We start from the raw sequence: 144,179 nt of genomic DNA on the forward strand, positions 1-144,179 counted from the left end.
CTTGCTTGATCAACATCTACTTTGACATAGGCATGTACCTTGGTGTAAAGCAGGCCATGTGGTCTTCTAGGACAGCCAATAGCTGCGTTCCTTACTGAGGAGTTGCCAACACTGATGGACCTCCACTTATATAGCCAAGAGAAAACTGACATTGTCTTTCAACTAAACTGGTCCTGAAGGCACCTTGCTTGATCAACATCTACTTTCATATAGGCATGTACCTTGGTGTAAAGCAGGCCATGTGCTCTTCTAGGACAGCCAATAGCTGCGTTCCTTACTGAGGAGTTGCCAACACTGATGGACCTCCACTTATATAGCCAAGAGAAAACTGACATTGTCTTTCAACTAAACTGGTCCTGAAGGCACCTTGCTTGATCAACATCTACTTTCATATAGGCATGTACCTTGGTGTAAAGCAGGCCATGTGGTCTTCTAGGACAGCCAATAGCTGCGTTCCTTACTGAGGAGTTGCCAACACTGATGGACCTCCACTTATATAGCCAAGAGAAAACTGACATTGTCTTTCAACTAAACTGGTCCTGAAGGCACCTTGCTTGATCAACATCTACTTTCATATAGGCATGTACCTTGGTGTAAAGCAGGCCATGTGGTCTTCTAGGACAGCCAATAGCTGCGTTCCTTACTGAGGAGTTGCCAACACTGATGGACCTCCACTTATATAGCCAAGAGAAAACTGACATTGTCTTTCAACTAAACTGGTCCTGAAGGCACCTTGCTTGATCAACATCTACTTTCATATAGGCATGTACCTTGGTGTAAAGCAGGCCATGTGGTCTTCTAGGACAGCCAATAGCTGCGTTCCTTACTGAGGAGTTGCCAACACTGATGGACCTCCACTTATATAGCCAAGAGAAAACTGACATTGTCTTTCAACTAAACTGGTCCTGAAGGCACCTTGCTTGATCAACATCTACTTTCATATAGGCATGTACCTTGGTGTAAAGCAGGCCATGTGGTCTTCTAGGACAGCCAATAGCTGCGTTCCTTACTGAGGAGTTGCCAACACTGATGGACCTCCACTTATATAGCCAAGAGAAAACTGACATTGTCTTTCAACTAAACTGGTCCTGAAGGCACCTTGCTTGATCAACATCTACTTTCATATAGGCATGTACCTTGGTGTAAAGCAGGCCATGTGCTCTTCTAGGACAGCCAATAGCTGCGTTCCTTACTGAGGAGTTGCCAACACTGATGGACCTCCACTTATATAGCCAAGAGAAAACTGACATTGTCTTTCAACTAAACTGGTCCTGAAGGCACCTTGCTTGATCAACATCTACTTTCATATAGGCATGTACCTTGGTGTAAAGCAGGCCATGTGGTCTTCTAGGACAGCCAATAGCTGCGTTCCTTACTGAGGAGTTGCCAACACTGATGGACCTCCACTTATATAGCCAAGAGAAAACTGACATTGTCTTTCAACTAAACTGGTCCTGAAGGCACCTTGCTTGATCAACATCTACTTTCATATAGGCATGTACCTTGGTGTAAAGCAGGCCATGTGGTCTTCTAGGACAGCCAATAGCTGCGTTCCTTACTGAGGAGTTGCCAACACTGATGGACCTCCACTTATATAGCCAAGAGAAAACTGACATTGTCTTTCAACTAAACTGGTCCTGAAGGCACCTTGCTTGATCAACATCTACTTTCATATAGGCATGTACCTTGGTGTAAAGCAGGCCATGTGGTCTTCTAGGACAGCCAATAGCTGCGTTCCTTACTGAGGAGTTGCCAACACTGATGGACCTCCACTTATATAGCCAAGAGAAAACTGACATTGTCTTTCAACTAAACTGGTCCTGAAGGCACCTTGCTTGATCAACATCTACTTTCATATAGGCATGTACCTTGGTGTAAAGCAGGCCATGTGGTCTTCTAGGACAGCCAATAGCTGCGTTCCTTACTGAGGAGTTGCCAACACTGATGGACCTCCACTTATATAGCCAAGAGAAAACTGACATTGTCTTTCAACTAAACTGGTCCTGAAGGCACCTTGCTTGATCAACATCTACTTTCATATAGGCATGTACCTTGGTGTAAAGCAGGCCATGTGCTCTTCTAGGACAGCCAATAGCTGCGTTCCTTACTGAGGAGTTGCCAACACTGATGGACCTCCACTTATATAGCCAAGAGAAAACTGACATTGTCTTTCAACTAAACTGGTCCTGAAGGCACCTTGCTTGATCAACATCTACTTTCATATAGGCATGTACCTTGGTGTAAAGCAGGCCATGTGCTCTTCTAGGACAGCCAATAGCTGCGTTCCTTACTGAGGAGTTGCCAACACTGATGGACCTCCACTTATATAGCCAAGAGAAAACTGACATTGTCTTTCAACTAAACTGGTCCTGAAGGCACCTTGCTTGATCAACATCTACTTTCATATAGGCATGTACCTTGGTGTAAAGCAGGCCATGTGGTCTTCTAGGACAGCCAATAGCTGCGTTCCTTACTGAGGAGTTGCCAACACTGATGGACCTCCACTTATATAGCCAAGAGAAAACTGACATTGTCTTTCAACTAAACTGGTCCTGAAGGCACCTTGCTTGATCAACATCTACTTTCATATAGGCATGTACCTTGGTGTAAAGCAGGCCATGTGGTCTTCTAGGACAGCCAATAGCTGCGTTCCTTACTGAGGAGTTGCCAACACTGATGGACCTCCACTTATATAGCCAAGAGAAAACTGACATTGTCTTTCAACTAAACTGGTCCTGAAGGCACCTTGCTTGATCAACATCTACTTTCATATAGGCATGTACCTTGGTGTAAAGCAGGCCATGTGGTCTTCTAGGACAGCCAATAGCTGCGTTCCTTACTGAGGAGTTGCCAACACTGATGGACCTCCACTTATATAGCCAAGAGAAAACTGACATTGTCTTTCAACTAAACTGGTCCTGAAGGCACCTTGCTTGATCAACATCTACTTTCATATAGGCATGTACCTTGGTGTAAAGCAGGCCATGTGGTCTTCTAGGACAGCCAATAGCTGCGTTCCTTACTGAGGAGTTGCCAACACTGATGGACCTCCACTTATATAGCCAAGAGAAAACTGACATTGTCTTTCAACTAAACTGGTCCTGAAGGCACCTTGCTTGATCAACATCTACTTTCATATAGGCATGTACCTTGGTGTAAAGCAGGCCATGTGGTCTTCTAGGACAGCCAATAGCTGCGTTCCTTACTGAGGAGTTGCCAACACTGATGGACCTCCACTTATATAGCCAAGAGAAAACTGACATTGTCTTTCAACTAAACTGGTCCTGAAGGCACCTTGCTTGATCAACATCTACTTTCATATAGGCATGTACCTTGGTGTAAAGCAGGCCATGTGGTCTTCTAGGACAGCCAATAGCTGCGTTCCTTACTGAGGAGTTGCCAACACTGATGGACCTCCACTTATATAGCCAAGAGAAAACTGACATTGTCTTTCAACTAAACTGGTCCTGAAGGCACCTTGCTTGATCAACATCTACTTTCATATAGGCATGTACCTTGGTGTAAAGCAGGCCATGTGGTCTTCTAGGACAGCCAATAGCTGCGTTCCTTACTGAGGAGTTGCCAACACTGATGGACCTCCACTTATATAGCCAAGAGAAAACTGACATTGTCTTTCAACTAAACTGGTCCTGAAGGCACCTTGCTTGATCAACATCTACTTTCATATAGGCATGTACCTTGGTGTAAAGCAGGCCATGTGGTCTTCTAGGACAGCCAATAGCTGCGTTCCTTACTGAGGAGTTGCCAACACTGATGGACCTCCACTTATATAGCCAAGAGAAAACTGACATTGTCTTTCAACTAAACTGGTCCTGAAGGCACCTTGCTTGATCAACATCTACTTTCATATAGGCATGTACCTTGGTGTAAAGCAGGCCATGTGGTCTTCTAGGACAGCCAATAGCTGCGTTCCTTACTGAGGAGTTGCCAACACTGATGGACCTCCACTTATATAGCCAAGAGAAAACTGACATTGTCTTTCAACTAAACTGGTCCTGAAGGCACCTTGCTTGATCAACATCTACTTTCATATAGGCATGTACCTTGGTGTAAAGCAGGCCATGTGGTCTTCTAGGACAGCCAATAGCTGCGTTCCTTACTGAGGAGTTGCCAACACTGATGGACCTCCACTTATATAGCCAAGAGAAAACTGACATTGTCTTTCAACTAAACTGGTCCTGAAGGCACCTTGCTTGATCAACATCTACTTTCATATAGGCATGTACCTTGGTGTTACACACATGTACTTTGATATAGGCATGTACCTTGGTGTTACACACATGTACTTTGATATAGGCATGTACCTTGGTGTTACACACATGTACTTTCATATGGGCATGTACCTTGGTGTTACACACATGTACTTTCATATAGGCATGTACCTTGGTGTTACACACATGTACTTTCATATAGGCATGTACCTTGGTGTTACACACATGTACTTTCATATAGGCATGTACCTTGGTGTTACACACATGTGCTTTGATATAGGCATGTACCTTGGTGTTACACACATGTACTTTCATATAGGCATGTACCTTGGTGTTACACACATGTACTTTGATATAGGCATGTACCTTGGTGTTACACACATGTACTTTGATATAGCCATGTACCTTGGTGTTGCACACATGTACTTTGATATAGGCATGTACCTTGGTTTTACACACATGTACTTTGATATAGGCATGTACCTTGGTGTTACACACATGTACTTTGATATAGGCATGTACCTTGGTGTTACACACATGTACTTTCATATAGGCATGTACCTTGGTGTTGCACACATGTACTTTGATATAGGCATGTACCTTGGTGTTACACACATGTATTTTGATATAGGCATGTACCTTGGTTTTACACACATGTGCTTTCATATAGGCATGTACCTTGGTGTTACACACATATACTTTGATATAGGCATGTACCTTGGTGTTACACACAAGTACTTTGATATAGGTATGTACCTTGGTGTTACACACATGTACTTTGATATAGGCATGTACCTTGGTGTTACACACATGTACTTTGATATAGGCATGTACCAGATACATGTTTTCACACCATGTTCTTACTGTTTACAAAACTGGAACTCTTTTGCATGTATGCTGGTGTGGAAGATAAAACAAAAGGAAAAGGGGGTGGAGTCAGAGGTCACCTGCACATAGAGGCGATCATTCCTTACCACTGTCCCAAGTGACATAATAAAGGGTTTACACGTCACCTTCAACCAACAAACAGGTCTCAGGAACACACCGATGCTGGTCGAACACGTCCTTGGTTGTTGTTAATCATGTCGCTCACACGGCCCATCCTCCATGAATTTCCCGGGGAAGAGTCATTCACAATAAGGACAATATCATCTTTGCGGATATTCCTTTGGGGTTAGAACCACTTTTGCCTCCTTTGTATGTCTGGCCAATGTTCTTTAGTTTAGCATCGCTAACACAAGTCTGCCAAATACAGAACTGGGCGCCATCTACGTCGGGAGCACAGGTCATTACTGTCAAATCATCCAGGTGGTGATGATGTTTTGGCTTTTATCAGCAATAGCTGCTTGGGAGTTAAGGCTTCCACGCCATTTGGGTCAGTAGGGACACTTGAGATGGGGCGGCTGTTGATAATTGCCCCAACTTTGCACAACAAAGTACGTTGTCCTTCTTCATCAACCGTTTGTTGTCTCACAATGGAACTGAGAACCTTCCTTATTGTCCGTATTTGCCTCTCCCATACGCCTCCAAAATGTGAAGCAGCAGGGGGGTTCAAGATCCATCTGATGTCTTTATCCAACACGGTCATTTGAATCTTTGCGTTATCCAAAGCACTCACAAAGTGTTTCCCATTATCAGAACGCATCGACTGGACTTGCCCTCTTCTTGCTATGAACCTCCGCAGCGCATGCATGCAGGACTCTGTGTCCAAAGAACTTGCCACTTCCATGTGTACGGCTCTTATCGTCAAGCAAGTAAAAATGATGCCATGCCCCTTTACCATGGTCCTGCTCCTTTGGATTTCAAATGGACCAAAGTAGTCCACGGGGGCTCATCTGGCTCCAATCTTTCACTAGGGAGGTCTGCCATGGTCTGACCTTCTGGTTTTCTGTGCTGACGTCTGCAAGTTACACACTGTGACAGAATTATTCAGACAGCTGAGTGGGACCTCAATATCCAGTACTTCTGCCTTCGTACCTTTGACAAGACATGATTCCTGCCACTGAGTCCACGTTTTTCGGGAACATAACGAATGATAAGTAAGGTGTTATGTAGATCTTTGACAAGATGTTTTGATTCCTCTTGCATTGTTGACCTGTTTATCCTGCATCCACTCTTAAGACCAAGACTTGACAATATCCCCTCCAGATTCCTCAGGGACTCTGCCAGCACCATTGCCACAATCATCACACACATAATAAACCTCTCAATTAAACAAGGTCAAGTACCAAAAGATTTTAACTTAGCAAAAGTAACTCCGTTTTTGAAAAAAGGAAGCAAATTAGAACCTGGTAACAACCGACCTGTTTCTATTCTCAGTTCCATTTCAAAAGTAATGGAAAAAATAGTTTATGAACAGGTCAATAGATACCTTGCCAGTAAAAAACTCATGTACAAATTCCAATCCGGCTTCAGAACTAAGCACTCCACTGACACATGCCTTCTCTATCAGAGCGAGCACATCAAACATGAGGTGGACGCGGGCAAATACTGCGACATGGTCATGCTGGACATTCAGAAGGCCTTTGACACTGTAAACCATGCTATACTGTTGGATAAGCTTAAAGCAATCGGATTTGATAAAACGTCATTGATTTAGATGCAATCTTACTTGGAGGGGAGGAAACATGTAAGCAGTGGAGTCCCCCAAGGCAGTATATTAGGGCCTTAACTGTTCCTAATATATGTAAACCACAAGTCATCAGCATGCGACTGTGAATTGTTCCTGTTTGCGGACTTGAAAGGATAGATAAACGCAACAAAAGATGTAATCTAAGTGCTCTACAGCAAACTAGCTTACTATGCTAACATTCACTTCACTGTATATATTGCGAAAATGAGCATGACTGACTTTTGGCCATAAAACGTCCCAAATTACATCACAACCAACAAATAATGCAACTCAATCAAATATTAAAGTACTACTCAACGATACATAGCGATGATACTTTGTTTGGCATGAGATTCCAGCAGATGAACACGTTTGCAATCGTCACCGAACTAGCTTAAAGTAGACTTGAAAGGAACTCCTTGTTGTCCCCTGTTAACATGGACATTACTGTAAACTAGGCAATGCTGCCTCCCGCTGTCTAAAGGAGGAAGTGCACCTCACTAATGAATTCCAAAGTGAACTTAAACACTGGTTTTACATATACTATCAATAAATTCAACAAACAAGACAGAATATTCCCCGCCTGGCGGATTAAGCCGCCACTACCAAACTGTCCCAAAGGATACAATCTATGGCTTCTCTGGTGCCATAAGCAAGATTGTCTCTGTTACTGGCCGCAGGAACACTTTGGTGCCATCCTTTCTGGAGACTTTTATCTCCACTTTGAGAACTCTGCCGTCTTTGCTTGGGAAGACTTGTGTAATTAGTCCTAAAGGCCAATGGTTTCTCTTCAGTTGGTCATCTTTGAGGAGCACTACTCTTCCAGGCAGTAGGTTAGGGTGGGGTGAATGCCACTTCCTTTGTGGCTGAAGTGTAGATAGGTATTTCTTCTTCCATCGCTCCCAAAAGGTTTGAGCCAAATGCTGGACTTGAAGCCACGGTTGCTCGTGGAGATCTTTTACCCAGTCGCTTACAGGAGCAGTTGAGGGACTGACCTTTTGTGTGAGGAGTGTGGCTGGTGAGAGGATTTGGGGGTCATGTGGGTCGGTAGACACTGGTACAAGAGGTCTGGAATTGATGATGTAACCAAGAACGACCTTGCTGTCGCTGTAGAAAGTGATGTCAATCTCCATGTCCATCTCTGAGGTGATGAGCTCAGCAAGATCCACCGCTAATACTGCAGAACAAAGCTCAAGTCTAGGGACAGTTTGTTCTGACGAGGGTGTGAGCTTGTCCTTTCGGATGAGAAAGCCCACGTGGTTGGTTCCATTTTTCTCTGTTCGTTTTAAGTATGCAACTACTGCAAGTGCCTTTGTGGAAGCATCACAAAAGATGACTATCTCTCTTTTCGACACTGCTGTAGGAGAGGCTTGTGTGTAAACACCTGGGATCTGGAGGTCGCTGAGATCTTTCAATGAGCGTCGCCGCGTTGACCAGGTCTCTTCCATTTCTTGAGGAAGAGGTGCATCCCAATGTCCGTTGTTCTGCATGAGCTCACGCAGGATCAGTTTGCCTTGTATGGTGACATGGGCAAGAAATCAATCAATCAATCAATCAATGTTTATTTGTATAACCCCAAATCACAAATGTCTCAAAGGACTGTACAAACCACTACGACTATGACATCCTCGGAAGAACCCACATAAGGGCAAGGAAAACTCACACCCAGTGGGCAAGGAGAATTCACACCCAGTGGGACGCCAGTGACAATGATGACGATGAGAAACCTTGGAGAAGACCTCAAATGTGGGCACCCCCCCCCCCCCACTCTAGGGGACCAAAAGCAATGGATGTGGAGCGGGTCTAACATGATACTGTGAAAGTTCAATCCATAGTGGCTCCAACACAGCCGCGAGGGGGCTGTGTTGATCCTAGGGGATCATAGATGCTGTTGCCAGTTGACAAGACACCTCTGCGGTTGAAAGGCTTTTGCTCATCAGCTACTTGAAAGGTAAATGTGTCTGACATTAAATCCCAGTTAAGTCCCAGACTACGTTGCATGGGCAGGGTATCTGAAGTGAAGTCCAGGTCCTTTAAGTTGATGGCATGGTCCTGAAATGGGAATGCATTCATAACTTCTGCTTTATTTGAGGCGATTTTGTGAAGCCTCAAGTTTGAGTCTGACAGAACCTTTTGCGTCCTCTTGAGCAGCTTCACTGCAGCTTTGACGGAATAAAAGTCACGGTTGACAAACTGCTTTACAACGGCCTCAGCATTTTTCATTGACTGTCTTAAACAGTAGATGGCCACCGCGGGAGAGGGACCGTTTCCAAAGACATGGACCCTCATTCTGTATTCTATGATATCTTCAGATGAGTTGTTGTTTTTGAAACATAAAAACCTGAGATAATTGAGGTCCTCTTTTCTGACTAAGAAACAATGGTACATCTGCTGAATGTCTGCTGTTATGGCTACAGCTTCTTTGCGAAACCTGAGGAGTACGCCTATAAGGGTGTTGTTGAGGTCGGGTCCAGTTAACAGCACGTTGTTAAATGACACACCATTGTACTGGGTGCTGGAGTAAAATACCACACGGATGTTTCCAGGTTTCTTCGGATGGTAGACACCAAGGGCTGGTAAATACCATCGTTCTTCATCAGATGTGAGTGGGGGAGCTATTTCAGCATGTTCATTTTGAAAGATCTTTTCCATGAAGCTAAAAAAGTGCTCTTTCATCACTGGTTTTCTTTCAAAGTTGCGTCTCAGAGAGGAAAAACGATTCAAGGTTTGAACTTTTTTGTCAGGAAGCTTGGGCCTTGGAGTCTTAAATGGCAGCAGAGCTTCATGGCTGTTTGTTATGTCCTTTTTCAAACCCCTCTCCATGATTTGCAGGAAAGCGATGTTATCAATGGATGGACCGACTTTGTTGTCATCTTTGGTCTGCTGAAACACTGTAGAGCCCATGTCATCTTGCTTACATTTCTTTGGGAGGGTTACCTTTGAGTATTCAGGGCTTTGAATCTGGCCATGTCACTTGTAACCTTGGTGATTGTCTCGTTTGAAGATGGACTGGTGACTGATGTGACTTCTGGCTGTGAAGGTGTCATCCTTTGTTGTATGGTAGAAACAAAGCCAACTCTGTGTTCCCTGTGCTCTGTCTGGAGATGTGGGTGTTGAACGGAGTTCACATCTGGTGGTTTATAATGTTGTGTTTCATTCCATGATGATGGCTGTTGGTGTGGTCATTCAATTTTTGTTTGACTTTGAGTGTCTATGTATTCCTTTGTGCGCTCTAATGTGTCCACTGAATGTTCAAACAACTGCTTGATGTGAAGATAGGAGCTGCTTCGATCACTTCCTTCCACAGTGGGTCCCAAGACCTCCGCTTTGGCGAGTGCAGCTGCTGCGTCCTGCTCCAGTAAGAGCATGTCCATCTTAGCTTCTAGTTGTGCTTTTTCCACTTTGAGTGCCATTTCTTTTTGTGCAAAAGACAGTCGTACTTTGGCTGCCTCTGCTTTTGTGCGTGCTCTGGCAGCTGCAGCCTGGGTGGAGCAAGCTTGTGACCTCGTTGAAGCACGTGAAGTGGTAGATTGTGTCCGTATCGAGCAAACGGTGCAATCCATCATTTGTTCTTGTGTATGCTGTCTTATCTTCAGCGTTCAAAACATCGTTTTACTGTGCCGCCCTCGATATGTAGAAATATCTTGGCTTTGCCCAAACACCTTTTCTTGATCAAACACTCTGAAAAACGTCTTCTAGTCCACAGGTTTATTGACCGTAAAAAGGGTCCAACTGAAAGCATACAAGCAGAAAGGATGCTTACATTACAGACATGCACACACAGCCACTTACACACACAAACATGCTACAATAAACCATAAATCATGCTGTGTATCGAACTTAAATGGATAAATAAATGCCACAAAAGATGTGATCTAAGTGCTCGACAGCAAACTACCTTATTATGCTAACATTCACTTCACTGTATGATTTATGAAAATGAGCATGACTGACTTTTGGCCATAAAACGTCCCAAATTACATCACAGCCAACAAATAATACAGCTCAATCAAATATTAACATACTACTCAACGATACATAGCGATGATACTTTGTTTGGCATGAGATTCCAGCAGATGAACATGTTTGCAATCGTCACCGAACTAGCTTAAAGTAGACTTGAAAGGAACTCCTTGTTGTCTCCTGTTAACATGGACATTACTGTAAACTAGGCAATGCTGCCTCCCGCTGTCTGAAGGAGGAAGTGCACCTCACTAATGAATTCCCAAGTGGTGTTGGTTTACTTTTACACGCAATATCCTCTCCTCGTTCTTCCTTCTGCGAAAGCAAAATTTTTAGCCCAACAGAAAACAAAGAGAAGTGCAGCGAAGCACGTGTAAGAAGTGCCAGCGAGTGTGGGCGTGTGATAGTATGTTGCTTCAACCTCACTCTCCCGCAGTGGCCGTCTACTCTTTAAGACAGTCAGTGAAAAATACTGAGCCCTCTGCTTTTACGTATATTATCTATGAATTCAACAAACATATATATGATATATCTGCCCAGAGTCGGGACCCGGGGTGGACTGCTTGCCTGTGCATCGGTTAGGGACATCTCTGCGTTACTGACCTGTCTCCGATCGGGATGGTCTCCGGCTGGCCCCACTTTGGACTGGACTCTCACTATTATGTTAGAAACTGGCTGGCCTGGGAACGCCTCGGGATCCCCCGGGAAGCGGCTGGGGAAAGGAAAGGCTGGGCTTCCCTTCTTAGACTGCTGCCCCCGCAACCCGACCTCAGATAAGCAGAAGAAGATGGACGGATGGTTGGATGGATGGAAGGATGTGTAACACAACTTGATGTTTCTTGAAAACAGCGTCCAGTAGTTGATGTTGTTGCTCCTTCTCCTCTTTTGTTGGACAAAGTTCCTCCTTGTACTCTGCTATCGTTTTTTTTTTTCTAACATCACACATTTTTCTTCAACAGCAGCATTAGTCGCTGATTCAGCAACACTCACATCATTTGTAATGTAGACATGTTCACACAATAAAAACACTTTACACTTACATTGGATCTCTGCTTTGATGTGTCGATCACTTCCGCCTCTCTTTGTTAGCAGCTAACAAGCTAAGCTAACCAGCAGGCTAGGCTAGCACGTCAAAGTGCACTCAGACTAATGTATCCGCATACAAACAATTAATAACGACGTTTACTGTGTTAAACGACACACATGTGCACATGTACGTTGTAATTAAGACCTAGAAACCATAATAACCAAAACAACGTCTTATTTTGTTCTACCTCCTGTGTGACGTCATCGAGGTGTTCTCAACCGCAGAACAAATGTTGGCCAAATACGTGTTTCACTGGGACAATAGTGAGTGGTGCACACTTCCTTCAAACACGTGTTTCACTGGGACAATAGTGAGTGGTGCACACTTCCTTCAAACACGTGTTTCACTGGGACAATAGTGAGTGGTGCACACTTCCTTCAAACACGTGTTTCACTGGGACAATAGTGAGTGGTGCACACTTCCTTCAAACACGTGTTTCACTGGGACAATAGTAGGTGGTGCACACTTCCTTCAAACACGTGTTTCACTGGGACAATAGTAGGTGGTGCACACTTCCTTCAAACACGTGTTTCACTGGGACAATAGTGAGTGGTGCACACTTCCTTCAAACACGTGTTTCACTGGGACAATAGTGAGTGGTGCACACTTCCTTCAAACACGTGTTTCACTGGGACAATAGTAGGTGGTGCACACTTCCTTCAAACACGTGTTTCACTGGGACAATAGTGAGTGGTGCACACTTCCTTCAAACACGTGTTTCACTGGGACAATAGTGAGTGGTGCACACTTCCTTCAAACACGTGTTTCACTGGGACAATAGTGAGTGGTGCACACTTCCTTCAAACACGTGTTTCACTGGGACAATAGTGAGTGGTGCACACTTCCTTCAAACACGTGTTTCACTGGGACAATAGTGAGTGGTGCACACTTCCTTCAAACACGTGTTTCACTGGGACAATAGTGAGTGGCGCACACTTCCTTCAAACACGTGTTTCACTGGGACAATAGTGAGTGGCGCACACCTCCTTCAAACACGTGTTTCACTGGGACAATAGTGAGTGGTGCACACTTCCTTCAAACACGTGTTTCACTGGGACAATAGTGAGTGGTACACACTTCCTTCAAACACGTGTTTCACTGGGACAATAGTGAGTGGTGCACACTTCCTTCAAACACGTGTTTCACTGGGACAATAGTGAGTGGTGCACACTTCCTTCAAACACGTGTTTCACTGGGACAATAGTAGGTGGTGCACACTTCCTTCAAACACGTGTTTCACTGGGACAATAGTAGGTGGTGCACACTTCCTTCAAACACGTGTTTCACTGGGACAATAGTGAGTGGTGCACACTTCCTTCAAACACGTGTTTCACTGGGACAATAGTGAGTGGTGCACACTTCCTTCAAACACGTGTTTCACTGGGACAATAGTAGGTGGTGCACACTTCCTTCAAACACGTGTTTCACTGGGACAATAGTGAGTGGTGCACACTTCCTTCAAACACGTGTTTCACTGGGACAATAGTGAGTGGTGCACACTTCCTTCAAACACGTGTTTCACTGGGACAATAGTGAGTGGTGCACACTTCCTTCAAACACGTGTTTCACTGGGACAATAGTGAGTGGTGCACACTTCCTTCAAACACGTGTTTCACTGGGACAATAGTGAGTGGTGCACACTTCCTTCAAACACGTGTTTCACTGGGACAATAGTGAGTGGCGCACACTTCCTTCAAACACGTGTTTCACTGGGACAATAGTGAGTGGTGCACACTTCCTTCAAACACGTGTTTCACTGGGACAATAGTGAGTGGCGCACACCTCCTTCAAACACGTGTTTCACTGGGACAATAGTGAGTGGTGCACACTTCCTTCAAACACGTGTTTCACTGGGACAATAGTGAGTGGTGCACACTTCCTTCAAACATGTGTTTCACTGGGACAATAGTGAGTGGTGCACACTTCCTTCGCCCGGCCACAGAAGACAAAAAAGAGTTGCTGGTGTAACAATAGGAAGAATATATTCCACTCCTCTCTTGTACACGCGGCTTATGAGGTAATATACATGATATATTTTCATATTATTTATCTTGTTTACCTGATATGTTGTTCGAAGCTAACGTGCTAGCTTTAGCCCGCTAGCAGGCCTTTGTAGCAAATGCGAGCGTTTTTTTTTTTGAGGAGTGTATTTTATATGTTCTCTATGAGAATTATATTGACTTATTTAATACTGTAACTGTTTTTTGTTGTATATTACAGTCACGCTTAACATCATTAAATATTTGTTATTAGAAAGAAACGAACGTCTTGTAATTTAAGTCTGGAATAAGTCACATGGTATAATAATAATAATAATAATACATTTTATTTGGTATAACGCTTTTCAGTGTACTCAAAGATGCTTTACAGGATGAACAAAAATAATTATATTATTGTTATTGTGATGACAGTGTAATATAATGTATTATTGCAGTGGTCTGATTTATGTTGGTGTCAACTTTATTAGCAATAAATACAAATGATGTTTGCACGCAATTCTATTACCTTGATAACATCCATCCATCCATTTTCTACCGCTTGTCCCTATTTGAGGTTGCGAGGGGGGGCGGGGGGTGTTGGAGCCTATCTCAGCTGCATTGGGTGGACATATCATGGAAATTAAATCAACTGATGTTTGTTATTACGAATACACTATTTGCACAATTGTAAGCGATTAATGCTTATTCAGTCGGACTAAAATAAATGTTTAATTAAATAAATGTTAAATATTAAAAATAGCTTTAATATACTGCACACAAAATGAATTTTGTTTGTAGTCGAATCATGAGGTACCCAAATATTCTAAAAATATGTTTTTATTTATAAATTCGTATATATATATATATATATATATATATATATATATATATATATATATATATATATATATATATATATATAAAACCTATATATATATATATATATATATATATATATACATATATATATATATACTCGCTGACACTTGGTCCACGTGCTTCGCTGCACTTCTGTTTGTTTTCTGCTGGGTTAAAAATGTTGCTTTCGCAGTAGGAAAAACAAGGAGAGGATATTGTGCGTAAAAGTAAAGCCAACGGACCACAGCTCTGCAGTCCTGGTCACCGTTGACGTGAGGTGGGACTATTTTGGAGGTGCACGTCAAGGTTGGCTGGTAGGTTGGTAGTGGGAGGAGCCAGTTGGCGTCACTTGATGCTGCAGCACAATGAAACTTTTGTACGTGCAGACTGACTTCATGCAGTCATGACGGTATTAAAATCCCAGCAGGAGGTTTTTTATAAGTTGTTACTTTTTAATCAGTAATTAATGTAAATGCAGAAAATAGGATCAATGACACAATTCATAATAATCAATCACTGATGATTATTCCATGTGTAGAAGAACATCACCACAGAGTGGTGTCAGTCCACTTGGAAAATATTATATTTGATAGACTAAAAAATATTTGACACATCTGAGCTGAAGTTTGTTTGTGTTGTCTTGCGGACGTCCAACAGATGAACGCTCGTCAAGAAGAACGTCCCCTTCAGCAGCAGGAGGATCCACAGCCCCCCCACATTAAAGAGGAAGAGGAGGAAGTGTGGATGAGTCAGGAGGGAGAGTGTCCTGTAGGGCAGGAGGAGGCTGATGTCAGCAAGTTTCCACTGACTGTTGTCTCTGTGAAGACTGAAGAGCATGAAGACAAACCACCTGAGTCCTCACAGCTTCATCACAGTCCAAGTAAGCACAACATCCACATATCATCTAATACAATGTTTGTGACACATGTTCATCCGGGGGACACATTTATCACTAAAGATGGAGATAAACTTGTTTTTTAAAGGCCTACTGAAATGAGATGTTCTTATTTAAAGGGGGATAGCAGGTCCATTCTATGTGTCATACTTGATCATTTTGCGATGTTGCCATATTTTTGCTGAAAGGATTTAGTAGAGAACATCCACGATAAAGTTTGCAACTTTCAGTGCAGACAATGACGTCACACGTGTGGGGGCTCCTCACATATTCACATTGATTTTAATGGGAGCCTCCAACAAAAAGAGCGATTTGGACCGAGAAAACGACAATTTCCACATTAATTTGAGCGAGGATGAATGATTAGTGTTTCAGGATATTAATGGCGACGGACTAGAAAAATAATAATAATTTAAAAAAGTAGGTTATAAAAAAAAAATTCAGATGTTTTTAGAGACATTTACTAGGACAATTCTGGGAAATCCCTTATCTTTCTATTGTGTTGCTAGTGTTTCAGTGAGTTAAACAGTACTTGATTGCAAAAGATTCAGCAACACAGATGTCCAAAATACTGTGTAATTATGCCGTTAAAGCAGACGACTTTTAGCTGTGTGTGTGTGCAGCGCTCATACTTCCTATAAACCCGTGACGTCTTGCGTACACATCATCAATACACGACGTTTTCAAGACGAAACTCCCGGGAAATTCAAAATTGCAATTTAGTAAACTAAAGCGGCCGTATTGGCATGTGTTGCAATGTTAATATTTCATCATTGATATATAAACTATCAGACTGCGTGGTGGCTAGTAGTGGCTTTCAGTAGACCTTTAACACCACCATTTAAAAACGAATGCTTATCAATCATGTGAATTATGTTTATATAGCGCTTTTCTCTAGTGACTCAAAGCGTTTTTACATAGTGAAACCTAATATCTGAATTACTGTCAGGGGGTGTTGTTGCTGAACCCCAAGATGCAGAGATGGCGGCAGGCATTGTGCAGGAAAACATGATTTAATTTAACACTAAAACAAGAACAAACAAAAGGGTACAAACAAAAGGCGCGCACAAGGCGGAGAACAAACTTGGCTATGAACAAAACTAGCACAAAGGCTAACTTTGGACTAAAAACAAAAACACTTACTGTGACACGAAGGAACTATGACGTGAGCAGAGTGAACAGAAGTAGACACAACACTACAACGATTAGTATAAATGACATTGACAGGTAGTGGTGACATCCACACGACACGACAATAATCCAGCACTGACTGGTGGGGAAGGCAGCTTTAAATAGTATCTGGCTGATTGACACCAGGTGTGGCCAGGTGCCAATCAGCCACAGCTGGGGAGACAAAGCACTCAGGGAAACAACCAGGAAACGGACAAAATAATAGAGCTGACAGGAAATACTACACACAGAGGAAAAACTAAAACACAACCAAACTGTCAGGGGCAAGCCGGACAGTTACTTTTCAACCAGTGTGGGTGGCACTAGGAGCAGGTGGGTAAAGAGTCTTGCCCAAGGACACAATGGCAGTGACTAGCATGGCAGAAGCGGGGATCGAACCTGGAACCCTCAAGTTGCTGGCACGGCCACACTTCCAACCGACAGGGCGCTCGCTCCCGCTGACATGCCGGTCTTCAAGTGACGGCGTGATAAGAACGCACCGTCACAATAAACAAAACAAAACACTGGCGGAAAGTGATATTCGTTAAAAAAAAAAAACAAGCAAACTGGAGTTTTGACCCAGAGAAGGCAGGTCGGTTAAAAAAACCAAAAACTCTGCAATCCAGGGACGCCCGGACTTAAGGAAATGCACGTCCTTTTTGATTTCAATGCGTATAAAGACATAAAAAGTGTGTTAACGCCAACACTGGTTATTCATGTGATTATCAGACAGAAGTCATTTCCATTAGACAATATTCAAATATAGGTGGGAGTGTTGGAACCATACCAATACTTTGGTACCGGTACCAAATTTATTTTGGTACTTTTCTCAATAAAGGGGACCACAAAAATGGCATTATTGGCTTTATTTTAACAAAAAAAACCTTAGGGTATATTAAACATATGTTTCTTATTGCAGTTAAGTCCTTAAATAAAATAGTGAACATGCTAGACAACTTGTCTTTTACTAGTAAGTAAACAAACAAAGACTCCTAATTAGTCTGCTGACATATGCATGTTGTCTCATTTATACACCTATTATTTTGTCAACATTATTAAGGACAAACTGTAAAAATGGATAGTTAATCTACTTGTTCATTTACTGTTAGTATCTGCTTATTTTCTCTTTTAACATGTTCTATCTACACTTCTGTTAAAATGTAATAATCACGTATTCTTCTCTTCTTTGATACTTTACATTAGTTTTGGATGATACCACAAGTTTGGGTATCAATCCGATACCAAGTAGTTACAGGATCATACATTGGTCATCTTTAAAGTCTTCATGTGTCCAGGGACATATTTCCTGTGTTTATAAACATAATACTGTATACATTTAAAAAAAAGTGAAATAAAATGTTGTGATGCCAAAACATATCGACGTAATCATAGTAGTATCGGCTAGATATGTGGCGTTTGTTTACATTTTGAAGCCGGTGAGCTACGGTGTGTAGTGAAGCATGTTTAGCTGTTCCTCGTCCTCCAGTGATAATGTTACTTGTGAGAAACTTACTTTATTTGTTGCCATGGAGGCGAGGATTAGTGATTTAGAAGTAGCTAAAACACTGCCGACGGCGGATGGATGTTAGCCGCTAGCTAGTTTGCTATGTCTTAAAGCCCCTCTTCCTGAGGGTGTTTCAGTGTTATAACTTCACCTTTATTGTTAGTTTTTAAGCCAAAATGAATCCGTTGTTCCTTTTCTGTCTCCACGCTGTGTCTGCTTGTAAGTACTCAGTGATTGTGTGCCGCCGAACATGCTCGTCTGCTCGTAAACCCGCAATGTCACGACGTGACTTCGATGCGAGGGTACGGTACAGCGAATGATTCATTAGCGGTACTATACCAATACCAGTATACTGTACAACCCTAATAGCTGGTATGGCCCACTTATAATTCAAATAACAAAATAATGTTTGCTTTCATCAGATATGTTCTAGTATTGTATATGTGGATGGGGGCCCTGCTTTGGAAATAATGTGTGCCTCTTTCAGAGATCCACTTGAAACATTGACATGTTGCACAATGAGATGAGTGCTGTAGCACAAGCGTGGGATAACGTCAACAGTTGTGGAACTTTCTAACAAACACAGTGGAAAGTAGTTAGAGAAAAATGAAACGACGCAGATATTGCTTTCTCCTTTTACTGTTAACTCAAGATAAAAACGGGATCTCATTGGAAGCGATAGTTATGCGCAGACGTCGTTTTAGGTAAAACAAAATGGTGTCTGCCAATGTAGTTTACTACGTCAGTAGTTGTCAAACTTTTTTCACCAAAAATACTTGGCTGTCCAAGTACCACCTCAATGAACTTTCAGGTTCATTCAATATAGGAAACTAAAACACTGTACTTAAACAATTAAAGAACATTTGTCGTACCATTAGTGGTACACTTAAATCGGTTTTATGTGTGTGTGTGTGTGTGTGTGTGTGTATATATATATATATATATATATATATATATATATATACACATGCATAAATACAGTCGCGATCAAAAGTTTCCATACACCTGTAAAGAACATAATGTCATGGCTGTCTTGAGTTTCCAATCATTTCTACAATTCTTATTTTTTTGTGATGTAGTGATTGAAGCACACACTTGTTGCTCACTAAAAACATTCATGAAGTTTGCTTCTTTTATGAATTTATTATGGGTCTACTGTACATGTGAGCAAATGTGCTGGGTCAAAAGTATACATACAGCAATGTTAATATTTGGTTGCATGACCCTTGGCAAGTTTCACTGCAATAAGGCGCTTTTGGTTGTTGACCACCCCTCTTGACAAAATTGGTGCAGTTCAGCTAAATGTGTTGGTTTTCTGACATAGACTTGTTTCTTCAGCATTGTCCACACGTTTAAGTCAGGACTTTGGGAAGGCCATTCTAAAACTTTCATTCTAGCCTGATTTAGACTTTCCTTGACCACTTTTGTCGTGTGTTTGGGGTCATTGTCCTGTTGGAACGCCCAACAGCATCCAAGACCCAACCTCCAGGCTGATGATTTTAGCTTGTCCTGAAGAATTTGGAGATAATCCTCCTTTTACATTGTCCCATTTAAAGCACCAGTTCCATTGGCAGCAAATCAGGCCCAGAGCATAATACTACCACCACCATGCTTGATGGTGGGAATGGTGTTCCTGGGATTAAAGGCCTCACCTTTTCTCCTCCAAACATATTCCTGGGTATTGTGGCCAAACAGCTCCATTTGATATTCATCTGACATGGACGGAGCTAAGATCTTTTGGAGGAAAGTTCTGTGAAATACCCCAAAATAACTTGTAGTGTCTTGTTAATTTATAGCCAAAAATGTTTTTATTTTATAGATATTTTCAAAGCAGAAACATTTCCTTAGGGTCCTCTGACACCCCATGGGGTAACCGTAAGGTCTGGGCCTCTTAAGACCTCACTGTAGGTGCTAATCGACCTGTTTCTTCACCTTTTTGCCGAAATTGAAAGCAAAAGAGTCCACAAATAACCGAATCGTAAAGCAGAATTGAAAATTAAATCTGAATTGGTAAAATCTTATCAATATCGCTCCTGACATGTGACTGAAAAAAAGATGGACTCCTCTCGACCATGTTTGTCTTCCTGTGTCCTGCAGACGTCTGTGAAGAACATCTTCTCTCTGAGCAACAGAAGTGGAGCTTCAGGATGGGCAAGGAGGAGCCACAGCCCTTCCACATTAAGGAGGAAGAGAAGGCGCCACATACATTGCAAATGCAAAGGGAAGAAAATAACCCACTGACCCCGCATTTTAAAGAGGAAGAGGAGGAACACAGCATCAGTCAAGAATGGTTGGAGAAGTTCCATTTGATTGTGAAGAGTGAAGATGATGGGGTGAAAGGTGAAAGTGAGGAGAGGGGAGGGGGGGAGCCTCCAAGCAGCAGCTCAACACAACACATGACAACAGAAGCTGATGGAGACCACTGTGGAGGATCACAAGCAGACAAGCTCTTAGCTCCACTATCAGATAGTGAGGACACAACGTCACACTCTCCTGACACTGATGATGAAGACTCTAAAGATGATAAGACATGTCACACTGACAACACTCACTTCACATGTCCTCACTCTCACAAAACTTTTAAATACCATAGTTATCTGAAAAGACTCATGAGAACACACACTGGAGAAAAACCCTTTTCATGCTCAATCTGTGGTAAAGGTTTTGTAGAAAGTCGCGATTTGAAAAGACACATGAGAACACACACTGGTGAAAAACCTTTTTCCTGTTCAACCTGTGGTAAACGTTTTCTTGTAAATCATCATTTGAAAAGACACATGAGAACACACACTGGTGAAAAGCCTTTTTCCTGTTCAATCTGTGGTAAAGGTTTTACAACATGTACATATGTGAAAGTACACACTAGAACACACACTGGTGAAAAATCACATTCCTGTTCAATCTGCAACAGAAGCTTTTGTTGACGATCAAAGCTTTTAGTACACATGAGAAAACACCCAGGAGAGAAAGTGTTGAGTTGCAGTGTGTGTGGTGAAAGATTGTCTTCTAAGTACCAGTGTAAGAAACACAAGTGTGCTGGTGAGAACAGCAGCAGCAAATGAAACTGCAGGATTTGAAATAAACTGTCCAGACTTTCATTTTGACTTTCTAACAACATCAGCACATCAATCAAGTACATGCATTAATGTACTTTTATTAAATATTGAACAAAATAGTTTGACCGAAAAGGTGAGTGTAAACAGTACAAGACATACTTCACATACAAAAAACATTTTATTTGTATATATATGCATAATACAATTTTAGAATTATTCATAATAGTTTTTTATAGGCGTTTGAAATATTGAAGAATTACATTTTTTTTATTTGTAATTGTTAATAACTCCATAGATTATCACCTTTATATGATATACATATGTACTGGTTCACATCTGAAACATCTTCTGGACCACTTCAGGAAGCATATTATTATTTACTTTATATATAATTTGAACAGTTGTCTTTCATACAATTTTAAAATGTGTGACTTTATGAATCATTTGTTGGGTCTCTATTCATCCAGTTTATTAATGATCTTTATTACTGTCTTTTGTGATATGATGATTGTGTTGTGATTATTTTATATGTATGTCCCCAGACCTTTATGCAATATAAAAGTGAGAGAAAATGGCTGAATTGTTTGTGGAAGGATGGTTTTGTTTTTACAAACTTACATTTGTGGATAAAACAAAAACTCCTATTATTGTGTTTTAAACATTTTTATGGTTGTTTTTCTTTTTAACATCCCCAAAACAATATCAATATCAATCAAAGTTTGTCGTTTTGGCAAAAGCCAATATTGTACATCATCCTACATAGATTTACTTTGCATACATTCATAAAATAAACAGTTTATTTTGTTTCCCACTCACAGAACGAACAAGTGTTGTCTTCAATTGCTATTCAATATCCTAAAAATGATTTTAAGTGGTCAATTCCGGGGTTGTTTTTTTTCCAAAATGAACCCCTTTGCCTTTGGAAGATTGGAAACTTTCAAGTTCTATTTTTTTTTAATATACTATTGAAGAAATAGTAAATAATTACAAAAGATGGTATGCTGTAATTAGAATGTTTTTTACAAAAGCCTTTTATTTTTAGTAATTATTTTTATTTGCAGGATGTCGTTAATGAAATCTTCAATTCATAAAATACTTTTCTCACTCAATAAGTGCATCAGTGACCAAATGCCTTTTTCAAACCATTGCTGTACAAAGATGGATTTGTTTCTCATTTTAATATAAGAACAATTCCATAGTGGAGTATTGTGTGTGATGAAGTTGTGTTTGTAAATTAGTTTCCAGTACAACAACACTACTCTAGCCTTGACTGGAGGGCAAAGCAGGTCTAAATAGCAACCGGCTGATTGACAGTCCAGGTGTGGCCAGGTGCCAATCAGCCGCATCTGAGGGGAAACAGCTCTCAGAGAGACAAGCAGGAAACTGAACCAAAATAAGAGCGCTTACAGGAAATAAAAACAAACACAGAGGAAAAAACCTAACTAAACTGTCAGTGACAAATTTGACACATTTATTAAAAAAACAAAACTTCTATCGATATTTGCAGTTGCGGCATTTTGTTAATATGAAGGTGAAAAATGTAACAAAGACCAGCATATGTTTAATTGAACTGTTTACAAAAGTTTACAATGCAGAAATTATTGATAGAAGTGTTTCATGTTTGTATAAGAAATCATATTTAACTTCATATATTAAAACAAAATGGGAGAAGGAAGGAGGGATAACTACATCTGAGGAAGAATGGACAATAAAAAGGAGATATCAATGGACTTGTAGCAGCTCACCCAAGTGGAGAGTTTGGCTGGGAAAGTTTTATTCCACCTTCTCAGAAGTCTCAGTATGATAACAACTCCCCTGCCTGTTGGACAAATTGTGGGAATCTAAAGGCAAACCACTAGCATGTTTTCTGGGACTGCTCTGCCATAAAGGACTATTGGAAAGAGATACACCAAGCTCTACAGGATATTTTCAAATCACCCCTTGAAAGTAACATTCTGTTTTTCACACATCGCACCTCAGGATTGGCTGAAAAAAGAGAAATACTTCATGAATATCCTACTAGTGGCTTGTAAAAAGAGCATTACCAGGAAATGGATATTACAGGAGAGCCCAACTTTGAAGAAATGGATGGAAATCACAATGGACATTTATAAAACACAGGAGATAACAGCTTTTATTATTTATAAACTAGAGAAATGTACTTCATACTGGGAATACTGGCTCCATTATGTCACGCCACATAAGCCTGATTTTATTTTTTCCAATTCGTGATTAAACTGTTATTTTTTTTTTAAAGATGACTCCCTATATGTACATAGTTTTTTCTATTTATTTATTTACTAACTGTTCATATTCTTTCATTTTTTTTATTATTATCGTTATTATTGTTAATATTACTTTGGTTAGTTTTTTTTTTCTTTTTTTTGCTGATTTTCTGTGAGTGTTTTGCTGGATTTCAGCAGTTTGTTTTGTTTTCTTCATAGAAAAGTTGCTCTGGGTTTTTGTTCTTTTATCAATAAATATCCCTTTTTTCACTGCACGGTGCCACCTCGTTCTTCTGCATCTTAAAAATAACGAAATGATTGTAACTAGCATTCCCAATTTCCAGTTTTTGGTGAACTCTTGTGAAAAATCCGCTGTCAAGTTACTCTTTATAGTTAATTCATTTTTAAATTAATAAAATACTAACTGAGTCCTGCTGCTAGTTCACTTTTTGTGGTGTCATTTTGCTACCTGTTTAGGAAATTATATGTTCTTAAATATATAAATAATCTTCCATATTGGCAGCTATAGTGATTCATTTATTCAGCAGAGCAATACTGTTAGGAGCTGAATTAGATGGAACCCAAGGATGCAGAGACATATTGTTTGTAGACAAAATGTATTCTTTTATTCTGGGCGCAAGGAGGATGTAGCCACAAAAACATAAAGCGATGGTGGAGCACAAAAACACACCATAAAAACTACTAAGATAAATACCAAAACTAAACCAAAAGCGCTAGTAAAGACTGGGAATAATACTGACAGATTAGATAAAAAATAAAAGAGCAAAGTACAAAAATAAATCTCTAGACGAAGCTAGGAAACATACTTCAAGAATGAAGTAAAACAGAAACACAAAATTATAAACTGCAAGCGTTAGTCGGAGCTGGATAAACAGGCAAACCTGCAAGCTGCACGAGCAAAAACAGGAGGGTTTAGCAAGTGAGACGAGAAGGACAGTCATGCGTGAGGAACAGCAGTAACCACAAAGTACCGGCGCTAAGCAGCCAGTTAATAAAGGCACGCTAATCAACCTCAGGTGTGTTGGATTGACCAGCGTCAGCTGCACTCCAGACTGTGGATGAGAGAGAGAGTCAATCTGATGTGCAAACAACATCATGAAACTTCAGTATACCACAAATACAACTTGCTTCCGACAAAAAAGTATACACAATTGCTGTCTTCCTCGCTGATAAAACATGATAGCAACATGCATCTGCTAGCTCAGGATCGCCCCCACTTCTCAGTGTGGTGAGTTGGAGTATCAATCAATCAATCAATGTTTACTTATATAGCCCTAAATCACTAGTGTCTCAAAGGGCTGCACAAACCACTACGACATCCTCGGTAGGCCCACATAAGGGCAAGGAAAACTCACACCCAGTGGGACATTGGTGACAATGATGACTATGAGAACCTTGGAGAGGAGGAAAGCAATGGATGTCGAGCGGGTCTAACATGATACTGTGAAAGTTCAATCCATAATGGATACAACACAGTCGCGAGAGTCCAGTCCAAAGCGGATCCAACACAGCAATACAGTGCTGAAATCTGTATTTTCAAGGCCTACTGAAAGCCACTACTAGCCACCACGCAGTCTGATAGTTTATATATCAATGATGAAATATTAACATTGCAACACATGCCAATACGGCCTTTTTAGTTTACTAAATTGCATTTTTAAATTTCCCGGGAGTTTCTTCTTGAAAATGTCACGTAATGATGACGTGTACGCAAGACGTCACGGGTTTATAGGAAGTATGAGCGCTGCACACACACACAGCTAAAAGTCGTCTGCTTTAACGGCATAATTACACAGTATTTTGGACATCTGTGTTGCTGAATCTTTTGCGATTTGTTCAATTAATATTGGAGAAGTCACAGTAGAAAGATGGAGTTGGGAAGCTTTAGCCTTTAGCCACACAAACACACGGTGATTCCTTGTTTAAAATTCCCGGAGGTGAAGCTTTCCTATGGATCAGAGCGGTCAAGCGAACATGGATCCTGACCACACGTCAACCAGCAGTTTTGGGTGAGAAAATTGTGGTAAAAAGTCGCCACTTACCGGAGATCAGTTGAGCTTGTGCCATCCATAAAGCTGCCGTCAACTCCTCTGAGACACTGGCGTCAAGACACCCGTGGACACACCCCTCTGACTATCAGGTAATATTAAACTCACTAAAACACTAGCAACACAATAGAAAGATAAGGGATTTCCCAGGTTTATCCTGATAAATGTGTCTAAAAACACCAGAATCCGTCCCAATGCAATCGCCTTTTTTTTTAAACTTGATTTATTTTATTTTTTTCTAGTCCGTCGCTATCAATATCCTCAAACACAAATCTTTCATCCTCGCTCAAATTAATGGGGAAATTGTTGTTTTCTCGGTCCAAATAGCTCTTTTTATTGGAGGCTCCGATTAAAAACAATGTGAGGATGTGAGGAGCCATCACACGGGTGACGTCATCGTCTGCTACTTCTGGTAGTGGCAAGGCTTTTCTATTAGCGACCAAAAGTTGCGAACTTTATCGTGGATGTTCTCTACTAAATCCTTTCAGCAAAAATATGGCAATATCGCAAAATGATCAAGTATGACACATAGAATGGACCTGCTAACCCCGTTTAAATAAGAACATCTCATTTCAGTAGGCCTTTAGGTCTTATAATCAAGGAATAATGAGGTCAGACTGATATTAGAACATTAATGCTAAGGTTTCATCCAGTAGTGGACCGGTTATGGCTGATGATGATGATGATGATGATGATGATGATGATGATGATGATGATGATGATGAAGATGTATCTGTTCAAGTGAACAAATGGATCCACAAGGGACAACAACCCTTTCCACAGACTACACACACATCATAAACATCAATCTTAGAAGCCCAGAACAATATATTTGAAGAAGACTTTAGAGTTGAAAGTGAAGATGTGAGGTGAAATAAGTACAAATGCAGCAATAAAAACAAGCAACTCCACTCACGATGGCTCTAAAGTTCAGTGATGTGTTGCTAACTTCAGCCTTTTTCTTCTTTGTTGATGTTTTGCAGGAGTTAACATCCATGATGTAATAATGCTGCTCAGTCCACATTTTGTTAACAATTTTATTCATTCATACTTTTAATTGGATAATAACATCAATAAAAATGCAATGGAAGAAAATGTGTGAACAAAAAACAACTGTAAATAATAAGAAGCTCTCTCTTTAACAATGAGAAAATAAAATAAAATAGTAGCTACATACATGATATTCAATAAATGCACACAACTTAAAAGTAATTCCAGAACAACAAAGAATAACAGTAGAAGATGAGAGGCACTACTACATACAACATAAAATATTCATTCATATTAAACATGCTGTGTTTTAAAGTACATTTAGCACAATCACTGCTTAAGTGTATTTAAATCCCTGCAGCTTCCATGACTGTTACACACTTGTGTTTACTGACCTGATTCTTAACCCTGAATGTTTTATCGCACACAGTGCAACTAAACGGTTTCTCTCCAGTGTGTGTTCTCATGTTTCTGGTCATGACAAGCTTTGTGGAGAAACTATTCTTACAAACAGAGCAAGTAAAAGGTTTCCCTCCAGTATGTGTTCTCATGTGTCTGGTCATGACAAGCTTTGTGGAGAAACTCTTCTTACAAACAGGGCAAGTAAAAGGTTTCTCTCCAGTGTGTGTTCTCATGTGTCTGGTCATGACAAGCTTTGTGGAGAAACTCTTCTTACAAACAGGGCAAGTAAAAGGTTTCTCTCCAGTATGTGTTCTCATGTGCGTGGACATGTTAAGCTTTCTGGAAAACCTCTTCTTACAAAGAGAGCAAGTAAAAGGTTTCTCTCCAGTGTGTGTTCTCATGTGTCTTTTCATTTGCTCATTTATGGAGAATCTTTTGGGACACACTGAGCATGGAAAAGGTTTCTCTCCAGTGTGTCTTCTCATGTGTGTGGTCATGTGTTGCTTTCTAGAGAAACTCTTCTTACAAACAGAGCAAGGAAAAGGTTTCTCTCCAGTATGTGTTCTCATGTGTCTGGTCATGGCAGACTTAATGGAGAAACTCTTCTTACAAACAGAGCAAGTAAAATGTTTCTCTCCAGTGTGTGTTCTCATGTGTGTGGTCATGTGTTGCTTTGTGGAGAAACTTTTTTTACAAACAGAGCAAGTAAAAGGTTTCTCTCCAGTATGTATCCTCATGTGTATTGTAATATAACTCTTGTGTCTAAATGATTTCCCACATTGAGAGCAGTCAAAGTGTTTGTTGTTAGTGTGATGTCTCGTATCACCTTCTACAGTCATTTTTACTCTCCAAAGGTTCTTGAATGTGGTCACTGTGATCAGAAGAGTCTGACATCATGTGGTCCATGTCTGACAGAGGAGCAAAGATGCTGTCTGGTTCTGACTTTATATCTTCACAATGCTCTCCATCAGCTTCTGTGATGTGTTGACTTACAAGCTCCGCCCCTCTGTTCTCCTCACTTTGACTGTGATGAAGCTGTAAGGACTGAGCTTCATCTTCATCATTATCCTCCACCAACCTTTGAAGCTGCTTCCACAGTTCCTCCTCTTCCTCTTTAATGTGGGAGGGGGCCTGCAGCTCCTTCTGTCCCACACTGGAGCTCCACTCCTGCTGCTTGGAGGGAATCTCTTCATGACTCTCTGCTGACACCTGCTGGACGTCTGCAGAACATACAACACAAATGAGGTGTTACTGTATAGAAGTTTGCAGTATTCAAACTATTCACATGTGAGCTAGGCCAAACAGACAGTGATGGGCAAGCGACCTGGAAAATGTAGTAAGCTGAGCTACAAGTTACTCTCCATTAAATGTAGCTAAGCTATCCTCAGAGAATTGTAGCAAGCTACACTACACGCTACACTGCAAAAGTAGCTTGCCACATCAAAGCTACATTTAACAGCATTTCTATCTATTGGCCCACATGTATAATGTCAGTGTTAATGTAACTGAGAGTGTACACATGGACCCAGTGAGAGAACTACATGTCTTCAACTCATCACTGAGCTTGTTCCACCACTTAACTCCTAAAACTGTGATACATTTGCATTTTATATCCCTTCTTACTTTACCTATTTCAAAAATCAATATCCCCCGTAAATGATAGTTTTCTCCTCTTAATTGAAATAACCTAAGAATACAAGCTGGAAGACTTTTGCTGTAAACATTTCCACAAACTTCAACACAATATGTTAAATATGGAAAAATAAAAGAATAATATAACTGTGGAGAGGGGCGTGGCCTACGCGTTCCCTGCGGGCGGGGCGTGTGCAGGGGCCGGCCAGGAAGCAGCATACAGGTGAGCAGATACCTCAGCTGGAGCGAGTGATCTAATCACCTGTTCCCTTTATCAGCAGCGTTGGAAATCTTGAGGGGAAAGATGATGAGAGTGACGGAGAGAGAAAGACACACACGGCGAGATACAGTGAACAAACTGGAGAGCACTGGACTGATGCAGTTGCAAGTACTGCCATCAATAAAAGTGTAAATCACTGAGACCGAGTGTGGTGATTCCAGCCAAACAACGGGGGATCTGGGACAGAGACCTTCCACAGTGGCGCCCAACTAAGGAAGAATCCAGGAAAGATGTCGGCACCAAACCCCTTGGAAGCGCTTGGACAAGTGCTGGCGCAAGTATCAGCAGCAAGTCAGCAACAATCGCGACTGTTAAAACGCTAATGGACAAGGCGGAAGCGGGAGGGATGTCAGCCATGAAACGCATGGTAGAGGGGGAGGATCCTCAAACAATCCTGGACGTGTTCGTGGCGTCAAACAGGTGGCCGGAAGAAGAGTGGGGAGCCAAACTGCTGCCGCTCCTGGTGGGGGAGGCGCAGCGGGCGGTGTTGAGTCTCTCGGCATCTGCCCACCTGCAATACACTAACCTCTGTTAAGCCATCCTGGACCGGATCGGCAGCAGCTGACGCTGATTTAGAGTGATGACGCTGGAGCCAGAAGACCGAGCGTTCGTGTTCGCCTACCGGCTGAGGGACGCAGCGACCCGCTGGCTCCGGCCCAATGGACAGGATCCAGGTGTGCTGGAAAGCATCGTTTTGGAGCGGTTCCTGGGCGCCATCCCGGCTAGGACATGAGCGTGGGTGAGATACCACAGCCCCCCGAGCGTAAAAGCAGCGGTGAGGTTGGCGGAGGAACACCTAGCAGTGCAGAGGGAGGCAACCCCGAGGACGGCCGCAGGATCCACCCCAGCACTCCGGCGTCAACTCGCCCCGCGATGGGGGGGTATGGAGCGGGCAAGATCACCCGGGCATAAAGACCAGGTTTTCCTGGTGGCCACACAAACACTTACACACACACACGCAGGCAGGCACACACGCACACACACACCACTAACGTTGGGACACGGGTTAACAATAAATCTGATGTGTGCATGTTGCAGGTTCCCAGTGCTGCGGCGAGAGGGCTTCCCTCGCAGAGGGCACCTCAACTTCCAGGGCTGGTGTGCTGGGGGTGCAGACAACCCGGTCACGTGCGCAGGGATTGCTCCATGATGGAGGTGGGGCGGGCAATGCGGGTTGTCGAGCCGCCAGCACCCGCCCCCGATCCAGGAGAGACATACTACGTCCCGGTAAGAGTACAAGGGGGTACATATCGGGCGATGGTGGACTCGGGCTGTAAGCAGTCCCTGATCCACCAAAACCTGGTTCGACCCGATGGCTTAACATTTGGGGTATGACGAGACACTTAATCGAGTCATGGTCCAATTCTATTGGCCAGGCCTCCGGGCGGATGTGCGCCGGTGGTACGCAGCCTGGCCAGACTGCCAGCTGGTGAATCCAGCGGCCACTCCACGGGCACCGTTACGCCCATTATCGCTCATAGAGGTTCCATTCAAGAGAATTGGCCCGAGTACACGGGGACATCGTTTTGTTTTAGTCCTGGTGGATTACGCATCGCGGTATCCCGAAGCAAAGCCTTTGCGCTCTATCTCCGCCAAAAGTGTCGCGCAAGCACTGTTTCAGGTCATCTCCCAAGATGGAATCCCAAAAGAGATTCTGACTGACCGGGGCACGTCCTTTATGTCACGCATTATATAAAAGAACTGTACGGATTATTGGGGATAAAAGCGATCCGCACCAGCGTGTACCTGCCACAAACGGATGGACTGGTGGAGAGATTGAATAAAACGCTGAAAACAATGAGCCGTAAATTTATGCACAAGAACAAACATAATTGGGTAAATGGTTGGATCCCCTCATGTTTGCGATGCAGGAGGTACCCCAGGCCTCACTTGGTTTTGCACCGTGTGAGTTATTGTACGGCCGGAGGCCTCGCGGAGTCTTGGACATCTTTAAAGAAAGCTGGGAGGAGGGTCCAAGCTCCAGCAAAAATTAGTTACAGTACGTCCTTGACATGCGAGCAAAACTCCACCAGGTGGGGCGCTTGTCACGTGAGAATTTACTCCGTGCCCAAGAGCGTCAGCGGCGCAAGTATAACCGGGGAACCCAACTGCATAAATTCACACCGGGAGAGAAAGTGCTTGTATTGCACCGCCCGGCCTGAATCGGGCGGTGGAGGCATGTGGAGAGGGGCGTGGCCTACGCCTTCCCTGCGGGCGGGGCATGTGCAGGGATTGGCCACGAAGCAGCAGACAGGTGAGCCGATACCTCAGCTGGAGCGAGTTATCTAATCACCTGTTCCTTTATCAGCAGCGTTGGAGATCTTAAGGGGAAAGATGATGAAAGTGACGGAGAGAGAAAGACACAGACGGCGAGATACAGTGAACAAACTGGAGAGCACTGGACTGATGCAGTTGCATGTACTGCCATCAATAAAAGTGTAAATCACTGAGACCGAGTGTGGTGATTCCAGCCAAGCAAAGGGGAATCTGGGACAGAGACCTTCCACAATAACATTCGCAGACATGTCTTATTTGGCATGTTTTACTTTATAAAGAGAAGCAATGGATTTGGATATTTTTCCCTTTACTGTATTTTTCGGATTATAAATCGCTCTGGAGAATAAGTCGCACCGGACGAAAATGCATAATTAGAGAAGGCATTGATTGATTGATTGATTGATACTTTTATTAGTAGATTGCACAGTACAGTACATATTCCCTACAATTGACCACTAAATGGTAACACCCCAATAAGTTTTTCAACTTGTTTAAGTCGGGGTCCACGTTAATCAATTCATGGCAAAAAAACACATATAAGCCGCACTAAAGTATAAGTTGTATTTTTTGGGGGAAATGTATTTAAATAAAATCCAACACCAAGAATAGACATTAGATAGGCAATTTAAAATAAATAAAGAATAGTGAACAACAGACTGAATAAGTGTAGGTTATATGAGGCATAAATAACCAACTGAGAAGGTGCCTGCTATGTTAACCTAACATATTATGCTAAGAGTCATTCAAATAACTATAACTTATAGAACATGCTATACCTTTACCAAACTATCTCTCACTCCTAATCCATATATCATGAAATCTTCTTCCTCGGTGTCGCTTCTAAACAACTCTGCCAACTCGAAAGTAGACAATGTGCGGCTTCCTCTTCTATCGGTACGTCTAGGCACTTATGTGAATAAGATAAATAATATTTTTTGATATTTTACAGTAATGTGTGAATAAGTTTCACACATAAGTCCCTCCAGAGTATAAATCGCACCCCTGGCCAAACTATGAAAAAGAAATGTGATTTTTTAATCCGAAAAATACGGTATATATTCAACATAATTTATTATCAATTATTCTTCCCAATAATTTAGTTTCGTATACTCTATCAATTTCCAATTGATTTAGTTTTGCTTCACAATTTGTCCTTGCACCACTTAACACCACAAATTAAGTTTTCTTATCATTTAAATGATAACTTATGAATATCAAAACATTTTTTTAGCTGAATCAACTCAACTTCTATTAACCTCAACACTTCAAGTATTCTCCTGAACAATATACATGTGTATCATCTGCAAACATAATACATTTTAATCTATTAGATACTGAACAAATATCATTTAAATAACGAGCCTTGTGGAACCACACACACACACACACACACACGCATGTATAAATATATTATATATATACAAACCCCGTTTCCATTTGAGTTGGGGAATTGTGTTAGATGTAAATATAAACAGAATACAATGATTTGCACATTCTTTTCAAGCCATATTCAGTTGAATATGCTACAAAGACAACATATTTGATGTTCAAACTGATAAACATTTTTTTTTTTGCAAATAATCATTAACTTTAGAATTTGATGCCAGCAACACGTGACAAAGAAGTTGGGAAAGGTGGCAATAAATACTGATAAAGTTGAGGAATGCTCATCAAACACTTATTTGGAACATCCCACAGGTGTGCAGGCTAATTGGGAACAGGTGGGTGCCATGATTGGGTATAAAAGCAGCTTCCATGAAATGCTAAGTAATTCACAAACAAGGATGGGGCGAGGGTCACCACTTTTTAAGCAATTTGTCGAAAAGCTTTAGAACAACATTTCTCAACGAGCTATTGCAAGGAATTTAGGGATTTTACCATCTACGGTCCGTAAAATCATCAAAAGGTTCAGAGAATCTGGAGAAACAGTCCTGTCGCATGTGTTACATTTGTCCGATATTTAAATGTTTTTTAGTAAAATAAAGCCACACTTTCGACCGTCGACGCCCGATATCCATGCTTGACTGACTCGCTCGGCTACATAGGCTCGGCTATGCTAACACTTCCGGCGGTGGGCGCTTCTTCGTTGGTGTTCAGCGGCTTCTTCTTCCGGGTCGGCGGACATATCATTTGTTTCCGGTCGGCGGACTGGGTATCGAAACTAGGAATCGAAATTTAAACTTTTGAACAATTCCGGGAGAATCTGAAAGTTAGTCCCGGTTCCAATCGATACTCGATACCCAACCCTAGTCACGGGGGAAGCAGCCTAAGCAGGGAAGCCCAGACTTCCCTCTCCCCAGCCACTTCGTCCAGCTCTTCAAAGGGAATCCCGAGCCGTTCCCAGGCCAGCCGGGAGACATAGTATTCCCAACGTGTCCTGGGTCTTCCCCGTGGCCTCCTACCGGTTGGACGTGCCCTAAATCCTGACCAGATGCCCGAACCACCTCATCTGGCTCCTCTCCATGTGAAGAAGAAGCAGCTTTACTTTGAGTTCCTCCCGGATGACAGAGCTTCTCACCCTATCTCTAAGGGAGAGACCCACCACACGGCGGAGGAAACTCATTTCAGCCGCTTGTACCCGTGATCTTATCCTTTTGGTCATGACCCAAAGCTCATGACCATAGGTGAGGATGCGAACGTAGATCGACCGGTAAATTGAGAGCTTTGCCTTCCGGCTCAGCTCCTTCCTCACCACAATGGATCGGTACAACGTCCGCATTACTGAAGACGCCTCACCGATCCGCCTGTCGATTTCACGATCCCCTCTTCCCTCACTCGTGAACAAGACTCCTAGGTACTTGAACTCCTCCACTTGGGGCAGGGTCTGCCCCCCAACCCGGAGATGGCATTTCACCCTTTTCCGGGCAAGAACCATTAACTCAGACTTGGAAGTGCTGATTCTCATTCCGGTCGCTTCACACTCGGCTGCGAACCGATCCAGTGAAAGCTGAAGATCCTGGCCAGATCAAACCATCAGGACCACATCATCTGCAAAAAGGAGAGACCTAATCCTGTGGCCACCAAACCGAAACCCCTCAACGCCTTGACTGCGCCTAGAAATTATTTCCATAAAAGTTATGAACAGAATCGCTGACAAAGGACAGCCTTGGCGGAGTCCAACCCTCACTGGAAATGTGTTTGACTTACTGCCGGCAATGCAGACCATGTTCTGACACTGATCATACAGAGAGTGGACCGCCACAATAAGACAGTCCGATACCCCATACTCTTTGAGCACTCCCCACAGGACTTCCCGAAGGGACACGGTCGAATGCGTTCTCCAAGTCCACAAAGCACATGTAGACTGGTTGAGCAAACTCCCATGCACCCTCAAGGACCCTGCCGAGCGTATACAAAGCTGGTACACAGTTCCACGACCAGGATGAAAACCACAGTGTTCCTCCTGAATCCGAGGTTCGACTATCCGGCGTAGCCTCCTCTCCAGTACACCTGAATAAACCTTACCGGGAAGGCTGAGTAGTGTGATCCCACGTTAGTTGGAACACACCCTCCGGTCCCCCTTCTTAAAGAGAGGGACCACCACCCCGGTCTGCCAATCCAGAGGTACCGCCCCTGATCTGATCCGTACCATACACGGTGTTGACATTGCACTGCTTCCCCTTCCTGAGGCGGCTGAAGGTGGTCTAGAATCGCTTCAAAGCCGCCTGGAAGTCGTTTTCCATGGCTTCTTCCCCTATGTTTGAGTCTTTGCCTCCGCGACCGCTGAAGCTGCACACCGCTTGGCCTGTCGGTACCTGTCCACTGCCTCCGGAGTCCTATGAGCCAAAATAACTCGATAGGTCTCCTTCTTCAGTTTGACGGCATCCCTCACTGCTGGTGTCCACCAACAGGTTCTGGGATTACCGCCGCGACAAGCACCAACTACCTTGTGGCCACAGCTCCAATCAGCCGCCTCCGCAATAGAACATGTTCCACTCGGACTCAATGTCCAGCACCTCCCTCGTGACATGTTCAAATTTCTTCCGGAGGTGGGAATTGAAACTTTCTCTGACAGGAGACTGCCAGACGTTCCCAGCAGACCCTCACAATGCGTTTGGGCCTGCCAAGTCAGTCCGGCATCCTCCCCCACCATCGCAGCCAACTCCCCACCAGGTGGTGATCGGTAGAAAGCTCCGCCCCTCTCTTCACCCGAGTGTCCAAAACATAAGGCCGCAAATCCGATGACACAACTACAAAGTCGACCATGGAACTGCGGCCTAGGGTGTCCTGGTGCCAAGTGCACATATGGACACCCTTATGTTTGAACATGGTGTTTTTTATGGACAAACTGTGACGAGCACAAAGTCCAATAACAAAACACCACTCGGGTTCAGATCCGGGCGGCCATTCTTCCCAATCACGCCTCTCCAGGTTTCATTGTCGTTGCCAACATGAGCGTTGAAGTCCCCCAGTAGGACAAGGGAATCACCCGGGGGAGCACTCTCCAGTACTCCCTCGAGTGTACCCAAAAAGGGTGGGTACTCTGGACTGCTGTTTGGTGCGTAAGCACAAACAACAGTCAGGACCCTTCCCCCCCACCCGAAAGCGGAGGAAGGCTACCCTTTCGTCCACCGGGTTGAACTCCAACGTGCAGGCTTTGAACCGGGGGGCAACAAGAATTGCCACCCCAGCCCGTCGCCTCTCACTGCCGGCAACGCCAGAGTGGAAGAGAGTCCATCCCCTCTCGAGAAAAGTGGTTCCAGAGCCCTTGCTGTGCGTCGAAGTGAGTCCGACTATATCCAGCCGGAACTTCTCCACTTCACGCACTAGCTCAGGCTCCTTCCCCCCAGTGACGTGACGTTCCACGTCCCAAGAGCTAGCTTCTGTAGCAGAGGATCGGACCGCCAAATTCTCTGCCTTCGGCTGCCGCCCAGCTCACATCGCACCCGACCTCTATAGCCCCTGCTATGGGTGGTGAGCCCATTGGAGGGGTGACCCACATTGCCTCTTTGGGCTGTGCCCGGTCGGGGCCCATGGGAACAGGCCCGGCCACCAGGCGCTCGCCATCGTGCCACACCTCCGGGCCTGGCTCCAGAGCGGGGCCCCGGTGACCCGAGTCTGGGCGAGGGAAATCTGGGTCCATGATTTTTCTTCTTCACAGAGGTCTTCGAGCTGCTCTTTGTCTGATCTCTCAACTAGGACCTGCTTGCCTTGAGAGACCCTACCAGGGGGCATAAAGCCCCCGGACAACATAGCTCCTAGGATCTTTTGGACACTCAAACTCCTCTACCACGATAAGGTGGCAGCTCAGAGAGGAGGTCATACCAAAGACTATAAAAAATTAGAATATATATATTTTTTTTATTGTCATACCAAAGACTATAAAAAAATGTGACCCATTACCTCCCTTCTTGGCGCTCAGCATCAAAGGTTGTAATTGGGGGTTATATCACCATAAATGATTCGCGGGCGCGGCACCGCTGCTGCCCACCTCCACCTCACTTCCCAGGGGGTCAAGGGGATGGGTCAAATGCAGAGAACACATTTCAACACACCTAGTGTGTGTGTGACAATCATTGCTACTTTAACTTAAACTTAAACTTTTTTTAATGGATCGCCAGGAGGACGGTTGATAAAATATGGCCGTGACTCGTCGTGAGAAAAGTGTGTTCACTTCAAAATGACACCTTGTGAGTAAATTTGAAAATAAAATATTGTTATGAAACAAACTTTTGTGTGGTGTTGCTTCCTTATTTGTCATCATTTAGCGCTGATTTTAACGTGTAGTGGCAGCAGCTGAACTGAATGTCACACCGTGTCATAATTAAATTGGTCAGCTGGAACAACAGATAGCAGTATCATTAATAATAATAATGGGTTAGATTTATTTTGCACTTTTCTATATACTAGACCAGGGGTCGGCAACCCGCGGCTCCGGAGCCGCATGCAGCTCTTTGGCCACTCTGATGAGGCTCAGCTGCACATGGCTCAGCTGCATAATCACCGACCCCCTCCCCCCCGTCATTGTTTTGGGGGGTTTCCGGATTTTGGTGCCTCTCCCGGGGCTATCATTCTCGGACTTTCACTCGGACTACAATAGTGAGGGCGTGCCATGACAGCTTTACTTTTAACGTCCTCTACAATATGTCATCACCCGCCTTTACACCATGTTATCTGCGTGCCGGCCAGACGCATGCATCTCGCTGCTCCCATCGTCACACGTACGAGATTGCAAGGGATATAGTCAACAGTCATACAGGTTACACTGAAGGTTGTGATATAAACAACTTTAATACTCTTACTAATATGCGCCACACTGTGAACCCACACCAAACAAGAATGAAAAACACATTTCGGGAGAACATCCTCACAGTAACACAACATAAACGCAACATAACAATTACCCAGAAACTTTTGCATCCATGACTCTTTCAGGCTATATTATACACGTCCGCGCCCCCAACTCCGCCCACCTCAACAGACGCATGGAGGGGGGGGGGCGGGGTTTGGTGCTAGCGGGGTGTAAAATATAGCCTGAAAGAGTCATGGAAGATTGGGATTCTGGGTATTTGTTATGTTGCGTTTATGTTGCCACAATAGAGTTTATGCCAATTTATTGTGGCATGTTTTGTAGGGTAAAATAATCCCACACAGCTGACATTTTTACCGTAACTTTTAATTCACACGGTTAGAACACAGACCTGTGAAGTTTTGAAGGTGTTCTGGAATATGCAGAACGGAGTTTAGGGAGCAGCAGAAGAGTGGAATGTATTATTTAAATCGGTGCGTTGGAAAACGTGGACCAGAGTTTTTTTAAAAAACTGGATCTGGATCGGCATTTTCCCATGCCTTGCCGATATGCATTTTTTGGCAAATACTGGCGGCTGATCCGATCCAAATATCGGATCGGGACAACTCTAATGTGTACACAGCATTACCCTTCTCGCTTAGCTTCTACTCAAACAATTAGCCAGTCACTGTGGATTTCAGTTCAACAACTGAGGCGGCATAGCTCAGTTGGTAGAGCGACTGTGCCAGCAACTTGGGGGTTGCAGGTTCGATTCCCGCTTCCCCCATCCTAGTCACTGCCGTTGTGTCCTTGGGCAAGACACTTTACCCACCTGCTCCCAGTGCCACCCACACTGGTTTAAATGTAACTTAGATATTGGGTTTCACAATGTAAAGTGCTTTGAGTCAATAGAGAAAAGCGCTATATAAATATAATTCACTTCACTTCACAACTGAAAATACTTCAATAAAGTTATGTTTCCAATGCTCATCGTTGTGCTCATTCATGTCCATGGTGTCATGGTCCACGTCTTGGACCATGACATACTCTGGTTTTGTTTCTGTTTTGTTATCATCCTGTGTTGTATTTGGCTCTCTTAGGTCCCGGTGGCACTTCCTGGTTTGTTTCTGTTGTCCTAGCAACGCATTTGTGTCACCTGCTTCCCGTGTGATCACGCACACCTGCCCCTGATTTATCTCCTTATTTAAGACCGCTTTTGTTGGACATTCGCTCTCGGACTGTAGTTTGCTATACGCAACAGATGAAGTCGCATTCCCGCATGTTGAGAAAATACTTTTGTTATTAGATTAGCGTCCATGCTATTTTGTTTGTCTGCTTGTCCCTAGTTTACATACCAGCGCTTTTTGTTCATTCTAGCTCCCACGCTAGTTCTGTTGGTTTTTGTTAGTGCCTTTGTGCCAGTGTCTTTGGTTCACGCTGTGTTCCATCCTCCGCTGCACCCACGACAGAACAACTTCACCACGATGCCAGCGAAACGTTACAGATGGGGTTTTAACTTTAAGGGGACCGCGTGCGGTAAAGAAATATAGTCCGTTGGCGAGCAATAAAAAATACTATGAATGTCTTTCTTTGTTGCTCAAACGACGCCTGCGCATACATGCTGCTTCTGGTGAGTCAAAATGCAGGGAAAGAGAACACAAAAATGCCACAAAAGAAAAAGATCAAATCTGTTATTGCTGCTCAGCAGAAATCTGCAGTTCATATTTTGTGCTTCCAATCAACGTTCTCTCTAATCCTGTGCAATTGCGCACTGCTAATGTGTCCTCTGCACACGGCAAATCTATGCCACTCCAAAATCTAACTAAAAAATAAGCGCATAACAATTTTCAATGTAACTGACGGCCACAACAGAGAAAAACGTTTTCATCATCACCGTTCAATTATTGGAACGTCTGTCGAAACGCTCGAAGGAGGACATGAATTCCGGCGATCCCTTTATTGAGCTAAATTTTTGTCGGCCACAAACACGTGACCAAAACATTGGTAAAAAAGTTCCTATCTAGCAAAATTGGACATTTTCTGCCGCACAAACCAGACCAAAACCAAGTTTGTCATTTCAATAGCAGCCGCTCGCACTTTCCCACGTGCACCAACACATGCACTAATGGCACTTAGCCAGTCATGCCTTTACAGACACACAAAAAGCTATAACAATCAAATGTGTGCTTATTCTAGTGTCATTTATTAAGAATCCTAATTTATAAATATTAATCAAGAAATGCTGTTATTTTAAAGAAATACTTATACAAATATAAGATGAGATGCTACCTCAGTAGAAGCATTTAAGTCTCACCTTAAAACTCATCTGTATACTCTAGCCTTTAAATAGACCTCCTTTTTAGACCAGTTGATCTGCCGCTTCTTTTCTTTTTCCTATGTTCCCCCCCCTCCCTTGTGGAGGGGGTCCGGTCCGATGACCATGGATGAAGTACTGGCTGTCCAGAGTCGAGACCCAGGATGGACCGCTCGCCTGTATCGGGTGGGGACACCTCTATGCTGCTGATCCGCCTCCGCTTGAGATGGTCTCCTGTGGACGGGACTCTCGCTGCTGTCTTGGATCTGCTTTGAACTGAACTCTCACTGCTGTGTTGGAGCCACTATGGATTGAACTTTCACAGTATCATGTTAGACCCGCTCGACATCCATTGCTTTCGGTCCCCTAGAGGGGGGGGGGGGGGGGTTGCCCACATCTGAGGTCCTCTCCAAGGTTTCTCATAGTCAGCATTGTCACTGGCGTCCCACTGGATGTGAATTCTCCCTGCCCACTGGGTGTGAGTTTTCCTTGCCCTTTTGTGGGTTCTTCCGAGGATGTTGTAGTCGTAATGATTTGTGCAGTCCTTTGAGACATTTGTGATTTGGGGCTATATAAATAAACATTGATTGATTGATTGATTGATATATATTATACAATCACAAAGTTACAGGAATGTACAGTACACATGATCCCATGCTTACATCTCATTGTGCAACATGTGAATGTTTTAGCGGGAACTAGATGCCAAACCTGAAAGGGTACAATTTGTTTCCAAAGCAGGACCCCTACCCAGACATACAATACTAGTACACAGCTCATGAAAAAAATATATTTTTTGTTACTGTCATTGTAAGTGGTCTAAAACACTATTAGTAGAAAACAATCTCATGGAAATTAATGCTGTCATTTGATTATAATAATAAGAAATGTCACTTATTCAGGCAGGTTAGAAATAAGTTCATAATTTTAAAAGAGACTCAACTGTTTGCAAATTGTGCTCTTACATTTTTCCAACAAAAAAATTAAGACCACCAAAGGACATGTTTCGTTACCATTAGTGGTTTACCAGAACATTTTAGTGTCTATATTCCCCACAAATTCTGATTATATTGAATCTATATTCAATGATAGCTAGCGTTAGATCAGGGGTCTGCAACCTGCGGCTCTGGAGCCACATGAGGTTCTTTCATGCCTCCGTCGTGGCTCCCTTTGGCTTTGAAACCAAATGTCAACAAATAATGGTTACTTGATCTATTATATTTCATTTGATTTAGTTAGTTCATTTGAATTCAACAATTGTTATTTTGGAGAGTTCTGGGATCTTGTCATAGGAAAATAAAACCCATGTGAATATATTGTGGATGTAAATGTATGTCACAGCCCTTATGCGACATCTCTTGCTGCCATGCAATTGTATTGTTTTTAGCGGTCAACCCCTAGCAATGACAGATCAAAAAGACAAACATTTTATTTACTTACATTTTTATTAATTTGCTGTTTTTATTGATGACCAGGTAGTTGTTTTCAATTTTTAGTCAAATAAATATGCTGTAGTTGTATGCTTTCAGAATGTTGGAATGAGTTGATTTTTATTTTTGTATTCATTAATAAGGGAAAGAAGAGTGTATTTTGTTTCTAATGTTCAAAATAATTTCATGATTTGCTTTGTTATACCCAGAAATACATCAAATACATGTTTGATGTCATTAGTGTAACACAACTATAAGTGGTGTTATCGTCATTTTAGGAATCTAACAAGAGTTTGTGGCTCTAGGTGGGTTTTATTTGGGGGAAACAGGCTAAAATGTCTCTTTGTATGCTGAAGGTTGCCGACCCCTGCGTTAGATCAACACACAAAGCTAATGTGCGTGCACATGTTTTGCATGTGTGGAGTTACATCATTTTGTGCTAAAAGCCATATTCTGCTTTCATGAATAAATGTTTGCCTTTTAGACATTGTGTTAACATTATCAGATTTTTTACCTAATTTAAACAAATCACCGTTCCTGGGGACTGACTCCATTGAAAACCTATCAGTGTCACTTCTCATTCTGGCATGTGTATGCGTGGCATTATGATCAGTAATGGACATGCATGTGCTGTCAGTCATGTTATGTTACTGATACATGCTACTGGACTATACTTTTATAGTATTACTTGGCTATAAAAAGCTGAATGAGGTCTTATTAGTATGAGTGCACATGTGTGTTACTGTATATTGTTGTTTGAGTGCTGATATTATAATTGTTATATAGAACACTTCGTATTACTTTTAATTTTTTACTGTGCCACCAAATGTTTATAGTATTAAATGAAAACATTTGCTAGCAAAAAAGCAAGGCGTACATCCCATATCATTGAATGTATATTCTATCAGGACAACAACAACATGACTGCAAAGTGTTAGTTGCTTCTCTCGGACTGTTTCTGTGTACGTGCACACGCTCCCAGTGTGTGTACGAGACAGCAGTAAGTGACTAGCATGAACGCCAAACTAATTCCTAACCAGTTTTATTCAATTTAATTATCCATCCATTTTGTACCACTTGTCCCCTTCGGGGTCGCTGGAACCTATCTCAGTTAGTAATTGTGGAAAAAAATGGACATTTAAAAATATGTATATGTTCTGTTAAACCACTAATAGTAACATAAGCAAGCTGGTGACGATCGAGTTATATTTTTTTGTAAGAAAAAAACTAACTTTAAACAATTTGCAAACGGACACTTTAATTTTAGCTGTTGTATTGATTTGCTGACTACCTCTGCAACAAAACCTAGGAATGTTTTCTGTTGATTATCCATGTTCTTCTTTAGTTACAATACTCTGTTCCATGAATCTTCTTTCATCTGCATGCCAGATTGTTTACTTTCACTTGACAAGGCTACTCCATTCACTTCAATTATACCAAATGTCCATTTCTTGTTAACAATCAAATATAACGTTAGTAAACATTCGAGAGTAAGAAGCAAACAAACCTGTTCTGTGTAACACAACTTGATGTTTCGTGAAAACAGCGTCCAGTAGTTGATTGTTCTCCTCTTTTGTTCTAGAAAGTTCCGCCTGGTATTCTGCTATCGTTCTTTCTAACACTACAAATATTTCTTCAACGGCAGCAGTTAGTCGCTGATCCACCAACGCTCTCAACATTTGTAATGTAGACATTTTCACACAATCACAACACTTTACTCTCACACTTGATCTCTACTTAGCGATGTGTTGATAACTTCTGTGTCTTCTGTTAGCAGCTAACAAGCTAAGCTAACTAGCGAGCTAAGCTAACTAACAAGCAAAGATAGCACGAGAAGCGGCACAGTGCTTCTAGCGCATCGAGGCCACTTTATCCTTAACTAAAGAATCAAATATGTATTTTATACGACGAAAATATTTCAAACTGTAGAACAAATAATAAGACTGACTTATTAGCGTCCTGCTCGCGGCTTTCTGTCGATGTGCTTTCACGACAGTTAGCACACTTGACGTTACAAGACAGTACTGCTCTGTTCTGCCGCCTTTCGTTTACGCCAGAAGCTGGGAATGACGTCACAGCCGAGTGGCGGAGGAGAAAACACAGAGACTATTGTCACATGATAGTATCTTCAAGACACTTGACACATTTGGCTTCGGCAATTTTTTTCTGCAAAACAATGAAGACGTTGTACTGCAATGGTAATAGCTCCATAACGCTCAAATCTGCTACATAGGGAGGACATGCAAACTCCACACAGAAAAATCCCGAGCCCGGGATTGAACCCTGACTACTCAGGACTTTCGTATTGTGACACAGACGCACTAACCCCTTTTCCACCGTGCTGCCAGATATAGATGTATAGATATAATATATGTAATGCCAATTGAAATTTAAAAAGAACATGAAAACCTCCCACATTCTAAAATACATTATAAAACAAATTATCATCAAAGACAAAAATAATATCATGAGTGTAATATTTATCTTGTTTCTTTTTTTCTTTCCTTATGCTACTGTTGTTTCAATACATTGTTAAATATTTGAATATTTTTACGAAAATAAGTTGTATGTCTTTGTTTTGAAAATTTAAAATGGACAGTGTAGATCATTTGGTGAAATGACAGTTTTGTTGTTGTTTGTGGTTACCCGTTGGAAGAACTGTGCCGAGCTGCATGAATAAGTTGGCTTTAATTAAGACTTCAGCAGGACAGTAATTGTACATACGCACTGCATGAGAGGGTGGTAGTAACTGACTCCTCGATGTGCACACCCTGGTGGTGTGTTCGAGAATTACAACATGAAAACAGCTGCAAGAAACAAAATCTGTACAAAAAATGCTGCAAGTCAAAGCCACAGAGTCAGTCCAAGTTTACCACAAACAAGTGCTATGGACAGTCTGTGCATGATGTGACAGTGGATCAACACAGCCAAAGTGAAAATGACACATTCTACGTGGATGGCTTGGAAATAGAAAATTGCATTGACTCTGTAAATCCACAACAAAGAGACCAAGATGAAGGATTTGTCACAGTGTGCATAAACGACATGCCAACCAAAATGAAAGTGGATACAGGTGCTAAATGCAATGTAATGTCACTGAAGACTTTCAATAGAGTAAACAGCGGCGTGAAACTCGCCAAACAACACAGAAGCACACATTTGGTGGCTTACGGAGGAGCCAAAATCGAGACACAAGGTGAAGCTACGCTGACATGCTTTTTAAAGGGACAGCGCCACTTACTGCCATCTTTCACAGTGGATAGAATGTGACATCACTGTTGGGCTTCCGTGCATGCCTGCGTACGGGGCTAGTCGAGTTGAGTCCCGATGTGCACCATGTCACCACAGAGAACACTGGAGAGTTCAGCGCACGGATCCTCACACAATACCAAGATATTTTCAGTGAAGAGCTCGGAGAACTACCAGTTGTTTACACAATGACAGTGGACCCCAATGTGCCGCCAGTTGTTAGGCCGGCCCACCGCATCCCAGTAGCGATGCAAGACTGTGTGAAAGCTGAACTTAAACGCATGGAAAGCATAGACGTTATTACTTCAGTCACCGAACCAACAGCTTGGGTGTCATCCATGGTCGCTGGGCACACAAAAGTCAAATCAGAAATCAGATTGTGCATCAACCCCAAAGATTTAAAGGCCTACTGAAATGAGATTTTCTTATTTAAACGGGGACAGCAGGGCCATTCTATGTGTCATACTTGATCATTTCGCTACATTGCCATATATTTGCTGAAAGGATTTAGTAGTGATCATCCACGATAAATTTTGCAACTTTCGGTGCTAAGAGAAATGCCAGAAGTCGCAGACGATGACGTCACATGTTTGATGGCTCCTCACATCTTCACATTGTTTTTAATGGGAGCCTCCAACAAAAAGTGCTATTCGGACCGAGAAAACAACAATTTTCCCATTAATTTGAGCGAGGATAAAAGATTCGTGTTTGGGGATATTAATAGCGACGGACTAGAAAAAAATTATTTAAAAAAAGTTTTATAAAAAAAAATGTGATTGCATTGGGACGGATTCCGAAGTTTTTTGACATATTTACTAGGTTAATTCTAGGAAATCCCTTATCTTTCTATTGTGTTGCCAGTGTTTTAGTGAGTTAAATAGTACCTGATAGTCGGAGGTGTGTCTCCACGACTGTCTTGACGCGCAGTGTTTCAGGGGAGTCGACGGCATCTATGGATGGCACAAGCTCAGCTTTTCTCCGGTAAGAACTGACTTTTTAACCACAATTTTCTCACCGAAACCTGCTGGTTGACGTGTGGTCGGGATCCATGTTCTCTTGACCGCGCTCTGATCCATAGGAAAGTTTCAGCTCCAGGATTTTTAAACAAGGAATCACTGTGTGTTTGTGTGGCTAAAGGCTAAAGCTTCCCAACTCCATCTTTCTACTGTGACTTCTCCAATATTAATTGAACAAATTGCAAAAAATTCAGCAACACAGATTTTCAAAAAAACTGTATAGTTATGCTGTTAAAGCAGACGACTTTTAGCTGTGTGTGTGTGCAGCGCTCATACTTCCTAAAAACCTGTGACGTCTTGCGTACACGTCATCATTACACGAGGTTTCGAAGACGAAACTCCCGGGAAATTTAAAATTGCAATTTAGTAAACTAAAGCGGCCGTATTGGCATGTGTTGCAATGTTAATATTTCATCATTGATATATAAACTATCAGACTGCGTGGTGGGTAGTAGTGGCTTTCAGTAGGCCTTTAAATGAAGCACTAAAACGGCCCCACCATCCCATGAGAAGTGTGGAGGAGGTAGCAGCACAAATGTTTTCAGTGCTAGATGCAAAAAATTCATTCTGGCAGATCCGCCTGGACAAGAAGTCCTCAATGAAGACAACATTCAGTACTCCTTTTGGACGTTACAGATTCCTTCGCATTAACTCAGCAAGCGGAGTATTCCAGCGCACAATGGATCAGCTCTTTGCTGGATATCCATGCTCAGTCATTGTCGATGACATCATAATCAGAGGCCGTGATGTGGCGGAGCATGACGCCAACCTAAAAAAGGTTCTAGAACGTGTGAAGGAAATAAACCTCAAACTCAACCCGCAGAAATGCAAATTTCGACTTGACCAAGTATGCTACGTTTGTCATATCTTCACAAGTAAAGGTTTGAAAGCTGACCCCTCCAAAACTGCTGCTATCACAGACATGCCAGTCCCCACAGATGTCACTTCACTTCTACGTTTCCTGGGAATGGTTAACTATCTTGGCAAGCACATTCCAAACCTCAGTGACATCGCAACGCCACTGAGGAAGCTGACTCACAAAGAGACCGCATGGTGCTGGTTCCAGCAACACCAAGATGCTTTCGACCGCCTGAAAGCATGTCTCTCCTTTCCACCAGTATTGGCCTACTAAGATGTCAAAGAGCCAGTCAGGCTGACCTGTGAGGCGTCATGCTTTGGACTAGGAGCTGCCTCATGTAAAATGGAAGGCCAGTAGCCTTTGCATCCCGCACCCTTACAGAAACAGAAAGTCAATACCCTCAAATTGAGAAGGAGCTTCTAGCTGTTGTGTTTGCATGCACCAAGTTCAGAGACTATGTGTATGGCAAGGCCACCACAGTAGAAACTGACCACCAACCGTTGGGGACTATCTTGAAGAAACCAATTCACAATGCCCCGGCCCGTCTTCAGCGGATGCTGCTACGCTTGCAAAGCTATGACATAAGCCTAATCTACAAAAAAGGAAAGCACATGTACTTAGCTGACACTCTTTCAAGAGCCCCTAATGCAACAGACAGTGAGAGCCCATCTGACAGTAGTTCTTTCGACGTCATGTCTGTGAGCTACATTTCTACAGCCCGCCTGGAAGAGCTCAAGAAGCACATGGAGGAGGTTGAAGTAATGCAGACTCAGTACAGTTATCCAGCATGGATGGCTTGCCAGAAAGACTCAGCTGCAGCCTGCCATTGAAGTTTTCTTCCCCTACAGAGATGAACTCACTGTGGAAAATGGAATTGTCATGAAAGGGCAGAAAGCAGTCATTCCAACGTCACTACCAAAAGAGTACATTAAGATTGTACACAGAGGTCACCCAGGCTTTGAAGCGACCAAACGCAGAGCAAGAGGTATCATCTTTTGGCCATCAATGTCACGAGACATCACTAAAGAACTACTTTTTTGCACAGTGTGCAACAGCACAAAACCACATCAGCAGAAAGAACCACTTCATCTCCATCCAGTTCCAGACCTTCCGTGGTCACAGTTGCTACAGACCTTTTTGAATGGCGTGGACAACACTACCAGGTGATAGTGGATTCCTATTCTGGATGGTTTGAAATTGACCTACAAAACATCACAGCGACAGTTGTAATTTCCAAAATGAAAAGACATTTTTCAGTGCACGGTACACCACACACACTGCTATCTGACAATGCAAGACAGTACAAGTGTGAGCAATTCAGGAAATTTGCTGAGGAGCGGGACTTCATCCACACCACCAGTAGCCCAGAGTTTCCCAAGTCGAATGGACTTGCGGAAAGAGCTGTCAGGAGTGACAAGCAACTGATGGAGAAATCCCACCGGGACAAAACTGATGTCTTCCTAAACCTCCTTAACCTCAGAAACATTCCCCGAGATGCAGACCTTGGTACCCCTGCCGAACGTTTAATATCAAGACAAACGCGTGCAGCTATCCCAGTGTGTACCAGACTACTACATCCAACAGAAAAAGACTCAACACAAGTACACGCTCGACTAGTCGACAAGAGAACTACAGTGAAATGTCACTACGACAAGTCAAGTCGCCCACTGACTCCCTTGGCAGAAGGGCAAGTGATCCGTATGCAGACTCCTGCTGGACATGACTGACTTGGAATAGTGGAAAAGTCGTGCAAAGAGCCACGTTCCTACATCATCCAGTCCGATGGGAGAAGATACAGGAGGAATCGTCGCCACATCGTCCCGGTTCAAGAACAACCACCAACACCGTTCCAGAACGGCGAAGCAGACTCTCAGGATGGTAGACATACCATGGTGGACTTGGTCCCCCCCACACCACTGAGAGAAAAGACAGTGATTAGGCAAACGGAAAGTACATCACCAATTCGACCCAGATTCACGACGCGGACTGACACAGCTTACAAAACACGTGCAGGTCGAGTTTGCAGACCCAATCCAAAGTATGTGCAGTAAGAAAAGAAAAATGCACCTGTGATTTATTTTGAGATAGTATTTTTCTAGCTGTTCTATGATTTGTTTAGATATTCCATACAGATGGTGAATTGTTTGTATTCACCCTACACAGTTAAGAGATTTGATCTCAGTTACATGTGGATATTCATTTCACTTATCTTCTTTTGTGTTTTGTAAGGACGCTTAACTAAAAGGGAAGGATGTAGATCACTTGGTAAAATGACTGTTTTGTTGTTATAATTCTTGAACACACCACCAGGATGTGCACATCGAGGAGTCAGTTACTACCACCCTCTAATGCAGTGCATACGTACAATACATAGTTCTCACAGTCGATTACCCCATCCTATGATGCTTTGCGCGCTGCCATTTTTAGAGGCAAGCTTTCATTGTTTGCTCACTTCGCTTCATTCCACTGCACAAAACCGGAATCAGTAATCTTACAAAACCAACGCAAATGGCCAGTAGACCATCAAAGAAGCGGTACAGAGATGGTTTGGATAAACAAACGAGACAAAGATACGACAGCAAGACAGAAAGCATCGGTATCGATCCGTACGAAGTTTGTAAAACTAAAATGACTGCTGACCACACATAGACATTCTAAATTATCTGGTTTGTTCCAAGAGTGCTTATACTATGGAAGAGTTAAAGGCTTTCGAATCACTCAAGGCTTACAACCAGTTTGTGAGTGGTTGGGTGAAAGATGTGTACAGCATGATGACAAAAAATTCAAGTCTGGAATTTAGTTTTTTGAAAATGTATTCACATGATAGTCAATGGTTTAACTTCCAGAAATGTTCATTTATAAGTATTAAACAGGGACTTAATAAAACAAAGACTAAACACAACTTTGTTAAAAAGTAAACAAATGGTGAAGACTATATTGAGTGTTGACTGAGTAGCTTTAAAGGGGAACATTATCACAATTTCAAAAGAGTTAAAAACAATAAAAATCAGTTCCAAGTGGCTTGTTGTATTTTTTTTCAAAATTTTACTGGTCTCGGAATATCCGTAAATAAAGCTTTAAAGTGCCTTATTTTCGCTCTCTGCAAAGACACTGGCCATTTCCCTGTGACGTCACACAGTGCTGCCAATGTAAACAAACAATGGGAATACCACAGCAATATATAGTGACATTAGCTTGGATTCAAACTCGGATTTCAGCGACTTAAGCGATTCAACAGATTACGCATGTATTGAAACAGATGGTTGGAGTATGAAAATATTGAAGAAGAAACTGAAGCTATTGAGCGAATAGCTATTGACGCTATTCATAGCCATAGCATTGCCGAATAGCTGCGTTAGCATCACTGGTAAAATGTGTGGACCAAACAATCAGGACTTTCGCATCTTTTGACACTGGAGCAACTTAAATCTGTCGATTGGTAAGTGTTTTTTTCGCATTAAATGTGAGTGGAAGGAAACATAATATAGTTGCAAATGCATCTACAGGTTATCCATACATCTCTGTACCATGTCTGCTTTAGCACCGCCGGTAAATAGCATGTTGGCATCGATTAGCGTAGCATGTTAGCATCGATTAGCCGGCAGTCAACATCAACAAAACTCACCTTTGTGATTTCGTTGACTATCATTGCAAATGCATTTGCAGGTTATCCATACATCTCTGTGTCATGTCTGCCTTAGCATCGCCAGTAAAATGTGCAGACACTTTGGCACATTCAATGGGGGTCTGGCGGCAGACATTTTGGCATCTTCGGGCCAGTGGTGCAACTTGAATCCCTCCCTGTTAGTGTTGTTACACCCTCCGACAACACACCGACGAGGCATGATGTCTCCAAGGTTCCAAAAAATAGTCAAAAAAACGGAAAATAACAGAGCTGAGACCCGGTGTTTGTAATGTATTGAAAATGAAAATGGTGGGTGTGTTACCTCGGCGACATCACATTCTGACGTCATCGCCTCCAGCGCGATAAACAGAAAGGCGTTTAATTCGCCAAAATTCACCCATTTAGAGTTCGGAAATCGGTTAAAAAAATATATGGTCTTTTTTTTGCACCATCGAGGTATATATTGACGCTTACATAGGTCTGCTGATAATGTTCCCCTTTAACATATGAATTGGCCTGCTACATTCAGATAAATCCCATAGCAAAAATTTGCTTGCTCAACTGTTGCTTAATCTCGTATCTTGAGAACATTTTGAGCTTCTCATATCTGTCTAATTCTGTGATCAATTGTTTCTCTTTTATTGCTCCTAAGGGACCCTTAGGAGCAATAAATAAGCTAAAAAGAGACAAGACATCACTGAGACAAAGGAGGTTGAGTTGAGACAACCCTTTGAGCAATATTTGAGAAGTGGGATACACTGACGAGAGCTCATATATGTATGCCATTGATCTCAATTATGTCTCATTTATTTTGAAGGATAATAAAAAGAGAAAGAAATTAGATGTATGAGCAATAAAAGAGATCTTATGTATGTCTTTTTCATGTCTTGATTATTTCTCTTAAATTTATTATCATATCTCAAATTTGAGAATCATGAGAACAAATTGAGAGTGCAATTTAAATATTCATCTGACTTAATTAGAAATAACACTAAACAAATACTCGAATATTGAAAGGTGTATCACTTTATTTGGCTACACAAAAATACAAAATATAATATAAAAATAGATTAAATACAAAAATGTAAATGTAGTTAATTAGTACATACATCATGTACATATTGACATTCACAATACTTAAAACAACATAGAAAACAATATACAAAAAATTAAAAAAATACAAAAATAAATGAATTTGACCTTAAGTACTCACTTTGTTATTGTGAAAAAGTCAGGTGTAGTTTTTTAACTCCTTGTTGAGCAAACCATGTCCCTTATTTAAAAAAACAGTTGACTTCATCTCAGTAAAAAAACACTTGACTTCATCTCAGTAAGAGGGTGAGGGTAACCGTGCTGTCTGGAACTGGTCTACATACAAAAAATAATCACAGTGAAAACCAGGGATACTTAACATTTTTACCTTGGGGCACGACCAACTTTTCCACTACACAAGGGTCTGGGACCAACTGAAATATAAACACTGAATGAGTCCTTCTACACTAAAGTGTAAGACAACAGAGTACCATTCCTGCCCATATGGACGGACAACAGCTAAGAAACAGATATTTATTGGCGGCTTCCAAGGGGTACTCGCAGCCAAACAGTGGACCCCAGCCCTATGATTAAGAAACACTGTTGTAAACAATAGAACAGCCTCCTGCGATAACAATATAACATTTGGTACATAAATGATCATTAAAATATTTTGAAATTGGTTACAAAAGCTACTAATATACCTGATTATGTAAGCAGTAACGTACTGCGTCATTACCGGTTGCATTATTTTTTTTATTTGGAAAAAACTTTGCAGTGTGAAGGGATATTAGCCGCTAGCTTGTTAGTGATGTTGCATCAGTGCCAAATTTGCTTGGCACAGCATACCTCAATATGCATTATCACAGAATAACGTGGTACTAAAAGCTACATCATAGGGCCATTTTTTACAAACCTAGACCAAAATATTGAAAATGTTTACCAAGGAAACATCCTACCATAGAATGAACTTGACAGGTACAAGGGCCTACTTAAAACCGGCTCTGGCCTGACTTTTGTTTACCAAAGCTTTCTTGAGCTTGGCCTCCTCAATATTGTCCCAATCAGGAAAGGTGCCGCATCTCAGGACATACGCTGCAAGGCAAGAACATAATCATCAGCCATTCGTAATTTTGTCCCACATCAGTTTCTACAGCTATCAAATATATGCAATGCAATAACAATAATAATGCAAATTCAAATGTAATGCTTTTTGGTACTTGAAAAAATGTAATGCCCATGTGCGACTGCATATAGTTTGTTTTTTTTATATAGTCAAAAGCTTACAATTATCTGTATACACACAGTTGCAAGCATTAGACAAGTTAATTAGTTGAAAGGTTTACATGAACTGTTACTATCTAGTGTATTAGAATTGGCTTACAAAGCTGTTTGATTGGAAAATGTATTTTTATTGATTTATTTTTGTGGGGTAGCATCTGATGTTTTGACTGTGTGCGTGGCCGTAGACAATCGCTAATTAAAAGGTTCTGACTATCAAAAATATTAAAGGAGAACTGCACTTAAAGCCTCTAAACAAACATCCCATTCTGCATCAGATGATCAATATAATATACCCATTAGCCATTTATTTAGTTGTGTCTGTTTGAAACATGCTGTAAGTATATATATATTCTCTGAAAATATGACTTATAATAGCCACAAACTGGAGGATACCATTTTTAATCAGGATACAATTTGTTTTAAAAGAGTTAAAAGGTTTAATGGAATAATAAATGAACATCATACCAGGATTGCAAATTATGCATGTTTGGAAATGGATGATCTATTTAAACATTTTAGAAAAATACAGAACAATATTGGTAAAAATGCCAATAAGATGCATTTGAAAAAAAGCTATGGCGATTAAACATTTTGAATGTATTGTACTTTACACCTTCTCTGTTTAAAATGTTTACAGTAAATAGCAAGTATGTATCAAGTGTCCGGCAGCTGAAGGAACTTGTATTCATTTATGGTGGGAATGTCAGAAAATAAAAGAGTTGTGGTCTGCTGTGAAAATTGCCTCGCTAGCGTAGATCACTTGAGGGAATTGCGTCACAACAGTTGCTAATGTTAGGCAAGTTAGCTCATATGTGTTAAAGTGGAGATGATTGAAATAAACGACTCAGTGTATGAAAAAAGCTCAGCTTTTCCATTATCCTGACATGGTGTCACAGTTAAGGACTACACGCCTACAGTGACCAAAGAATGGAAAAGTTTATGCCCCCAGAGCAGTTTCATTTTGCTTTATTGAAGCAGTGCTTTTGTCGTGTTCCCACCTCACAATACCTCTTGTATGCAGTTTGAGAGCCGCAGTTAAAAAAAGAAACACACAGGAAGACTAACAATTTCGATGACCGTAACCTTCTTAAGTTAATTTTCATTTACCGTTTGACATATTGACTGTCCGCCATGTCCTACAATCGTATTACATTTTTTAAATGCCTCTGGGCAATGTATTTAATGCTTTTTATTGCCGTTTAAAGCCTTCATTTACGCAAAATCCTTAATACACACAACCACACTTCAAGTTGATGGACATAACACTATATTGCTCATCATAACGCTAGTTTTTAGTCAATCACAAATTGTAATTATGTAACATTGAGTTATACTTCCAGTCTGCTGTAATCGATAAGGGATCAACATTTCTCATATTGAACTTCTTTTTAATTATTGTTACCCAATTTTGGCCTGAAAACACCCTCAGTTTGGGAAAACTTACTTAGGATTCCTTCAACCTTTTTCTGGTCAAGGATGCGCTTTCGTGTTCCTGCAGGTTTGTTTTCAGGGCGACCAAAAGGGACACTCCTCTACTGTAAAAAAGAGGTCAAATAGTGCGTGGAATAAACGCATACATTTGGGCTTTGAAGCATGTCTCATGGCAGCAAGGCGGAACGATGATATGAATACGCCGCTCTCAGGAAAGAGCTCTTGCTGGTCCGATTAATGAGGAGGGCCGTCGCTGTATTTGTCTCCAACGAGGTCGCAGAGAGTTTGAAATTGTTGATGACTGAAGTACTGATATCAACCAAAGCTCCTCATCCCACCCCCAGATTGTAAATAATGTAAATAATTAATTGTATATACTATGATGATTAACCTGTGTGATGACTGTATTATGCTGATAGTATATATTTGTACCATGAATTGATTAACATGGACCGCGACTTAAACAAGTTGAAAACTTTAGTGGTCAATTGTACGGAATATGTACTGTACTGTGCAATCTACTAATAAAAGTATCAATCAACCAATCAATCAAAAATTATATTTCAAATATATAAACCGTATTTTACTTTAAATCATGTATGTATGAAAATAATCAACTAGTAGTGTTTTTAATGCACTTATTGTGTTGTCTGTCTAACTGTAATAAATGCAGACGAGGCGTGTTCAACGTTGACTCACACAGCGTGCTCATAACCACATTCTAGCTGTCTGCATGGCGACATACGACACCACTTCACGGGGCTACCGCGCATGCTCGTCACCAGTGTTGCATGCTGGGTAGTGTAGTTCTTAAACTCCCTAGCTCAAAACATCACAACTATGACTCTTTGGCCCCGCCCCTACGGACGCATGCTTGGAAGACATGCGCTTTGCGGCAAAGTCCTCCTTTTCTCCACACACGCTTCTAAGCCTCGGCACATCTCCTCACATCGCTACTAACTACACTTTATTCATCCTCCGTGTCAGGATAAACTCCACTCGTCTCACTCAACTTTGGAGATTATTAGGCCCGCTTAGCTTGATAGTTGTTTGAGCGCGCCAATTAGCTTAGCATGCTAGTTAACTTAGCTTGTTAGCCGCTAACAAAGAGACGCGGATTTGATCAACACATCGCTTAGTTAAGATCAAGTGTGAGTGTAAAGTGTTGTGATTGTGTGAAAATGTGCGAAAGAACGATAGAAAAGTATGAGGAGGAACTTTGTTGTGTGAAAGAACGATAGCAGAGTACAAAGAGGAACTTTCTCGAACAAAAGAAGAGAACGAGAGACTACGTCAACTATTGGAGGCTGTTTTCAAGAAAGCTCAAGTTGTGTTACACAGAACAGGTTTGTTTACTTCTTACTCTCACATCTTTACTAACTTTATATTTCATCATGAACATGACGTGTTTGCAGCAGTCATTTCCATTAGATCAGGGGTGTCCAAACTTTTTCCATGGAGGGCCGAACACGGAAAAATGTAAGCATGCAGGGGCCATTTTGATATTTTTCATTTTCCAACCATAACAAAATATATGGATTTTTTTTTTAATCCTTAGGGTTCCTGGGGAGCATAGAGGGTCTCAGTCACTAAAATGTTAAAAAAAAGGTCAAATTATTATTTTATTTATTTTATTTAAGGCTTACAGTAAATCTCTATATCAACTTGAGGTTGATATAAAGTAAAACAAATAAGGTTTTATGCCTTTTCCGTCAAACATAACTTTGTTTTTTATAGTAAAACTGAAATATGCAGTATTTAGATAGATAGTACTTTATTGATTCCTTCAGGAGAGTTCCTTTATTTAGCAATTAAAGCCCTCAAAGATCAATAATGCAGGACATTATTGATTTTAATTATTTAATATTTTTGAGTAATCACTGTGAAAAGTTAATTAAAATCCTACTAAATATATTTGAGATCCGAAAGGTTCCCCACTCATAAAGTGATGCATTTTTATTAGATTGTTTTTTTTACTTTTAACACTTAAATTTCAAGATAAACCTCCAATATATGTCGATTTTAAGTTTGAACTATTATTTTGTTTATTTTATGCTCTTTTGTCCAAATTTTGATGTTTTTATATGGCAACCACACAACATATGCAATATTTTTCTACATAAAACATTTTAAAGTGGTAACTTTTAAGTAATAATTCATTGTAACAATTTTTTTTGTCCTTTTTTTGAGCAATGGAAAAAAAAACAAAATAAAGACACGAAGAAAAAAAAAACTGCCTGCATGGCAGCTTTGTGTCAACATTGCCACATTTTCTCATTATATTTCACCTCATTCAACATTTTTAAAATGTGTTTTTGAATTTTTGCAATACTATCAATTTTGCAATTTTTGCAGAATGTGTGGCGGGTGGGTAAACGATTAGCTGCGGGCCGCAAATGGCCCCCGGGCCGCACTTTGGACACCCCTGCATTAGATAATGTCCAAATAGAGGTGGTTTGGCACACTTATAATTAAAAAAACAAAACTAATGTTGTTTTTCATCAGATATGTAGTAGTATTGTATATGTGGATGGGGGCCCTGCTTTGGTAATAATGTGTACCCCTTTCAGAGATCACATTTAGTTCCACTTCAAACATTCACATGATGGACAATAAGATGAGATGGTATAACGTGAACAGTTGTGGAACCTTTTTACTCGAAGGGGAGATCTCGTTGGAAGCGCGATGTATGAGCAGACGCCGTTTGGGTATAACAAAATGGTGTCTGCCAATGTAGTTTACAATGTCACTACGTCAGTAGTTGTCTAACCCTTTTCACCAAGTACCACCTCAGAAAGTACTTGGATTTCCAAGTACCACCATCATGAACAGCATTAAAATACAGTAGCATAGTAGGCCTTAAGTATTCATTAAAAACAAGGAATACACATTATTTAACGAGTATATTAAATACTTTTAAATACTGTTGCATTACACACAGTTTGAACAGTAACACTGCGTTTGCATGTAGGGAAATAAAAGACTGTACTTAAATAATACGCAGTGCACACCAGATAGATTCTGGTGCGCATCAGGTAGTTTCTAGGATGCAGCTTCCTCAGTTGACCTCTGATCTGGTCCACAGAGATGACTATACATGGGTTTCCGATGACGTCACACCCGTCCCACAATTCCCTTGTCCGCCATCTTGTATGTCAAAACAAACACTCGTTAAGGACGCCTCCGTTGTTATTTTTGTGAGAATGGGTCACACGTGTCGTTTGGGGCTGTGTAAACCGCGCCAATTCAGGACAAAGAACAACAAAGTACTACGATATCCCTAAGGTTATAGTAAAACAGGGAAAAGAAACCGAGCGACTGTCGACAGAAAGGAGCAACCTGTGGCTAGCTAGAATCAATCGAGTGGGATTTACCCCTGATCCAGCAAAACGACATTATAAAGTTTGCTCTGATCATTTTGTAACAGGTACTTTGAATTATGTTGCTCTCTGTATCGATGATAAAATGTGTTATGGTTAGAATGGATATTAAAACATAGGAGGAACTACTGTGCCTGTGCTTGTACTTAATAACGCTCGACGTCTGACGTTATTGTTGCACAAATATAACCTTCTATATATAATATAGGCAATCGCTGCTTATTTTTGGACGATTTTATTAAAATTTGAATGAATTAAATCAAGTAACCCTAAACTATGCAGTTGCATAGTTAGAATCATATAGTTCTGAAAATACCTTTGGGTACTATTTATCAAGTGCTTCTGGACGATAATCTTTAGCATATCCTGGAATCAGAGAAAGTAAAACAGGCTTAATTTTTCGTTTGGATTTTAATTCTCTGTACAAGTCTGACAGTTCATCTTGTGTCCCCTTCCGTACCTCCGGTAGTTTCCTCTGTTTTAATGGTGCCGGTGTATCTCCAGATACGATTGACTTGTCTAGCTTTCTCTTCATTGTCTTGGCGGATGTGAAGTTAATGTCCTGTATGGTCTTGTACTCAACTTTCTTGACTGCAGATGGAAGTAGCCAGTAAGATTTTTCCTGTGTGACTGTGGTGTTGTCCCGCATCTTGACGCTCGTTTCAATGGCAAACAACAATGCAGAAACATGTGAACATATTTCGCCAATACCTGCCATATATGTACAGTGTCCTGATAAAACACGACCCGTCTTCTCTGATATGACCCATGGCACCAAACACATATCAGTTGATCTCTGAGAGTGACGAACACCAGCGATGAGCACACATTTATCTTCCATTGTAGCCAGTTTCATTTCCTGTACCCATCCACACACAAAGTAATTGTACGCTTCGAGCGACTTGTAGCCCTTGAGCTCATCCAGAGTGTAGGCACTAACATTGTTCACCAAATAGTTGACGATGTCGGCGTAACTTATATCCGGATAACATTTTCAATTCGTGCTTTCCCATCTCATACGGATCTTTATCGCCAATATCCTTCCATTTCTGTAAATACCTGGCTTTGCAAACCCCATCTAGCGTCTGTCTGTAGGGAACTTTTACGACTTCTTTCAAATTTCCCGAAGTGGACGTCATTGTTGCTGCAAAAGTGTGGAAATATATTTAGAAAACTGCCGCAGACGAGTAAACCAAGTTTTGTTGCACAAGATGGCGGCTGACTCGAAGGATTATGGGTAATCGCCGCTAGCGGAAACCCATCTATTGTCTGGTGGAGGTGGAAGAGTAAGGGGTTACAACCATGGCTGGGGGGAGAAGAAGAGGGGGTGGCTGCGATGAGGAGTGGGGGGTGGGGAGGACATGTGCTGGTTGAACCGGTTGAAGAAGTTCTTCATCTCAATTGTCCCCCCTACTGCTCTGGTCTTTGTCTTGTGGCCTGTGAGGGTTTTCACACCTTAATAGACCTCCCTCATGTTGTTCTGCTCCACCTTCTTCCTGTAGCTTAGTTTAGTCTTTATTTGAAGGGACAATGCACAGAAACATTAAGCTCAAAGACAGATATGTTCTGTTCCAGATTATAGCTATATAGCTAATTTCCATCTGCAGTCCCTGGATACCTGTCCTTAGCCTTCCTCACGCGTCCTTTCTTCTCCCGCTGTGCTGCTCTCATTGCCTCCCTGTCTCCACTCCTGAAGGCAGCTTTCTTCTTGTTGAGCACAGCTTGAACCTCCTGTGTTACCCAGGGTGTGTCATTAGGGTAGCACTGAACAGTCTTAGCAGGGCAGGTCACGTCTAGGCAGAAGTTGAGGTGATCCGTAAGACAGTGAGTCAGACCATCAATGTCCTCACCATGTGGAAACTGTGTTCCATTTGTCTGTCACAGAATGACATCACACTAAGACGTTCAGTGACAGTTTTCCAGTGTTTATCAGTGATTTTTCTTCAGTTATTTAGAATTTTTGTACAGTATCAATCAATGTTTATTTATACAGCCCTAACTCACAGGTGTCTTAAAGGGCTAAAAAAAGGCAGTAAAAACCTTTAAAACAAAGTGTTTGCTAGTGAAATTTTCTGAAATATGTAGGTATATTCTTGCTATCGTTTACATTTTCAGAATGTATAATATTGTGTTTTGGAGTAATGCTTTGACATTTTTGTCAGGTTCAAACACAGATGGCATCTCTTAGAAAAGACAAGAAGCAAATAAATCAAACACAGACAGGTTTCAATTTAGCTCATGAGGAGAAACGTCTGGGCTGCAACTTTGTACAGTTTCCCACCACGCTCTGACGAGGGAGTTGCACGCGTCCTCTTTTATTTGGGCCTTTTCTGATTACATAGCTGCAGCTGTTTCTAAAGGGAGGGGGGTCGTAAACTGCTGTCGTACTCAGTCACTCGGTCATAAACAGTTCAAAGAAAAGTGCCTGGAGTTGCATCGGGTCTGCTCCCTCTCTGCTTCGTAGATCTCGGGTCAGGACAAGGTCTTCTTGTGGGTGTCAATAGATCAAAGAAACCGACACCTCCATGTTGCATCCCATCGCAGACAGTGGAGTTTTACAAGCCTTTTGTTTGATAAGATGAAAGACAGTTTTGGTCTTCTCGCAGGGGACCTGAACTCAATGGAACACAAAGTTGTGTTATAACTAATGTACAATTATTCTGACAATTTTGTTATTATTGTTAATATTATCTGGAATCAATTTTTGGCAGCAGCAAAGTGGCAATCTGGGTAGTTTTTAGCTCTAAAAAGGGTATTTAAACAAGTAAACAGTACAGGACGGCGTGGCGCAGTGGGGAAGTGGCCGTGCGCAACCCGAGAGTCCTTGGTTCAAATCCCACCTAGTACCAACCTCGTCATGTCCGTTGTGTCCTGAGCAAGACACTTCACCCTTGCTCCTGATGGGTGCTGGTTGGCGCCTTGCATGGCAGCTCCCTCCATCAGTGTGTGAATGTGTGTGTGAATGGGTAAATGTGGAAGTAGTGTCAAAGCGCTTTGAGTACCTTGAAGGTAGAAAAGCGCTATACAAGTACAACCCATTTATCATTTATCATTTACAGTAGGGTACTTTATATATATATATATATATATATATATATATATATATATATATATATATATATATATATATATATATAAATCTCCTGATGATTGAGGGAACCCCTCATGAAACAGTTCTGTAGAGATGAAGTAGTCTTGTGATTTTTCCCACACCTATATATATATATATATATATATGTATATGTAATGCCCATAAGGGTATTCTCGTAGAATATGCAGAGATAAGATGTGTCAATATCAAAATGTTACTTAAAATACATTTTTGGCAGCTACAAAGTGTCCATTTGGGTAGATATTTGCTCTAAAAAGGTATTCCAACAAGTAAACAGTACAGTAGGTACTTGATTTTGATATATGCAATGCTCATAAGGGTATTCTAGTAAAATAAGCATGTGTAAATATGCAATGTGTAAATTGCAAAATATTACGTCGAATAATTTTTTGTCAGACAAATTATATTTAATGACAATTTTACATAAATTTAGACATCCAAACCTGTTGTACATATTTATCATGTGCAGGAAGAAATAACAGTTACAGCTGTGTGTATCTTCCAAACAAGAAAGAGGTTTTATCACATCAACATGGGACTAACAACACTCCTTTAAATCTCATCAATACCACAGAAGAGACAAACTGTCCTTTTCCCGGCACGATAAAGTCTCAAATAATGTTAAACACGTAGCGACACAATAACCAGGAAGATAAAGTGTTTATCTTACACCCAGTAATTTTGCCACAACACCCCTAAAGGGACATGGGGGAAAGTCCTAGTTGGAAATACAGCCGAATTAACTCCTGAACTAGAAAGTCAAGGGCGGTCACGGCATGTTCTTGTCGTCGATGTTGGTCAATTTTTTAGGGCATTACGGCAAGTCACAAGGGCAGTCGCAGCTTTTGTCACGGTTGCCTTGGTTAAATTCGAGCCCTGCTAACGGAATTAATTTTTAATCAATGTTATTCATTTGTGTGTTACTTCAAATAACTGACATGCAGTTAAGATAAGTTTCATATGAGAGCAGTCTTCACCGGAACCGAACAGCAGGACTGGTGTAACAATGACATTATTACACGTCACTCTTTATAACTCCTTGTGCAGATCTGATTGTTCATTATTTAAATGTTGACTTCAATTTGAAACAAAGGTGCTAACATTCATCGCCACATTTGGCCAGGCGTGTTTTAAAGGGGAACATTATCCCAATTTCAGAAGGGTTAAAACCAATAAAAATCAGTTTCCACTAGCTTATTTTATTTTTCGAAGTTTTACTAAAAATTTTACCCATCACGCAATATACCAAAAAACGACTTCAAATTGCCTGATTTTAACCGTCGTTATAGCCACCCGCCTATTGTCCTGTGACGCCACTTCGTAAAGCCAACAAAAACAAATATGGCGGACAGCACAGAAAAGTATAGCGTAGTAGCTCTGATTCAGACTCGGATTTCAGCGCCGTAAGCGATTCAACAGATTACGCATGTATTGAAACGGATGGTTGGAGTGTGGAGGCAGATAGCGAAAACGAAATTGAAGAAGAAACTGAAGCTATTTAGCCATATCAAAACAGACAGCGGCAACGAGGACGAATTCGGCGATCGCCTTCTAACCAACGATTGCATGTTTTGAGCACTGGTGTAACTTAAATCTGTTGATTGCTTAGTGTTTGTTTGGCATTAAATGTGGGTGGAGGGAAAGGCTGGATGCAAATATAGCTACAATTGAGGCATAATAATGCAATATGTACATACAGCTAGCCTAAATAGCATGTTAGCATCGATTAGCTTGCAGTCATGCCGTGACCAAATCCGTCTGATTAGCACATAAGTCAATAACATCAACAAAACTCACCTTTGTGATTTCTCTGACTTTATCGTTGGAAATGCATCTGCTTTGAGTGTCGCAGGATATCCACAAATTCTTGCCATCTCTGTCGTAGCATCGCTGTCGTCGGTAAAATGTGCGTCCAATTTCTTGCCAACTTTCGCATCTTTTGGCCACTGGTGCAACTTGATTCCGTCCCTGTGAGTGTTGTTACACCCTCGGACAACACACCGATGAGGCAGATCGTCTCCAAGGTACGGAAAACAGTTGAAAAACCGAAAATAACGGAGCAGATGTGACTTGCTGCTTGTAATGTGTTTGAGAAAATGGCGGATTGCTTTACGTTTTGACGTCACGTTGTGACGTCATCGCTCCAACAGCGAACAATTGAAAAGGCTTTTACATCGCCAAATTCACCCTTTTAGAGTTCGGAAATCGTTTAAAAAAACATATGGTCTTTTTTCTGCAACATCAATATATATATTGACGCTTACATAGGTCTGTGCAGGACTGTCAATAGCATATTGGATGTCCAGTTGTGCGAGGCGTGTTTTAAAGCAGCTGTCGTGAGAGTAGAATATGTGTGTGTGTGTGCTCCTTTAAGAATGACAGTATGTGGGGTGTGTGACGAGTAAGTGAGTGGGCAAGTTAGGAGAGGTAGTGCTAGCATGTGCAGGACTGTCAATAGCATGTTGGATGTCCGGTGTTGCCCTGTGGAAATTATAAATAAAGTGAGCAAGTTGTAACTAATCGATGGCCTCATCATTCCGACCAAGTGAAAGGTCTCCCCTGCTCTCCTCGACTACGGTCTGGGAGCCGACAAGCAGGGAAGGTATAAAACAGTACTTGCAACGCGTTGTCTCCCTGCTTAAAGTGTCACCTTTATTGTTAGTTTTGAAGTCCATATTGTACTTCACACCCTTATTATTAACAAGTAGAATTGTAGTTTTTTGCCTTTCTTCCTCTTCAAGATGTTATTGCTTGTATGCAGTCAGATGAAAGAGCAGAAGCGGCACTTTTCAAAAGGTAGTATTGTACTGTTTTCAGTTGATTGTCATGTATATAATGTAATGCATTGTGGCCAAACAGCTCCATTTTTGTTCCATCTGACATCACAAGGACAAAGATAAGACCTTCTGGAGGAAAGTTTTGTGGTCAGATAAAATAAAAATGGAGCTGTTTGGCCACAATACCCAGGAATATGTTTGGAGGAGAAAAGGAGAGATCTTTAATCCCAGGAACACCACACCTACCGTCAAGCATGGTGGTGGTCGTATTATTCTCTGGGTCCGTTTTGCTGCCAATGGAACTGGTGCTTTAAATGAGATAATGAAAAAAAAGGATTACCTCCAAATTCTTCAGGACAAGCTAAAATCATCAGCCCGGAGGTTGGGTCTTGGGCGCAGTTGGGTGTTCCAACAGGACAATGACCCCAAACACACGTCAAAAGTGTCAAGGAATATCTAAATCATGCTAGAATTAAGGTTTTAGAATGGCCTTCCCAAAGTCGTGTGGACAATGCTGAAGAAACAAGTCTATGTCAGAAAACCAACACATTTGGCTGAACTGCGCCAATTTTGTCAAGAGAAGTGGTCAAAAATTCAAGCAGAAGCTTGTGGATGGCGACCAAAGGCGCCTTATTGCAGTGAAACTTGCCAAGGGACATGTAAGCAAATATTAACATTGCTGTATGTACACTTTTGGCCCAGCACATTTGCTCACATGTACAGTAGACCCATAATAAATTCATAAAAGACGCAAACTTCATGAATGTTTTTAGTGAGCAACAAGTATGTGCTCCAATCACACTATCAGAAAAAAATAAGAATTGTAGAAATGATTGGAAACTCAAGACAGCCATGACATGATGTTCTTTACAAGTGTATGGAAACTTTTGATCGCGACTCTATATATGCATGTGTATATGTATATATATCCATCCATCCACCCATTTTCTACCGCTTATCCACTTCGGGAGCCTATCTCAGCTACAATTGGGTGGAAGGCGGGGTATGTATATATATATATATATATATATATATATATATATATATATATATATATATATATATATATGTATATATATATATATATAATATATATGTTCAGTTTAACAGTCCTGTTGTGATTGATTGAATGCCCTGAGAATTATACTGGACATTCTTTTGTAATTGCCACAAAATAACGTGTAGTATTTTGTTAATTTCTTGCCAAAAATATTTTTATTTTATAGATATCTTCAAAGCACAGTATTGACCTTAGGGCCCTTTGGCCCCCCATGGAGGACCCCTAAAATCTGTGCCTTTTAAGACCTCACTGTAGGCTTTGTAGGCTCATGTTACTTCTCAACTAGTCAAAGTTGATGCTAATCGACCTGTTTCTTCTCCTTTTTACTGAATGTGAAAGCAAAAGTGAGTCCACAAATAACCCAATCGTAAAGCAGACTCGAAAATGAAATCTGAATTGGTGAAATCTTGTCTATTTCCATCCCAGCATGTGTTTGTCTTCTTGTGTCCTGCAGACGTCTGTGAAAAATATCGTCCACCTGAGCAGCAGGAGGGGTCCTCCAGTATGAAGCAGAAGAAGTCACAGTACCTCCACGTGAAAGAAGAGGAGCCACAGCCCCACTACTTTAAAGTGGAGGAAAAACAGCGGCTGTCCCCCCACTTCATAAAGGAAGACAAGAGACACCTGATCAGTGTGACGAGTGAAGATGATGAGGTCAAAGGTGAGTGTGTGGAGAAGAGAGAGGCGGAGCCTCCAAGCAGCAGTTTAGCAGAAGCTGATGGAGACCACTGTGGAGGATCACAAGCAGACAAGCTCTTAGCTCCACTATCAGATAGTGAGGACACAACGTCACACTCTCCTGACACTGATGATGAAGACTCTAAAGATGATAAAACATGTCACACGGACAACACTCACTTCACATGTTCTACCTGTCACAAAACTTATAAATATCTTAGCTATTTGAAAAGACACATGAGAACACACACTGGAGAGAAACCTTTTTCATGTTCAATCTGTGGTACAGATTTTACTCGAAGGCAAACTTTGAAAACACACATGAGAATACACACTGGAGAAAAACCTTTTTCCTGCTTAGAATGTGGCAAAAGTTTTCAAACAAATCAAAGGTTAAAAATACACATGAGAATACACACAGGAGAAAAACCTTTTTCCTGCTCAGAATGTGGTAAAAGTTTTCTTGTAAATCAAAGATTAAAAGTACACATGAGAACACACACTGGTGAAAAACCTTTTATATGTTCAGTATGTGGCAAAAGTTATATGGAAAGACAGCGATTAAAAGTACACGAGAGAACGCACTCTGGTGAAAAACCATACTCCTGTTCAATTTGCAACAGAAGCTTTCATGAACGAAAAACTTGTACAGTACACATGAGAAGACACCCAGGAGAGAAAGTGTTGAGTTGCAGTGTGTGTGGTGAAAGATTGTCTTCTAAGTACCAGTGTAAGAAACACAAGTGTGCTGGTGAGAACAGCAGCAGCAAATGAAACTGCAGGATTTGAAATAAACTGTCCAGACTTTCATTTTGACTTTCTAACAACATCAGCACATATAACATGTGTGACATTGTTGTTTGTGTAACACAATCTTGTTAATATGATTCTAACATTTATAGATTAAACACTTCAGATTAGTGTGTTTATTTCAGTCAAGTACAAACCCCGGTTCAATATGAGTTGGGAAATTGTGTTGGATGTAAATATAAACGGAATACAATGATTTGCAAATTATTTTCAACCCATATTCAGTTGAATATGCTACAAAGACAACATATTTGATGTTCAAACTGATAAACTTTTTTTTTTTGCAAATAATCATTAACTTTAGAATTTCTTGCCAGCATCACATGAAAAAAGAAGTTGAGAAAGGTGGCAATAACTACTGATAAAGTTGAGGAATGCTCATCAAACACTTATATGGAACATCCCACAGGTGTGCAGGCTAATTGGGAACAGGTGGGTGCCATGATTGAGTATAAAAGCAGCTTCCATGAAATGCTAAGTAATTCACAAACAAGGATGGGGTGAGGGTCACCAATATGTATGCAAATTGTCGAACAGTTTTAGAACAACTTTTCTCAACGAGCTATTGCAAGGAATTTAGGGATTTTACCATCTACGGTCCGTAAAATCATCAAAAAGTTCAGAGAATCAGTAGAAATCACTGCACGTAAGCGATGATATTACAGACTTTTGATCCCTCAGGCGGTACTGCATCAAAAACCGACATCAGCGTGTAAAGGATATCACCACATGGGCTCAGGAACCCTTCAGAAAACCACTGTCAGTAACTAGAGTTGGTTGCTACATCTGTAAGTGCAAGTTAAAACTCTACTATGCAAAGCCAAACCCATTTATCAACAATATCCTAAAACGCCGCCGGTTTGGCTGGGCCCGAGCTCAGCTAAGATGGACTAATACAAAGTGGAAAGGTGTTCTGTGGTCTGACGAGTCCACATTTCAAATTATATTTGGAAACAGAGGACGCAGTGTCCTCCAGAACAAAGAGGAAAATAACCATTCGGATTGTTATAGGCGCAAAGTTCAAAAGCCAGCATCTGTGATAGTATGGGGGTGTATTAGTGCCCGAGGCATGGGTAACTTACACATGTGTGATGGTATGGGGGTGTATTAGTGCCCGAGGCATGGGTAACTTACACATCTGTGAAGGCACCATTTATGTCATCCAAGCAACGTTATCATGGACGCCCCTGCTTATTTCAGCAAGACAAGTGTTACAACAGCGTGGCTTCATACAAATAAGAGTGCGGGTACTTTCCTGGCCCGCCTGCAGTCCAGACTTGTCTCCCATGGAAAATGTGTGGCGCATTATGAAGCGTAAAATACGACAGCGGATACCCCAGACTGTTGAATGACTGAAGCTCTACATAAAACAAGAATGGGAAAGAATTCCACTGTCAAAGCTTCAACAATTAGTTTCCTCAGTTTCCAACCGTTTATTGAGTGTTGTTAAAATAAAAGATGATGTAACACAGTGGTGAACATGCCCTTTCCCAACTACTTTGGCACATGTTGCAGCCGTGAAATTCTAAGTTAATTATCATTTGCAAAAAAAAATAAAGTTTAGGAGTTTCTCTCCGGGTAATCCAGCTTCCTCCCACCTCCAAAGACATGCACCTGGGGATAGGCCCCTCCCACCTCCAAAGACATGCACCTGGGGATAGGTTGATTGGCAACACTAAATGGTCCCTAGTGTGTGGATGTGAGTGGGAATGTTGTCTGTCTATCTGTGTTGGCCCTGCGATGAGGTGGCGACTTGTCCAGTGTGTACTCCGCCTTCCGCCCGATTGTAGCTGAGATAGGCGCCAGCGCCCCCCGCGACTCCAAAGGGAATAAGCGGTAGGAAATGGATGGATGGAGTTTGAACATCAAATATGTTGTCTTTGTAGTGCATTCAATTGAATATGGGTTGAAAAGGATTAGCAAATTATTGTCTTCCGTTTATATTTACATCTAACACAATTTCCCAACTCATATGGAAACGCGGTTTGTACACGAGTTAATATACACATTTGTGTACTTTAAAATGAACAGAACAATTTCACCAAAAAGGTGAGAATAAACTACATAGAAGACGTTCCATACAATAAACATTTAATGTTTATATATTCATAATTCACTTTTAAACTTATTCATAATAGTGTTGTATACATGATTTTTTGAATAATGAAGTGTTACATATTTTATTTTGTAATTGTAGATGATTCCATAGATGAACTCCTTTATATGATGTACATATTTGTTTTACATGTGTTCATACCTTTGCTTTTGAGTACACATAAATCCCTCTTAGTTCATATTTACTGGTTCACATCTGAAACATCTTCTGGACCACTTCTGGAAGCATATTATTATTTACTTTATACATCATTTGAACAGTTGTCTTTTATACAAGATCATTTACTTTTAAAATGTGTGACTTAATGAATCATTTGTTGGGTCTCTATAATCCATTCTATGACTTATCTTTACTACTCTCTTTTGTAATATGAATATTGTTGTGTGATTGTTTTATATGTATGTCCCCAGACCTTTTTGCAATAAACAATGTATGTTTCAACTGAAGTTGGGCACAATAATTGTAGTTAGGATTCATAGACGGCGTGGCGCAGTGGTAGAGTGGCCGTGCTCAACCCCGGGGTCACTGGTTCAAATCCCACCTAGTACCAACCTCGTCATGTCCGTTGTGTCCTGAGCAAGACACTTCACCCTTGCTCCTGATGGGTGCTGGTTGGCGCCTTACATGGCTCCTCCATCAGTGTGTGAATGTGTGTGTGAATGGGTAAATGTGGAAGTAGTGTCAAAGCGCTTTGAGTACCTTGAAGGTAGAAAAGCGCTATACAAGTACAACCCATTTATTCATTTATAAATATGTATTTTATTAAATTTTGTATTGTACTCCATTTTTTAATGTTTTCTTTATCTGATTTATTTAGTGTCCAGCTTACTTCATCATCTATATTAACTCCTAAAAATATGATTACCTTTATTCCTTTCATTTCAATATTATCCATCATAATTTGTGTTTAAATTTTTACAATCACCAAATATGATATATTTAGTTTCATTAATGTTTAGTGACGGTTTATTGATGTGCAGCCAACTTTTTTTATGGTCAAGTTCTCTCTGGATAAAATAAGATGAGTTAAATCTAGTGGTAATGAAGGTGAAGAATGGAAGATTATTATAAACATAATTATATATAGTTACACTCAGTAGTGACAATTAGACACTTTCATCCTGTTCATTTGAGTAAAGAAAAAGAGCAAAGTGTAATATTGTAAACAATAGAAGAATATTAATATCAGCAGTCAATATTCCAGCATTGTGAAGCTGAGCTATGGTAAAAAACATATTCAGCTTTAAAGGTGTAACTCCCTCCAAATAGCACTGACACAATGGCTTTCTTGAACCGCTTTATTGAAGGCTTCCTTTTCTTCAATTCACTGTGAAAACTCGTTGGCCTGCATGCTTCTTTTAGGAGGAAATTGTGATCTTCTGGCTCTTATAGCCCAAACGCTGAAAGTCCTTGTTATGTTCAGTCGCTCTTTTTCTCCCTTCTCATTGCATCAAACAAATGTTCACTCATACCCGAAGTAGCTTCCTTATATCCGTTGACAGAACCAAACGAGACACTTCAAAATAAAAGTATGCCCACAAACTTAGGAAAAAGGCATGAAATGACATTTTTAACCATAGTAACATAAATGAAGCCTTCTTATGAACTTTTATACATTTTGGTTTAAATTCCCTTTTATGAAATTAACTTATTCTGTTTTCAGAAAAATAAAACAAATTATAATAATTAGTCGCAACAGTTACACTCCCACCAAATCACACAAACCTTAATGTGGGATTTCTTTTAAACATTTTGAACTACAAAATAAACTTCTTCTGTTCTTATACATTTACAATGAAATTGCACTCAAGCAAAAACATGAAACTTAAACTCACTCTGCTTCAAGCAGAATAACCACCTTCTGTACAGGTCTGTCAGGAAACCCGGTTTTAGTTGTAGGCTTTCCCTTTTTATCATCAGTTTTAGTTTCCTCACCCTACCATCTGACCCTGGGTAGACATCGGTGATTCTGGCCAGCTTCCATTTGTTGCGTGGTGCCAGGTCGTCTTTCAGAAGGACGATGTCGTGGACCTTCAAATTCCTTCTGTTCTTGTGCCACTTTTGCCTTGATTGTAGATTCAGAAGACATTCCCTTTTCCAACGGGTCCAAAACTTATTGGCCAAATACTGAACTCGACGCCACCTCTTCTTAAGGTACAGATCTTCTCTTACGAATTCTCCAGGTGGGGGCAGTATAATTGTTGACTTCATCGTGAGTATATGGTTTGGGGTTAAAGGTTCTGGTCCGGATGGGTCATTTAAAGGGGAACATCATCACAATTTCAAAAGGGTTAAAAACAATAAAAATCAGTTCCCAGTGGCTTGTTGTATTTTTTGAAATTTTTTTCAAAATTTTACCGGTCTCGGAATATCCCAAAATAAAGCTTTAAAGTGCCTTATTTTCACTCTCTGCAAAGACACTGGCCATTTCCCTGTGACGTCATACAGTGCTGCCAATGTAAACAAACAATGGGAATACCACAGCAAGATATAGCGACATTAGCTCGGATTTAAACTCGGATTTCAGCGACTTAAGCGATTCAACAGATTACGCATGTATTGAAACAGATGGTTGGAGTATGAAAGTATTGAAGAAGAAACTGAAGCTATTGAGCGAATAGCTATTGACGCTATTCATAGCCATAGCATGGCCAAATAGCTGCGTTAGCATCACCGGTAAAATGTGCGGACCAAACGATCAGGACTTTCGCATCTTTTGACACTGGAGCAACTTAAATCCGTCGATTGGTAAGTGTTTTTTTCGCATTAAATGTGGGTGGAAGGAAACGTAATATAGTTGCAAATGCATCTACAGGTTATCCATACATCTCTGTGCCATGTCTGCTTTAGCACCGCCGGTAAATAGCATGTTAGCATCGATTAGCGTAGCATGTTAACATCGATTAGCTGGCAGTCAACATCAACAAAACTCACCTTTGTGATTTCGTTGACTTTATGGTTGCAAATGCATCTGCAGGTTATCCATACATCTCTGTGCCATGTCTGTCATCGCCGGTAAAATGTGGAGACACTCTGGCACATTCAATGGGGGTCTGGCGGCAGACACTTTGGCATCTTCGGGCCAGTGGTGCAACTTGAATCCCTCCCTGTTAGTGTTGTTACACCCTCCGACAACACACCCACGAGGTTCCAAAAAATAGTCAAAAAAACGGAAAATAACAGAGCTGAGACCCGGTGTTTGTAATGTGTTGAAAATGAAAATGGTGGGTGTGTTACCTCGGCGACGTCACATTCTGACGTCATCGCCTCCAGCGCGATAAACAGAAAGGCGTTTAATTCGCCAAAATTCACCCATTTAGAGTTCGGAAATCGGTTAAAAAAATGAATGTTTTTTTTTTGCACCGTATATATTGACGCTTACATAGGTCTGCTGATAATGTTCCCCTTTAAGTGTTCAGCAGTAAGTGGTCTACTGTTAATGATGGCCATAACCTCATACAGAACTGTTCGTAGTGAGGTACTGTCGAGCCTTTGCGCCGACTGGTCAAGAACAGCCGTAAGAACACTTCTTATTGTTCTAATTTGCCTCTCACATATGCCGCCCATGTGACTCGCCGCTGGCGGGTTCATAAGAAACTCGCATCCGAGAGCCTTCACTCTTTCTGGATTCATTCCTGTCCTGAGTTCAGCAAACTCTTTCCTTGCACCAACAAAATTGTTGCCTTGGTCGCATCTTAGCTGAAGAACATTTCGTCTTATGGCAATGAATGTTCTTAAAGCGTTGATAAACGCATCAGTTGTCATATCATCAACGACTTCAATGTGTATGGCTCTTGAGCATAGACACGTAAGTATGAGACCAGATCTTTTCATGTCCTTCCTTCCATCTTTAACATAGATCGGACCAAAGCAGTCTATGCCGGTGTAAGTGAAAGGTGGAGTAGTCTCTGTTCTATCTTCAGGTAAGTCACCCATTATCTGTTCTTCAGTACTCCTTCTGTACTTTCGACACTTGACACATTTGAAAATGTGTGACGAGACGGCACTGCTGCATCCTAGGACCCACCATCCATTGGCTCGCAGTTCGTTCATCGTCCTTGACGATGCACCTTCTCTTGGAAGTGCTTAATAAGCAAGGCTATGATATGGCTGCTCTTTGGGAGTAATGCCGGATGCTTTACGTGTGGATGCAATGCAGCTTGACTCAAGCGGCCTCCCACTCTTAAGATGCCTTCTTCATCCAAGAATGGATTTAACTTGCACAGTTTACTGTCTTTAGTCTTGAAAACTGCTTTCTTAAGTTCCAAGCTCTTTATCTCATCTGAGAATACTTCTGCTTGAACTAGCTTGATGATAGCAAGTTCTGCTTCTTTTCTTTCTTCCAGACTTGTACTTTCATTAGTTCTTTGTTTCACACCTTTGTGTTCTTTTCCACATCGTTTCAATCCGACAATTGCTCTTACCACTCTTGACCAATCAGAGAATTTCTCCAGGCGATTCAGCAATGATCTATCTTCTTCTGCATTGGTGTTACACACGACAGCTTTGCGGAGTTCAGGATCATCTTCCTTGATTTCTCCCACCGTGCACTCTCTTTTGGGTAGTTGTGTTTGCCAGAGAAACTTTGGTCCCGTGAGGTTGACATAAGGCTTCAGACTTGGTGTCACTTGTCTCACTACAATGCGATGGCTGACTCTGATGGCATCGTTGTAGTCTACGTAGGGATTCTGGTTACCAATAATACTCCATCCAAGGTCTGTACGCTGGGCGTAGGGCTGGTTTTCTTTGCCAGATGTGAGCAATTGTACCCGATGAGCAAACCTACTCCGCAGTCTTGCAGAGGTGGTATCTCATCTTGGAGATGCTCTAGATGGGACCATGCTTTTGCGGTTTCACCTGTAGGTATATGAGTTCTGTTCGCCGGAATGAACTCACGTGTGTAGACTGGTGGTAAGGCAATCTTCTCACCTGAATAAAAGCCTCTTACTTGCAGGTTGGTTACTTTTTGGGAGCTCACTACTGTAAGTCTTGCAGTCATTGTAGAAAGCTTAAGCTTGACTTGCTCTTTGTCCACTTCCAACGCATCTGCTACTTCACTCAGAATGAAAGTTGTATCGCTTTGAGAATCCAACAGAGCATACACAAGGGACCTCTTGGGTTGGTTGAGTTGTGGATGAAAGCCAGACTGGGATTATTGCAGCCGTTTGTATGTTAGCTTTTTGAAGTATTACTGTACATGAAGTAGCGTCTTTGGTTCTTTCTTTGTTTTGGGGTGCTTGAGGTAATATTTCATTAGGATGTTCTTGAATTGTACTTGGCTTGGCTTGCGGTGGCTTTTGTTCATCTTTGGTTCGCTCCTCATGCAGACAAGTTGGATGTTTCTTTTCGCATGTGTCGCAAACACTCCTATTGCTGCAGTTGTTTGAGCGGTGTCCAAACTGAAGACAACCAAAGCATAAACATTCAGCTTGGATGAACTTGACTCTGTCCGCCACATCTTTCTCTATGAACTTCCTGCATTTATGTAATGTATGATTGTTCCTTTCACAGAAAATGCATGTCATGACATTCTTTTCCTTGGAGGTTGTAGTCTTTTCATTGAAACTTGTCAGTGTCTTTTCATTAGAACTTGTGTTCAACGTCTTTGCTCCAAAGCTTTGTAGTCTTTGGGACCTTGACTTGTCGGTATCACTTGATTTTAGTGACTGCACTGAAGTGATAGGGTTGCAGGCGACTTTAGCTTCCCATGTTAGAAATCTGACAAAATGACTGAAAGAGGGGAATTGTTTTTTCCTTTGTTCCATTTCCATAACCTTTCAATTCCAAGGTGCGATCAGCCAATCTGGTATCTTAGAAAGGATCTTCCTGTTTTCATTACAGTCATTCAGGATCTCCAATGCCTTGATGTTAACCATGGCAGCCTCACAACTGCGAAGAAAATCTGTGAACTCTCGGAGCTCAAGACTATTCTTAGAACCAATCTTAGGCCACGCTTGGAGCTTGTCTCTGTATGCTTTTGCAATTGTAAATGGGTTTCCGTATCGCTCCTCCAGAATCTCCCATGCAGCAGTATAGGCAGATTCAGTTCCGAGCAGGAAGTAACCATCAGGGGCTTTCTTGGCTTGACCACCTATGTATCTTCGTAGGTAGTATATCTTCTCATTCTCTTGTATGTTCTTCTGGTCTATCAAAACTTGAAAAGATAGTTTCCAGTCACTATACTTCAATGGATCCACACTGAATGTTGGAGGTTTGGGATTTGGGATTCTGTTGACACTTAAAGCACCTGCTAGCATCTTAACGAGCTCTGCCGTACTGTCATTGGAGGTTTTCTTAACTTTTGATATGGAAGACCTATGTGTAGACAGATGACTTGAGGATGCAGATACTTGGTCATCTTCTTCAAAATCATCTCCTAACTTGTCACTCTGCTCTTCTTTGACACTCCCTTGGTCATATATCAGCATTCTCGCATTTGCTGCATTAAGACTTTTCACTGTCTCCAATTTCTTTATCTTTCTCTGTTTTTCCTCTAGAGTTCTTTGTAGAGCTATATGTTCTTCTTCTAATTGAGCTTTTATTTCAGCTTCCTCTTCTTCTCTCTGTATTCTTCGCCTCACTTCATCTTCTTCTTGCTGTAAGCGACACTTTCGGGCTGCTGCTTCTTGTTCAGCTATCTTCTTTCTAGCTTCTTCTTCAAGAATATTTAATTCCAATTGTTTTCTTTCTTGCTCTTGTAGCACTTTTAGAACAGCTTGGCTTGCAGCAGCTTCTTGGCGACCCACAAAAGATTTGGTGCTTTCTTGCACTGTGTAGCCTTTCAAAATAGACATGACAGAGCTTTTACAAGTTGAGTTAAATATAGAACCAGCTTCTGGCCATTCTGGCTCCTCTTCTGGAATATTTCTATCCAGACGGCTTGTAGCTATACAGAGAGAATGAAAGCAGATGTCTGTGTACATGTGTCAACTTTTCGTCGCGTTTCCTGTTCTTGGGTTGAAACTTGGCGTAGCTCTTCATAAGCACTAGTGACATCTGCAGAAAGACGTTGGATTTCACCAATATTGGAATTAACCAATGATTCATCCAAAAGTTATTTTGATGATAATGGCGTGTTAACAGCTTTAGCTTGAGCTCTCCATCTTCCATAACTGGCGTTGAACTTGAACTGAAGTGTGTTGATTTTCATCATTAGCATTCCTTTACCCTTTTCTGTTAGAGTTCTTAGTCTTGTACCTCTCCTCAGCTCTTGATTTTCCTCTTGCTGCTTTTCCTCTTCAGCACCACTCTCATAAGCCTGTACAGGTGTCAGGAGGACATCTTCCCTGTCCCTGTCACTGTCCCTTACCTGTTCTGTAGGCTCACCTGACTTTGACATTTTTTAATCAATAAAATTAAACACACTTTTAAAGGTTTTTAAATTGTCCAATATGTATCAACAGAAAATATTAGCAATAGATTTTTTTTAAATCACCCTTGGATGAATTCGTCCTATTCACATATCAATAATTGTAGATACCTTAAATGTGAATTCCTTAGAGCTTAAACAAATAGAAATGTTTAAATTAAATCTTTGAATATCACTTTGCAAAACACTCAAAATATATGCAGTTTATATCACTTCAAAACTTAAATATATGCATGTAAAGGCAATTGGAAAATATTAAAGAACATGGAAAAGCTTCAATATTAAGTTAAATGGCCAACAGCCTACTTTCACTTATTTAGCAAAACGCCCTTTTAAATGTCTCTTGCATGACAAGGTTCTTTTAACTTAAATTAAATGATCAGATAAGTCCAGACGTTTACCACACACTCCACATTATCTTCATACATTTCAGTCTCTTCTTAATCACTCTTTTAGTGTCCAGTGTTCCTTATTGGCTTCTTAACAGCCTACTGAAAACGCTGTGATTGCCTGTGTCTTCCTTTTGTGTGTGTGTGTGTGTGTGCGTGTGTCTCCTCTGCTCCGTGCTGATGACGTCACAGCTGCGCTGCCCAGGTTCTTTAATGTTGCCGACAGTCTCAGCGTTGTCCACTGCGTCTTGAACAGTGCGAGTTTTCACTGTAACTCCCTCCACATAGCACTGACACAATGGCTTTCTTTGACTGATTTATTGAAGGCTTCCTTTCCCTTCAATTCACCGTGAAAACTGTTAATAAAATAAAGCACGTTACAAATGTAAAAATAACATGCACAGCATGTGGCTCAAACATTTTACCGAAGTAAAACACAAACACAAATGACAAATACCTCGTTGGCCTGCATGCTTCTTTTAGGAGGAAATGGTGATCTTCTGGCTGCCATAGCCCAAACGCTGAAAGTCCTTGTGACACTTTTTAGTCCTTGTTACCATCAGTCGCTCTCTTTCTTCCTTCTCATTGCATCAAACAGATGTTCCTCATACCCGGAAGTAGCTTCCTTATATCCCTTCACAGACCAATCGAGACACTTCAAAACAAACACATGCCCACAAACCCAACAAAAAGGCATGCAATGACATTTTTAACCATAGTAACTTAAATAAAGCCTTCTTATGAACTTTTATACATTTTTATTTAAATCCCCTTTTATGAACTTAACTTATTCTGTTTTTAGAGAAATAAAACAAATTACAATAATTACTAGTAGCAACAGTTACAGAGTGTAAGAAAGACAATTAATAAAATTGACTATAGAGACCCAACAAATAATTCATAAAGTTACACATTTTAAAATTGTATTAAAAAAACAACTGTTCAAATGATGTATAAAGTAAATAATAATATGCTTCCTGAAGTGGTCCAGAAGATGTTTCAGATGTGAACCAGTACATATGTATATCATATAAAGGTGATAATCTATGGGATTATTAACAATTACAAATAAAAAATATGTCACACTTCAATAATTCAAACACCTTTAAAAACACTATTATGCATAAGTCTAATACTGTATGATGAATATATATATATATATATATATATATATATATATATATATATATATATATATATATATACATATATATATATATATATATATATATATATATATATATATATACACTTACATTTTTTAATGTATGTCAAATATGCCCTGTACTGTTTACTTTCAACTTTTCAGTCAAATTGTTCTGTCCAATGTTTAAAAAAAGAACACAAAGTTGCAGATTAATGCATGTACTTGACTGAAAAAAGCATTAATACAAATATATCTAATCTGTACATGTAGAAGCATATTAAACAGATTGTTAGACAAACAACAATGTCACACATGTTATATGTGCTGATGTTGTTAGAAAGTCAAAATGAAAGTCTGGACAGTTTATTTCAAATCCTGCAGTTTCATTTGCTGCTGCTGTTCTCACCAGCACACTTGTGTTTCTTACACTGGTACTTAGAAGACAATCTTTCACCACACACACTGCAACTCAACACTTTCTCTCATGGGTGTCTTCTCATGTGTGCTACAAGTGCTGATCGTTGACCAAAACTTCTGTCGCAGATTGAACAGGAAAGTGATTTTTCAACAGTGTGTGTTCTAGTGTGTCCTTTCACATCTGTACTTCTTGTAAAACTTTTACCACAGGTTGAACAGGAAAAAGGTTTTTCACCAGTGTGTGTTCTCATATGTCTTTTCATATGTTGATTTTGTGCAAAACCTTTACCACAGATTGAACAGATAAAATGTTTTTCACCAGTGTGTGTTCTCATGTGTACTTTCAAATGTTTACTGAGAACAAAACCTTTACCACATTCTGAGCAAGAAAAAGGTTTTTCACCAGTGTGTGTTCTCATGTGTACTTTCACATTTTGACTTTGTGTAAAACCTTTACCACAGATTGAACAAGAAAAAGGTTTTTCTCCAGTGTGTGTTCTCATGTGTCTTTTCAGATAAGAACGGTAACGAAATGTTTTCTCACAGAGAGAAGATGTGAAGTGAGTGTTGTCAGTGTGACATGTCTTATCATCTTTAGAGTCTTCATCATCAGTGTCAGGAGAGTGTGACGTTGTGTCCTCACTATCTGATAGTGGAGCTAAGAGCTTGTCTGCTTGTGATCCTCCACAGTGGTCTCCATCAGCTTCTGTTGTCATGTGTTGTGTTGAGCTGCTGCTTGGAGGCTCCCCCCCTCCCCTCTCCTCACTTTCACCTTTCACCTCATCATCTTCACTCTTCACAGGGACACCAGTCACTGGGAACTCCTCCAACCATTTAGGCTGACTGATGCCCTCTTCCTCCTCTTCCTCTCTAATGTGCGGCGGCTCTTGGACCTCCTCTTCCTCTTTAAAGCAGGGGGTCAATAGGTCCTCCTCTTCCTTTTTAATGTGAGAGGTCAGTGGGCCCTCTTCTGCATTTTTGCTGTGTAAGTTCAGTGGGTCCTCCGCTTGCCCTTTAATGTGAAGGGTCAGTTTAACATTATGGGTCTGTGGCGTCTCGCCTTCCTCTTTAATGTGGGGGGGATGTGCCTCCTCTCTTCCCTCTTTAATGTGTTGGTAATGTGGTACCTCTTCTTCCTTGTGTATGTGGGGTGACTGTGGTTCCTCCTCCTGCTCATGGGGTAGAGGTTCTTCTTCAACGTCTGCGGGACAGGAGAAAAACAAACATTCTTTAGAAAATTCCAGCTTTGCTCAAATCAAATCAAATCGACTTTACTTATAAAGCATATTTAATATTTACCACAAAGTGCTGTACAATAGGCAGGTTAAAAGATAACACAAGGGAAACTAGCAAACACAACACAACACAACACAAACAAAGCACAATAACAAATAAATACATAAATAAAACATAGAAACAGGTTCACAGCAGGTGCATAATGGGATGCCATAGCAGGATGGAGATCACAGAATGTTAAAGGCCATGGAATAAAAGTGTGTTTTTAAGAGTGATTTAAATACAGGAAGAAAGGAGGCTTGTCTAACACTCAAAGGTAAGTTGTTCCAGAGCTTGCGAGTAGCAGCGGCAAAAGCTCTGTCACCTCTAAGCTTCAGCCTTGTGTCAGGGACCGTCAACAGCAGCTGACGTTACTGCCCCCCCGATCTTAGGGATTGGGGGCGGGGGGGGAGTGGCAGCAAGGCTGAAGGAGGTCGGAGATATATGTTGGAGCGAAGTTGTTTAGTGAAGTGAATTATATTTATATAGCGCTTTTTCTCTAGTGACTCAAAGCGCTTTACATAGTGAAACCCAATATCTAAGTTACATTCAAACCAGTGTGGGTGGCACTGGAAGCAGGTGGGTAAAGTGTCTTGCCCAAGGACACAACGGCAGTGACTAGGATGGCACAAGCGGGAATCGAACCTGCAACTCTCAAGTTGCTGGCACGGCCACTCTACCAACCGAGCTAAACCGCCCCTAGACATTTGAAAACAAATAGTAGATATAGTAGTATAGTTGATTCGGTAGAGCCCAGGGAGCCAGTGAAGGGACGCTAGTATGGGGGTGATGTGCTCACGCCTGTGGGTCTGTGTTAGCAGGCGAGCAGCAGAGTTCTGCACGAGCTGCAGGCAGGCGAGGGAGGCCTGGCTAATGCCTACGTTCAGGGCGTTGCAGTAGTCAAGACGAGTCGAGATAAATGCCTACATAAAGTAGTCCTAAGTGCCGAGGGGAAGGAGAGCGACTTGGACTAAACAACAAAAGTTCTGTTTTGTTTTCATTTAGGTTCAGGAAGTTAACTGAAAGCCAGACTTTAATGCCGTGCAGGCAGTCAATGAGACGTTGGACCGTGTTATTTTGTGCCATGGGAAAGTAGATCTGGCAGTCATCTGTATAAAAATTAAATGCAATACTGTGCTTCCTTCCTTTTTTTTTTTTTGTCCTGTCCAGCTTCTCAGGCAAATCATATAGTTGATGTAGGTGTCCATATCGGCTGTTCAGATTTACTTTACAAAAGAGAAGTGTAGCATATTTCTCTTGTTGCCTTATTTGAATTTGACTTCAATAAATGTATTTATATTATCATTTGGTGCAGCCAAATTATCTAAGATGGCGGCGCGTGTAGACGCAGCGACCTCTCGCTCTCCCGACCGTGCGGTATTTTGTTCGTTAGAGTTTTTGTCAAAATGATTTTCCCGTCAGCCTACATTGGAATACAAGTACAGTCCGCAGGCTTTGTCAAATATCCGAATAATCAAGACCTGCAATGTTTTAGAACGCGACACAAAGATGCTAAGAGAGCTTGGACTACTCCGCGGGAGTGCTACCACACCGCCTGCTAACCCTCCCCGAAGAAGGAGGCATCGGAAGCGGTGTGCAAGGACGAGGAAGAGAGGCAAGCGTGGAGGCATCCGAGCGAGGCTAGTGGCTAGTCCAACTCGCCCATCTATACCATCTATCCTTTTGGCAAACGTACGATCACTGGACAATAAAATGGATCACATACGACTGCTGAGGACAACAAATCGGAAAGTGAGTAACTGATGTGTGTTTGTTTTCACTGAAAAATGGCTTAATGGCAACATTACCGACTCAGCTGTACAACTGGAGCCGCTAGCATGCTACCGAGCGGACAGGGCGCTCGTAAACGGAGGGATCTGTGTTTACATCCGTGATGTGTGGTGCCGGGACGCCACGGTGGTATACAAACACTGCTCACCACTGGCGGAGTTTATAATCGTGAAGTGCCGTCCTTTCTATCTGCCCAGGGAGATGACAGCAAATCCTACTAGTTGCTGTTTACATCCCTCCCACTAGCAACAACAGTGATAGAAACGCTGCACTTCATGAACTGTACCAAGCCATCAGTGAACAACAAACAGCACATCCAGATGGTTTCACCATTCTTGCCGGAGATTTTAATCATGCTCATCTCAAGACTGTTTTGCCAAAATGTCATCAGCATGTTCACTTCCCAACCAGGGGGGATAACACTTTGGACATGGTTTACACTTCACACAAAGGAGATTACAAAGCCACTCCCCTCCTCCACATCGGCCTCTCTGACCACATATCAATTACGCTAACGCTAGCATACAGACAAAGAGTGAAAGCCACCAAACCGGTTCCGAAGCAGATAAGAGTGTGGCCAGAGGGGGCCTCCTCTGCTCTTCAAGATTGCTTCGACACAACAGACTGGGAAATTATTAAACAAGCAGCCACCCACAATAACAACACAGACATTGAGGAGTACGCAGACATTTTGACCTCCTACATTACCAAGTGCATGGATGATGTGACCCACACAAAAAACATTATCATTCGGGCCAACCAGATGCCATGGTTGCCAGGGGAGGTCCACAGGCTGCTGAGAGCCAGAGACAAGGCCTTCAGAGATGGAGATGGATCTGTCTTGAGAACAGCGCGAGCCAACCTGTCCTGAGGCATCAGAAAAGCAAAACAGGACCACACAAAGAAGATAACCTCCCACTTCAAGGACAGCAGAGATGCACAGACCCTATGGCAGGGCATTCAGGCCATCACGGACTACAAGCCCGTCTCACAGAGCTGCGACAGCGACACCTCTCTGCTCAACAACCTGAACCGCTTCTTTGCACGTTTCGATGCACAAAACAACACTCGCTCACAGAAAACCACACCCCCTCTACACGAACAGTCCCTGTGCCTGTCTGCTGCCAGCGTAAAGAGAACACTCTCTACCATCAAGATCCGGAAGGCAGCAGGGCCAGACAACATCTCCGGTAGTGTGCTGAAGGATTGTGCAGAGGAGCTGAAGGACGTCTTTACAGACATCTTTAACACCTCTCTGAAGCAAGCCATTGTCCCCACATGCTTCAAATCCGCCACTATCATACCTGTGCCAAAGACATCATCCCCGTGAAGTTTTAACGACTACCGTCCTGTGGCACTGACATCCATCATCATATAAAGCTTCGAACGGTTGGTCATGTCACATATCAAATCCATCTTCCCCCCCACCTTGGACCCCTTCCAATTTGCATACCGAGCCAGACGATCAATAGAGGATGCAATATGGTCTGCCCTCCACCCAGCCCTCACCCACCTGGATCAGAAACACTCATGTGAGAATGCTGTTCATAGATTTCAGTTTAGCATTCAACACCATAATACCACAACAACTCACCTACAAACTTGGCAAACTGGGCCTCAGCATCTCACTCTGCAATTGGCTGCTCGACTTCCTTAGTCAGAGGCCACAAGCAGTACGTGTTGGTAACAACACCTCAAGCTCCATCACCCTGAGCACAGGGGCCCCACAAGGCTGTGTGCTCAGTCCTCTGCTCTTCACTCTACTGACACATGACTGCACACCAACCTACAGCTCCAACCACCTCGTTAAGTTTGCGGACGAAACAACTCTGGTGGGTCTCGTCACCAAGGGCGACGAGACTCACTACAGGGAAGAAGTGGACCTCCTGACCACGTGGTGCAGGGACAACAATCTCTTGCTGAATGTCAGCAAGACAAATAGATTGTTGTCAATTTCCAGAGAGGCCACACTCAACACCTGCCACTGACCATCGGTGGTGCTGCAGTGGAGAGAGTAAGGAGCACCAAATTCCTGGGGGTGCACATCAGTGAGGACCTGTCATGGACTACCAACACCGCATCACTGGTGAAGAAGGCCCAACAGCGCCTCTACTTCCTGCGAAAACTAAAGCGGGCAAGTGCTCCACCACCCATCCTGACCACTTTTTACAAAGGCACCATTGAAAGCATCCTTTCTAGTTGCATCACTGTGTGGGGCGGGAGCTACACTCAACACAACAGAAGAGACCTGCAGCGCATCGTGAAAACAGCTGGGAAAATCATTGATGCACCACTCCCATCTCTTCAGGACTTATACACCACCCGCCTCACCCGCAAAGCACTCACAATTGTGAGTGACGCAAGCCACCCTGCACACAACCTGTTCAGCCTCCTCCCCTCTGGACGAAGCTACAAGAGCCTTCGCTTTCACCACCAGGCTGTTAGGCTGCTGAACCCCCCCCCCCTTCAATTCTCAGCCCGATCCAACAGGCTGTCAGGATTTTGAAATCCCCCTCCCCGGAACAACCTGAACTCTAAACCCCATGACCCACGGAAAAAATGACTATGCGAAATTGCACACATCTGCCGCTATATCATAAGTATTTGCATTACTGATGAAACACTCATTGTTTACAGCCATATCCTATTTAAAAACAACAGGAACTAAATATATTGTAATTTCAGTAGGTAGACATATTTACGTTGCACTTTACTGTTGTATTTTCTTTTTTTATGTACGCATGGGAGAGTGCAAAACTAAATTTTGATTCCTTTGTATGTCTTTACATGTAAAGAAATTGACAAATAAAGCTGACTTGACTTGAGGGGATAGAAAGAGAAAAAAAGGAAGACAGAGGGGGAAATTGTGGGGATAAGAGGGGGATTAGACAGAGAGATAAAAACAACAGCAGCAACACAACAATAACAACAAAAACAACAACAATAAAACAACACCAGCACATACGGTATGTACAAATATGATCGTAAAAGTGATAGCAAAAAAACAGTTAGTGAAATAAATAATAATATAGAAAGGACAATGAGCATTTTTACACTAAAACTGGAGCAATACAAATACCAATAGAAAAAGCAGTATTGATCATGAACAATACTAATAGTTTACCTCTATTATCAACAATACAGTTGTTCAAATGCAACAATACGTATACAAAATAACTAAAAAGATTAACAAAATAATAAAAAATTTAAAAAAAATAAAATAAAGGAATACCGAAAGATGGAGGGGAAGAGAGAGAGGCAACCTATATTAATCTTGTAGATTGTTATAGTAACAATTAGGGTTGGGTATCGAGTATCGATTGGAACCGGGACAACTTTCCGGTTCTCCTGGAATCGTTCTAAAGTTTAAATTTAGATTCCTAGTTTCGATACCCAGTCCGCCGACCGGAAAAAAATAATAAGTCCGCCGACCCGGAAGAAGAGGCCGCTGAACACCAACGAAGAAGAGCCCACCGCCGGAAGTGTTAGCATAGCCGAGCCTATGATAGCGGGCGTCGACGGTCGAAAGTGTGGCTTTATTTTACTAAAAAAAAATGAAATATCAGCGAAATGTAACACGTGCGACAGGACTGTTTGGTGCTTAGGAGGGTGCACGTCGAACATGATGAAGCACCTCCGAGTTCATGGAGTACAAATAAATGTGTGTCCCGTCTTGGACAGGAGACACTATCCGTCCAGAACGCTCACACATTCTGCCTGAGAAGGCGGATATGCTCATTTTCCTAAACAACAACTGTCTCTGATTTTATACTGTACCTGCTGCTAATCTGGACTGGGTTTTGCAGGTTGATTCTTATTGTTTATTTGCTTTTCTGCACCAGGTTAGCTCATCAGTGGGAGCACGGTAACATGTTAAATACCTGCAGCATCATACACTTGTGTGTGTAAATGTGTTTTCATGAGGTTTCCTGCAGCATCATACACTTACAGTATGTGTAAATGTGTTTTCATGAGGTTTCCTGCAGGATCATACACTTGTGTGTGTAAATGTGTTTTCATGAGGTTTTCTGTAGCATCATACACTTTTGTGTAAATGTGTTTTCATGAGGTTTTCAAAAATAAAGCTCTCTTGATGAAAGTGTACCCCTGTGAAAATGTATTCATAATTTATAATATTTATATTCTAGTTCATAGATTTGATATTTATATTTTAGTTGAAAACCGCTCTGTGAGGAATTTATTGTAAAGTTCATAAAAAGTTAATAGAATTAAAATTGATGGAGAATGTCAGACTATTTCATTCAGAAAGACTGTAGGTTAGCTAGCTCATTTAAAATATCCTAAACTTTGTTTTGACCGTGCATTTTTTTTTTTTTTTTTTTTTAAAGGAGAACATTATCACAATTTCGAAAGGGTTAAAAACAATAAAAATCAGTTCCCAGTGGCTTGTTGTATTTTTTGAAGTTTTTTTCAAAATTTTACCGGTCCCGGAATATCCCTAAAAAAAGCTTTAAAGTGCTTGATTTTCGCTGTTTGCAATGCGACTATCCATTTCCCTGTAACGTCACACAGTGCTGCCAATGTAAACAAACAATGGCGAATAGCACAGCAAGATATAGCGACATTAGCTCGGATTCAGACTCGGATTTCAGCGGCTTAAGCGATACAACACATTACGCATGTATTGAAACGGATGGTTGGAGTATGAAAGTATTGAAGAAGAAACTGACACTTATGAGCGAATAGCTGTTGACACTATTCATAGCCATAGCATGGCCGAATAGCTGCGTTAGCATCGCCGGTAAAATGTGCGGACCAAACGATCAGGACTTTTGCATCTCGTGACAATGGAGCAACTTAAATCCTTCGATTGGTATGTGTTTTTTTCGCATTAAATGTGGGTGGAAGGAAACGTAATATAGCTGCAAATGCATCTGCAGGTTATCCATACATCTCTGTGCCATGTCTGCTTCAGCACCGCCGGTAAATAGCATGTTAGCATCGATTAGCGTAGCATGTTAGCATCGATTGGCTGGCAGTCAACATCAACAAAACTCACCTTTGTGAATTTGTTGACTTTATCGTTGCAAATGCATCTGCAGGTTATCCATACATCTCTGTGCCATGTCTGCTTTAGCACCGCCGGTAAATAGCATGTTAGCGTCGATTAGCGTAGCATGTTAGCATCGATTAGCTGGCAGTCACGCCGCAACCAAATATGTCTGATTAGCACATAAGTCAACATCAACAAAACCCACCTTTGTGATTTCGTTGACTTTATCGTTGCAAATGCATCTGCAGGTTATCCATACATCTCTGTGCCATGTCTGCTTTAGCACCGCCGGTAAATAGCATGTTAGCGTCGATTAGCATAGCATGTTAGCATCGATTAGCTGGCAGTCACGCCGCAACCAAATATGTCTGATTAGCACATAAGTCAACATCAACAAAACCCACCTTTGTGATTTTGTTGACTTTATCGTTGCAAATGCATCTGCAGGTTATCCATAAAACAACGTCGAAGTTGATAATATCAGTGGGACACGGGCAAAGATCCAACAGTGTTTGGCGGTCATACACAAGCCGTGAGCTGACAGAGACGAAAATAGACGCAAACAACACAAAAACAAACAGAGCTGACAGCAAGAGAGGGCAGAACGAAGCACATACTGGCGCCATCTTGGAAATACCTAAAAAACTCATTATTATATCAACTATCAAAGAGAGAAACTCTTCATTTAACATAATGTCCTTTTTTCCTGCTTCAAAACAGTACAAACCCCGTTTCCATATGAGTTGGGAAATTGTGTTAGATGTAAACATAAACGGAATAAAATGATTTGCAAATCCTTTTCAACCCATATTCAATTGAATGCACTACAAAGACAACATATTTGATGTTCAAAGTCATAAACTTTATTTTTTTTGCAAATAATAATTAACTTAAAATTTCGTGGCTGCAACACATGCCAAAGTAGTTGGGAAAGGGCATGTTCACCACTGTGTTACATCACCTTTTCTTTTAACAACACTCAATAAACGTTTGGGAACTGAGGAAACTAATTGTTGAAGCTTTGAAAGTGGAATTCTTTCCCATTCTTGTTTTATGTCGAGCTTCAGTCCTTCAACAGTCCGGGGTCTCCGCTGTTGTATTTTATGCTTCATAATGTGTCACACATTTTCAATGGGAGACAGGTATGGACTGCAGGCGGGCCAGGAAAGTACCCGCACTCTTTTACAACGAAGCCACGCTGTTGTAACACTTGTCTTGCTGAAATAAGCAGGGGGCGTCCCTGATAACGTTGCTTGGATGGCAACATATGGTGCTCCAAAACCTGTATGGACCTTTCAGCATTAATGGTGCCTTCACAGATGTGTAAGTTACCCATGCCTTGGGCACTAATACACCCCCATACCTTCACACATGTGTAAGTTACCCATGTCTTGGGCACTAATACACCCCCATACCATCACAGATGCTGCCTTTTGAACTTTGCGCCTACAACAATCCGGATGGTTATTTTCCTCTTTGTTCTGGAGGACACCACGTCGTCTGTTTCCAGACCACAGAACACCTTTCCACTTTGCATCAGTCCATCTTAGGTGAGCTCGGGCCCAGCCAAGCCGGCGGCGTTTCTGGATATTGTTGATAAATGGGTTTGGCTTTGCATAGTAGAGTTTTAACTTGCACTTACAGATGTAGCGACCAACTATAGTTACTGACAGTGGTTTTATGAAGTGTTCCTGAGCCCATGTGGTGATATCATTTACACACTGATGTCGGTTTTTGATGCGGTACTGCCTGAGGGCTCAAAGGTCTGTAATATCATCGCTTACGTGCAGTGATTTCTCCAGATTCTCTGAACTTTTGATGATTTTACGGACCGCAGATGGTAAAATCCCTAAATTACTTGCAATAGCTTGTTGAGAAATGTTGTTCTAAAACTGTTCGACAATTTGCATACAAAGTGGTGACCCTCATCCTTGTTTGTGAATTACTTAGCATTTCATGGAATCTGCTTTTATACCCAATCATGGCACCCACCTGTTCCCAATTAGCCTGCACACCTGTGGGATGTTCCATATAAGTGTTTGATGAGCATTCCTCAACTTTATCAGTAGGTATTGCCACCTTTCCCAACTTCTTTGTCACGTGTTGCTGGCATCAAATTCTAAAGTTAATGATTATTTGCGGGAAAAAAAAGTTTATCAGTTTGAACATCAAATATGTTGTCTTTGTAGCATATTCAACTGAATATGGGTTGAAAATGATTTGCAAATCATTGTATTCCGTTTATATTTACATCTAACAGGATTTCCCAACTCATATGGAAACATGGTTTGTAGTTGACTGGGAGGTGTTTATTATAATTTGGGGAGAGTCCGCTGCCTGATGCTTACCTGCTAAACACCTACCTGCTTGTGACGACGGTGGACCACTGACTCCTTGCGCTCTGAATACACACTGCTGATTGGCTGTTACTGCTCTGAATATGAACTGCTGATTGGCTGTTACTGCTCTGTCTGTAACCAATCAGATGGTTTTGTGGGTGGGACAATGCTGGGTGCTGTGTAGAGTACTGACAGGGACAGGCATAACGAAGCGGAGCAGCTTGTTAAGGCTTTAGGTTAATATGTTCGTGTGGAAACTCGTTCGGTACACATCCGAACCAAACCGAAACCCCCGTACCGAAACGGTTAAATACAAATACACGTATACACAAATACATCCCTAATCTTCACCACTAAACCTTTGAAATATGCTGACATATGTGCTGCTAAGGTAAATAAACAGTAGCCATATTGAATGTTTGCCTTCATTTGACCATGTGAGGTAAGGAGGACGGCCTCTAGGTCACATGGTTACACCCCAGCAATTACATTGTTGATGATTGATGGGCATTCATTTTTAAATGTTGGTGTTAAAAAGCAAGTTTATTTTCATCTTTAGTGATAAATGTGTCCCCCGGATGAACATGTGTCACAAACATTGTATTAGATGATATGTGGATGTTGTGCTTACTTGGACTGTGATGAAGCTGTGAGGACTCAGGTGGTTTGTCTTCATGCTCTTCAGTCTTCACAGAGACAACAGTCAGTGGAAACTTGCTGACATCAGCCTCCTCCTGCCCTACAGGACACTCTCCCCCCTCTTCCTCTTTAAAATAAAAGGGCTGTGGATCCTCCTTGTTCCCTTTAAAATGTGAGGGCTGTGGATACTTTACAGTGAAACTGTCCCCCTGCAGATGAGGGAGACATTCTTCTTGGTGTTCAATCGGCTGATGGATGTCTACAGGACACAAACAAAACACATTTTAGCTCCTACATGCTAAGTATTAAATCGTACATGAAATAATGGGCTCTAGCTATTGAAAATGTTATTAATCAAGTGTTCTACGGGAAATGTTTCCGATTAATTGAGTAACTGGATAAAACATAGTGTTGCTTGGTAAAAGACGAACTTAAGCGACTATAAGACACTTCACTTAATAATGAACGGTCAATTGGTTTGAGATGGTATGAGATCAAGACGTCATCTTTAGAGCAGGCTGTTTTTTCAATAATCAATGCAACATTAATGGCTGCATCAACGAACACCGACATGAAGGAAATAGCAGGTCAGTATAGCTTTGACACACATATATAACTTGTCAAACCTGCCAGCTAGCAGGCTAGGTTTACAGCATCAGTAACCATGGTAACTGACTCTGACTTTGTCTTACCTCTCTTATTTTTGGAGGTAAAACTCTTGAGCTTTCCATACTCAGGACTTTGCACTTAACCTGCTCTCTGGAATATTCCCCCGGTGACTGTGTGAGTTTTGTGTAAACATGTTGATACACATTGTTACAAACATCAACCTCTCATAAATATTGTGTGTCTGACAATGTCTCCTTCTTATGAACAATGTAAAACAATCAGTGCATCATCCTCACATGACAATTCATCTTCCTACAGACATCTTATTGAAGAACAGTGTTATTAATAAATATAAAGTTAGTAAAGATGTGAGAGTAAGAAGTAAACAAACCTGTTCTGTGTAACACAACTTGATGTTTTTCATGTTGTCGCTCCTTCTCCTCTTTTGTTGGACAAAGTTCCTCCTCGTACTCTGCTGTGGTTCTTTGGCACATTTTCACACAATCACAACACTTTACACTCACACTTGATCTCTACTTAGCGATGTGTTTTGATCACTTCCGCCTCTCTTTGTTAGCAGCTAACAAGCTAAGCTAACTAGCAGGCTAAGCTAGCTCGAGAAGCATCAAAGTGCGCTCAGACTAATATAACCGGATGCAAACAGTTATTAACGATGTTTACTCTATTTACTAGAGTCTAATAAAGGACATATATGTGTACATGGAGGCACAGATTAAGAACACTGAACTGTGACGACTGCAATAACGTCTTCACCGTCAGACGCCATCTTGCTTTGTCCTCGCCGTGTTTGGTTCGCGCGCAGTGTTGTCAGATCTCGCGAGAGAAACAAGTAACCAGCTCTTTTCCAAATCTCGCGAGAGGAATAAGTACAACCAGCTTTCCACCCCCGGTAAAACTATTTTATTATATACTATTTACTTCTTGTGAAAATAAAAGTAAACTCGTCCATTTCAAATTTTTCCCCCAAAAAACAAAACACATAATACTTATTTCCGTGAAAATATTCAAATATTTAAAAATGTTTTGAAACAAAAGTAGCATAAGGAAAGAAAAACAAGAAACAAAATTAATATTACACTCATGATATTATTTTTGTTTTTGATGGTAATCGTTTTTATAATGTATTTTAGAATGTGGGAGGTTTTCATGTTCTTTTAAAATTTCCTTTGTCGTTATTTATATTATATCCATCAATCTATATATATCTATATATCTACCTCTCTCTCTCTATATATATATATATATACATATATATATATACACATACATATATATATATATATATATATATATATATATATATATATATATATATACATATATATATATATAGTTTTTTTTTACTAAATAGTTGGCAGCAGAGGCTCCATGTATTACCTGAAGAAACATTTTGACTTCTGACCTTTCCACATTATTTCTCTCATCTTTACTGCTGGAGTTCAGCTCACTGAGGATGTAAGCTCCATTTTGCTATTTTAATTATCTTTAATTATTCATAAACAGACTAAAAACAAACCATCATTATCATTACTTCCTCATTTGTTTCACTCTCTACTAATTAAAACTATTCCAGCATGAAAACATTCAGGATGTTACACATCCCCAAAAGTAACATTTTACTATTTTATTAATATCATACATTATTACATTTAATATTCACATGTTAATGAAAATGTGTATTTCCACTCAGGGATTATTAAAGTATTTCTGATTCTGATAATTACATCACTCTCAAAAAGCATTTAAAGCTGAATATATTTTTTACCATAGCTCAGCTTCACAATGCTGGAATATTGACTGCTGATATTAATATTCTTCTACTGTTTACAATATTACACTTAACTCTCTTTTTTTGCTCAAATGAACAGGATGAAAGTGTCTTTAATTGTCACTACTGAGTGTAACTATATATAATTATGTATATAATAATCTTCCATTCTTCACCTTCATTACAGCTTGATTTAACTCTCGTCTTATTTTATCCAGAGAGAACTTGACCATAAAATAGATGGCTGCACGTCAATAAACTGTCACTAAACTTCAATAAAACTAAATATATCATATTTGGAGATTGTAAAAATGTAAAACACAAACAATGATGGATAATATTGAAATTAAAGGAATAAAGGTCATCACATTTTTAGGAGTTCATATAGATGATGAAGTAAGCTGGACACTACATGTAAGTCATATAAAGAAAACATAAAAAAATGGAGTGCAATACAAAATAGAATAAAATAAATACTTATGAATATTAACTATAATTATTGTACCCAACTTTAGTTGAAGCATACATTGTTCATTGCATAAAAGTCTGGGGACATACATATAAAACAATCACAAAACAATCATCATATTACGCAAGAGAGTAAAAAAGATAATTAATAAAATGGATTATAGAGACCCAACAAATAATTCACAAAGTCACACATTTTAAAAGTAAATGATCTTGTATAAAAACAATTGTTCAAATGATGTATAAAGTAAATAATAATATGCTTCCAGAAGTGGTCCAGAAGATGTTTTTGTAAACCAGTAAATATGAACTAAGAGGGATTTATGAGTACTCAAAAGCAAAGGTATGAACACATGTAAAACAAATATGTACATCATATAAAGGAGTTCATCTATGCAATCATCTACAATTTGAAAAAAAAAATGCAACTCTTCATTATTACATAAAACATATGAAACAATATTATGAATAAGTATAAAAGTAAATTACGGATATCTACACTTAAAATGTTTACTGTAACTAACATATTTTATATACTGTTTATTCTCACCTTTTCAGTCAAAAATCTTTTCATTTTAAAGTCACAAATGTGTATATTAACTCATGTACTTGACTGAAATAAAAGCACTAATCTGAAATGTCTAATCTATAAATGTTAGATTCATAATAACATTATTGTACACACACAACAATGATGTCACACATGTTATATGTGCTGATGTTGTTAGAAAGTCCAAATGAAAGTCTGGACAGTTTATTTCAAATCCTGCAGTTTCATTTGCTGCTGCTGTTCTCACCAGCACACTTGTGTTTCTTACACTGGTACTTAGAAGACAATCTTTCACCACACACACTGCAACTCAACACTTTCTCTCCTGGGTGTCTTCTCATGTGTACTGTACAAGATTGTCAGTGACGAAAGCTTTTGTTGCATCTTGAACAGGAGTAGGGTTTTTCACCAGAGTGTGTTCTCATGTGTGTTTTTAAAAGGGTCTTTAGAGTAAAATCTTTACCGCAGATTGAACCCGGAAAAGGTTTTTCACCAGTGTGTGTTCTCATGTGTGCTTTTAAGGTTTGATTTGTTACAAAACTTTTACCACATTCTGAGCAGGAAAAAGTTTTTTCTCTAGTGTGTATTCTCATGTGTACTTTTAACCTTTGATTTATTACAAAACTTTTGCCACATTCTGAGCAGGAAAAAGGTTTTTCACCATTGTGTATTCTCATGTGTGTTTTCAAATTGTGCCAATGCGTAAAATCTTTACTGCAGATTGAACATGAAAAAGGTTTTTCTCCAGTGTGTGATCTCATGTGTACATTTAAACGTTCCTTTCTTACAAAACTTTTACCACATTCTGAGCAGGAAAAAGGTTTTTCTCCAGTATGTATTCTCATGTGTACTTTGAAATTGTACTTTAAAGTAAAACATTTACGACAGATTGAACATGAAAAAGGTTTTCCTCCAGTGTGTGTTCTCATGTGTCTTTTCAGACGACTTTGGTATTTAAAAGTTTTGTGACAGAGAGAAGATGTGAAGTGAGTGTTGTCAGTGTGACATGTCTTATCATCTTTAGAGTCTTCATCATCAGTGTCAGGAGAGTGTGACGTTGTGTCCTCACTATCTGATAGTGGAGCTAAGAGCTTGTCTGCTTGTGATCCTCCACAGTGGTCTCCATCAGCTTCTGTTGTCATGTGTTGTGTTGAGCTGCTGCTTGGAGGCTCCCCCCCTCCCCTCTCCTCACTTTCACCTTTCACCTCATCATCTTCACTCTTCACAGGGACACCAGTCACTGGCATCTTGGTGACATCAACCTCCTCCAGTCCTTCAAGATACTCTCTCTGCTGACTGATGCTGTGCTCTTCCTCTTCCTCTTGAATGTGAGGGGTCAGTGGGTCCTCCATCTCCTCTTTAAATCGGGGTGTCAGTGGGTCCTCCTCTTCCTTTTTAAAATGGGGCATCAGTAGGTATTCCTCTTCCTTCTTAATGTGGGAGGGCTGTGGCTCCTCCGTCTGCATCCTGAAGCTGCACTTCTGTTGCTCAGGGTGAAGATGTTCTTCACAGATGTCTGCAAGACAAACACACACCATCTCTGCTCAGTCACACAATGCATTCAGTACTTTGACATGCACTTAGGAAAAACAAGTTATCGTATGAACTCTCTTGAAATCTCAGTGACGCACAAACACGCTGCTCTTTACAACATTATTTACAGGAATAGAAAAACAAACCAGGACGACAGGACTTTCTACTATGGATAGACGATATGGTTTAAAATGTATTTTGCGATACATTATTTCATATAGAATTAGTAATAAAACCATTTTAAAACAGGCTACATGTCAGGTTCAAACACTGATGACATCAATTAAACAAGACAAGATGCAAAGAATCAAACAGAGACATAATTCAATTTGGATTCAATTGAGGAGAAACTTGTCGACCTCTAACTTTTTACAGTGTCACCCACGCTCTGGCGAAAGATTGTACTCCCCCTTCTTTATTTTACTTTCTTCGACCACATGACCACAGCTGCTTCGAGAGGGAAGTGTGTCGTAAACAGCGTTGCCTTTGGTTACGGAACAGTTCAAAAGAAAAGGTCGTAAATGAGTTCAAAAAGAGGTTCGTAAAACAGTTCAAAAAGAGGTTCGTAAAACAGTTGAAAAAGGAGGTTCAAAAAGAGGTCCCCTGGAGGGGACACTGGTTCTGCTTCCTCTTTGCTTTTGTAGTACTTGGGTCAGACAATATCTTTATGTTTGATTATAATACATGAAAGAAAACAGGAACACCTTCATCTTGCTTTCCCCAACACAGTGGAGTTTTACGAGCCTTACTCTTGGTAGGTTTCAAAGACAGCTTTTGCTTCTCACCAGTCATTCAATGCAACACAACGTTTTTGTGATAACTTAGAAACAATTATTCTGACACTACACAGGCTCCTAATTTAGTTGCTGAAATATGCAGTCAAATATTACATAATTTCCAGTATTATTTTGTCAAATAAATAAACCAGATATTAATAGTAAATAAACAAGTACATTAATAATAATCGTTTCGACAAAATAATACAATTAGAAAAGACACAATATGTTACTGCATATGTCAGCTGCCAAATTAGGAGCTTTTGTAACCCGCTTTGAATTTTTTCTATTATCAATCATATACCAAATGATGTATCGTGACATATATTGTTATTAGGATATAGATTTGAGGTCATAGCACTCATACCAAACATTGGTTTGTCGAGTCATTTTGTTTGGCCCACCAAATATATTTATTTTTTTATAATCTTCAGATGTGTGTGTATTAAGGGTGTAACGGTACGTGTATTTGTATTGAACCGTTTCGGTACGGGGGTTCTGGTTCGGAGGTGTATCGAACAAGTTTCCACACGGACATATTAAGTAGCGCACCACACGTTGTGTCAACAATGCACACTGAGGCACAACACACAGCATGCTAACAACGACCGGGCTACTACAAAGTGTAAAAGCCAGAGCTGAAAGACACTCCTGCCTCGTTAAGATCTCCCGTTTGGGAACACTTCGGCTACGCAGTGCGATACAACAATGGATAACATGGCTTCAACGAAGAGAAAGACGAACAAACGCAGCTCCCACTGCATTCAAGCAGCTTCTACTCTGCGACTCAGGCAGGGCTAAAGCAATAACAAATGCTGTTGGTGTTTTTACAGCAGCAGATTTAAGACCATAGTGCATTAAAAACTCGATTTTGACCCACTTCTATGGTGGAAGAACAATGAGCCCACATATCTTCTTACTGCCAAGTTAGCCAGGCACTACCTCACCATACCTGCGACCTCCGTGCCCAGCTAAAGGGTATTTTTCACAGCTGGGGATATTGTAACTGCAAGCAGGTCTGCTCTTTCTGCAGACAAGGTGGATAAACTGATTTTTCTGGCAGAAAACATGAAAATTGATTGAAAGTCACCAGGGTTAAAGGCTGGAGGGTGGGAAAAAGAAAAGTTAATATGAGGCTGAGTTGACTTGAAACTGTTTAATGCTGCACTTTTTGTATGTAGAAGAAAAGTTTTGTCATTTTATTTAATCTGAGCAACAACTTGAAGCAGTTTAATGTTGCACTTTATATGTGAGAATGTTGCACTTTATATGTAGAAAGGTGTCATGACGCGGAGTCGAACCCGCGTTACGTCAGCGGCTGGAGCTGCGTGTGCCTCTGCTGACAGTGAGCCAAGAGGCGCCTCTGCTGACAGCGCACCAAGAAGCGCCCTCGCTCGTGCTGAGGGCACCACGCCCACGCAGCAACGAGCCTACACGCTATCAATAATCAACACACCTGGACTTGATGAGAGGGAGCAGCATAAAGACCAGCAGACCCGAGGACCCTTTGCCAGAACGTCGCTAACCTTCCAGTAAGCATCATGTCTGACATTCCCTGTTTTCCCAGTGAATTTCTTGCCCTTGTTTTGCTCTATCTCTCTGTTTTCCCCTGGTTCATGTCCTTTTGTATTTCCTCAGTGACTACGCTATCCTTCCTTATTTGTGCCTTGTCACTCAACTCGCATCCGGATTCCTGACTGCTCTCCTCGATCCACGACCTCCCTGCTCGGACCCAAACCACGCTGCCCTGCTCTTGCCCATGACCTCCTGCCTGTCCACGACCTGCCTCTTCGCCTTGCCCTCTTGGATTACGACGAAAGATACAACCAACATTTACAGACAACAACCCTTGGTAACATTTACATATTTAATATTACACATAGTGAAGTGAGGTGAATTATATTTATATAGCGCTTTTCTCTAGTGACTCAAAGCGCTTAACATAGTGAAACCCAATATTTAAGTTACAGTTAAACCAGTGTGGGTGGAACTGGGAGCAGGTGGGTACTCATTCACTTTGAGTAGCATACACACGCCACGCATTCATCAAAGGTTTTAAATGAACCTTGTAAACCGCAGTCCTGCCCTGGTTGTTGCCTCCTTCCCTTCTCTGGTACACAACAAAAGGTTTGGTTAAGAAACCAATTCTGAGCCTTATCTTATTTAGTTTTTATTGTGTGTGTGTATATATATATATATATATATATATATATATATATATATATATATATATATATATGTATATATATATATATATATATATCTGCCTAGAGTCGGGACCCAGGGTGGTCTGCTCGTCTGTGCATCGGTTGGGGGCATCTCTGCGTTGCTGACCTGTCCCTGCTCGGGATGGTCTCCGGCTGGCCCCACTATGGATTGGACTCTCACTATTATGTTAGAAACTGGCTGGCCTGGGAACGCTTTGGGATCCCCCGGGAAGATTTGTACGAAGCGGCTGGGGAAAAGAAAGGCTGGGCCTCTCTTCTTAGGCTGCTGCCCCCGCAATCCGACCTCAGATAAGCAGAAGATAATGGACGGATGGTTGGATGGATGGAAGGATGTGTAACACAACTTGATGTTTCCTGAAAACAGCGTCCAGTAGTTGATGTTGTCGCTCCTTCTCCTCTTTTGTTGAACAAAGTTCCTCCTTGTACTCTGCTATCGTTTTTTTTTCTAACATCACAAATATTTCTTCAACAGCAGCAGTTAGTCGCCGATTCAGCAACACTCACATCATTTGTAATGTAGACATTTTCACACAATAAAAACACTTTACACTTACATTGGATCTCTGCTTTGATGTGTCGATCACTTCCGCCTCTCTTTGTTAGCAGCTAACAAGCTAAGCTAACCAGCAGGCTAGGCTAGCACGTCAAAGTGCACTCAGACTAATGTATCCGCATACAAACAATTAATAACGACGTTTACTCTGTTAAACGACACAAATGTGCACATGTACGCTGTAATTAAGACCTAGAAACCATAATAACCAATACAACGTAGTCTCCGCCAGACGCCATCTTGTTTTGTTCTTCCTCCTGTGTGACGTCATCGAAGTGTTCTCAACCGCGGAACAAATGTTAGCCAAACACGCGTTTCACTGGGACAATAGTGAGTGGTGCACACTTCCTTCAAACACGTGTTTCACTGGGACAATAGTGAGTGGTGCACACTTCCTTCAAACACGTGTTTCACTGGGACAATAGTGAGTGGTGCACACTTCCTTCAAACACGTGTTTCACTGGGACAATAGTGAGTGGTGCACACTTCCTTCAAACACGTGTTTCACTGGGACAATAGTGAGTGGTGCACACTTCCTTCAAACACGTGTTTCACTGGGACAATAGTGAGTGGTGCACACTTCCTTCAAACACGTGTTTCACTGGGACAATAGTGAGTGGTGCACACTTCCTTCAAACACGTGTTTCACTGGGACAATAGTGAGTGGTGCACACTTCCTTCAAACACGTGTTTCACTGGGACAATAGTGAGTGGTGCACACTTCCTTCAAACACGTGTTTCACTGGGACAATAGTGAGTGGTGCACACTTCCTTCGCCCGGCCACAGAAGACAAAAAAGAGTTGCTGGTGTAACAATAGGAAGAATATATTCCACTCCTCTCTTGTACACGCGGCTTATGAGGTAATATACATGATATATTTTCATGTTATTTATCTTATTTACCTCATATGTTGTTCGAAGCTAACGTGCTAGCGTTAGCCCGCTAGCAGGCCTTTGTAGCAAATGCGAGCGTTTTTTTTGGAGGAGTGTATTTTATATGTTCTCTATGAGAATTATATTGACTTATTTAATACTTTAACTGTTTTTTGTTGTATATTACAGTCACGCTTAACATCATTGAATATTTGTTACTAGAAAGAAACGAACGTCTCGAAATTTAAGTCTGGAATAAGTCACATGGTATAATAATTATAATAATAATACATTTTATTTGGTATAGCGCTTTTCAGTGTACTCAAAGATGCTTTACAGGATGAAAAAATAATTACAAATATTATTATTATAATGACAGTAGAATATTATTGCAGTGGTCTATTTTGTGTTGGTGTCAACTTTATTAACAATAAATATAAATGATGTTTGCATGCACTTCTATTCCTTTGATAACATCCAACCATTTTCTACCGCTTGTCCCTATTTGGGGTTGCGAGGGGGGACAGGGGGTGTTGGAGCCTATCTCAGCTGCATTGGGTGGACATATCATGGAAATTAAATCAATTGATGTTTGTTATCACGAATACACTATTTGCACAATTGTAAGCGATTAATGCTTATTCAGTCAGACTAAAATAAATATTTAATTAAATAAATGTTAAATATGAAAAATGGCTTTAATATACTGCACACAAATTGAATATGCATCAATATTTTGTTTGTAATCAAATCATGAGGTACCCAAATATTCTAATATATATATATATATATATATATATATATATATATATATATTTATATGTATATGTATATATATATATATATATATATATATATATGTATATATATATATATTTATATGTATATATATATATATATATATATATATATATGTATATATATATATATTTATATGTATATATATATATGTATATATATATATATATATATGTATGTGTATATATATATATATATATATATATATATATATATATATATATATATTAGGGCTGGGTAACGATTAAAAATTGTAATCGAAGTTAATCGCACTATTTCTCTGAGTAATCGCGATTAACTGCATTGTATACACAAAGCCCAATAATGAATTCAAAAGTAGTGTGTAGTGCACCTTTTATTGGAATATTCTCTCACATGAACAAAAGCCCCCAAAACATTTGTTGTGCAAACACAATTTAAATCAGTCCTTGTTAAACAGTAGCAGTTAAATAGCATATTTTATGAAAATCAACTCAAAAAATGTAAATACAAACATTTAAGCTAATTGCCACTGCCAGGGTATTTAAGTTATCCTGTTTGTTATGGAAAATAAATATAATCTACATACAAATCTCTGAGCCACAATCATAACATCTGAACAGGCAATTTCTGAGGTAACAGCTCAAACATTTTTTTTAGCAGGGATCTTATGTTTAAAAAAACCTATATTACAGGTAGTGGGCTGTTTTAGGGAATTTTTGATCAAATGATCTGTTCTAGCAATATCAATAATGCTGTGTTTATTCTGCGTAGTGCACTTAAAATAATTATGACCATAGGACGGCGTGGCGCAGTGGCAGAGTGGCCGTGCGCAACCCGAGGGTCACTGGTTCAAATCCCACCTAGAACCAACCTCGTCACGTCCGTTGTGTCCTGAGCAGGACACTTCACCCTTGCTCCTGATGGTTGCTGGTTGGCGCCTTGCATGGCAGCTCCCTCCATCAGTGTGTGAATGTGTGTGTGAATGGGTAAATGTGGAAGTAGTGTCAAAGCTCTTTGAGTACCTTGAAGGTAGAAAAGCGCTATACAAGTACAACCCATTTATTTATTTATTTATCATTTATCTAGGATTTGATATGATGGGAATTTTCCGATTGTTTGCTTGGTGCTTTGATAAACTGAAGGCATCATATACATGGTACTATATTGTGATGTTATGAGCCAGGGAAAAAAAGAACTACCCTACCCAGCATGCAACAGGAATGACGAGCATGCGCTGTAGCCCGGTATAGGTTGTGTGTCGCCATGACAACATCTTGTATGTTGTGATATGCACGCTCTGAAAGCAAACGTTAAGAACTCAGCCAACAGTCCTGGTCTGCATTATTCATAAATAGACAGACAACACATATACTCCGCTGCTTCACAGGCCGCTGGATGTAGCCGGCAAAGTATTCCCATGCTAGCTACCCGCTCTAGCAAGCACGCCTCATTCAGTCCAAAACGGCCCGATCTATCCACATTCAGAATTGTCTGGCGGTCGTAAGTGATCCCGGAGTGACCACGCTGTAAGCCAGCCATGAAATTTGCAGAATTGTCCGGTATTTTTGCCAAATGTTCCATCTTTAGCAAGAGCTCCTCCACGCCGAAGCCCGTCCGGGCGTCGCCATCTTGTTAAGAAAAGGCGTTAACAAAATAAAAGCATGTAAACAACATACGCAAATGTGCGATCAAATAATTGTAGGTGTTAATAGAGTGATGAATTAACTCGTAATTAATTTGCCCACCCCTAATATATATATATATATTATATATATATATATATATATATATATATATATATATATATATATATATATATATATATATATATATATATATATATATATATATATATATATATATATATATATATATATATATATATATATATATATATATATATATTCTCACGCCAGCACATTCCTTAAGGTGTGAGTGAGGTTCAAGCAACATACTATCACACGGCCACACTCGCTGGCACTTGTTACACGTGCTTCGCTGCACTTCTGTTTCTTGTCTGTTGGGCTAAAAATGTTGCTTTTGCAGAAGGAAAAACAAGGAGAGGATATTGTGCGTAAAAGTAAAGCCAACCGACCACAGCTCTGTAGTCCTGGTCACCGTTGACGTGAGGTGGGACTATTTTGGAGGTGCACGTCAAGGTTGGCTGGTAGGTTGGTAGTGGGAGGAGCCAGTTGGCGTCACTTGATGCTGCAGCACAATGACACTTTTATACGTGCAGACTGACTTCATGCAGTCATGACGGTATTAAAATCCCAGCAGGAGGTTTTCTATAAGTTGTTACTTTTTAATCAATAATTAATGTAAATGCAGAAAATAGGATCAATGACACAATTCATAATAATCAATAACTGATGATTATTCCATGTGTAGAAGAACATCACCACAAAGTGGTGTCAGTCCACTTGGAAAATATTATATTTGATAGACTAAAAAATATTTGACACATCTGAGCTGAAGTTTGTTTGTGTTGTCTTGCGGACGTCCAACAGATGAACGCTCGTCAAGAAGAACGTCCCCTTCAGCAGCAGGAGGATCCACAGCCCCCCCACATTAAAGAGGAAGAGGAGGAAGTGTGGATCAGTCAGGGGGGAGAGTGTCCTGTAGGGCAGGAGGAGGCTGATGTCAGCAAGTTTCCACTGACTGTTGTCTCTGTGAAGACTGAAGAGCATGAAGACAAACCACCTGAGTCCTCACAGCTTCATCACAGTCCAAGTAAGCACAACATCCACATATCATCTAATACAATGTTTGTGACACATGTTCATCCGGGGGACACATTTATCACTAAAGATGGAGATATATTTGCTTTTTAACACCACCATTTAAAAATGAATGCTCATCAATCATCAACAGTGTAATTGCTGGGGTGTAACCATGTGACCTAGAGGCCGTCCTCCTTACCTCACGTGGTCAAATGAAGGCAAACATTCAATATGGCTACTGTTTATTTACCTTTAGCAGCACATATGTCAGCATATTTCAAAGGTTTAGTGGTGAAGATAAGAGCTGTATACCAAGTACCATTTTTTTTTTTTTTTAGTACTGGTTCCTAAAGGCCTACTGAAAGCCACTACTACCCACCACGCAGTCTGATAGTTTATATATCAATGATGAAATATTAACATTGCAACACATGCCAATACGGCCGCTTTAGTTTACTAAATTGCAATTATAAATTTCCCGGGAGTTTCGTCTTAAAAACGTTGTGTTACGATGACGTCTACGCAAGACGTCACGGGTTTATAGGAAGTATGAGCGCTGCACACACACACAGCTAAAAGTCGTCTGCTTTAACGGCATAATTACACAGTATTTTGGAGATCTGTGTTGCTGAATCTTTTGCAATTTGTTCAATTAATATTGGAGAAGTCACAGTAGAAAGATGGAGTTGGGAAGCTTTAGCCTTTAGCCACACAAACACACGGTGATTCCTTGTTTAAAATTCCCGGAGGTGAAACTTTCCTATGGATCAGAGCGCGGTCAAGAGAACATGAATCACGACAGAATGTCAACCAGCAGGTTTCGGTGAGATAATTGTGGTTAAAACGTCGCTTCTTACCGGAGAAAAGCTGAGCTTGTGCCGTCCATAAAGCTGCCGTCAACTCCTCTGAGACACTGGTGTCAAGACACCCGTGGACACACACCTCCGACTATCAGGTACTATTTAACTCACTAAAACAATAGCAACACAATAGAAAGATAAGGGATTTCCCAGAATTATCCTAGTAAATGTGTCTAAAAACATCTGAATCCGTCCCAATGCAATCGCGTTTTTTTTTTTTTCTAGTCCGTCGCTATCAATATCTTCAACCACAAATCTTTCATCCTCACTCAAATTAAAGGGGAAATTGTCGTTTTCTCCTGTCCGAATAGCACTTTTTGTTGGAAGCTCCCATTAAAATCAATGTGAATATGTGAGGAGCCCCCACACTTGTGACGTCATTGTCTGCGACTTCCGGTAGAGTCAGGGCTTTTCTCTTAGCACCGAAAGTTGCAAACTTTATCGTGGATGTTCTCTACTAAATCCTTTCAGCAAAAATATGGCAATATCGCGAAATGATCAAGTATGACACATAGAATGGACCTGCTGTCCCCGTTTGAATAAGAAAATCTCATTTCAGTAGGCCTTTAATTATGTGGTCCATGAAGACCGTGAAGATTCTGGACTAACGACACAACTATTTGTATTTTTAATTCCAGCTGACTGAGGTAACTATGACACGTTGTCACATTGAGTTCAGCTGCCGCTGCTACACATTACAATCAGCTTTGAATAATGACAAATAAGGAAGCAACAAAAGTTTGATGTGTGTGTTATTGAGAAGAAGATGACATAACTGCATCTCACCTTGCACTGCACACATAGTTGACTTCTTTAAGACTTCAACCTCTTCTGCAAATAGGAATGCTATTTAAAATGCCTCTTTTCCACTTTTTTATTTCCACAAATGACATGTAGTACCGACAAGAGTACGGATAAATACTGGTATCGATAAGGAATATTGATTAGGGTATCATATCCATAAATCTATAAATTTACATCCCTACTGAAGATACAAGCCAGATATTGGTCTCAAGATGGCGGCGCCCTGCTCGGCTGCGGCTGCAGAGGCTCTTGGTAGTAATAGAACATTTTGGCAAATCTACCAGTAATTTCTGTGAATTTCATGGCTGGCTTCCAGCGTGGACACTCCGTAGTAACGTAGGACCGCCAGACAATTTTGGATGTGGATGGATCGGGCAGTATTAGACCGAAAGATGCGTATACGTTGGACCTCCTCGCTATCCTGGGAATACTACGCCGGCTACATCCAGCGGCCTGTGAGGCAGTGGAGCCTAGTACCAGAGGGGACCGCAGACAGAGGAGACATAAGCGGTGGGATCAGAAACAGAAACGGAGATGCCGAGCGGGGCTAACAACAAAGCTAAAGGCTAATCCTCACAGAACGCCGCTTCCTTCCATCCTGCTCTCAAATGTCCGCTCACTGGAGAACAAACTGGACTACCTGAAGCTGGATTCATATGCAAGACACTGCTGCTGGAATTGTAATTTTCCTGAAGGAACTCTCCTGAAGGAATCAATAAAGTACTATCTATCTATCTATTTATCTATCTAGATGAGAGACTGCTGCGCCATATTTCTCACAGAAACGTGGCTGAAACCATTCGTCCCGGGCGAGGCAGTTAGCATCGAGGAGCTAACTATGTTTGGGTCGGATAGGAGCAGCACTCTCACTGGTAAATCCCGAGGCGGTGGTGTTTGTATATACATCAATAACAACTGGTGCAACAACGGGAAGAACGTCTCATGTCACTGCTCTCCCGATGTAGAAATATTAACTATAAAATGCAGGCCATTTTATTTACCTCGGGAATTCAGTGCTATGATCTTCACAACAGTGTACATTCCCCCCAGTGCTCACACCAAAGAAGCTTTGAACGCTTTGTACTGCTCCATCAATGAACTGCAAACTACACATCCAGAGGAAGTTTTCATCGTTGCAGGGGATTTTAATCAAGCTTACATGAAAACAGTTTTCCCTCATTTCCATCAATATGTGAATTTTGCAACCAGGGGTGGAAGCAAGCTGGACTTGGTTTATAGTAATATTAAACAGGCGTATAAAGCTGCACCACGCCCCCACCTGGGCTCCTCAGACCATCTATATGTGATGCTAATTCCTGCATACAAGCCCCTGCTGATCAGAAAGCAAGCTACAGTGAAGCAGGTGAGGACCTGGCCAGAGGGAGCAATGGAAGCATTACAAGACTGCTTCGGAACCACAGACTGGGACATGTTCAAGGCAGCCGTCACCGATAATCATAACACATGTGTGGAGGAGTATGCAAAGTCTGTGTCCGCATACATTCAGAAGTGCATGGAGGATGTCAGTGTGATCAGATTAGGGGCGGCATGGCGTAGTGGGTAGAGCGGCCGTGCCAGAAACCGGGGGGTTGCAGGTTCGCTTCCCACCTATTAACATCCAAATCGCTGCCGTTGTGTCCTTGGGCAGGACACTTCACCCTTGCCCGCGGTGCCGCTCACACTGGTGAATGAATGATGAATGAATGATTGGTGGTGGTAGGAGGGGCCGTAGGCGCAAATTGGCAGCCACGCTTCCGTTGGTCTACCCCAGGGCAGCTACAGATGTAGCTTACCACCACCAGGTGTGAATGAATGATGGCTTCCCACTTCTCTGTGAGCGCTTTGAGTATCTAACAATAGAAAAGCGCGATATAAATCGAATCCATTATTATTATTATTATTATTATTATCAAGAACATCCCCACACGGGCCGTAGAGAAACTCTGGATGGATGAACAGTGAGGTACTGCGTGCAATGCTGAAGGCTCGGAACAAGGCGTTTAAGTCTAGCGACATGGTAGCAGTAAAAACAGCCAGAGCTAACCTGAACCGTGCCATTAAGGTTGCAAAGGTGCTCACAGTCAGAAAGTGCAGGACTTCTTCCAGAACCCCACGAACACTCGACAAATGTGGCAGGGCATACAGGTCATCACGGACTATAAAGCTGCCCCCCATCCCTGTGACAACAGTATCAGCTTCCTAAATGACCTAAACAACTACTTTGAAAGGTTTGAGGCACTTAACACCCCTCCGGCGAGAAAATCCATCACTCCGGCGAGAAAAAACACCCCTCGCTCTGATGAGCAGCCGCTCAACTTGGACACAGCGGATGTCCTGAATACCCTGAGGAAAGTGAACCCCCGGACCTGATGACATTCCGGGCCAGGTGCTTCAGGGATGTGCAGACCAGTTGGCGGGGGTTCTCACAGACATCTTCAACATCTCGCAGGGAGGTGGTGAAACATCTGGTTGACTGGTGCAGAACCAACAACCTGGTCCTGAACGTCGACAAGACCAAGGAGATCATCGTTGACTTCAGGAAGCACCGGTCCAGCCACACTTCACTCTTCATCAACGGCACAGCGGTGGAGATGGTAAGCAGCACCAAGTTCCTGGGGGTGCAGATTACTGACAATATAACCTTGTCCCTACACACCGGAGATCTTGTAAAAAGAGCTCAGCAGCGCATGCACTTTTTGCGTCGGATGTAAAGAGCACAGCTCCCTCCCCCCATTCTCAGCACATTCTACAGAGGAACTATAGAGAGCCTGCTGACCAACAGCATCTCTGTCTGGACTGGAGCCTGCAATGGCTCAGACTGGAAGTCTCTCCAGAGAGTGGTGAGGACGACGGAAAAGATTATCAGGTACCTGAGGCAGAGCAACAGCCCCAGAGCATGATTGACCCCCCACCATGCTTAACAGTAGGGATGGTGTTCTTCTCTTTGTAAGCTTCATTTTTTTCTCCTCCACACATAACGTTGATTCATAGGCCCAAAGGGTTCCAGTTTTGTCTCATCACTCCATAGAACAGTTTCCCAAAACATTTGGGGTTTGTCCAGATGATTTTTTGGCATACTGGAGTCAATTTTTCTTGTGCCTGGTAGTCAGAAGTGGGGTGCGCCTGGGAGTTTTGGCACGGAGGCCTTCATCTCGTAGTGCGCGCCTTATTGTCTGGGACGAAACCTGCGTTCCCCCCTCTGCAATGTCCTGTTGTAGTTCCTCAGTTGTTACCCGGGGGTTTTTCACCACTGTACGCACACAGCATCCTCTTTCTACCACGCCCAGGTAGTGTTTCCACTGTGCCTTTAGCTTTAAACTTGCGAATTATGCTCCCAACTGTGTCTCTTGGAATGTGTAATGTCTTTGCTATTTTCTTATATCCATATCCTTTCTTATGAAGAGAAATGACCTCCTCTCTTGACTTCTTTGACCACTCCCTGGACTTCACCATGTTGCAAATACACCATTGACCATCTACAAGAAGCTGAGCGTCAGTCTTTTTCAATCAGTTTAATTGTTGCTCGTTATGGTTCTAATCACATCTACAGGTGTGTTCAACACCTGATTGAAAAGACCTTATTCAAATTCTGTTCTTAAGAGTTATGATCTGCAAGGGGTTGAATAATTTTGTCAATGAGATATTAAGAAAAATGTCCTTTTTTGGTATTTTGTAAAATACAGTGTTAAGATTTGAGTTGCATTTGTCAATTTGAAACATCTTTATTTGATATGACTATAAACAAAATACGGAATAAATGTCCAACTAGCTAAAACACCAAAATTGTGTGGCGGTTTAATAATTTGGATCACAACTGTATATCTGCACCTTATTGTTTTTTTTATCCTGCACTACCAAGAGATAATGCAACGAAATTGCGTTCTTATTTGTACTGTAAAGTTCAACTTTGAATGACAATAAAAAGGAAGTCTAAGTCTAAATATCTTATAAAAAATAAAATCATTTTTTTATTTGGATTTAGTTACTTCTCCGCTGTCCATCAATGTCTCAACACCTTTGAGAGATGATTTAATCTAGTTCATTTCTACTAATTAGCTATGTTTTGTTGATATCAAACATCAGAATCAAACATACTTTATTAATCCCTGAGGGGAAATTAAAATGTTCAGCAGAATCCCATTCAAGGTCAGACAAACATTCTAGGGAGACAGAACAGGATCGCTGACGGGTCTGCCAACTTGCGGCGCCCCTTGCAAAAAAGGTGAGATACATACGTGTAAACAAGTGGGGGGAATGTGAGAAAAAATTAAAAATCGGTCTCAGCCTGGGCCCCTGGAGAGGGGGTCCAGACTGAGGCCAAGGGAAAAAAACAACTTATAGCCCTAGCATACATCCCTCTTTCATGTGTAAGAGGGAAACATCAAAGAAGACAAAGGACATTAAAAGAGCAGAGCTGATGCAACCAGACACTTCTACATACATACATGAATAAAAAGTAAAAGAAACAAATACACTGTGGTGGCTTTTGCGGTGTCCCACGCCATCGTCTGCTGGGGTGGAGGGAGCTTGGCCAGAGACGGGAGCAGACCCAACAAAGCAACCAAGAGAGCCGACTCCACTCTCGGCCGCCGACCAAGTCTCGGCCAGTGTCCAGTCCGCATGGATGAGTGAGGATACGTCCAAAGAGACCGAGGTGTGCGATACCTGCTCATTCAGCCAAGACACTGTGAAGCTTTTCCGTCCCGGCGCTCAGTGCTAGCTCCGCAGTCCTGTCTCTTCATCTGCATCTCCTCCAGTCTCTCCAAACGGATTCTGGTGTGGCAGAAACCCAGCAGCTGGTCTCCATGGCCACAAGGCTCTCGGGAGGCGGATCCAGAAGTCCACAAAAAAGCACTGCAGAAGTCACGAAAGTACCACCCCTTGTCACACAATCCCAAAGGGTCCGGACCAAAAGGCAAAAAAAAATATATATATATATATATGTATATATATATATATATATATATATATATATATATATATATATGTATATGTATATATATATATATATATATACATATGCATATGTATATAAACACATGAAAAGAAGATGGAAACACAAAAGGATGACACAAGAGCACAGAGTTCCTGCCAACAGCAGCCACTACAGGGTCGCCATCTTGGGGGGGGGAGGGGGGAATTGCAGCATACCAGCTACAACAACACAGAAATCGTAAAAGTTTCCTAAAGGAAAATGTTCATATTTAAATAAGTAGAGTAAATAAATCATAAACAGGATTTTACAGTTTAAATGCAAATGTTGATGCTCCTCTTAGACACTGTTCTTTGTTCTCTTTCGGGTGTACAAGCAGCTGTCTTGTTTGTATGTAAGTGTTTTACTGCTGTGTTTATTTTTTTCATGAGTTTTTGTATTGCTTCGCTGATGTACCGTATGGTTTTGACATCTTGAAAGTCAACGTGGGGACTGATAAAATCCTCAGAGACATTATCAGAATATATGCAGGACAAAGTGTCATGTGACTGGGTAAATCTGGACTTTTCTAAAGCATTTGTTCGTCTAACTTGTGTATTGAAGAACATTTCCCTGAGCAGCAAGAGCGGACCTCAAGGATGGAGCAGAATCAGTCACAACCCCTTATATTAAAAAGGAAATGGAGGTTCTGCAGTACCCCAAGATTAAAGAGGAAGAGGATTCAAAGCAACCCCACATTAAAGGGAAGGAGGAGCCAGATAGCTCTCACATTAAGGAGACAAATGAATCACAGCCCTCCCTTACCTTACAGAGAAAGAGGAGTCACAGCTCCACTCACAATAAAGAGGAAGAGTAGGACTCACTGACTTTTTGCTGCGTCAACACAGAAAAAGGTTAAGTGAAATAACTTAGATGTTAACTATCGGTCAATAATGCTTGTCTTTCTCTCAGACAGACAGGGCTTTACTGTCCGTAACACACACACGCACGCACACATCGCAAAATGAGCTAACGTTACGCTAAAAGCTAATCAGCCTTCACCTCAAGGACTGTGAGCGAGCTGAGCTACCGCCTATACCTCCAGATCGTCAAAGGGCTCATAGTGATGTTACAAGTAGTTGACTGGGAGGTGTTTATTATGATATGGGGATCGTCCGCTGCATTATGCTCACCTGCTGAACACCTTTCTGCTAACATGCACCGTCTCTCCTCTCTGCCTGCCTCTGCCGTGAGCCCTGATTCCATGCACTCTGAATACGCACTGCTGATTGGCTCTTACCGCTTTGCCTGTAACCAATCAGATGGTTGTGTGGGTGGGACAATGCTGGGGGCTGCAGAGACATAGTGACAGAGACAGAGGCAGTACGAAGCGTACCAGCTTGTTAAGACTTTAGTTTAGCACAAAATGATAATATCAATACGTCTAATGAAGTCAAATACAAATAAGGCAACCAGAGAAGTATCCTACACTTCTCTTTTGTAAAGTAAATGTGAACATGCGATATGGGCATCTACATCGACTATATGATTTGCCTGAGAAGCCGGACAGGACAAAAAAACAAAAAATGTTTTGGTTTTTTTAAGACTTTAGTTTAGGCGGTGGGTAATGTGTTGATGTTGTTAAGGTGGCCTGGCAGTATAGCTCGGTTGGTAGAGCGGCCATGCCAGCAACTTGAGGGTTCCAGGTTCAATCCCAGCTTCAGCCATCTGAGCCATTGTGTCCTTGGGCAAGACACTTTACCCACCTGCTCCCAGTGCCACCCACATTGGTTTAAATGTACACTTCCACGTGATGTAGAACAGTAGTACCACATTTTAAACATACACACACATCCAAAGAATATAAAAATGAAATATATTTGGTGGGCCAAACAAAATGAGTTGGCGAACCAATGTTTGGTATGGGCCATATGACTTAAAATCTATATCTTAATAACAATATATGTCACGATATATCATTTGGTATATGATTGCTAATAAAAGAATTTCAAAATGGGTTACAAAAGCTCCTAATTTGGCAGCTGACATATGCAGTAACATATTGTGTCATTTCTAATTGTATTAATTTGGCGAAACAATTATTATTAATGTACTTGTTTATTTACTGTTAATATCTGGTTGCTTTATTTGAGAAAATAATACTGGAAATGATGAAATATTTTACTGCATATTTCATCAACTAAATTAGGAGCCTGTGTAGCCTGTTTTAAAACGGTTCTATTAATAATTCTATAAGAAATAATATATGACAGAATCAATTTTAAACCATCAACCGTCTATCCATTGTAGAAAGTCCTGTTGTGCTGGTTTGTTTTTCCTTCCTGTGAATAATGTTGTAAAGAGCAGCGTGTTTGTGCGTCACTGAGATTTCAAGACAGTTCATACGATAACTTGTTTTTCCTAAGTGCATGTAAAAGTACTGAATGCATTGTGTGACTGAGCACAGATGGATGTTTCTAAAACGTGTTTGTCTTCTTGTGGCCTGCAGACGTCTGTGAAGAACATCTTCTCCCTGAGCAACAGAAGTGGAGCTTCAGGATGGAGCCACAGCCCTCCCACATTAAAAAGGAAAAGAAACACCCACTGATCCCCCATTTTAAAGCGGAAGAGGATGACCCACTGACCACTCACATCAAAGAGGAAGAGGAGGACTCATTGACCCCCAATTTTAAAAAGGAAGAGGAGAAGCCACTAATAACCCATTTTAAAGAGGAAGAGGGGGACCCACTGACACCCCATTTTAAAAAGGAAGCGGTGGATCCACTGAGCCCTCACATTAAAGAGGAAGAGCCACTGATCCCTCACATTAAAGAGGAAGAGGAGGAAGAGGGCATCAGTCAGCCTAAATGGTTGGAGGAGTTCCCAGTGACTGGTGTCCCTGTGAAGAGTGAAGATGATGAGGTGAAAGGTGAAAGTGAGGAGAGGGGAGGGGGGGAGCCTCCAAGCAGCAGCTCAACACAACACATGACAACAGAAGCTGATGGAGACCACTGTGGAGGATCACAAGCAGACAAGCTCTTAGCTCCACTATCAGATAGTGAGGACACAACGTCACACTCTCCTGACACTGATGATGAAGACTCTAAAGATGATAAGACATGTCACACTGACAACACTCACTTCACATCTTCTCACTGTCACAAAACTTTTAAATACCGTCGTAGTCTGAAAAGACACATGAGAACACACACTGGAGAAAAACCTTTTTCTTGTTCACTCTGTAGTAAAGGTTTTACACAAAGTCACAATTTGAAAGTACACATGAGAACACACACTTGTGAAAAACGTTTTTCCTGTTCAACCTGTGGTAAAGGTTTTACACAAAGTCAGAGTTTGAAAATACATATTAGAACACACACTAGAGAAAAACCTTTTTCTTGTTCACTCTGTAGTAAAGGTTTTACACAAAGTATCAATTTGAAGGTACACATGAGAACACACACCAGTGAAAAACCTTTTTCCTGTTCAATCTGTGGTAAAGGTTTTAGAGAAAGTCAACATTTGAAAAGACACATGAGAACACACACTGGTGAAAAACCTTTTTCATGTTCAAACTGCGGTAAACATTTTACTCAGAGGCCAGATTTAAAAGTACACATGAGAACACACACTGGAGAAAAACCTTTTTCATGTTCTATCTGTGGTAAAGGTTTTACAAGAAGTCAACATTTGAAAGTACACATGAGAACACACACTGGAGAAAAACCTTTTTCATGTTCAATCTGCGGTAAAGATTTTACTCGAAGGGAAAATTTCAAAAAGCACATGAGAATACACACTGGAGAAAAACCTTTTCCTGTTCAATCTGCAGTAAATATTTTGCGCAACGACACTATTTGAAAGAACACGTGAGAACACACACTGGAGAAAAACCTTTTACATGTTCAGTATGTTGTAAAAGTTTTTTACAAAGTCAGCATTTGAAAAGACACATGAGAAGACACCCAGGAGAGAAAGTGTTGAGTTGCAGTGTGTGTGGTGAAAGATTGTCTTCTAAGTACCAGTGTAAGAAACACAAGTGTGCTGGTGAGAACAGCAGCAGCAAATGAAACTGCAGGATTTGAAATAAACTGTCCAGACTTTAACTTTGACTTTCTAAAAACATCAGCACATAGTTTCTAAGATTTATAGATGAGGTATTTTAGATTATTGCCTTTTTTCAGTCAAGTACTACACATGACAAGTGTTTTTTAAAGTTGTTCATGATTTATCCCCCTTTTTTAGAATTCCTCAAACATTATCAATTTCAGAAAACATGGGAACGTTTGGAATGTTTGGGAAAAGTTAATTATGTACATCATCCCACAGAGCTTTACTGTACATCCATCCATTTGTTCTACCACTTGTCTCTTTCATTTTATATGTATAGCATTTAATCACATACTTGTCCGCCAAAGGGTGTTGCGTTTTGGAGGAACTCCTTCTGTCAGAGTGCTGGTCACACTTCTTTTACTGCGGAAATCTACTCACAAAAACAATCCAAACAGTAGGAAACAAAAAATGATGGTGCGAAAAAGAGAAGACAAAATGTGCATCGTGGAAAAAAGAACAAAAGATACATATATACAAAAATGAACTTAACTTGGTTTGGAGTTACAAGACGTGCACACTACAAAACAACACCAAGATGGATGGCACTGGGAATGGCCAAGGTAGCAAAATACTCAAAGCATGGAATCAACTGGCGTGGAGTAGAATCGCCGAGTGCCATCCAGCTGTCAAGGTGCTGCTTAAGTAGCACCAGGGTCAATTGGAAGCAGCTGTGCACGTCCCACAACTCCGCCCACAAAGGCAACACAGGAACTCTAGGAGGAAGGAGAAATGTAAGAACAAGGTCAACTGCACCAAAAGACGAAAACTGACTGTTGGAGCCAAATTTCCTTATTTGCTTGTATTGTTTTTATTTTGTTTTCTCTGATTGATAGCTGGCTTCAGTTCATGCTGAATGTCCCTTTCTGCAGATTGCTCCGCCCACTTCCTGTTGAGAACCAGGAAGTGTTGACAGGGATGGGACTGTTGCTATGGTGCGGTTGCCATGGTAGCCTCCTTTAATTGTGTTCAGCTGGGAACACTGGGGGGTGATTGCATGGAGGACAAACAGTTTTGGAGCGTGTGGTGTGGTGTGTGGTCAGGTCTCACTGCTGTGACAATGTGCCATTCAAGGTCAGCATACATAATGTTCTAGAACCTACTTTTCATTTCATTTTGATAGCTTGGAATAAAGGGATTGTCATATCCAAACACATTTCTACAGTACTGGACATTCAATCATCAAACTGGTCAACACAGTATCAGTATCAGTATCAGTATCAGCCCAAAGGTAAGTGCTGTACAATGAGAATAAAATGCCTCGTAGCCGATTATACAAATGTGATCAATTCATCTTGATGCTGTCCTGCCACAGTGAATAGGTTTCCCTTTTTAAAGGGCAAATTCCTCCCAGGGTCTTTTGTCCTAATGACTGTCTGGATAAAGTGAGGAGAATATAATTAAGGAAAACAATTTATTTTACTAATAAACTAGATTAAGTAACACATTTTTACAGTTAGCTAAATTGGACAGAACACCTGCATCATCTTCTCAACAACACCCACATTCTTACAAACAACATATTTAAGAATGGTGGCGTTAAATACAAAGTGCATTCAGATACAAACAATTATTTTTGATGTTTACTCTATTAAAGGACATATATGTGCACATGTATGCACTGATTAAAAATACAGAACAATAATGCCCACGTTTAGACTTTCTCCATCAAACGCCATCTTGCTTTCTCCTCTTTTCTATTTCCAGCAGACTAGTAGAACTTCTTAGGTGTATTGCTGCCCTCCACAGTCTATTAACAAAATGTCTTCCTTCTGTCCTATGGCCCACACTACAGACTTGGACACAAACAGGACAGAAAGTAAAAAGCAGCTTTAAGGAGGTCAAAACAAAATGTATGCATTCTTTCCAACGGCCGCTGGGTGGCAGCAGAGGCTCCATGTATCACCTGAAGAAACATTTGACTTCTGACCTTTCCACATTATTTCTCTCATCTTTACTGCTGGAGTTCAGCTCACTGAGGATGTAAGCTACGTTTTGGTATCTTAATTATCTTTAATTATTCATAAACAGGCTTAAAACAAACCATTATTATCATTACTGCCTCATTTGTTTTCACTGTCTACTAATTAAAACTATTCTAGCACAAAAACATTCAGGATGTTCATACAAAAAATATTACACATCCCCCAAACGTACCAATTTATTATGGTATTCATATAATATTACATTTAATATACACATGGTCATAACAGTGCTGACAATTTAAATTCCCTGTGGGGATTAATAAAGTATTTCTGATTCTGATCATTACATCACTCTCATAAAGCCTTTAATGCTGAATATGTTTTTTACCATAGCTCAGCTTCACAATGTTGGAATATTGACTGCTGATATTAACATTCTTCTATTGTTTAGAATATTACAGTCTACTCTTTTTCTTTGCTCAAATGAACAGGATGGAAGTGTCTTTAATTGTCACTACTGAGTGTAATTATGTATATAATAATCTTCATTACCGCTTGATTTAACTCTCATCTTATTTTATCCATAGAGAACTTAACCATAAAAAGATGTCTGCACATCAATAAACTGTCACTAAACTTCAATAAAACTAAATACATCATATTTGAAGATTGTAAAAATGTAAAACACAAATTATGATGGATAATATTGAAATTAAAGGAATTAAGGTAATCGCATTTTTATGAGTTAATATAGATGATGAAGTAAACTGGACACTACATGTAAGTCATATAAAGAAAACAATAAAACAATGGAGTGCAATACTAAAGAGAATAAAATACGTACAAATATTAACTAGAATTATTGTAGCCAACTTCAGTTGAAGCATACATTGTTTATTGCATAAAAGTCTGGGGACATACATATAAAACAATCACACAACAATCATCATATTACACAAGAGAGTAATAAAGACAACTAATAGAATGGATTCTAGAGACCCAACAAATTATTCAAAAAATCACACATTATAAAAGTAAAAGATCTTGTATAAAAGACAACTGTTTAAATGATGTATAAAGTCAATAATAATATGCTTCCAGAAGTGGTCCAGAAGATGTTTCAGATGTGAAGCAGTAAATATGAACTAAGAGGGATTTATGTGTACTCAAAAGCAAAGGTATGAACACATGTAAAACAAATATGTACATCATATAAAAGGAATTCAACTATGGAATTATCTACAATTAGAAAATAAAATATGTAACACATCATTTTTCAAAAAACATATAAAACACTATTATGAATAAGTATAGAGGTAAATTATGGATATTTACACATACAATGTTTATTGTATGTAACATATTTTATGTACTGTTTATTCTCACCTTTTCAGTCAAATTGTTGTGTTCATTTCAAAGTACACAAATGTGTATATTAACTCATGTACTTGACTGTAATAAACACACTAATCTGAAGTGTCTAATCTATAAATGTAGAAGCATATTAACCAGATTGTTAGACAAACAACAATGTCACACATGTTATATGTGCTGATGTTGTTAGAAAGTCAAAATGAAAGTCTGGACAGTTTATTTCAAATCCTGCAGTTTCATTTGCTGCTGCTGTTCTCACCAGCACACTTGTGTTTCTTACACTGGTACTTAGAAGACAATCTTTCACCACACACACTGCAACTCAGCACTTTCTCACCTGCGTGTGTTCTCATATGCACTGTAAGAGTGTTTAGGTGACCAAAGCTTTTATCGCAGCTTGAACAGGAGTATGGTTTTTCACCAGAGTGCTATATCATGTGTAATTTTAATTGTCGTCCTTCTATATAACTTTTACAACATACTGAACATATGAAAGGTTTTTCACCAGCGTGTGTTCTCATTTTTACTTTTAAACTTTGTCTTATGACAAAACTTTGACCACATTATGAGAAGGAACAAGGTTTTTCTCCAGTGTGTATTCTCATGTGTGTTTTTAAATGTTGCCTTCGAATAGATTTTTTACCAAAGATTGAACATGAAAAAGGTTTTTCTCCAGTGTGTAGTGTCATGTGTGCTTTGAAATGCTTCTTTTGAGTACAATCTTTACCGCAGATTGAACATGAAAAAGGTTTTTCTCCAGTGTGTGTTCTCAAATGTACTTTTAAACCTTGATTTATTACAAAACTTTTACCACATTCTGAGCAGGAAATTTTATTTTCTCCAGTGGTAATCTCATATGTACTTTCAAAGATTGCCTTTGAGTAAAATTTTTAACACAAATTGAACATGAAAAAGGTTTTTTCTCCAGTGTGTATTGTCATGTGTGTTTTAAAATGTTGCCTTCGAGTAAAATTTTTACCACAGATTGAACATGAAAAACGTTTTACTCCAGTGTGTGTTCTCATATGTACTTTTAAACTTTGATTTAGTACGATACTTTTACCACAGTCTGAGCAGGAAACATTTTTTTTCTCCATTGTGTAATCTCATATGTACTTTCAAAGATTGCCTTTGAGTAAAATTTTTGACACAAATTGAACATGAAAAAGGTTTTTCTCCAGTGTGTTTTGTCATGTGTGTTTTAAAATTTTGCCTTCGAGTAAAATTTTTACCACAGATTGAACATGAAAAAGGTTTTTCTCCAGTGTCTATTCTCATGTGTGTTTTCAAATTATGGCTTTGAGTATAATTTTTACCACATTCTGAGCAGGAACAATGTTTTCCTCCAGTGTGTGTACTCATGTGTGATTTTAAATAGTACCTTTGAATAAAAACTTTCCCACGGATTGAACATAAAAAAGGTCTTTCTCCAGTGTGTGTTCTCATGTGTACTTTCAAATAGCTACTTTTTACAAAACCTTTACTACAGATTGAACAAGTAAAAGGTTTTTCTCCAGTGTGTGTTCTCATGTGTTCTTTCAGAAGACTATGGTATTTAAAAGTTTTGTGAGAGTGAGAAGATGTGAAGTGAGTGTTGTCAGTGTGACATGTCTTATCATCTTTAGAGTCTTCATCATCAGTGTCAGGAGAGTGTGACGTTGTGTCCTCACTATCTGATAGTGGAGCTAAGAGCTTGTCTGCTTGTGATCCTCCACAGTGGTCTCCATCAGCTTCTGTTGTCATGTGTTGTGTTGAGCTGCTGCTTGGAGGCTCCCCCCCTCCCCTCTCCTCACTTTCACCTTTCACCTCATCATCTTCACTCTTCACAGGGACACCAGTCACTGGGAACTCCTCCAACCATTTAGGCTGACTGATGCCCTCTTCCTCCTCTTCCTCTTTAATGTAAGGGGTCACTGGGTCCTCCTCTTCCTCCTTAGAGTGAGGAGTCAGTGGATCCACCACTTCCTTTTTAAAATGGGGTGTCAGTGGGTCCTCCTCTTCCTTTTTAAAATGGGGTATCAGTGGGTATTCCTCTTCCTTCTTAATGTGGGAGGGCTGTGGCTCCTCTGTCCGCATCCTGAAGCTCCACTTCTGTTGCTCAGGGTGAAGATGTTCTTCACAGACGTCTGCAAGACAAACACAGCATCTCTGCTCAGTCACACAATGCATTCAGTACTTTTACATGCACTTAGGAAAAACAAGTTATCGTATGAACTGTCTTGAAATCTCAGTGACGCACAAACACGCTGCTCTTTACAACATTATTCACAGGAAAAGAAACAAAAACCAGGACGACAGGACTTTTTACTATGGATGAACGATATGGTTTAAAATTGATTTTGCGATACAGTATTTCATTTAGAATTACTGATAGAACCATTTTAAAACAGGCTACACAGGCTCCTAATTTAGTTGTTGAAATATGCAGTAAAATATTACATTTCCAGTATTATTTTCTCAAATAAAGTAACCAGATATTAACAGTAAATAAACAAGTACATTAATAATAACTGTTTTGACAAAATAATACAATTAGAAACGAACAATATGTTACTGCATATGTCAGCTGCCAAATTAGGAGCTTGTGTACCTATTTTGAAATTATTCTATTCTCAATCATATATCAAATTATATATTGTGACATATTGTTGTTAGGATATAGATTTGAGGTCATATCGCCCATACCAAACATTGGTTCGTCGAGTCATTTTGTTTGGCCCACCAAATATATTTAATTTTAATATTCTTCAGATGTGCGTGTATGTTTAAAATGTGGGACTACTGTTCTACATCACGTGGAAGTGTCATGTCATGGGGATGGTGTGTTTTTAACTACGGGTGTGACGATACGGTCAGCTCACCAAAGGATACTCGATATTGGATTTAGGAGAACGAGACAATATTTTGGTGGTTAACATGATTCTTACACATGTGTGTACTTCATGTGTATATGAATGTACTTTTAGGGACGGCGTGGCGCAGTGGGAGAGTGGCTGTGCGCAACCCGAGGGTCACTGGTTCAAATCCCACCTAGAACCAACCTCGTCACGTCCGTTGTGTCCTGAGCAAGACACTTCACCCTTGCTCCTGATGGTTGCTGGTTAGCGCCTTGCATGGCAGCTCCCTCCATCAGTGTGTGAATGTGTGTGTGAATGGGTAAATGTGGAAGTAGTGTCAAAGCGCTTTGAGTACCTTGAAGGTAGAAAAGCGCTATACAAGTACAACCCATTTATTCATTTATTTATTTACTTTCCCTTGTGTGCTTAGTTTGACTGTAACTTCATAGTGGATAATATCTATAAACAACCTCAATTGTTTTACATCTTTAATTTGAAGGGCTGTTTACTTATCTGACAAATTCAAAGGAAACTGCACTTTTTAAAAAATGTTACCTATCATTCACAATCCTTATGTGAGACATTTGTTTCAAACTTTTATGAATTTTAATTATTAAATAATCATGAGCAAAAAATCAGCTAACATTGGAGTCAATGGGAGCTCCTCTATTAGACCCACAAAGTCCTCCAAAAAAACATCCATAAAAATTGCCAACAATACTCATTTTACATTTTGTGACCTGAATATTAACCAAGTATTAATGATATTGTTATTATAAGCGCTAATATGAAGGACCTACTTTTAGCGGCGCATTGATCACAGAAGTAACTAGCTTATGCTGCTATATTGACATACTGAACTGTTTTCTCACCTCTAAGATAATGAAAGCTAATTCTACAAACCCGGTCTCCATATGAGTTGGGAAATTGTGTTAGATGTAAATATAAACAGAATACAATGATTTGCAAATCCTTTTCAACCCATATTCAGTTGAATATGCTACAAAGACAACATATTTCATGTTCAAACTGATAAACATTTTTTTTTTTTTGCAAATAATCATTGACTTTAGAATTTGATGCAAGCAACACGTAACAAAGAAGTTGGGAAAGGTGGTAATAAATACTGATAAAGTTGAGGAATACTCATCAAACACTTATTTGGAACATCCCACGGGTGTGCCGGCTAATTGGGAACAGGTGGGTGCCATGATTGGGTATAAAAGCAGCTTCCATGAAATGCTAAGTAATTCACTAACAAGGATGGGGCGAGGGTCACCAATTTGTAAGCAAATTGTCGAACAACATTTCTTAACGAGCTATTGAAAGGAATTTAGGGATTTTACCATCTACGGTCCGTAAAATCGTCAAAACGTTCAGAGAATCTGGAGGAATCACTGCACGTAAGCGATGACATCACGGACCTTTGACCCCTCAGGTGGTACTGCATCAAAAACCGACATCAGTGTGTAAAGGATATCACCAGATGGGCTCAGGAACACTTCATAAAACCACTGTAAGTAACTACAGTTGGTCGCTACATCTGTAAGTGCAAGTTAAAACTCTACTATGCAGAGCGAAAGCCATTTATCAACAACACACAGGAACGCCGCCGGCTTCTCTGGGCCCGAGCTCATCTAAGTTGGACTGATGCAAAGTGGAAAAGTGTTCTGTGGTCTGACGAGTACACATTTTACATTATATTTGGAAACTGTGGACGTGGTGTCCTCCGGAACAAAGAGGAAAATAACCATCCGGATTGTTCTAGGCGCACAGTTCAAAAGCCAGCATGTGTGATGGTATGAGGTTGTATTTGTGCCCAAGGCATGGGTAACTTACACATCTGTGAAGGCACCATTAATGCTGAATGGTCCATTCAGGTTTTGGAGCAACATATGTTGTCATCCAAGCAACGTTATCATGGACGCCTCTGCTTATTTCAGCAAGAGAATGCCAAGCCACGTGTTACAACAGCGTGGTTTCGTAGTAAAAGAGTGCGGGTACTTTCCTGGCCCGGCTGCAGTCCAGACATGTCTCCTATCGAAAATGTGTGGCACATTATGAAGCGTAAAATACGACAACAAGACCCCGGACTGTTGATTATTTCTGCCCCTATATATGCCTGTCTTTGTTTGCCTTTTGTTCTCGGACTTTAGTTTGCTACACGCAACAGATGACGTCGCATTTCCCGATTGTGGTAAAATACTTTTTGTTCTACGATTAGCTTCCATGCTATTTTGTTTGTTTGCTTGTCCCTAGTTTATATACTAGCGCTTTTTGTTCCTTCTAGCTTCCACGTTAGTTCTGTTTGTTTTGTCTTTAGTGCCTAATGCAAGTGTTTTTTGTTCGTAGCTTGTTTTTGTAGTGTATAACAAATCATTGTCCTTATCCTCACGCTGTGTTCCATCCTCCACTGCACCCACGAGAGAACAGCTTTTCACCACGATGCCAGCAAGATGTCACAGTAAAGTCCGAGCTAATGAAGCTTCTCTCGCAGCGGAAGTCGAAGAATTCGACAGGATAACGTGGAGGTTAGCCCAAGCGATAAAGGCTGGGACATTCCGCGGCGCGCTGGATGTCGAGATGATCTTGGGGCTTGGAGGTCTCCAAGTCCCACTTGACTTCACTGGGTCCGGCAACGCCCCGTCTCACCCCCTCGCACGCATCGGCAGAGGCGGAAGCCGCGGCGAAGGGCGTCGCGTAGCTAACTCCACCATCACCCCTTCACAGACACAGCCACTTTCAACTCGTCCAGGACTCACCATACACGCCTGGTAATCCTTTTTGTTTTTCTTCTATTGACTCCCCCGGAGTCAATAGAATAAATCTGATCCGGTGACGTCAGCCCTCTTACGTCCCCAGAACATAGTGGGGATTAAGAATTTTTTTTAGAGCAGGCACTTCCTCAGTCGTCCACAGGGGACATAAATGACAATCTTACACTCCTTAAATACATTTGTTTTCAATCACAGTATAAGTCTTTATTTTCTGAATTTGATTGATTGATACTTGTATTAGTAGATTGCACAGTTCAGTACATATTCCGTACAATTGACCACTAAATGGTAACACCCCAATAAGTTTTTCAACTTGTTTAAGTCAGGGTCCACGTTAATCAATTCATGATACAAATATATACTATCAGCATAATACAGTCATCACACATGTTAATCATCATAGTATATACATTGAATTATTTACATTATTTACAATCTGGGGGTGGGATGCGGATTTTTGGTTGATATCAGTACTTCAGTCATCAACAATTGCATCAACAGAGAAATGGACATTGAAACAGTGTAGGTCTTACAGTAGGATATGTACAGCCAGCAGAGAACATAGTGAGTTCACATAGCATAAGAACAAGTATATACATTAGAAGAACATTTGATTATTTACATTAGGTTATTTATAATCCGGGGAGATGGGATGTGAATGGAGGAGGGTTTTAGTAAAGGGTTGAAGTTGCCTGGAGGTGTTGTTTTAGAGCGCTTTTGAAGGAATATAGAGATGCACTTACTTTTACACCTGTTGGGAGTGCATTCCACATTTATGTGGCATAGAAAGAGAATGAGTTAAGACCTTTGTTAGATCGGAATCTGGGTTTAACGTGGTTTGTGGAGCTCCCCCTGGTGTTGTGGTTATGGCGGTCATTTACGTTAAGGAAGTAGTTGGACTTGTACTTCGGTATCAAGGAGGTGTAGCGGATTTTATAGACTAGGCTCAGTGCAAGTTGTTTTACTCTGTCCTCCACCCTGAGCCAGCCCACTTTGGAGAAGTGGGTTGGAGTGAGGTGTGATCTGGGGTGGAGGTCTAAAAGTAACCGGACTAGCTTATTCTGGGATGTTTGGAGTCTAGATTTGAGAGTTTTGGAGGTGCTGGAGTACCAGGAGGTGCAAGCGTAATCGAAAAAGGGTTGAATGAGAGTTCCCGTTAGAATCTTCAAGGTGCTTTTGTTGACCAGAGAGGACATTCTGTAGAGGAATCTCGTTCTTTGGTTGACCTTTTTGATTACCTTGGTTGCCATTTTATCACAGGAATGATTAGCCTCTAGAATGGAACCTAGGTAGGTGATCTCATCTTTCCCGGTGATAACAATGTCACCCACTTTTATAGTGAAATCACTGACTTTCTTAAAGGGGAACATTATCACAATTTCAGAAGGGTTAAAACCAATAAAAAACAGTTCCCAGTGGCTTATTTTATTTTTCGAAGTTTTTTTCAAAATTTTACCCGTCCTGGAATATCCCTAAAAAAACCTTTAAAGTGCTTGATTTTGGCTATGTGCGAAGCCACTGTTCATTTTCCTGTGACGTCACATAGCGATGCCAATACAAACAACATGGCGGTTACCACAGCAAGATATAGCGACATTAGCTCGGATTCAGCCTCGGATTTCAGCGGCTTAAGCGATTCAACAGATTACGCATGTATTGAAAGGGATGGTTGGAGTATGGAGGCAGATAGCGAAAACGAAATTGAAGAAGAACTTTTCTTTTTATTTATTAACTTTTATTTTTTATTATTGTAAAACTGAAATACACACAATGACAATGTATAAGCTATATGATTCAATTAACATACTGAAATATTATGCACAATATCTAAACATTAGCTTCACACAAATATACAGCATTATCGCCAAACAAATACTGCTGAGTGTTGAAACTATTTCGATGGTGGAAATATGCGACCAGCAGCCATTTTAAATCCTCAAACATTCATTAAATTAGTGCCCAAAAATCGTTTTTCAATACACATCTTACTATCAAACTTAGCAACTTTCCACCTTAGTATTGAGTTACATAAACAAGTTAAACAGTTTACTTACAGACTTATCTTTTCCAAGGCTTGTAAGAGTTAACACAACTCGACTACTTCTTATTGTTTATGAACTAGACGAACATCGTAAACCGGAAGTGCCCAAAGTAAACCGGAAGTGCCCAAACTAATGACGCGCAGCATTTCCCATCGCCACAAGGTGTCAGTAATAGTCCACAATCAAACGGGCATAACACTCCCCGCTTGGTATAATGTTTTATACCACTATACAGTCTCTTTACGAAGGAGCAACACAACCTCTGAAACAGGTCTAGTGTAGATTATTGGAGTACTTTGTCGGATGATCTTAACATCTACTTTTCTTACTTTGTTGTCATGGCTGTTGATAGACTTGACGATGAGTCCAGTGGGCCATTCATTTCTTCTCACCTGGCCGTCTTTCAGTAGTACTAGGTCTCCAATTTGCAGGTTAGGCCTTTCTGCATACCATTTTCTCCTAGTTTGTATGGTTGACAGGTATTCTTGTTTCCATCGCTTCCCGGATCTATCAGAGAGAGATTGGACTTGCCGCCATTGTTGTGAGTGGATGTCTTTCACGTTGAAGTCTCCTGGCGGTGCAGATATGACGTCTCTCTTCAGTGTCAGCAAGGTTGCAGGTGTTAGTATTGCTGGCATCTCTGGGTCAGTTGAAACTGGAATGAGAGGTCTTGCGTTTATAATTGCCATGACCTCAGCCATGAGAGTGGTGAGCACCTCATGAGAAAGGTGAGAGCCTCCCTCCTTAAGGAGCAATGCATCCAGGATACGGCGCGTGATGCCAATTAGTCTTTCCCACATTCCTCCAATGTGGGAAGAGTTTGGCGGATTGAAGATCCAAGTGCACACTTAGTCCTGCAGGTAAGTTTTCAACTCTTTTTCCAACGACTCTTCCTCTTTTTCCGACCACTTGTCCCTCGCCGTCACCTTCTCTTCCTCGCCATGCTTCTCGTCGTCTGTGCTGGAGTCCATGACGATGGCCTTGGACTTGCTCCCCGCTCTGGACTTCTTGGGGCTGGACGAGGAGCGTCCTGCTTGGGCGTCGCTCTTCTTGCCCTTGGCGGCGGACTTGTCGGCCGACACTTTTTTCTTGGACCTCTTCTTTTTCTTGGCGGGAAGCTGTTTGCCGCTGTTCTGTCTCTGAGGATCTCATCAGTCCCCACGTTGACTTTCAAGATGTCAAAACCATACGGTACATCAGCGAAGCAATACAAAAACTCATGAAAAAAATAAACACAGCAGTAAAACACTTACATACAAACAAGACAGCTGCTTGTACACCCGAAAGAGAACAAAGAACAGTGTCTAAGAGGAGCATCAACATTTGCATTTAAACTGTAAAATCCTGTTTATGATTTATTTACTCTACTTATTTAAATATGAACATTTTCCTTTAGGAAACTTTTATGATTTGTGTGTTGTTGTAGCTGGTATGCTGCAATTTTTTTTATTTTTTTCCCCCAAGATGGCGACCCTGTAGTGGCTGCTGTTGGCAGGAACTCTGTGCTCTTGTGTCATCCTTTTGTGTTTCCTTCTTCTGTTCATGTTTATATACATATATATACATATATATATATATATATATATTTTTTTTTTGCCTTTTGGTCCGGACCTTTTGGGACTGTGTGACAAGGGGTGGCACTTTCGTGACTTCTGCGGTGCTTTTTTGTGAACTTCTGGATCTGCCTCCTGAGAGCCTTTTGGCCATGGAGACCAGCTGCTGGGTTTCTGCCACACCAGAGTCCGTTTGGAGAGACTGGAGGAGATGCAGATGAAGAGACAGGACTGCGGAGCTAGCACTGAGCGCCGGGACGGAAAAGCTTCACAGTGTCTTGGCTGAATGAGCAGGTATCGGACACCTCGGTCTCTTTGGACATATCCTCACTCATCCATGCGGACTGGACACTGGCCGAGACTTGGTTTGGCAGCCGAGAGTGGAGTCGGCTCTCTTGGTTGCTTTGTTGGGTCTGCTCCCGTCTCTGGCCAAGCTCCCTTCACCCCAGCAGACGATGGCGTGGGACACCACAAAAGCCACCACAGTGTATATGTTTCTTTTACTTTTTATTCATGTATGTATGTAGAAGTGGCTGGTTGCATCAGCTCTGCTCTTTTAATGTCCTTTGTCTTCTTTGAAGTTTCCCTCTTACACACATGAAAGAGGAATGTGTGCTATGGCAATGAGTTGTTTTCTTCCCTTGGCCTCAGTCTGGACCCCCTCTCCAGGGGCCCAGGCTTAGACCGATTTTTTTTTTCTCTCTCATTGCCCCCACTTGTTTACCTGTATGTATCTCACCTTTTTTGCAAGGGGCGCCGCAAGTTGGCAGACCCGTCAGCGATCCTGTTCTGTCTCCCTAGAATGTTTGTCTGACCTTGAATGGGATTCTGCTGAACATTTTAATTTCCCCTCGGGGGTTAATAAAAATGTGTCTGATTCTGATGTTTAACATCAACAAAACATAGCTAATTAGTAAAAATAAACTACATTAATTCATCTCTCAAAGGTGTTGAGACATTGCTGGACACCGGAGTAGTAACTAAATCCAAATAAAAAATGATTTTATTTTTTTAAGATATCTGGCTTGTATTTTCAGTAGGGATGTAAATTTATAGATTTATTGATATGATACCCTAATAAATATTCCTTATCGATACCAGTATTTATCAGTACTCTTGTTGGTACTACATGTCATTTGTGGAAATAAAAACCTGTAAAAAAGGCATTTTAAATAGCATTTCTATTAGCACAAGAGTTTGAACACCTCCAACATGATGTTCTGTAACATTTTAAAGCAGGGAAGTCTTTTATCAGCAGCTGTTTATTTGAAGTCTTAAATAGATAGATAGATAGTACTTCATTGATTCCTTCAGGAGAGTTCCTTCAGGAAAATTAAAAGAAGTCAACTATGTGTGCAGTGCAAGGTGAAATGCAGTTATGTCATCTTCTTCTCAATAACACACACATCAAACTTTGGTTGCTTCCTTATTTGTCATCATTCAAAGCTGATTGTAATGTGTAGCAGCGGCAGCTGAACTCAGTGTGAAAATGTATCATAGTTATGTCAGTCAGCTGGAATTAAAAATACAAATAGTTGTGCCGTTAGTCCAGAATCTTCACGGTCCTCATGGACAACATAATTAGGAACCATCCATCCATCCATCCATCATCTTCCGTTTATCCGAGGTCGGGTCGCGGGGGCAGCAGCCTAAGCAGGGAAGCCCAGATTTCCCTATCCCCAGCCACTTCGTCTAGCTCTTCCCGGGGGATCCCGAGGCGTTCCCAGGCCAGCCGGGAGACATAGTCTTTCCAACGTGTCCTGGGTCTTCCCCGTGGCATCCTACCAGCTGGACGTGCCCTAAACACCTCCCTAGGGAGGCGTTCGGGTGGCATCCTGACCAGATGCCCGAACCACCTCATCTGGCTCCTCTCGATGTGGAGGAGCAGCGGCTTTACTTTGAGCTCCTCCCGGATGGCAGAGCTTCTCACCCTATCTCTAAGGGAGAGACCCGCCACCCGGCGGAGGAAACTCATTTCGGCCGCTTGTACCCGTGATCTTATCCTTTCGGTCATGACCCAAAGCTCATGACCATAGGTGAGGATGGGAACGTAGATCGACCGGTAAATTGAGAGCTTTGCCTTCCGGCTCAGCTCCTTCTTCACCACAACGGATCGATACAACGTCCGCATTACTGAAGACGCCGCACCGATCCGCCTGTCGATCTCACGATCCACTTTCCCCCCCCTGTGAACAAGACTCCTAGGTACTTGAACTCCTCCACTTGGGGCAGGGTCTCCTCCCCAACCCGGAGATGGCACTCCACCCTTTTCCGGGCGAGAACCATGGACTCGGACTTGGAGGTGCTGATTCTCATTCCGGTCGCTTCACACTCGGCTGCGAACCGATCCAGTGAGAGCTGAAGATCCCGGTCAGATGGAGCCATCAGGACCACATCATCTGCAAAAAGCAAAGACCTAATCCCGTGGCCACCAAACCGGAACCCCTCAACGCGTTGGCTGCGCCTAGAAATTCTGTCCATAAAAGTTATGAACAGAATCGGTGACGGAGTCCAGCCCTCACTGGAAACGTGTCCGACTTACTGCCAGCAATGCAGACCAAGCTCTGACACTGATCATACAGGGAGCGGACTGCCACAATAAGACATTCCGATACCCCATACTCTCTGAGCACTCCCCACAGGACTTCCCGAGGGACACGGTCGAATGCCTTATCCAAGTCCACAAAGCACATGTAGACTGGTTGGGCAAACTCCCATGCACCCTCAAGAACCCTGCCGAGAGTATAGAGCTGGTCCACAGTTCCACGACCAGGACGAAAACCACACTGTTCCTCCTGAATCCGAGGTTCGACTATCCGGCGAAGCCTCCTCTCCAGTACACCTGAATAAACCTTACCGGGAAGGCTGAGGAGTGTGATCCCACGATAGTTGGAACACACCCTCCGGTCCCCCTTCTTAAAGAGAGGGACCACCACCCCGGTCTGCCAATCCAGAGGTACCGCCCCCGATGTCCACGCGATGCTGCAGAGTCTTGTCAACCAAGACAGCCCCACAGCATCCAGAGCCTTAAGGAACTCCGGACGGATCTCATCCACCCCTGGGGCCTTGCCACCGAGGAGCTTTTTAACTACCTCAGGGACCTCAGCCCCAGAAATACGAGAGCCCACCACAGAATCCCCAGGAACCGCTTCCTCAAAGGAAGACGTGTTGGTGGGATTGAGGAGGTCTTCGAAGTATTCCCTCCACCGATCCACAACATCCGCAGTCGAAGTCAGCAGTCATACACGGTGTTGACAGTGCACTGCTTCCCCTTACTGAGGCGGCGTATGGTGGTCCAGAATCGCTTCGAAGCCGTCCGGAAGTCGTTTTCCATGGCTTCCCCGAACTCTTCCCATGTCCGAGTTTTTGCCTCCTCGACTGCTAAAGCTGCACACCGCTTAGCCCGTCGGTACCTGTCCACTGCCTCCGGAGTCCTATGAGCCAAAAGAACCCGATAGGACTCCTTCTTCAGCTTGACAGCATCCCTCACTGCTGGTGTCCACCAACGGGTTCTGGGATTACCGCCACGACAGGCACCAACAACCTTGCGGCCACAGCTCCAATCAGCCGCCTCGACAATAGAGGTTCGGAACATGGTCCACTCGGACTCAATGTCCCGCACCTCCCTCGTGACATGTTCAAAGTTCTCCCGGAGGTGTGAATTGAAACTCTCTCTGACAGGAGACTCTGCCAGACGTTCCCAGCAGACCCTCACAATGCGCTTGGGTCTGCCAGGTCTGTCCGGCATCCTCCCCCACCATCGCAGCCAACTCACCACCAGGTGGTGATCGGTAGAAAGCTCCGCCCCTCTCTTCACCCGAGTGTCCAAAACATAAGGCCGCAAATCCGATGACACAACTACAAAGTCGATCATGGAACTGCGGCCTAGGGTGTCCTGGTGCCAAGTGCACATATGGACACCCTTATGTTTGAACATGGTGTTTGTTATGGACAATCCGTGACGAGCACAAAAGTCCAATAACAAAACACCACTTGGGTTCAGATCCGGGCGACCATTCTTCCCAATCACGCCTCTCCAGGTTTCACTGTCGTTGCCAACGTGAGCGTTGAAGTCCCCCAGTAGGACAAGGGAATCACCCGGGGGAGCACTTTCCAGTACTCCCTCGAGTGCTCCCAAAAAGGGTGGGTACTCTGAACTGCCGTTTGGTGCGTAAGCACAAACAGTCAGGACCCGTCCCCCCACCCGAAGGCGGAGGGAGGCTACCCTTTCGTCCACCGGGTTGAACTCAAACGTGCAGGCTTTGAACCGGGGGGCAACCAGAATTGCCACCCCAGCCCGCCGCCTCTCACTGCCGGCAACGCCAGAGTGGAAGAGAGTCCAGTCCCTCTCGAGAGAACTGTTTCCAGAGCCCTTGCTGTGCGTCGAGGTGAGTCCGACTATGTCCAGCCGGAACTTCTCTACCTCGCGGACTAGCTCAGGCTCTTTCACCCCCAGTGAGGTGACGTTCCACGTCCCAAGAGCTAGCTTCTGTAGCCGAGGATCGGACCGCCAAGTTCTCTGCCTTCGGCTGCCGCCCAGCTCACAATGCACCCGACCTCTATGGCCCCTCCTATGAGTGGTGAGCCCATTGGAGGGATGACCCACGTTGCCTCTTCGGGCTGTGCCCGGCCGGGCCCCATGGGAACAGGCCCAGCCACCAGGCGCTCGCCATCGTGTCCCAACTCCGGGCCTGGCTCCAGAGCGGGGCCCCGGTGACCTGCGTCCGGGCGAGGGAAATCTGAGTTCATTTTGTTGTAATTCCATAGAAGTCTTTGAGCTGCTCTTTGTCTGATCACTCACCTAGGACCTGTTTGTCTTGGGAGACCCTACCAGGGGGCATGAAAGCCCCCAGACAACATAGCTCCTAGGATCATTGGGACACGCAAACTCCTCTACCACGGTAAGGTAGCAGCTCAGAGAGGAGCAAGGTTTGTGTTTGAGGATATTGATAGCGACGGACAAGAAAAAAAAAAAAAAAAAAGTTTAAAAAAAAAAAGTTTAAAAAAAAAACGCGATTGCATTGGGACAGATTAGACAATTCTGGGAAATCCCTTATCTTTCTATTGTGTTGCTAGTGTTTTAGTGAGTTTAACAGTACCTGATAGTCAGATGTGTGTGTTCACGGGTGTGTTGACGCCAGTGTCTCAGGGAAGTCGACGGCTGCTTTATGGGCGGCACAAGCTGACCTAAGAAGATACTTTTTACCACAATTTTCTCACCGAATCCTGCTGGTTGACATTGGGTCGGGATCCATGTTCGCTGTGATCCATAGTAAAGTTTCACCTCTGTGAATTTTAAACAAGGAATCACCGTGTGTTTGTGTGGCTAAAGGCTACAGTTTCCCAACTCCATTTTTCTACTTTGACTTCTCCATTATTAATTGAACAAATTGCAAAAGATTCAGCAACACAGATCTCCAAAATATTGTGTAATTATGCCGTTAAAGCAGACGACTTTTAGCTGTGTGTGTGTGTGTGTGTGTGTGTGTGTGTGTGTGTGTGTGTGTGTGTGTGTGTGTGTGTTTGCAGCGCTCATATTTCCTAACAGTCTGTGACGTCAAGCATACACGTCATCATTACGTGGCGTTTTCAAGAAAAAACACCCGGGAAATTTTAAATTGCAATTTAGTAAACTAAAGCGGCCGTATTGGCATGTGTTGCAATGTTAATATTTCATCATTGATATATAAACTATCAGACTGCGTGGTGGCTAGTAGTGGCTTTCAGTGGGCCTTTAGGTCGGGGTCTGATGTCCAGTCATTAATATTGACACCTAAATCGCCCCCTTGTGGTGGAAAATTATAACAGTCATAACTTCCTTCCACATGCTCCAATCTTCCTGTTTTGTTTTATGGTGGGTCGAGATCATCGTCATTCAACATCCTGTACGCATATTCAAAATGACTTTTTTCATACTCAGCACATTTTCTAACAGAATCTTGTTAATATGCTCAATAAGGTTCTATTCAAATGTAATACAAGTAATACGTAAGACTTTATTTGCACACTTAAGGAGATAAGTTTCCAGGTAAAAAAGATGAATTGTTTATCTATTTATTTTCCATGCATTAATTTAGATCCAGAACACACATTGTTATATATCTTATTATATTATAATGATTACTATAATTGAATGTAAGTTTGTGTAAAATATTTTCACACAACAAAGTGTGAATACATGTTGTAAAGTGTGCGGTTGAGTTATAATTGATATAATACAATTAGGTATGGCAAATGCATTTTGTTTACTTGCCAACTATTCAAATTATATTTAATATACATATTTATATAATGTCATGTAATATGAATTCAACATGTCTTATGTTAACATAAGAGTTTATTTGCTAACCAGTTCTACTTCTGAGTATTTATTTTATTTTGTTATTGAACAATTAAACACACATAAACAATGTTTAGACACATTAAGGTACTTTCAATACAATATGAGTCAATGTTTTTTCAATATTTTACTCAGCAATATAAAAAAAACCCATCACATTAAATCCAATCCTCTTACAAACAAAACCCGTTAAAGAAAGTAAAAGTAAATATGAGAGACCATTCGAATAAGATTAAAATAAAATATATATAAATAAATGATAAACTTAAACTATTTCAGTAAATATAATAAAGGCTTTTTCTATTTTGTACAATCTTCCAAGATTGGATTAATAAATTCAAATCATTAACACAATGATAGAATTTGGATTTCACTTTAAGAAAGACACTTTTGTGTATGAGAGCAAATATTTCACACTTTTTAAAAATTGATATAAATTCACGACACGATCGGTCCACGCATGCTCGAAGATTACGTCACTTCCTGCATTTACAATTTGTTTTATGTCAGAGTTCGTGCGAAATCACGTTCTGTGATATTTGAATGTTTTATTAATGTTTTGTAGGAAAATAGATTATCTAGGAGAAAAAGGGAACAACAATAAAAACATGTGTAATCAGGCAGTAATATCGCTACAATTTCTAGCACTTTCACTCTTGTCATTGCAATGAATGTCGCACGGGGGCGCCACTGAACCCCAACATTAAAGCTTTGTTTGATATACTTTGAATTTATTTTTGAAAAACAAGACATTCTTTTATTTCACATTGTTATTCAAACAAATATTACAGGTTATAAAAGCATGGTAACAGTGACAGCAGGCAATATCTTATATAGAGCTACCTCTTCCACCGCTCAGCTGTGACGTCATTACCAGCTTCCGGGGTAAACGGAAGGCAGCAGAAGAGAGCAGTACTGCCTTGTAACGTCAAGTGTGCCAAGTGAGCAGGACGCTAATAAGTCAGTCTTATTATTTGTTATCCAGTTTATAATATTTACGGCGCATAAAATACATCTTTGATTCATTATTTAAGGATAAAGTGGTCTGGATGCGCTAGAAGCACTGTGCCGCTTCTCGTGCTATCTTTGCTTGTTAGTTAGCTTAGCTCGCTAGTTAGCTTAGCTTGTTAGCTGCTAACAGAAGACACAGAAGTTATCAACACATCGCTAAGTAGAGATCAAGTGTGAGAGTAAAGTGTTGTGATTGTGTGAAAATGTGCGAAAGAATGATAGCAAAGTATGAGGAGGAACTTTGTCGTACAAAAGAGGAGAAGGAGCGACAACATCAACTACTGGACGCTGTTTTCAAGAAACATCAAGTTGTGTTACACAGAACAGGTTTGTTGACTTCTTACTCTCACATCTTTACTAACTTTATATTTGATGAATAACACTATGCTTAATATATTGTGTATAAGAAGTTGTGTTGTCTTGTGAGGATGATGCATTCCGTCTGCTACTTGCAACGTGGTCTTGCAACCACGTGGTTGTCTGTGTTCTGTGGAATGTAACTACTAAAGATGAGTTACATATCCCAGTCCATTTGTACTACAAACTGTCAGTGGTGGAACAAGTCAGAGCCGGGCCGGGCCCCATGACATGGCCCCTAAACCCAAATAATAAAGGTAATTCTAACATCATTTTATAACACACACATGCCTCTCTGGGTTTTCTACCAACAATCTCTAAGCAGGTTTTAAAACGTTTGCCAGCCATTTTTGCTGAAATTTGCATTTTCCCGACATGCATTTATTTTCTCACTTTCACCACAGCATCAGCCCGTTCGCAGGATGTAGAACAATTATCAAAGGGGATCTGATTTTTTTTTTTCCTCCTATCATTCACAATCCATATGTAAGACAATAACATGTTTTTATTTTGTATGCATTCTAAGTCCTAAACAAACATTAGCACAATCTTGACTATCCTAATTCTCACAATGGAGTCAATGAGAGCGCCTCTATTCCGCTCACTAATAAGATTTAGTTGATCAATATAATATAGCCAGAAGTCATTTTTTTAAATGCTATCTCTTTAAAACATGCTCTAAAAATGCATATCCTCTTGAAATATGTCTTTTAATAGCCACAAACTGGAGGATACATTTTAATTAGGACACATTTTAAATAAATAGTGTAAAGGTTTTATGGAATTTTCCAGCGTGTACCCCGCCTTCCGCCCACCTGTGAGTCCAAAAGGGACAAGCGATAGAACATTGATGGATGGGTGGGACATTATAGACAGGGCTCAAATTTTTACTTTTTAAGGTCAAGACAAGTGTTGCCTTAAAGGATGGTTCATATTTTAGGGCACCAAGGCAAATGTTATTTTCTTTCCAGTTTGTTAATTAAATGTAGAATCGCTCACATTTTTTTTGTGCAATAAATCTTTGGACAATTTTGACCCGTACTTTGGATCAAAGCATAATAATTGTGTAAATGCATCAATAAGTTCATTACGCTTGTTTAAGGTGCTTTTTTTTTTTAAAACCTTTATTTTGTTAGCGCAGTCAGACCTATTATTGTGAAGGGGGAAGTGTGTTGCTGTTCTCAGAACGATGTGTGGAGGCGACAGTTGCGAGTACTGTCCTGTTTGTACATTATTCCAACATTGATGATGTCGTTCACAACAACACAAGCAGATGAGATGTGTTATGCGTTTATGGATTTTCCCTGCTAGCTTTAGCTTCGTAGTTTAGTCGCTATTTTGAATGACAGCGTGTTTAAAGGATGAATGAGTGGTCCAGAACACATTATTTTCCGGGGGCAGCAACCTAAGCAGTGAAGCCCAGACTTCCCTCTTCCCAGCCACTTCATCCAACTCCTCCCGGGGGATCCGGAGGCATTCCCAGGCCAGCCGGGAGACATAGTCTTTCCAAAGTGTCCTGGGTCTTCCCCGTGACATCCTACCGAGTGAGGCGTTTGGGTGGCATCCTGACCAGATGGCCAAACCACCTCATCTGGCTCCTCTCCATGTGGAGGAACAGCGGCTTTACTCCGAGTTATAAATGATAAATGGGTTGTACTTGTATAGCGCTTTTCTACCTTCAAGGTACTCAAAGCGCTTTGATACTACTTCCACATTTACCCATTCACACACACATTCACACACTGATGGAGGGAGCTGCCATGCAAGGCGCCAACCAGCACCCATCAGGAGCAAGGGTGAAGTGTCTTGCTCAGGACACAACGGACGTGACGAGGTTGGTACTATGTGGGGATTGAACCAGGGACCTTGGGTTGCGCACGGCCACTCTTCCACTGTGCCACGCCGTCCCTCCTAGGTGACAGAGCTTCTCACCCGGCGAAAGAAGCTAATTTGGGCCGCTTGTACCCGTGATCTTGTCATAACCCAAAGCTCATGACCATAAGTGAGGATGGACCGTAGAGTGACCAATAAAGAGAGTTTTGCCTTCCGGCTCAGCACCTTCTTCATCACAACGGATCGATACAGCGTCCGCATTACTGAAAACGCCGCACCGATTCGCCTGTCGATCTCACGATGCACTCTTCCCTCACTCGTGGACAAGACCCCTAGGTACTTGAACTCCTCCACTTGGGGGAAGATCTCCTCCCCAACCCGGAGATGGCACTCCACCCTTTTTCGGACGAGAACCATGGACTTGGACTTGGAGGTGCTGATTCTCATTCCGGTCGCTTCACACTCGGCTGCGAACCGATCCAGTGAGAGCTGAAGATCTTGGCCAGATGAAGCCATCAGGACCACATCATCTGCAAAAAGCAGAGACCTAATCCTGCAGCCACCAAACCAGATCCCCTCAACGCCCTGACTGCGCCTACAAATTCTATCCATAAAAGTTACGAACAGAATCGGTAACAAAGGGCAGCCTTGGCGGAGTCCAACCCTCACTGGAAACGGGTCCGACTTACTGCCGGCAATGCGGACCAAGCTCTGACACTGATCATAGTGGGAGTGGACCGCCACAATCAGACTCTCTGAGCATTCCCCACAGGACTTCCCGGGGGACACGGTCCAATGCCTTCTCCAAGTCCACAAAACACATGTAGACTGGTTGGGCAAACTCTCATGCACCCTCAAGGACCCTGCCCAGAGTATAAAGCTGGTCCACAGTTCCATGACCAGGACTAAAACCACACTGTTCCTCCTGAATCCGAGGTTCGACTGTCTGACTTAGGCTCCTCTCCAGTACACCTGAATAGACCTTACCGGCAAGGCATTATTTTCCCTGACAAATGTTGCTTCTCCTAAGAATGACATCATTGCTCTTACATTGATGTCAATTTCCCTGATATTGTGCAATGAAAAGCAGATTTTGTTATATTAGCCAGTTCTGTGACACCGGAAGTCATTGTTGAAATAATATGCCTTATTTTTTTGTTGAGTTCAGTGATTATTGATTGGATTATTACTTTGGGAAGGTCAGAGAAGAAGAGTTGTGGTCTTGTGAGAATTTTCTCATAGGTCACCTGCTAATGTTAGCTAAGTTAGCTGCTCATGTGTGTTGGAGTGGAGACGGCTGAGGGGAGTCGTGTATGAAACAAGCTCAGCTTCCTCATGAAGGTGACATGATGATGTCACATAAGGACTACACGCCTACACTCACACAAGAATGGCAACGTTTGGGCCCCCAGACCCGCTTTATTTTTGTCCTATTGAGGCAGTGCTTTTTTACGCTTTCAGACCAAACGAACATAAGAAGACCTTTTGTATGCAGTTTGAGAGCCGCAGCCGGAGAAAATAAACACACAGTGTATCCATGACTGCAAAGTTCATTGAGCGTTTGTTTGATTGACTGACTAATGTTTTAATACCTCCGTTTTAATACCTCTCACACAAACATGCTTGTGGGGGAGTTTTCTGTGTCTACGTACCTTCCACACATGCGTACACCCACCTGAGTGACATGTGTCCAAGTTGCACCATCCCCACATTTTTTAACCTATTCAAACCATTCCAACATCAACACATTCCACTCACATATATTATATATTAAGGTTTATTTGAAATAGGGACAGATCCAAAAAACCTAGACATCTGAAACAGTTATCCAATGTATGCATCATAGTGTTTGTAGCCAAAGCTAATTTACAACACTTGTCCCCAACAACAACAACAACACAGATCCAACATCATTAAAACAAGAAAATGAAAATAAGACAAAAATGAGTCGATAATAATGATAATAGAAATAATACAAAGCGCAAACTAGATAAAAGCCAATAATAATAATAACAACACAAAGTGCAGGCTAGATAAAAACCAATTAGTAAAAAATAGAAAAAACTAAACATGGGAACACGATTGCTGCTCAACTAGCCATAATTTTGTTTGTTCTTTGAAAGTGACAAGTGCAGTTATACTTTTCAAAGTGTCAGGTAAAGAGTTCCATAGTTGTGGTCTTTTTATTGAAAAGGCAGTCTGGGCAAAAGATGTTCTACGGAATGGAACACAACAGTTGCCTTTTGACATTGCTCTGGTGGTAGATCTGGTACCACTTTGCAGTCTTGTAATGGCCTTGCAGAGCAATTGGGGAGCAGAGTTATCCAAACATTTAAAAAACAGTTTGACTGGATGTAACAAAATAACATTGGTAAAACTTAAAATATTGTATTTGGTTAAAATTTGGCAAGGTTTTCATCCATCTGGGAATTGCCCAGTTTTAATGGAAATATTAAAATGTGGTTAAAATTTCGCAACGATGATATTGTATTCTCTTGTCTAGGACTTTCAAGGCACGGTAATAAAGACACTCAATGGTCTTGACTGCTGACTGGGACCATGTAGTTAAGCCATAATATATGTGTGAAAGAATCATTGCATTCATAAAAGTAAAAGCACAGCTGAGAGTTAAGCAGTTTCTTATAATCTTAAAACAGCCTAGGTTGGCCTTCAGGGTTTTACACATTTTCTTAATGTGACTTTTAAAATTCAGCTGATAGTCTATGATTATGCCCGAATATTTGACTTCAGGTACTTGTTCAATGACCTCATCATTAATTTTTGTATTCAGGTTTGTTTGAGGTTGCTTTTTTATGGAGAAGCAGACAGTTAGTCTTTTTAGTGTTCAGGGTTAAACAGGATGATGCCAGCCAAGATGCTATTTTGTCTAATTTAGCTTTTCAGCAACTAGAGTACAGGTCTTACCAGATGTATATATGACTGTGTCATCCGCATACATCTGTAAATCTATATCTGTGCATTCATCTGGTAGGTCATTGATGTATAGACTAAATAGTATCGGTCCCAAGACACTACCCTGAGGTATCCCTGTTTCAATTTTGCGGAAGGAAGATCTCACATTATTAATGGTGACACATTGTTCACGGCCCTTTAGTTATGACTCAAGCCAGGACAATGACTGTTTGAATTAGTTGAATTTACAGTAGTTAGTTTTGAAATTAAAATGTTATGATTGACTGTATCAAATGCTTTTTTTAAGTCTGAAAATTCTGCACCGACTACCTGTCCTTTGTCAAGGGAATGTTTGATCTTTTCAGTTAAAAAACAAGTGGCAGATTCTGTAGAATGGTTACGTCTGAGTCCGAATTGCAAGGGATTCAAATAGTGATTTGTCTCAAGGTGGTGCATTAGTTGTTCCGAAACAATCTTCTCCAGGACTTTAGATGAAACTGGAAGAAGGCTGATAGGTCTATAGTTAGATGTCAATCCAGCATCACCAGATTTTAAAAGTGGTATTACCTGTGCAGTTTTCCATCCATCTGGGAATTGCCCAGTTTTAATGGAAATATTAATAAGACGGGTAAGAGGCTGTATAAGGATGCCGCTATTTTAAAAAAAAAATAAAAGCTGTGTCTAGGTTATAAATATCCTTTGAGTATGTGGTGTTTAGGTCATGTATGGCATTTAAGACAGTTGTCTGACTAACCTCCTTGAGCTGAAATGAGCTGTCTTGTTTATCAGGTATGTCTGTTGTTTGATCATCATTAGTCAGACAGGAAAAACCCGAGGAAAGGTTTTTGACAGATTCTATAAAGAATTCTTTGAACTCATTTGAGACTTGAGTACAATCAGTAATGATTTTGTCTCCTACTTTAGTTTATATTGGGTTTGGGTGGTGTTACCCTCTGGGTTTAATAGGTTGTGTAGTAGTTTCCAGATCATTTTACCATTTCCTTTGGCCTCTAAAAGCATGTGGATGTAATAGTTTGATTGGGACATTCCGAGATGTTTAACTACTTGATTACGTAAGTCTTTAAATATTTTCGAATCTGTCACTACGAGTTTTGATAAAAGTTTTTGAGGCATAATCTCTTATTTTCATTAATTTCCGGATATCATAATTTTTTCGCTTTCTAATATATTGATCAATAATGTGTCCGATAGCAGACATTAGCTGATTACAACAGGCGTGTACTTGGTCATGTTGTTGGAGCTCGTCTCAAGTAAGACCCTTTAATTAGTTTTCAAATGCAGTTGTTGATTGGTGAGGGATCTCAAGTTTAAAAGTTTTCTGATCTTGACTTTTAAACCTCGTCAGACGTTTCTTTGTGGGTTTTCTTGCAGCTAATGTCAGATTATCATCTAACAAGCCGGTAACTAGATTTTATGATTCTGTCAGGCTTGTTTGTGAGGAATAACTCAATTAGTGTCTGAGTGTTTTTAGTGATACATGTGGGGTTTCTATCTTCTGACTAAAGTCATGTTTGGATGTGAGGTCTTTTATTTTTTTTCTGTAGTGTTTGTCTAGCCAGTTTAAGTTGAAGTGTCCGAAGACAGGTACTTCACTGTTATTCTTAAAATTCTTAAACAGTACATCTAAGTCTTCGCATAGCATTGCAGCGCACGCAGATGGAGGGCTGTATACCACCAATACATTGAATTGCATGTTTTGTGATAGTGTGACATTGATACATAAACATTCAGTAGATATATCAGCAGTCAGGGGAATTTCCCTTGCATTAAGTTAGTCTTTGACATATATCAGTACCCCCCCCCCCCCCCCCCCCCCCCCCCCCCCCCCCCCCCCCCCTTCCACAGTTCGGTCCCTTCTAAAACATTTATATCCCGGAACACTGATTAAGCTGGTTAAAATGTTATCATGCAGCCACGTTTCACTTATGCATAGAAAATCAAGATTAGACTCGGACAGTAATAATCTGATTTCATCACACTTGGGAACTAGGCTTCGGATGTTTATGTGACCTCCCAAAATACCCTTGGGTTTCACTTCAGGATCCCAAATCACTTTAGCAGGATTAACAGTATGAAAAAGCAGTCTGTTTCTGCTTCGTCTGTGCTTGTGTTTGGATTGTTCTTTTTTCACCTTTTATAGAAGCCAGGCGGTGGAAACTGACACATTGACTCTGAAACAAAAAACGGATCGAGTCTGTTGCCGTGGCGCTACCGTTCCACATCCAGTGGAAATCCTGGTTACACTTACAAACGTTGCTTGGCGAGATCAATGACGAAACCTTACTTCGGGTTCAAGGCACGAAGGAAAAGGAAATACACTTTCAAACCAGAGCACTCGCAGTGAGCAAACTCGACCACAAGATGGCGTCATAACAGCGACAACAATACAGAATACAGATTTACACTGTAAACGACTTAATCTTTTCTCCAAGTTTATACATCAGTAACTGACATCAAAATCCCAGAGGGCGCTAGAGCCTATCCCAGCTGCACTCAGGTTAAAGGGAATTTATTGCAATATAGATTTTAGGCCATATTGCCCAGCCCTCGTAAAAAGTGGTCTTATTTTCCTCTTAATAATGTTGTGAAGAGCAGTGTGCTGGTTTTCAGGCCAATTCATATAATATCTTGTTTTTTTTAAGTTCATGTGAACTTACTGTCTGAATCTGGACATTTCGCAAGCATGTTTGTCATTTTGTGTCCTGCAGATGTCTGTGAAGAACAACGTCTGCCTGAAAAACAGGAGTGTAGCTTCAGGATGGTGAAGGAGGATCCATCGAAGAGGAAGACCAGGCTCCACGGACCCTCTGGCGTCTCCTTTTCCTCTTTGACACAGACACCTCCCTGTAAAAAGGAAGAGGAAGACTCACTGACGCCCCCACATTAAAGAGGAAGAGGAGGAACACAACATCAGTCCAGAGGGAGATCATCTTGAAGGACTGGAGGAGTTCCCAGTGACTGGTGTCCCTGTGAAGAGTGAAGATGATGAGGTGAAAGGTGAAAGTGAGGAGAGGGGAGGGGGGGAGCCTCCAAGCAGCAGCTCAACACAACACATGACAACAGAAGCTGATGGAGACCACTGTGGAGGATCACAAGCAGACAAGCTCTTAGCTCCACTATCAGATAGTGAGGACACAACGTCACACTCTCCTGACTCTGATGATGAAGACTCTAAAGATGATAAGACATGTCACACTGACAACACTCACTTCACATCTTCTCACTCTCACAAAACTTTTAAATACCATTGTAGTCTGAAAACACACATGAGAACACACACTGGAGAAAAACCTTTTTCTTGTTCACTCTGCAGTAAAGGTTTTGCAGAAAGTCGATATTTGAAAGAACATATGAGAACACACACTGGTGAAAAACCTTTTATTTGTTCAATCTGTCGCTTATCTTTCGCAAGGAAGGGATATTTGAAAGTGCACAGGAGAACACACACTGGTGAAAAACCTTTTTCCTGTTCAATCTGTGGTAAAGGTTTTACACAAAGTCTGAGTTTGAAAAGACACATGAGAACACACACTGGTGAAAAACCTTTTTCCTGTTCAATCTGCAACAGAAGCTTTTGTGACCGATCAAAGCTTGTAAGACACATGAGAAGACACCCAGGAGAGAAAGTGTTGAGTTGCAGTGTGTGTGGTGAAAGATTGTCTTCTAAGTACCAGTGTAAGAAACACAAGTGTGCTGGTGAGAACAGCAGCAGCAAATGAAACTGCAGGATTTGAAATAAACTGTCCAGACTTTCATTTTGACTTTCTAACAACATCAGCACAACATCAATCAAGTACATGCATTAATGTACTTTTATTAAATATTGAACAAAATAATTTGACCGAAAAGGTGAGTGTAAACAGTACAAGACATATTTTACATACAAAAAACATTTTATTTGTATATATATGCATAATACAATTTTAAACTTATTCATAATAGTTTTTTATAGGCGTTTGAAATATTGAAGAATTACATTTTTTTTTATTTTTAATTGTTAACAATCCCATAGATTATCACCTTTATATGATATACATATGTACTGGTTCACATCTGAAACATCTTCTGGACCACTTCAGGAAGCATATTATTATTTACTTTATACATCATTTGAACAGTTGTCTTTTATACAATTTTAAAATGTGTGTCTTTATGAATCATTTGTTGGGTCTCTATAATCCATTTTATTAATGATCTTTATTACTCTGCTTCACGGTGGCAGAGGGGTTAGTGCATCTGCCTCACAATACCAAGTTCCTGCAGTCCTGGGTTCAAATCCAGGCTCGGGATCTTTCTGTGTGGAGTTTGCATGTTCTCCCCGTGAATGCGTGGGTTCCCTCCGGGTACTCCGGCTTCCTCCCACCTCCAAAGACATGCACCTGGGGATAGGTTGATTGGCAACACTAAATGGTGCCTAGTGTGTGAATGTGAGTGTGAATGTTGTCTGTCTATCTGTGTTGGCCCTGTGATGAGGTGGCGACTTGTCCAGGGTGTACCCCGCCTTCCGCCCGATCGTAGCTGAGATAGGCGCCAGCGCCCCCCGCAGCCCCGAAAGGGAATAAGCGGTAGAAAATGGATGGATGGAATTACTGTCTTTTGTAATATGATGATTGTGTTGTGATTGTTTCATATGTATGTCCCCAGACCTTTATGCAATATAAAAGTGAGAGAAAATGGCTGAATTGTTTGTGGAAGGATGGTTTTGTTTTTACAAACTTACATTTGTGGATAAGACAAAAACTCCTATTATTGTGTTTTAAACATTTTTATGGTTGTTTTTCTTTTTAACATCCCCAAAACAATATCAATATCAATCAAAGTTTGTCTTTTTAGGCAAAAGCCAATATTGTACATCATCCTACATAGATTTACTTTGCATACATTCATAAAATAAACAGTTTATTTTGTTTCCCAATCACAGAACGAACAAGTGTTGTCTTCAATTGCAATTCAATATCCTAAAAATGATTTTAAGTGGTCAATTCCGGGGTTGTTTTTTTTCCAAAATGAACCCCTTTGCCTTTGGAAGAATGGAAACTTTCAAGTTCTATTTTTTTTAATATACTATTGAAGAAATAGTAAATCATTACAAAAGATGGTATGCTGTAATTAGAATGTTTTTTTACAAAAGCCTTTTATTTTTAGTAATTATTTTTATTTGCAGGTTATAGTTAATGAAATCTTCAATTCATAAAATACTTTTATCATTCAATAAGTGCATCAGTGACCAAATGCCTTTTTCAAACCATTGCTGTACAAAGATGGATTTGTTTCTCATTTTAATATAAGAACAATTCCATAGTGGAGTATTGTGTGTGATGAAGTTGTGTTTGTAAATTAGTTTCCGGTACAACAACACTACTCTAGCCTTGACTGGAGGGCAAAGCAGGTCTAAATAGCAACCGGCTGATTGACAGTCCAGGTGTGGCCAGGTGCCAATCAGCCGCATCTGAGGGGAAACAGCTCTCAGAGAGACAAGCAGGAAACTGAACCAAAATAAGAGCGCTTACAGGAAATAAAAACAAACACAGAGGAAAAAACATAACTAAACTGTCAGTGACAAATTTGACACATTTATTAAAAAAACAAAACTTCTATTTGTTAATATGAAGGTGAAACATGTAACAAAGACCAGCATATGTTTAATTGAACTATTTACAAAAGTTTACAATTCAGAAACTATTGATAGAAGTGTTTCATGCTTGTATAAGAAATCATATTCAACTTTATATATTAAAACAAAATGGGAGAAGAAAGGAGGGATAACTATATCTGAGGAAGAATGGACAATAAAAAGGAGATATCAATGGACTTGTAGCAGCTCACCCAAGTGGAGAGTTTGGCTGGGAAAGTTTTATTCCACCTTCTCAGAAGTCTCAGTATGATAACAACTCCCCTGCCTGTTGGACAAATTGTGGGAATCTAAAGGCAAACCACTAGCATGTTTTCTGGGACTGCTCTGCCATAAAGGACTATTGGAAAGAGATACACCAAGCTCTACAGGATATTTTCAAATCACCCCTTGAAAGTAACATTCTGTTTTTCACACATCGCACCTCAGGATTGGCTGAAAAAAGAGAAATACTTCATGAATATCCTACTAGTGGTTTGTAAAAAGAGCATTACCAGGAAATGGATATTACAGGAGAGCCCAACTTTGAAGAAATGGATGGAAATCACAATGGACATTTATAAAACACAGGAGATAACAGCTTTTATTATTTATAAACTAGAGAAATGTACTTCATACTGGGAATACTGGCTCCATTATGTCACGCCACATAAGCCTGATTTTATTTTTTCCAATTCGTGATTAAACTGTTATTTTTTTTTTAAAGATGACTCCCTATATGTACATAGTTTTTTCTATTTATTTATTTACTAACTGTTCATATTCTTTCATTTTTTTAATTATTATCGTTATTATTGTTAATATTACTTTGGTTAGTTTTTTTTTCTTTTTTTTGCTGATTTTCTGTGAGTGTTTTGCTGGATTTCAGCAGTTTGTTTTGTTTTCTTCATAGAAAAGTTGCTCTGGGTTTTTGTTCTTTTATCAATAAATATCCCTTTTTTCACTGCACGGTGCCACCTCGTTCTTCTGCATCTTAAAAATAACGAAATGATTGTAACTAGCATTCCCAATTTCCAGTTTTTGGTGAACTCTTGTGAAAAATCCGCTGTCAAGTTACTCTTTATAGTTAATTCATTTTTAAATTAATAAAATACTAACTGAGTTCTGCTGCTAGTTCACTTTTTGTGGTGTCATTTTGCTACCTGTTTAGGAAATTATATGTTCTTAAATATATAAATAATCTTCCATATTGGCAGCTATAGTGATTCATTTATTCAGCAGAGCAATACTGTTAGGAGCTGAATTAGATGGAACCCAAGGATGCAGAGACATATTGTTTGTAGACAAAATGTATTCTTTTATTCTGGGCGCAAGGAGGATGTAGCCACAAAAACATAAAGCGATGGTGGAGCACAAAAACACACCATAAAAACTACTAAGATAAATACCAAAACTAAACCAAAAGCGCTAGTAAAGACTGGGAATAATACTGACAGATAAGATAAAAAATAAAAGAGCAAAGTACAAAAATAAATCTCTAGACGAAGCTAGGAAACATACTTCAAGAATGAAGTAAAACAGAAACACAAAATGATAAACTGAAAGCGTTAGTCGGCGCTGGATAAACAGGCAAACCTGCAAGCTGCACGAGCAAAAACAGGAGGGTTTAGCAAGTGAGACGAGAAGGACAGTCATGCGTGAGGAACAGCAGTAACCACAAAGTACCGGCGCTAAGCACCCAGTTAATAAAGGCACGCTAATCAACCTCAGGTGTGTTGGATTGACCAGCGTCAGCTGCACTCCAGACTGTGGATGAGAGAGAGAGTCAATCTGATGTGCAAACAACATCATGAAACTTCAGTATACCACAAATACAACTTGCTTCCGACAAAAAAGTATACACAATTGCTGTCTTCCTCGCTGATAAAACATGATAGCAACATGCATCTGCTAGCTCAGGATCGCCCCCACTTCTCAGTGTGGTGAGTTGGAGTATCAATCAATCAATCAATGTTTACTTATATAGCCCTAAATCACTAGTGT

General features: G+C 41.0%; 4 protein-coding genes across 6 annotated transcripts; 3 read left to right on the forward strand and 1 right to left on the reverse strand.

Moving 5' to 3' along the window:
* Positions 1-13,790: 13,790 nt before the first annotated feature.
* Positions 13,791-31,400, forward strand: LOC133546668 (oocyte zinc finger protein XlCOF8.4-like). Of its 2 annotated transcripts, XM_061892452.1 has the most exons (4): positions 13,791-13,910; positions 15,388-15,610; positions 29,992-30,180; positions 31,262-31,400. In XM_061892452.1, exons 2-4 carry the CDS (start codon positions 15,388-15,390, stop codon positions 31,393-31,395), a joined length of 546 nt encoding a protein of 181 aa, XP_061748436.1. In that variant the 5' UTR covers positions 13,791-13,910; the 3' UTR covers positions 31,396-31,400. The 2 variants fall into 2 exon arrangements, with proteins under 2 accessions (XP_061748436.1, XP_061748435.1); XM_061892451.1 differs by lacking the exons at positions 29,992-30,180; positions 31,262-31,400 and adding an exon at positions 20,397-23,377.
* LOC133546666 (zinc finger protein 316-like) lies at positions 26,754-89,431 on the reverse strand. Of its 2 annotated transcripts, none has more exons than XM_061892450.1 (3): positions 89,013-89,431; positions 88,005-88,271; positions 26,754-28,261 (listed from the first exon to the last, which is right to left on the reverse strand). In XM_061892450.1, the coding sequence occupies exons 1-3, from the start codon at positions 89,113-89,115 to the stop codon at positions 27,864-27,866; spliced, it is 768 nt and encodes a 255-aa protein (XP_061748434.1). In that variant the 5' UTR covers positions 89,116-89,431; the 3' UTR covers positions 26,754-27,863. The 2 variants fall into 2 exon arrangements, with proteins under 2 accessions (XP_061748434.1, XP_061748433.1); XM_061892449.1 differs by lacking the exon at positions 26,754-28,261 and adding an exon at positions 76,645-78,155.
* LOC133546669 (oocyte zinc finger protein XlCOF19-like) lies at positions 54,557-65,978 on the forward strand. The gene is made up of 2 exons (XM_061892453.1): positions 54,557-55,045; positions 64,483-65,978. The coding sequence occupies exon 2, from the start codon at positions 64,533-64,535 to the stop codon at positions 65,478-65,480; it is 948 nt and encodes a 315-aa protein (XP_061748437.1). The 5' UTR covers positions 54,557-55,045; positions 64,483-64,532; the 3' UTR covers positions 65,481-65,978.
* Positions 89,432-97,260: 7,829 nt separating the features above from the next.
* On the forward strand, positions 97,261-111,474 carry LOC133546672 (oocyte zinc finger protein XlCOF22-like). The gene is made up of 3 exons (XM_061892458.1): positions 97,261-97,380; positions 100,683-100,905; positions 109,981-111,474. Exons 2-3 carry the CDS (start codon positions 100,683-100,685, stop codon positions 111,330-111,332), a joined length of 1,575 nt encoding a protein of 524 aa, XP_061748442.1. The 5' UTR covers positions 97,261-97,380; the 3' UTR covers positions 111,333-111,474.
* Positions 111,475-144,179: the final 32,705 nt, after the last annotated feature.

This window comes from Nerophis ophidion, unplaced genomic scaffold (assembly GCF_033978795.1).
Source record: "Nerophis ophidion isolate RoL-2023_Sa unplaced genomic scaffold, RoL_Noph_v1.0 HiC_scaffold_36, whole genome shotgun sequence".
Lineage (NCBI taxonomy): Eukaryota > Metazoa > Chordata > Actinopteri > Syngnathiformes > Syngnathidae > Nerophis > Nerophis ophidion.

Coding starts and splice junctions, on each gene's coding strand:
- LOC133546668 (XM_061892451.1), top strand. CDS start 15,388: ATGAACGCTCGTCAAGAAGAACGTCCCCTTCAGCAGCAGGAGGATCCA. Junction 15,611..20,396: donor ACAGCTTCATCACAGTCCAA/GTAAGCACAACA, acceptor TGTGTCCTGCAG/ACGTCTGTGAAGAACATCTT.
- LOC133546669 (XM_061892453.1), top strand. CDS start 64,533: ATGAAGCAGAAGAAGTCACAGTACCTCCACGTGAAAGAAGAGGAGCCA.
- LOC133546666 (XM_061892449.1), bottom strand. CDS start 89,115: ATGTGCCAAAGAACCACAGCAGAGTACGAGGAGGAACTTTGTCCAACA. Junction 88,272..89,012: donor AGTTGTGTTACACAGAACAG/GTTTGTTTACTT, acceptor TGTGTCCTGTAG/ACATCCATCAGCCGATTGAA. Junction 78,156..88,004: donor ACAGCTTCATCACAGTCCAA/GTAAGCACAACA, acceptor CCTGTCCCGCAG/ACGTTGAAGAAGAACCTCTA.
- LOC133546672 (XM_061892458.1), top strand. CDS start 100,683: ATGAACGCTCGTCAAGAAGAACGTCCCCTTCAGCAGCAGGAGGATCCA. Junction 100,906..109,980: donor ACAGCTTCATCACAGTCCAA/GTAAGCACAACA, acceptor TGTGGCCTGCAG/ACGTCTGTGAAGAACATCTT.